A 144,179-nucleotide genomic window follows, 5' to 3' on the forward strand; every position below is an offset into this window, starting at 1 on the left:
TTCTGAATCACTCCCATGGCACTCCCATGATGAGACCAGTGACTCGACAGCCTCCAGTACCGACTTCTGAACGGCCTCATGTATTTTTTTTGTCTTTTTTCGGGTGTGCGCAGACTTTCCATCTTACGGGTCTATTCTCTGGCACTCCGGTCTCCTGGGTCCTTGGCGCTTTCTTTTCTTATTTCTCCCCTAAATGGTTAAATACTGAATCCTGGTCAGCCATAATATGGGAATGTGGAGATCCAGATTCCTTACATCACAGACAGTAGAGTAAGTCACCATTGTGGAGGGAAGTCCCTACAGATGGATTTAACCCTTCAATTGCCTGACGGTTCTGCCTCTGATTCCTGACCCCGGCTAACCTGACGATGTCCCCGCCAGCAGATTTCATTCTTGCTCTGTCTGGTTCTGACCCAGTTTACTGCCGGCGCGCAGCTTCTCTGCGGCTGATACCAGAGAACAGTAGAGCTCACCCACCTGTCCTGTGGTCATTGAGCTCATTTCTTGTGGTGATGACTGAGCTTCCAGTGAGCAGCATCGGCGTCATCAGCAGACAACAAAGTCTCCTCCATCTGCTCCTCTCAGGAGAGCCAGGCTTCCTGGCGGTTGACATCATGGTGGAGGTCCTGGCACAGCGGGGAGTCGTCACCGTGTGCCAGTGTATCTGTGACTGATCCCTGAATATGTAACTGCTGGGAACATGACTACCCACAGCCTTCCACATCACTGCCCACATGGCGGCCTACAGTCACCAGAGGGAGCACATGGCAGTGAGACATGCACCATGAATTCCGGAGAACACGCGGACCACTCCACCCAACATCTGCACCGTCACCAGCCAGAATGTGACCTAATACATCCACTGGAACGCTCTACTCATCTCCAGAGCTGCGCTCACTATTCTGCTGTTACATCGTGTCTTATCCTCCAGTCACCTCCAGAGCTGCAGTCACTATTCTGCTCTTACATCATGTCTTATCCTCCAGTCACCTCCAGAGCTGCGCTCACTTTTCTGCTCTTACATCGTGTCTAATCCTCCAGTCACCGCCAGAGCTGCACTCACTATTCTGCTGTTACATCGTGTCTTATCCTCCAGTCACCTCCAGAGCTGTGCTCACTACTCTGCTGTTAAATTGTCTTATCCTCCGGTCACTTCCAGAGCTGCATTCACTATTCTGCTGTTACATTGTGTCTTATCCTCCAGTCACCCCCAGAGCTGCAGTCACTATTCTGCTGTTACGTTGTGTCTTATCCTCTAGTCACCCCCAGAGCTGCAGTCATCATTCTGCTGTTACACATTGTGTAGTGTATGATGGGTGTAGTAGTACCCTCGTGCACTGCTGTGAGTCTGCACTTTACATCTGCCATTTATAAGAGAGGGAGGGAACAGCTGCAGCTCTGACCCCAGATGTAACCCGCAGTCACGCTGGTCCAGACAGGAACTTGTACACAGCAGAGACGCCCCGAGTACAGCGAGGACCCCAGATTACAGCGAGGACCTTAGAGTACAGTGAGGACCCCAACCAGAGCTGCACAGGAGACCCCAGAGTACAGCGAGGACCCCAACCAGAGCCACACAGGAGACCCCAGAGAACAGCGAGGACCCTAACCAGAGCCGCACAGGAGACCCCAGAATACAGCGAGGACCCAACCAGAGCCGCACAGGAGACCCCAGAGTACAGCGAGGATCCCAACCAGAGCCGCACAGGAGACCCCAGAGAACAGCGAGGACCCTAACCAGAGCCGCACAGGAGACCCCAGAATACAGCGAGGACCCAACCAGAGCCGCACAGGAGACCCCAGAATACAGCGAGGACCCAACCAGAGCCGCACAGGAGACCCCAGAGTACAGCGAGGATCCCAACCGGAGCCGCACAGGAGACCCCAGCGGAGACCCCAGAATACAGCGAGGACCCTGACCTGAGTGAGTGCACACCATAACGGAGCAAAACGTCACCTGGACTGGCTATGATAAGTGTAGCGTCCCTGTAGAAAGTGGGGTCAGGTGACCAGTTGTCGGCGGTGCGAGGGTCCCTTGTGCCATAAGACCACCAGAACAATGAACGCCGGTCACTGAGGGGGATTGTGCATTGGCGTCCGAGAGCTTCTAGTTCTGCCCTGAGCTTCACCCAACTGTCCCAGACCCCAGAACAGCTGCACAATAATGCAGACGGCACACGGGACCCTCCAGATCCCACAGAGAAGAAATGTCCGCACTTTATCCAGAGCCTAATAATGGGTTACTAGATGCACCTGGTACTCTGTTTTCAGCCCGTGCCACTCCCCACTGGGCGCTGAGCTACCGTCCCCGTAATCCCATCCCGAGCTGGAAAATCCCCGCAACAAGCACGAGCCGTGACCCCAACTACCCTATACAGTGGTATGAGACCCCCGCTAGAACCCGGGCATCCACCCGGTGGGGGTCCGCCTGTCAGTGCTCAGATCATACACATTGCTGCAGAGGTTACAGGGGTGGGGTGTCCGCCTGTCAGTTCTCAGGCCATACACATTGCTGCAGAGGTTACAGGGGTGGGGGGTCCGCCTGTCAGTTCTCAGGCCATACACATTTCTGCAGAGGTTACAGGGGTGGGGGATCCGCCTGTCAGTGCTCAGACCATACACATTACTGCAGAGGTTACAGGGGTGGGGGTCTGCCTGTCAGTGCTCAGACCATACACATTACTGCAGAGGTTACAGGGGTGGGGGGTCCGCCTGTCAGTGCTCAGACCATACACATTACTGCAGAGGTTACAGGGGTGGGGGGTCCGCCTGTCAGTTCTCAGGCCATACACATTACTGCAGAGGTTACAGGGGTGGGGGGTCCGCCTGTCAGTGCTCAGACCATACACATTACTGCAGAGGTTACAGGGGTGGGGGTCTGCCTGTCAGTGCTCAGACCATACACATTACTGCAGAGGTTACAGGGGTGGGGGTCTGCCTGTCAGTGCTCAGACCATACACATTACTGCAGAGGTTACAGGGGTGAGGGGTCCGCCTGTCAGTGCTCAGACCATACACATTACTGCAGAGGTTACAGGGGTGGGGGTCCGCTTGTCAGTGCTCAGACCATACACATTACTGCAGAGGATACAGGGGTGGGGGGTCCGCTTGTCAGTGCTCAGACCATACACATTGCTGCATCCCTTCACCGCACATTGGACCATCCCACCATCGAGTCATCCCACCGTCGAGCCATGCCACCATCGGGCCATCCCACCATGGGCCGCCATCGGGCAATCCCACCATCGGGCCATCCCACCATTGGGCCATCACACCATCTGGCCATCCCACCATTGGGCCATTGCACCATCGGGCCTTCCTGGTGCTGGATATTACATTTAATAGCTTCCCTTGGCGGGTGTCCACAGTTCGGGCCCCGGCCCTTTGTCTGCCCTTCTGCACATTGAGGTAAACCCTGACACATGGTAAGGTTTCAGTATTAGATAGTGTAGGACCGTCCCGGTCAGGGTCACCTTGGTGTGGTGGGATGGCTTTTATGCTTTTTTTGTTTTTTAAACAAAACCAGTATTCCTAAGAACCCTGAGTTATTTAGATGCACTTTTGCTTTTTGCTCATTTTGTTTCTTGTAGGTTTTGCCAGATTTATGGCCAATGTGAACGTGTGTTTATGTGCTGCATGTCACTTTTGCAATATACTGTATGTCAGTGGGGGTGGTCTGTACATGGCGCTGGGCTCTGGGGGGTGGTCTATACATGGGGCTGGGCTCTGGAGGGTGGTCTGTGCATGGCGCTGGGCTCTGGGGGGTGGTCTATACATGGGGCTGGGTTCTGGAGGGTGGTCTATACATGGCGCTGGGCTGTGGGGGTGGTTTGTACATGGCGCTGGGCTCTGGGGGGTGGTCTGTGCATGTCGCTGGGCTCTGGGGGGTGGTCTGTGCATGTCGCTGGGCTCTGGGGGGTGGTCTGTACATGGCGCTGGGCTCTGGGGGGTGGTCCGTGCATGGCGCTGGGCTCTGGGGGGTGGTCCGTGCATGGCGCTGGGCTCTGGGGGGTGGTCCGTGCATGGCGCTGGGCTCTGGGGGGTGGTCCGTACATGGCGCTGGGCTCTGGTGGGTGGTCTATACATGGCGCTGGGCTCTCGGGGGTGGTCTGCATGGCGCTGGGCTGTGGGGGGTGGTCTGTACATGGCGCTGGGCTCTGGGGAGTGGTCTGTACATGGGGCTGGGCTCTGGGGGGTGGTCTGTACATGGCTCTGGTGGGTGGTCTATACATGGCGCGGGGCTCTGGGGGGTGGTCTGTACATGGCGCTGGGCTCTGGGGGTGGTCCGTTCATGGCGCTGGGCTCTGGTGGGTGGTCTATACATGGCGCTGGGCTCTGGGGGGTGGTCTGTACATGGCGCTGGGCTCTGGGGGGTCATCTATACATGGCGCTGGGCTCTGGGGGGTGGTCTGCATGGTGCTGGGCTGTGGGGGGTGGTCTGTACATGGCGCTGGGCTCTGGGGGTGGTCTGTACATGGCGCTGGGCTCTGGGGGGGTGGTCTGATCTTGGGGTTTGGTCCTGACTTCGGAGGGTGCAGTTAGCACTGGGGGGGCTCACCCTGGCTTCTCCTCTTTCCTTAGGTGGTGCCCGCAGATGACGGTGAGGATGGCTGTGCAGAGAGGAGTCGTCATCTTCCTCTGTGAGTATTTTGGACGGGACCCCTCAGCGCACACCTCCCTTGCTGCGTCCTCGTCTCACAATCCCTTTGAACCTATATTCTGTTCATCCTGAGCCAACTGGTTCATGAACACCATGTCAGGATGCCCGTTGGGTCTCGCTGGGAGGTTACAGCTTTGTGTATTGCAGGGGTCCTGGTTCTGGTGAGGACGGCGGCGATTCAGGACAAGTGTCGGATCATAGAACTGTTAAGTCGTAAACTCCAGTATGAAAACCGCATCATGTACATGGTGAGTGCGCGGCGGCGGCGCTGGCGGCGGCGCTGGCGGACGGGCAGGGGTCCTACAGACTAGTGCCCCCGTCTACATAGAAGACCTCCACACATAGATGCTGTACAGTACCGCAGAGGTCTGCCATGTCACCTGTGGGATAAGTAAGTGCCCCCTACATTTACACTACACGCCGGTCCAGGGTCACGCTGACGGCTGGGACATTGGAGGTAAGGAAGTACAACAATCCCTGGAGAGAGGAAGGACCTGATTCCTGCAGTGTAAAGCATGGCGGTGGAGAAGATTGCAGCATTTCAATCACCCTCATCATCCCAGTAACGCCACCAATGAAGGGGGCACTTAACTTTTCTCATGGTCCATGCCCTGTGAGACAGATGAGCAGATCCTGTTCTGGAGAGGGGGCACTTATTTTTCTTCTCTCTACCTCTCTGTCTTCTCGTTGCAGCGTGACTACTTCCCGACAGATTATCAGTTGCCTGTGAAGAACGAGGAGATCCTGCGCTGCGAGAACATCAGCAGCCTGGTAGGGGCGACGTCTGTCTGTGATAGGTCATATTGTAGGTTTCCCCTCAGTATGGAGACTTGTCTTGTGGTTCAGCCGGGGTAGGTTTACACGGCGCCCCTTTAAGAGCCTGTCACCTCCCGCCATGTGCGCTGCTGCCACCTTCATAAGATGGAGTCCTCTGCTCAGACCCTGACAACCTGTGATCATGATCATTGTCCAGAAGGTTGTCAGCCCCTGTAGTACACATCTCTAATGCAGCGATCACATGGATGAGCAGGGATCGGGCCCAGTGAAGTCTCCCGACACCCCACTTCCAGAGCGGTGCCCCCCACAGGTTCATGGTGATGAGACAATGAGATTCGGACCCCAGAACCACTCAGGTCAGAGGAGACCTTGTTCTTTATGGACATTATTTTCCAGAACAGGCGTGTACAGGCGGCCATGCTGGACTGTCTGGACAGCGGACAATAGAGGACAGATCATCATGGGAAGGAGGAAATATTTCAGCCAAGAAATGGCGGATAATAGCCGGCCTCCGGATCTGTGCAAAATCCACACATGAGTGGAGGATATTTCCTCTGACGCTTACGATCTCCTTATCTTAATATTCTTTCCTGATGCCCCCAGGTGATCTCCATCTGCATGTTCTCTTCTTCCAGATCTCCTCCTCTTCATGTTTTTACCTTTTTTGCGATCTCCATGGTTCTCTGTTTCCTTCTGTCTTATTCTACTTCTCTCCACGTTTCCTCCCCTCAGGATCTCCTCCCATCCGTGTTTCCTCCCCTCGGGATCTCCTCCCATCTGTTTTTCCTCCACTCTGGATCTCCTCTTATCCGTGTTTCCTCCACTCTGGATCTCCTCCCATCCGTGTTTCCTCCCCTCTGGATCTCCTCCCATCCGTGTTTCCTCCCCTCTGGATCTCCTCCCATCCATGTTTCCTCCCATCCGTGTTTCCTCCCCTCTGGATCTCCTCCCATCCGTGTTTCCTCCCCTCTGGATCTCCTCCCATCCGTGTTTCCTCCCCTCTGGATCTCCTCCCATCCGTGTTTCCTCCCCTCTGGATCTCCTCCCATCCGTGTTCCCTTCACTCTGGATCTCCTCCTATCCGTGTTTCCTCCACTCTGGATCTCCTCCTATCCGTGTTTCCTCCACTCTGGATCTCCTCCTATCCGTGTTTCCTCCACTCTGGATCTCCTCCTATCCGTGTTTCCTCCACTCTGGATCTCCTCCTATCCGTGTTTCCTCCACTCTGGATCTCCTCCTATCAGTGTTTCCTCCACTCTGGATCTCCTCCTATCAGTGTTTCCTCCACTCTGGATCTCCTCTTATCCGTGTTTCCTCCACTCTGGTTCTTCTCCTATCCGTGTTTCCTCCACTCTGGATCTCCTACCATCCGTGTTTCCTCCACTCTGGATCTCCTCCCATCCGTGCTTCCTCCCCTCTGGATCTCCTCCCATCCGTGCTTCCTCCCCTCTGGATCTCCTCCCATCCGTGTTTCCTCCACTCTGGATCTCCTCCCATCCGTTTTTCGTCCACTCTAGATCTCCTCTTATCCGTGTTTTTTCTTCACTCTGGATCTCCTCCCATCCGTGTTTCCTCCCCTCTGGATCTCCTCCCATCCGTGTTTCCTCCCCTCTGGATCTCCTCCCATCCGTGTTTCCTCCACTCTGGATCTCCTCCCTTCCGTGTTTCCTCCACTCTGGATCTCCTCCCATCCGTGTTTCCTCCACTCTGGATCTCCTCCCATCCATGTTTCCTTCACTATGGATCTCCTCCCTTCCGTGTTTCCCCCACTCTGGATCTCCTCCCTTCCGTGTTTCCTCCACTCTGGATCTCCTCTTATCCGTTTTTCCTCCCTTCTGGATCTCCTCCCATCCGTGTTTCCTCCCCTCTGGATCTCCTCCCATCCGTGTTTCCTCCCCTCTGGATCTCCTCCCATCCGTGTTTCCTCCACTCTGGATCTCCTTCCATCCGTGTTTCCTCCACTCTGGATCTCCTCCTATCCGTGTTTCCTCCACTCTGGATCACCTTATTTCTATCCTTCGTCCCCCCAGGATCTCCCTGTCCTCCGCTCCCCCAGGGATCTACCTTTTTTCCCATGTTTCCTCCAATCAGGATCTCTTTTCTCTTTTTCCTCCCCTTGAGATCACCTACAATTTGTGTTTCCTTCTCTTGGGATCTCCTCCCATCAGAATCCCCTCCCCTCGGGTTTCCTTCCCTGGAACCTCCTTCTTCCATGGTTCCTCCTTGCTTGATCTCTATAGTTCCCTGTTTCCTCCTCTGTGTTACCTCCCCTAGGGATCTCCTTCTTTCTGTGTTTCCTCTCCTCTGGGTTTCTGTATTTAGTTTCATAGTCTTCATCACCACCGTCCTAAGAAGTTTCAGTATTCAGGCAAATATCTTAACATTCCCAGTAAAGAATCCTGAAGTGTCCAGGCTTTTATTTCATCATGCCACACATGGAGCAGGAGCTGTTAAGGCCTGAGATCTCCCTGGGATCATACAACATGGCAGCTCTAGGTGTGAAAACTCTGACACTATGCAGGGTTATAAGGAAACTTTCATCTTCTGGAGGAACATTTCTCCAGAGTCTCCTGCCCAAAACCAGAGGGTTCATCCAACAATATCTCTACTTCCTCAGGGTGAACTTTTCTCTATCAATGAAAAGCACAACTCATATATGTTGTCAGTGCTGAGATGCAAGTAAGCTGCTGCCAGACTTCTCTCTACACTATCTTCTCCTCCAGACCCCTCCTCTCTCAGACTTCGTCCTTCATTCTTTTTCTCCAGAAGCTCTTCCCCTCCAGACTCATTCATCCTTCTTCCTCTCCAGACTCATCCGTCCTCCTTCTTCTTCCCCTCCACACGCATCCATCCTCCTTCTCCTCCAGACTCCTCCGTCCTACTTCTTCTTTTTCTTGGTCCTCCTTCTTTTCCTCTGTCGTCCTCCTCCTTCTTCTGTCATCCTCCTTCGTCCTTCTCTGTCCTTTTCCTCTTTCTTCTCCTCATTCTTCTCCTCTAGACATGTCTCCTTTTAGAACAATGAAATTGGCTATGTACAACTCAACAAGCCCCACTCTCATTTTTTTTGCCAACACATAAACTGGCAGGCGAAGAACTTTAAAGATGTTTGTTGAAAGGACCGTCGGCTCAGAGCTGCGCACGTCCCACACCTGCACCACAGCACATTAACTATGTCTAATCAGCCCCCTAATGTCGCATGCCCTCCTCTTGGTTTATGTTGGTCTTTCGTCTCGTTCCTTGGTGGCGACACTGCAATGCTATGTGGATTTGTCCCATAGATCAGTAAGGGGATCTCGGTGGAGGAGCTGCGCTTCTTGTGGGGCATCGTCAATGAGAATGTGCTGCTGAGCATATGGCACATGCTGCCGCAGAGACATCCCTCCCGCTCCTACATAAACGATCTGAAGGCCGTATTCACTGAGCTTCACACCGGCAATCAGGTAAGAAGCGCTGCAGATGTTCTCAGCACTACATGAGGGAAAGGGGAGCACAATGTCAGGGCGGCCACAGATGGATCACTAAGGCTTCTTTCACACTAGCGTCGGGCTCGGCCCGTCGCGGTGCGTCGGGCCGAGGTCACCGACGCTAGCGTTGTCTCCGCCGCACAACGGGTGCAGCGGATGCATTTTTCCAGCGCATCCGCTGCCCCATTGTGAGGTGCGGGGAGGTGGGGGCGGAGTTCCGGCCGCGCATGCGCGGTCGGAAAAAACGGACCGTCGGGAGCAAAAAACGTTACATGTAACGTTTTTTGGTCCCGACGGTCCGCCACAGCACGGCGCAACCGTCGCACAACGGTTGCGACGTGTGGCAATGCGTCGCAAATGCGTCGCTAATGTTAGTCAATGCTGAAAAAACGCATCCTGCAAGCACTTTTGCAGGATGCGTTTTTTCGGCAAAACGACGCATTTGCGACGTATTGCAGTTAACGCTAGTGTGAAAGTAGCCTTACACACCTGCCATAGAAAGGATTCCAAAGATAAAACTCACTAGAAACACTCCAGAGACAGAAGAGTCTGGAGGCAGGGTACACAGGGGTCTGGAGGGAGGACAGCGGGGTCTGTAGGAAGAGGAGGACAGAGGAGTCTGGAGGAAGAGGACAGCGAAGTCTGGAGGAAGAGGAGGACAGTGGGGTCTGGAGGAAGGGGAGGACAGAGGAGTCTGTAGAAAGAGGAGGACAGTGGGGTCTGTAGAAAGAGGAGGACAGTGGGGTCTGTAGGAAGAGGAGGACAGTGGGGTCTGTAGGAAGAGGAGGACAGTGGGGTCTGTAGGAAGAGGAGGACAGTGGGGTCTGTAGGAAGAGGAGGACAGTGGGGTCTGTAGGAAGAGGAGGACAGTGGGGTCTGTAGGAAGAGGAGGACAGTGGGGTCTGTAGGAAGAGGAGGACAGTGGGGTCTGTAGGAAGAGGAGGACAGTGGGGTCTGTAGGAAGAGGAGGACAGTGGGGTCTGTAGGAAGAGGAGGACAGTGGGGTCTGTAGGAAGAGGAGGACAGTGGGGTCTGTAGGAAGAGGAGGACAGTGGGGTCTGTAGGAAGAGGAGGACAGTGGGGTCTGTAGGAAGAGGAGGACAGTGGGGTCTGTAGGAAGAGGAGGACAGTGGGGTCTGTAGGAAGAGGAGGACAGTGGGGTCTGTAGGAAGAGGAGGACAGTGGGGTCTGTAGGAAGAGGAGGACAGTGGGGTCTGGAGGAAGAGGAGGACAGTGGGGTCTGGAGGAAGAGGACAGAGGGGTCTGGAGGAAAAGTACAGAGACGTTTACAGGAGGACAGAGGAGTCTGGAGGAAGCGGAAGACAGTGGGGTCTGGAGGAGGACAGAGGTATCTGGAGGAAGAGGAGGACAGAGGAGTCTGGAGAAAGAGGAGGACAGAGGAGTCTGGAATAAGAAGAGGGCAGAGGGGTCTGGAGCAAGAGGGGGACAGTGGGGTCTGGAGCAAGAGGAGGACAGTGGGGTCTGGAGCAAGAGGAGGACAGTGGGGTCTGGAGCAAGAGGAGGACAATGGGGTCTGGAGCAAGAGGAGGACAATGGGGTCTGGAGGAAGAGGAGGACAATGGGGTCTGTAGGAAGAGGAGGACAGAGGAGTCAGGAGGACAGAGGAGTCTGGAATAAGAAGAGGACAGTGGGGTCTGGAGGAAGAGGAGGACAGAGGGGTCTGTAGGAGGAGGAGGAGGACAGTGGGGTCTGGAGGAGGACAGTGGGGTCTGGAGGAGTGTTTGCACAGGGGTCAGTGGTAGAGAAGCAGGCGATGTGCGGTGGGTGTTACATGGAGGGTCGGCGGGGTCCTCGTTGTCCCCTTTGCGGTCGGCCAGCTGCTCTCACGCTTTGTCGTCTCACATTATACAATTAGAGTTTTTGTCTCATTTAGCGGAGTTGCTGATTGTGGCTCATGCATGGCTCACTAACCTCCGCTTACCGCCTCACCGCCTCCACTCAGCGCCACGTCTCCGCATGATGACCTGTAATAAGGTGAGGTAATCTTATAATTGTATCAGGAGGGTTGACTGGACTGAGCGACCCGAGCACCGCAGCTCTGGAAGTGACTGGAGCAGTAGACACAATGTAAGGCTATGGAAATGTGGGGCAGAATTTTCTGCACTAAATCTGCATCTCCTGGCAGAAAACGCAGGTGCAGTTTTTGTTGCGGTTTTTGTTCAGTTTTTGTGCAGATTTTACCACTGCAGATTTTTATCATGGAGGTGTGCAGAAATGCTGCAGAACTGCACAAAAGAAGTGACATGCACTTCTTTGAAATCTGCAGCTTTTCTGCGCGGATATTTCTGCACCATGTGCGCAGCTTTTTTTTTTTCACACTGATTTACATTGTACTGTAAATCACAGTGCAGATCTGCAGCAGAAAAAAAACGCTGCAGATCTGCACTAAATCTGCATCATGTGCACACAGCCTCACAGCAGAATAGTGAGTGCAGCTCTGGAGGTGACTGGAGGACAGGTGCCCACAATCAGTCACACCCTGCTAGGAGCAGCACCTGTCTTGTGAGCTCCAGCACTTCCAGCAGGAGGCCCAGAGTCTGCCTCTCTTCTCCCCAGGGAGAGGCAGGCTTCCTGGGAGGCCGGCATGGCTTCCCAGGCTTCAGTTCCCCGGTCTGTGCCGGCGGGGGACAGAGAGCAGCAGCAGTAACCGGCCCAAGAGGGACTGAGGAGGTCGGGACGGGTGAGAAGAACCATACCCACCTACTCCAACCCTGAGACGGCTCATCGTCCTCCCAGAGAGGGAGACAGGGGCACCCCAGGCCCCAGGAAGGAGAGCCCAGGAATATCCTGGGGGGAGAGGAGCTCCGGCGAGTCCACGAGTACCTTCTCCCGAGTGGTCGCCATGCTACGTGAGTACGAGGACGCCGGCAAAGCACTGACCGGGCTGAAGGAGGAGCTGCGGGAGGCTCGGATCCTGAACACCTGAGCCTCTAACAAGGAGAAACCCGCGACCTCCCTGAGGTTCAGAGCCCTCAGAGATGAGGTGGCCCGGTTAGTGCTCCTCCGGGAGGGGATTGAGAAAAGCGCAGGTCCCTTCCTGGAGAGGTTTAAGAACCAGCGGCGGTTCTCAGAAATGAAGGGGTTAAATACCTCAGGAGAGCCGCCAGCCGGCGTCCTAAGCGACGAGGAGGAGGAGGACGCCGATGTGGTTGTGACTGGAGTCCTACAAGCTGGAACCAGCCGGGAGAGTGAGTCGCAGAGCCGACAACAGGGGAGCGGCCTCCCGGCACGGCAGAGGACTCCGACAGCACAGGCTGGAGTGTCAGCTGAGGAAGAGGAGGAGGGCGGTCTGCTACAGGAGATCCGACAGCTGGAGTCTCCAGTGAACCTGGACCGCTTTTCCTTTGGTGAGGACGAGCCAGCAGAGGAAACCCAGAAGAGGAAGAAGACGACGAAGGAGACCGCACGGGAGGTGGTGAGTTACAAGTATGTACCTATGGCTGATGTTACACCTACCACCTCCTGTGTAAACCCCACCAAACCTAAAGGCACGGGCTCTGCAGTGGGTCCGGGGCATAGGCAAGGTGGGGAGAGGAGGAGGACGTCCGGCGGTGCTGCCGTCTGTGCGGGGAACAGTGCAGGGGGCGAGGCTGTGGAGGTACTCAAGGTGCCGGACATAGGGGACCCCGAGGAGTTTCCCTCTCTGCCCTCTGCGGCTAAGCCGGTTATCACCGGGGCCGGGGAGGGTGAGGTGGGTGTCCATGCCGTTGCGAAAGGGGGACGGTGTGGGCAGACTCCATCCCTGCTCACTACGGCTGAGCCAGCCGACACCGGGGCTGTGGGGAGCAGGTCCGAGAAACATGGTGTGGCGAAAGGGGGGCGCACTGTTGTGACAGGGGCGCAGTGCGCCTCAACAGAGGAGAGGCACATGGGTGCGACAGGAGAGCAGCGAGTCCAAAATGGAAAAAAAAAGCAGGAAAAATCATCTGTGGGGAACACTGGGCGCCCTGCAGTGACAGGAGGACAGAGTGCTCCAACACCCAAACGTGATACCAGGACCCCGAAGTCTGGGGGTGCGGGGCAGGCGGCGCCCCCCAACAAGCAGCGGGCCCTGAATAATAATAAAATACAAACTGCTGCAGTGGGGGGGCAGGGCGCTCCAGAGACACAACAGAGAGCCAGCACCAATCAAGGGAAAACGGGTGTGGTGCTGCACCCCCTCCCCCGGTCCAGCAGATGTGAGTGCAGAGAAGCCAGACACAAGTGAGGAAGGAATGGATGTGACTGTGGAAGGTGCAGAGAACACTGGGACAAATGGTGGTGACAATACTGGTAATAAAGTGACGGGAAGTGTTGGCAATGGTAACGGGAATGTTGGGAGTAGTGGTGGAGTGAATGTTGGGAGTAGTGGTGGAGTGAATGGTGGGAGTAGTGGTGGAGTGAATGATGGGAGTAGTGGTGGAGTGAATGATGGGAGTAGTGGTGGAGTGAATGATGGGAGTAGTGGTGGAGTGAATGGTGGGAGTAGTGGTGGAGTGAATGATGGGAGTAGTGAAGTTGCAAATGATGGGAGTAGTGGTGGAGTGAATGAGGAGAGCATTACTGGTGTTGGTGGAGGGGAAGCAGGTAGTGGTCCCGCTGCCCCCCCAGCGGTGGCGGGTGCTTCAGCCCCAAGCTATTCAGGAGCTGTCACTGCTGGGGGTAGTAGTGCGCCCTTGTCTGGTGACCCTGAGAATGGTGACTTGCAACAGCGCTTCCTGGACGCCCTGAGGAAAGGGGAGAGTTCTATCAATGTAGAGGGGAGGGAGGTTGATCTGTCTTTCTGGATAGAGAGACACGGTCTTTCCGCCTTCCGAGATAGAGGGGCAGAGACTGTCTGGTCTCTGCCGACACTGGGGCAGAGGAGTAACCGTAGAAACGTGGCCCGTCTCCAGTGGGTAAGCAAGGATGCCTGTCCTGATCGGTCAAAGGTTGCTGAGCTCCTGCTGGGGATGGGCTTCGTGGCATATGACATCTTCGCCTTGATCCATCCCTATGGGACCTCCTACTTCGATGTCAGCTTCGTGAGACCGGAGGGCCTTGAGCTTTTCTTGTCTCGCCATGAGCTGGCTCAGGGTCGCCCCGAATGGCAGGGTTTCCACACTGTAGCAATATCCCGCCAGAACTCGGTCAGGAAGGTAACCGTTTTGACCAGTAACGAGTCACTTTCCTGTGTCGACATCTCCACATGGGTTGGACGATACGCCGACATCGTCGGTATTCCTGAAAAGACCCTCGACGAGCATGGTATCTGGTCAGGAGCCTGGACCTTCATGGTGAAATTGAAGGTTTCAGGAAACACCGTTACCCATATCCCTTCCTCAACATTTTTGGGGAGGGACAGGATCTTGATTTTCTACCGGGGGCAGCCTAAGGTCTGTCACTGGTGCGGCAGCCCCACACACTTCAGTGCGCAGTGTACCACCCAGAAATGCGCACTGTGTGGGGACCTCGGCCATCTTGCTGCTACCTGTGGCAGGATTAGGTGTAACTTGTGTGGTGACCTCGGTCACCCGTTCAGTCGCTGTCCGCGTTCCTTTGCCAATGCGGTCCTGAAAGCGAGGAGTGCGGGACAGGCGAAAGCCGGGACTAATCTCGCCGGTGAAGGGACCCGTAGAGGCAGAGGAGGCAGGGAACCGGTGAGGAGCAGGCTGCCGACATCCAATATCAGGCGGCAGGAGCAGCGCCATGGGAACAGGGGGCAGGGAGTAATGACCCTAAACTCTGACCCGGGTGCTTCACTTGCAGCTGAGGATCCTAAAGACGGCGAATTGAACGAGGAAGTCAAGAGACTTGAAAGGGAGGAGCAAAAGGACGCCATGTCTGCCCAGGAACCTTCATCCGGTGACAGTCTGGATGAGGGAGAGGGGGAGTGGTCACAGCAAAAGAAAAAGGGTAGCAGGAAAACAACTAAGGATAAGAGGGGGTCCGGGCCTCGAGCCTCCTCCTCGGAGTGCGACCCCTCTGACTCCGTAGTCCTGATACAGGTGCCATTGGAAGGTCCAGCCGCCCCCCCTCTGGTGGATCTCTCTAACCGGTTCCGGGCCCTCCAGGACTCCCCTCCAGAGGGGGGCGATGGGGACCCGGGGCCGGAGGTTGCGGACAACGTTGTTGGGGCTCAGGAGGTCGCTGGGTCTTCTTCTCAGGGGGCAAATACAAAGCCTTCTGGGGGGGGACACTAACTCAGGACCACCAGACAAGGGCCAGAGTGTATGTAAGGAGAGAATGGATGAGTCTGTTTGTCTTAAGCGCACTAAAAACTCATCATTGTCAGAGGAAGAGGGTGAAACTGTTGGTGGGAAGAAAAAGGCTATGTAATTCAATCAATCATGATGGCGGCACCCACCCCATTGACGCTGGCAACCATTAATGTTGCCAGCATAAAGTCAGATGCGGCAAGGTACACGGCCTTTCATTTTCTCTGCCAACTTGACGCCGACATTTTGTTTTTGCAGGAGACCAGGTTGACCGACCTATCAACCATGCATAAAGCAAGGCGGGAGTGGAGGCACGGGCCCTCCTACTGGTCTCTTGCGGCCGAGCCGTATAGCGGGGTGGCGGTCCTTTTTAAGACCGCAGCGGTTGAATGCAGACGATTGATCGAGTTAGAAATGGGGAGATGCTTGATCCTAGATGTCTCCATTGGGGGACAGGAGCTTCGGCTCATTAACATCTATGGTCCCCAGTCCAAGTGGGACCGCAAGTGTCTCATCATGAAGATCAAACCTTTCTTATTTTCGAGTCGGCAGGTGGTCTTTGGAGGGGATTTCAACAACGTCACGAGACCCTGTGATAGAGGAGGTTCCGGAGACCGGCTGGCTTACGATTGCGTCGCGCTAAATAGGATAGTAAGTGAGGCACGCCTGGTGGATGTCCACATCCGGCACAACACAGGCCACGCGGGGTTCACCTTTTTTAGAGGTAGTCAGTGCAGGTCTAGGATAGACAGGTTTTATTTGAAGGAGGATGCCGTCTCCTCGCCGTTGTCGGTTGTGGAGGTGGAGTTCTCCGATCACTGTTTGATTATGTTTTCTCTGAGCGTTACAGAGACTCCTCGGATGGGAAGGGGTTATTGGAAGCTGAATTCATCACTCCTTGAGGAAGAAGCTGTAAGACGGTCCTTTGAGGAATTTCTTCAGAGCCACGTACCGCTGCTGGGCCTAAGTAACACTAAGTCTGAGTGGTGGGAGATGTTCAAACATCGGGTGGCGAGATTCTTCCGGCAACTCTCGAACCTCAGAAGCCTGAACCGGGATCGCCTGTATCAGAGCCTGAGGAGGAAACTCGAGCATCTTGTCTCGACTGGGGGTAGCCGCGAGGCGATCTCCAGTGTGAAATCTTTGCTAAAGAGGTGTCAGTACGATAGGCACGCATCTTTGGTTTTTGAGAGGGACTACGGGAAGTACTACTCGCCCGACCCTTACAGAAGCTGCAAGATGTCAGTGAATAGTAAGATAGTGACAGGGCTGATGGACAGTACGGGATCCCTGAGAAGGTCCAGATCAGGGATCTTGGAGGTCGTCAGTTCATACTACTCGCACCTCTTGGGAAGGAAGGAACTGGATCGTGACAGGATGTCGGCTTTCCTGGCTGAAGCTGTTCCTGAGCCAGGGGCTGACCTCTCGCTGGGCGGTTTGGCAGAAGCGATCAAAGAAGAGGAAGTGAGACTGGCGATTGATGGGCTCCGGCCCAAAAAATCGCCAGGTCCGGATGGCTTAACATGCGAGTTCTTTAAGACCTTTAGGGACTCCTTGGTCCCCCTCTTGACTCAGGTGTTTAATGAGTGTCTCTCCTCGGGCACTCTGCCGAGATCATTAAGGAGGTCGGCTTTGATCATTTTGTCAAAGGGTAAGGATCCGTCACGCATTGAGAATCGGGGTCCCATATCACTTCTCAATGTGGACAGGAAGGTTTTGGCTAAGATACTCTTCAACAGGCTGGTGAAGTTTGCACCGCGGCTCCTTTCGGGGGCCCAGCACTGTTGTGTTCCTGGCCATAGCACTTTCAGTGCTGTTCTGGGTGTCCGAGAGGCCGTGGAGCAAGGCAGGGCGGGCCTTTGGAAGGGGTTCTTGCTGACCCTGGATCAGGCAAAAGCCTTTGATCGGGTCGACCATGAGTAGCTCTGGTCCACTCTTTTGAGGTATGGTCTGCCTGGAGGGTTTGTGGACTGGCTTAAGACCTTGTACGCAGGGGCTGAGACTTTCCCTCTGGTAAACGGGTGGATTGGACAACCTTTCGGGGTGGGATCTGGTGTCCGCCAGGGCTGCCCTCTTAGCCTTTTGCTTTACGCGTTTGCGATCGATCCCTTCCTCAGAAGGGTTGATTGTGGACCATTGGCTGGGGTGAGGATGGGCGGGTTGGCGCCAGAGGCTATCCTGAGGGTAGTGGCCTACGTGGACGACGTTACCGTCTTTGTTTCTTCGCAAGAGGAGGCGATGGTGGTGATGTCAGAAGTGGAGAGCTACTCGGAGGCATCCGGGTCCAAGGTCAACCAGGACAAGTGTGAGAGTCTCTGGCTGAGAGGCGGGGATCCCACGTTTGATCTTCCGGACACCCTCCCCGAACCCCAAGAACATGCCAAAGTCCTAGGCATCGAATTTGGCCAGGGTGATTACCCCACGAAAAACTGGGAAGGCAGAATCAAGGGTGTCGCCCAAAGAGTGGACCAATGGAAGGGTTGGTCTTTGACCCTGAGGGAAAGGGTTGACCTGTGCAAAGCTTTCCTGCTCCCCTTGCTAATCTACCTGGGCAGCGTCTGTGTCTTGCCGGAGCCTCTCTGGACACGGGTCTACAGTCTGTTCTTCCAGATGTTATGGGGAATAGACTGAACCTAGTCAAACGGGAGGTCACTTATCGCACGAGGAGACTAGGGGGGTTGAATATGGTGAACCCCGTGGTGTTTCTAGTGAACACCTTTTTGAAAGTTAACGTGGCAAACCTCTGGAAGGAGAGGGCTCCTCCGTGGGTATTCTCCTGCAAGGGATGGTTTCAGCCTTTCTTCCAGGAATGGGAGACAGGGGGAAGACTGAAGGATCTTCGCACACCGCACGGGCATCTTCCGGCTTATGTTACCCCGGTTTTGAAAATGATGCGCCGGTGGGGTCTGGGAATGTGGGAAGTGAGGTCCCTCCCGAGGAAACTCCTCGACATGCGGGTCTTGCTTTCACATTTTCAGAGACCACTGGTCCTCAAGGACTGCCCGAGTCGGGATCTAGAGGTTGGGTTAAGTTTGTTAAATTCTAGCAGGATCCCCAAGAAGTATTGGGACTTGACTTGGCGCTGCTTCCAAGGTAAGTTGTATGTGAGAGACAATTTGAAGCACAGGAGCTCCGTGGACAGAAATTGTCCCCGTGAGGATTGCGCTACCATGCTGGAAAGCATGGAGCACTTCCTGCTTCATTGTCCCTTTAATACAGAGGTGTACAACAGGGTGGGCGTTTCCATTGGTTGGCCGCGGCTGGCCACTCTGTCCTATGCCGAGTGGGCCTATGGAGCATTCAGAGACCTCGGGAGAAGGGACCGAGCCACTTTATTCTTAGTTAGTGCAGTGGTCAGGTACTTCACGTGGAACGCACGAGTTTTAGTTTCGACGCAGAGTAAAATCCTCCGTGTAGATGAAGTTTGTAGCAGCATCCTAGGTGCCCTGGTGAAGGTACGTTCTCTGGAGTGCGAAAGACTGGGTGCCCGGAGGGCGGCCCATCTCTGGAGGGGTTTCTCCTTCGGGGTGCCTTAGTCCGTTAGCGCTCCTATATCCTGGTGGTGGGCTGATATCTTTACACCCTAGATTTTTGTTTTGTATTTCTGTTCCTTGAATAGAAGGTTTGCAGGCATCGAACTTGAGCCTTGGGTGGTGAGTATGTAGGTTGTGTTCTGTGATGTTGGTTTATGTATATGTTGTATATAGTGTATTGTATATAGTGTGTATAATAGAGGGTATTAGTTAGGTTGGGTGGGGGGATTGGGGGGTTCAACTGCAGTGATAAGAGACTGATCTGGCCTGGCCCAGGCCCCGCCTGGGGAAAAACTTTGGGGCCTGATCCTAGCTCGGATAATTCCTGAACTTTGTGGCCAGAGCTGGATCAGGGGTGGCGGGATAGTTAGAGTAGGTGTGTATATATATTAAAAAAAACAAACAAAAAAACAAAACAAAAAAATGTTAATCTTGTACACTGTATTGTATTTAGGTTTGTTGTAGGGTGAATGTGGTGGTGTAAGGGGGTGGCTGTAAGGTAAGGCAGTGGGACCAGTAGGGTTTTGTTGTGTTTGCGGTGTTGTATAGTGTTTGGTTTAGTATAATGTGTTTATAGTGTATATAATATTGTATATAGGACGGTGTGAATGTAGTTGGGGTTGTATATAGTAGTATGAATGAAGCTGGGTCGGGGGTCTTACATGATTTTATACTATTTATTATTTATATTTATATTTTTTTACAGGGGTATTCATGTAGTTATGAGTATTTTGTTTGTCGTCTTTTAGTTTTGCTTTCTTTATTTTATTGGAATTTTTCTTTCACGTCCCTGATTTGTAGATCATGAACTTTCTCCATTTTTGTTCCATTTCCGGTTTATTTCTTTGTGATTTTTGTCGTTTGTTGTCGTCTGATTGGAGCTTTGTTCTTATGTTTTGTTCTGTTGTGTTTTATTTGTAATGTATCTTAGTTATTGTCATGTAAAGTATTTTATTTTATTTAATAAAAGACCTGGAGTATAAGACACGATGTAACAGCAGGATAGTGACTGCAGCTCTGGAGGTGACTGGAGGATAAGACACGATGTAACAGCAGAATAGTGACTGCAGCTCTCGAGGTGACTGGAGGATAAGACACGATGTAACAGCAGATGAGTGCGTTCAGCTCTGGAGGTGACTGGAGAATAAGACACGATGTAACAGCAGATGAGTGAGTTCAGCTCTGGAGGTGACTGGAGGACAAGGCTACTTTCACACTAGCGTCGGCACGGGGCCGTCGCTATGCGTCGGCCCGACGTGCGTTGTGAAAGTAATGCCCGACGTGGGCAGCGGAAGCAGTTTTACAACGCTTCCGCTGCCCCATTGTAATGTCCGGGGAGGAGGGGGCGGAGTTTCGGCCGCGCATGCGCGGTCGAAAATGGCGGACACGACGCGCAAAAAAAGTTACATGTAACTTTTTTTGTGCCGACGGTCCGCCAAAACACGACGGTGGCGACGTGTGGCACTCCGTTGCAATGCGTCGCTAATGAAAGTCTATGGAGAAAAAAACGCATCCTGCGGGCAACTTTGCAGGATGCGTTTTTTCTACATAACGACGCATTGCGACGTGCGTCGAACAACGCTAATGTGAAAGTAGCCTTAGACACGATGTAACAGCAGATGAGTGAGTTCAGCTCTGGAAGTGACCGGAGGATAAGACACAATGTAACAGCAGATGAATGAGTTCAGCTCTGGAAGTGACTGGAGGATAAGACACAATGTAGCAGCAGATGAGTGAGTTCAGCTCTGGAAGTGACTGGAGGATAAGACACGATGTAGCAGCAGATGAGAGAGTTCAGCTCTGGAGGTGACCGGAGGATAAGACACGATGTAGCAGCAGATGAGTGAGTTCAGCTATGGAGGTGACGGGATGCCTTGTGGTCTTCGTGCATGTCCTCACCGCTTTGTCCTGCTTTTGCAGCCAGACCTGACTGATATCGCCAAGGACATTGTGGGGCGATTGTGGACGCCAGGAGATAAAGTGAAAGGAGTCGCTCCGAAGGATCTGCTGGACGACTGCTGGCGAGTGCTGGACATCTTGTACCAGGAGGAGTGCGGCCTATGTCTGCCCCGGTCTGCGCCCCAGGATCCCCTCTGCCATATTGGACCTGTGCCAGGCCCGTGGGCTGCACCAAGGCCGTCCTGTTAGAGGGGTGCCCGCGTCCACTTCATCACTGGAGTCCCCTGAATCAGTGAATAGTGAGGACAGAATGTGTACTGGGGTCAGGGCAGCTCTATCCCACCCTAAACCCCCGGATCCACTAACCAAGAGGAGACGGGGACTCTGAGGCCTAGGCCCCACCGCTCCCTGCTCCTGACCAGCCCCACTGCCATCACTAAGAAGGATCTATATCCACTGCAGTAACTAAGTATAGTGGGGATGATATGATCTCACTGTGCTTTACACTGCAGCAGCTCTCACAAGTGGGACCATTGTTCTCCTAGGATCAATTTATCTCACTGTATGAAGGATTTGTTCACACTGGTATCATGGCTTCCGTCTATCCTGGATCCGCAGCGGATATGACTGAGCGGAAGTGTGAACACAGGAAAGGCCTGAAGTCCTGGATCACCTTCCATAGGAAGGAATCGCGTGAATGTGATTGTCTTATTCATATATTTTTCTAATGAGATTATATATTGTCATAAAAATTATTTTACTATAAAATTATAACAGAATATTACTCCTATCTACAGCCAAATGCAACCAGTGTGCATACATGGCTTATCCGGGGTCATACTCCAGAGCTGCACTCACTCTTCTGCTGGTGGAGTGATGGTGGCCACCAGTGCTGCGATATCACTGTGGTTCCATAGTCAGAGGAGTGGCACTGTTGTCACACGGCTGGGGGTCGTTCCTGTACCAGATTGTAGGGTCTGCAGAGGAGTCAGGGGCTCTGTCCCTACATTCTTCTTCCACCTCCAGGAGAGGTAAGGGCAGGGTATTACTGGTAAAACTGGCTTATTTATTGTACTCGCTTATATAGCACCACCATGATTTTATGAGAGTGTGGAAGGAAACAACAATACCCTTACAGATGTTTATATCGATGGGATTTGAACCCAAGACTCCAGCGCCGCAAAGCAACATTGCTAAACACTGAGCCACAATACATAATGGATGTCACAGGGGGAAGGATGGGGAGTGAAGCCTGCATAGTTGTTGCCACTAGCGGGAAGGGTTTGAAGTGATGGAGGGATCATTAGGATGAGGCACGGTGCTGCGGACAGTGGGGGAGCGTTGGGAAGGGGTACGGTGCTGCGGACAGTGGGGGAGCGTTGGCATGAGGCACGGTGCTGCGGACAGTGGGGGAGCGTTGGGATGGGGCACGGTGCTGCGGACAGTGGGGGAGCGTTGGGATGGGGCACGGTGCTGCAGATAGTGGAGGAGCATTGGGATGAGGCCCGGTGCTGCAGACAATGGGGGAGCGTTGGGATGGGGCACGGTGCTGCGGACAGTTGGGGAGCGTTGGGATGGGGCACGTTGCTGCGGACAGTGGGGGAGCGTTGGGATAGGGCACGGTGCTGCGGACAGTGGAGGAGCGTTAGGATGAGGCTTGGTGCTGCGGACAGTGGGGGAGCATTAGGATGGGGCATGGTGCACAGTGGGGGAGAGTTGGGATGTGGCACGGTTCTGGGGACAGTGGTGGAGCATTAGGTTGGGGCACGGTGCACATTCGAGGAGTGTTGGGATGGAGCACGGTGCTGTGGACAGTGGCAGAGCATTGGGATGGGGCATGGTGCACAGTGGGAGAGCTTTGGGATGAGGCACAGTCCGCAGTGGGGAGTGTTGGGATGGGGCACGGTTCTGCGCACAGGAGGGAGTGTTGGAATAGGGCACGGTGCTGCGGATGGTGGAGGAGCTTTGGGATGGTGCACAGTGCTGCGGACGGTCGGAGCATTGGGATGGGGCACGGTGCAGCATATAGTGGGGGAGCGTTGGGATGGGGCACGGTGCAGCAGATAGTGGGCGAATGTTGGGATGGGGCACGGTGCAGCAGATAGTGCAGGAGGGTTGGGATGGGGCACTGTCATGAATATACCCAGCTCTGCTACACCCATTAGGTCTGTGTAAAGTACACACATTCAGAGCTGCTACATCTCTCTGGTTGTGTAACTGACAAGCTGCAACTGTGGTTTCCCCACAGCCCCTCTTTCTTCTCACTGCCTAGAAAGCTCTCCTTCTCAACTCTAATTCTATACCACTCTTCCCCCCTCCCTCAAGAATGTGTTAATTAGCAGAAACCTTCCTTTGTCTGAACCATGTGCTTCATTGTGAATCAGTTATTTAAGATGGAATAATTCGACCCCAGGTGGTGAGATAGGTGTGAAAGTTATATATTTGGGATGTGCCAGGGTAGATTGACAAGCACAGTGTTTTTCTAAGCTCAGCACCTAGCAGAAACGGATTATTACTTAACCGGGTCACACATCTACCCCATGTGTAGACTTAAATGGAAGCTAACATCGTGAGAAGACATGTAATACTTTTGTCATGACTCTATGAGGTTCCCAGTGTACGCTCTGACTAATATGAGTTTTAAAAAAGTTCTGAGTCTCTTTGGAAAGGGGAGTGGAGTCCATGGCGCAGCCCAATCAATGATGTCCCAACCAGGGGAGTATAAGATAGTGGGACCTCATTTTGCACTAGTTTTTTTCCCAGGGAGCCAGCTAAGGCTACTTTCACACGTCCGTCTTATGGCATACGTCGCAATGCGTCGTTTTGGAGAAAAAAATGCATCCTGCAAAGTTGCCCGCAGGATGCATTTTTTCTCCATAGACTTGCGTTAGCGACGCATTGCGTTCCATGTAACATTTTTTGTGTGTAGCGTCTGCCATTTTCGACTGCGCATGCACGGCCGAAACTCCACCCCCTCCTCCCCCGACTGCAGAATAGGCAGCGGATGCGTTGTAAAACTGCATCCGCTGCCCACGTCTTGCAGTTATTTCACAGCGTCCGTCGGCCTGATGCATTGCGATGGGCCCGTACCGACAGAAGTGTGAAAGTAGCCTAAGAGACACTCTGATGCATTTTGATGTCACCCCCTCCCCCACGCCGCATGGTCATCCATGATATGAGAGAATTGTAAGTTTCTTTTCTTTTAAACCCTTTTATTTTGTAATTGTCTGTACATACTAGATTGTCTCATTTTGGTAATATCTTTTTATATACTTTTGTAAACACTACCTAATCTTTTTGTAGTAAAAGCTATAATATTTACTAGTCTCGGCCTTGCTCTAAAATGTACCTCCAACGTCCTCTGAAGTAAATTAAGCTACTGATTAGGTTGGCTCCTGACCCACTTTTAGTCATAGGAATAGGAGCTGGTGGCAGCAGATCTTACTGAGCTTGTTGGGTAACTGGCAGTGACGGAACGGGGTTTATAAGTGTATTACTCGGCTGCGGCTGGGTATAATTATATTACCCTCAAGGCAGCGTGCCCAATAGCCAGTACACGAGCAGGCAGCCTTTCTGGCGATTAATTGTACTAGGTGCAGTTACCTGACAGACCTGAGGATAAAGGGGGCGCCAGACAGCTGCAAGTTCCAAACTGGAAGTGGGATATAAATAAATCCCTACAGAATGAACTGGGGCAACCAGACACCCCCGGTTCATGACAGGCACGGTGCAGAACGGGGGAGAGTTGGATTGGGCACGGTGCTGCAGACAGTGGGGGAGAGTTGGGATGGGTCACAGTTGCGGACAGTGGGGGAGCGTTGGGATGGGGTATGGTTTTGTGCACAGGGGGAGCGTTGAGATGGGGCACGGTACTATGGACAGTGGAGGAGCGTTGGGACGGGGCATGGTGCTGCTGACAGTGGGGGGGCGTTGGGACGGGGCACGGTGCTGCGGACAGTGGGGGGGCGTTGGGACGGGGCACGGTGCTGCGGACAGTGGGGGGGCGTTGGGACGGGGCACGGTGCTGCGGACAGTGGGGCGTTGGGACGGGGCACGGTGCTGCGGACAGTGGGGGGGGGGCGTTGGGACGGGGCACGGTGCTGCGGACAGTGGGGGGGCGTTGGGACGGGGCTCGGTGCTGCGGACAGTGGGGGAGCGTTGGGACGGGGCACGGTGCAGGGGACAGTGGGGGAGTGTTGGGACAGTGCAGGGGACGGGGCACGGTGCTGCGGACAGTGGAGGAGTGTTGGGACGGAGCACGGTGCTGCGGACGGTGTTTGGTGCTGCTGGTACTTTGTGCTCGGCCTCTTCAGTGCTCTTCTTTCTCCCTGTGCTGCATGCACTGGTACCTTTCTACCATGTGTGGCACCAGGGGGGGACATCAGAGACCCCCTTTGGGGATGGATACAGCTCCCAGACCTGTAGGACATTTCAGAATACCCGTCTATATTCTATAATTGAGTGTGACGAGAACAGCTTCGTCCTCCATAACAATCAAATAAGGAAAGGTGACAGCTTGACTATTTGCCGCAGTGTGTATGGCGTGTCCCAACTATCATGTGATGAGGCATGGGGGTCTCTTTCTAGTTCCTGTACAGCACTGATTTACTCCAGGACTAGATATGTGGATTTCTGGACCTGCATGGAAAACAGAACATTCTTATTTACTGACACATTTACTGACAGCAAGCGGAGGTCTGGTGAGGACTTGTGGTTGCAGCAGGAGTCATGTGACGGCGGCAGTTACAGTACGAGTTTATTAATACTGGATGGTCACAGTGCGGAGTTACTGTCAGCGCAATTCTCAGTGAAAAAGATGAACTAGAAAAAGAATAAAAGTTGTGAGGGAAGGAGACAACCGAAGCGGAAGATCAGCGAGCAGAAGACGCCATATGTTAGAAGACAGTGTCGGGGGGCTGCCCCTCCCCCATAACTAACATCAAACAGAATGGGGAGAAAGCGGGGGTCTGGCGCCCCAATACAGGTACACACATACAAACAGACACAGAAATCCAGTGTAAGGGGGTCTCTGTACAACGACGTGTTATACACACATGGGGGCTTCATAGATAATGGGGCTGACCCCACAGGGGAGGAGAGCGTTGTGCTTGCATTCACCCAATCTTGGTGGTCTCTATCACCAAGGGGCCTCAGGACCGATCTGTCGCATGATGCATAGCTGTCGGGAGGCTAAAACACCGTCACATCGGGGTTAAAAAAAAACCCCAGATCCTATTCATTCACATGGGACTCGCGTCTTCATCACCTCCCCAGCTCCGGAAGAAGGGCTCGTCATTTCCCACTGAGGTCACCGGACTGGTGCAATAATGTCACCGCCTGCTATCATTCCCCCAGCAGAATGGCAGTACTCCAAGGGAGGGAGTACCGCCGCTGCATTATTATTGCCGGGTTATCCTATTGCTAGAGCGAGGGTCTCCGGTGAGGGAGGCTGGGGACTGGCCCTAGACTACAGTGTATAGACAGGGACCCCCTACACAACCCCCACTATATCCACTGCTCAGAACCAGCTACTGTTCTCTGGTATCACTGCGGTATACGAGGCTGTGGAGAAGCAAACTCCAGAACGCCTCATTCACGTGAAATCGCTCTGTGATCTCTGCGCAGATCTATGCGCTTGAAGTTACAGGCCCAAAGCCTGAGGCTGCACTACTGAGAGTGTCATGGCGTATTCTCATCATACATATCAATGTCCACACAGAGACACAAGTCTGCCATCTTCAGGCAAGGGACAATGTGGACGGGGATCTAGAGCCACACAAGGTTCAGGCTCAGGGCATGGAACGTCTCAGATTTTCAGGATTTCCTCATCTTCTATTACTGAGCAAAGGAGCAGTGAGGTCTGTGGCCCTACAATCAGCGGCGCCTCCCTGGCCCCATGGTCACCTTTTCCTTTTCTCCTTCCACATCACTTGCTTTTTTCCCCACTTTGGACCTGTGTCCTCTCTCAGGAGTCTCCTCAGTCACTCATGTCCGATTCACCAATACTGCACACTCGGGGGTTCACAGTGTTACCGACAAGACGTGAGATCACTCCACGCACGTAACAGATATGGGACACGGCGGCCTGACCACAGTGATCCAGCCACCTGATATGTAACAGATACAAGATCGCATTGGAGGAGCCCATGACTTACCCATGAGAGATCCTTCAAACCTAATAGCATAGATCTCCCAGCAGTGGCATAATGAATTAGGTCAGAGATCAGCAGATCACACTACATCAGCCACATTAGAAACTAGGCGGATCGCACGATGTCTCGGGTGTCGAGAGCTCGAAGGATCACACGTCTCGAGCATCGGGAGCTCAAAGGATCGCACCACGTCTTGCACGTCGGGACCTCGAAGGATCACACCACGTCTCGCACGTCGGGACCTCGAAGGATCGCACCACGTCTCGCACGTCGGGACCTCGAAGGATCACACCACGTCTCGCGCGTCGGGACCTCGAAGGATCGCACCACGTCTCCCGCGTCGGGAGCTCAAAGGATCACACCACGTCTCGAGCATCGGGACCTCGAAGGATCGCACCACGTCTCGCGCGTTGGGAGCTTGAAGGATCACACCACGTCTCGCGCGTCGGGAGCTCAAAGGATCGCACTACATCTCACACGTCGGGAGCTCGAAGGATCGCACGGCATCTCGAGCATCGGGACCTCGAAGGATCGCACCACGTCTCGTGCGTCAGGACCTCGAATGATCGCACGTCTTGGGATCTCAAAGGATCGCACGACGTCTCAGAAACGCGATGGACCACGCAATGTCTTAGGAGTTTGATAGATCGCACAATGTCTTGCGTCTCGGGAGCTCGGTGGATCACATGGCATCTCACGTGTCGGGAGATCGGCCAGTTGCACAATGTCTCGTGTGTTGTGAGCTTGGTGGATAACATGATCTCTCGCGCCTCGTAGTTCGGTGGATTGCATGTTGTTTCGAGTGCTGGGAGATAGGCAACGTTGAGGATGACGATTGCATGGTCCGGTCATCTCATCCGGCCTCCCATGAGTATGATGGGGGACTGGACATATCAGGCAGCTCACTGTCCCCATACACGTCAGTGCCCTCATACAACCATAGACAGAAACCAATAAACTTACATCAACATTCACACCTCAGAAAGATCCATGTCCTAACAACTTCTCATACCAACGAGAAACACCTGCGGTAGCTGGTGCTGACACGTGCAAAACCTACTACTTCCTCCACTTCTAAAGCCCCTGCCTCCATGTCACCCGTGCATATATCTCCATCTAGACAGACCACATCCCATTGCCCCAGCCCCAAAACCCTAGCTGCACCTCCCTGTGTAGACCCAACAGAAGAAAAATTCAATTTTTCCAGGCTCAGCGCCTGAGACTGCACTACTCAGACAGCCTCTAAATCACCCTCCACATCAAGGTCTACAACCGTCCCGGCCTAAACTGCTATGTGCACACGTGCAGACACTGGTGAGGAAGACGATGCAAACATCAGACAGGTCTTAGTGGAGCAGCCTCAGGTCTTGGGCCCATTTTCGTGTTCACTAAAGGGATGTCTTAAAGGCTTTTTTTCTAAGCAAATTGTCACCATCTCCAAAGATGTGTCCTAAACCTTTGTGGTTATGGAATGGCCCCTGGAGTCTGGTGATGTACAGCACCCGCCGTCAGCTCTCCGCAGCATCGGAGTCGCATCTGTACATCAGGAGAACTTAGGTTACCGCTACAAGTCACAAGGAGCTGCCTGCAGTTCTCCACCTGGCCAGCGGGTGGTGCTACATTTCTCAATATCGATCTCCGGCCCTGGCACCGCCAGCAGCAGCTAAAAATATTCTCTGTCCAGTCAGATCTACTTCTGCAATTCCTTCTGGAGGCAAACAAATCACTAATCTCTGAAAATATACGGCTCTATAGTAAGTGCGCCCTACAGGAGCCACATCTGCCAAGCAGGGGGCTCGTGCTGCGCTCCCCCTGCAGGCCTTCACCATTACTGGGGTGACATTTCTATCACTAGACCCCTGCACACAGTGTCCGCAGTGGGGACCTGCTCATTCCACGTGTGCAGGGGCAGCCCACTTTGAGGACATGTCCCCCGCACTATAACCTTCAGGATACCAGTAAGATTCACACGGGGGTCATAAATTAATGGTGTCAGTTCTAAAAATCCTAAGTGCTATTACCAGAGCTCATCAGTGCGGTGCCCCTCGAATGGGGCATTGGGGGCTGCTCCTCACTACACAGCGTGGGCACAGAGGTGGCACAAGGCTTGTTCTGAATGGCACTAGAAGAGAGGCCTCTGTGATCGGTAAAGGCAGGATCCCCGTCAGGTCGGCTATTCCCTCACTACAAGAGGCCGAAAACGGTGGTGTCTTCATCCCCCTCCAGACTACGTCACCTATCGGGTGAGGGTAAACAGGCCACAGAAACATGGCGGCAGCTCAGCGTCCTTAGCAACCACTTGGCACAAATTGTACAGTAAGAAAAATTAGGGCTCCTGGGGGCCACATTTTGCTGGTTGCCCAGAGTCATGCAAGCTGCCTGTGTAGTCACATCCATCGCCACTCCATGGCCCCCGACCAGTGATGCGAGCACTCGGGCCAGAACCAGAGGAGATAAAACTTGAGAATCCATCATCAGGAGCCACAGTCCATTATCAGGGGCCACAATCCATCATCAGGGGCCACAGTCCATCATCAGGGGCCACAGTCCATCATCAGCTCCTGGATCACATGGCTGCAATGAAGATTAGCGTCACAGCCGAGATCTGAGCCTAGAGTCCTGGCCCCTCCATGGTGGCTACACTGAAGTCTGCTGTACCAGCGACGTCTTCATTGCAGCGCTGTGCCCCTTGGTGTAGCAGAGCTGGTGTTTGTGGGGGGTCTTTCCAGCCACCATTACAGACCGTTGACTTTCGTTCTAATGCTACTGGTGTGTTGGGTCCGCCCTGGTGTATGGAATGGTGGAAATGTTTCGGTCAGTCACCAAACCTAACCCTTCTAGCCCCGGACCTACCTGCATAGAAAGGGTTAAGCACCCCTTGGTTTCTGGTTGGCTTGTGTCACAGTATGTTTCGCTCCCCTCCCTGGAGCACCAATCCTGTCCACCCTGCAGCGGAGGTCACAGTATCCGGGGGGCAGAGCGGTCATTGGTCAGGGTTCGGCGTAACCGTACCCCTCTTCGTATGGACGCCAGCATGTCGCCGGCCGGGGGTTCGGAGCTGCTGCCGCCTCCCGTCGGGGCAGGGATCTGACTCTTGTCTGGAGCTGAAGGGAAAGGGAACTGGCCATCCCCCAGGGCGTGCGCTCCGGCGACCAGCTCCCCGATCTTCTCCACCAGACTGTGCCGATTGGCAGCCAGGAGGCCGCCCCCCATGTCTTCCTCATCCGCTCCGCCACCGCTGTACACAGACATTTCTCCCGCTGCCCCCCAGGCTGCATTGGGGAGACTGAGGCGCTTGGGAGAAGACTTGGCATAGTCGAGGGGACTTCCATCATCCGCTCCCAGGTAGAAAACACACTCTTCACTTCCGACACGAGAGCGCCCCCCCAATCCGCCGCCCGGAGAGTCGGGCACAGTGGGTGTTCTTACTGGCACTATAGGGGGGCGACATGGAATGGGGCCGGCGTTGGATAAAGTGCGTCTGACGGTGGGTTTGGTGGAAGGAGTGCGTCGTATGGTGGCCACCCCTGGCGTCGAGCCCGATTGTGGGGGAGGGGGTGCAGAGCCAGAGGCCGTCATGGCGGTGGGCAGTCCGGCCGTCGAGGCTGGCCGCTTGGTCTGGAGCATGCGGCGGTAATTCTGCGCTAAGCTGCTGCTGCGGGGAACGGTGGAGGATCGATCATAGTCGCCAGAGCCGTCGCCTTCGGCATCTCCATTCACTGAGTAACAGTCGTAGTCAGAACCTGTGCGGGGACAAACAACTGGCGGTCAGGACCCCTGCAGGGGGCAGCACATGGAGATGACCCCTGGATCCAGGGAAGTGTTAATAGACTTGGTGCTACCCTTCCAACATCTCTGCTTCCTGTCAATGAACACAAACTTTTACATCCAGGGGCAGCAAACTCATCCTGGTCCTGATCACAGCTGTGGTTTTGCTACATTGTGTCCAGATAATCCTTTCCTGCCCTGATTATTTCCTACAGTATCAGTGCAGGACCAGTCTGGAAGCAGAGCAGCGACCACCAGTTGTACCAGGCGAGACCCCGGCACTGACAACAAGCAGAGATCCTGAAAATGAGGAGAAATGTGGCCCAAGCACTCGCTACACAATGAGGAGGCTGCGCCGGCCCCTGCGGCTCCTGCTCCGGGGGGCTGGTTACCTTGTGAGGGGATTGTGTCCTCGGAGCAGGAGGGGGTGGTCGTCTGGGTGCTGTAGCCACTGGAATATTGCAGAGAGTCACGGCTGCTCTTCTGGTGCTCCAGACTGAGACCCCGGGTCAGGACCATGGCCAGGTCACTGGCAGCGGACGAGACCTCCTCCCCGTGCTGCAATGAGAGGGGACACGTGACAGGACTGGGTGTACGGAGGGTCCGGGGGGGTGTACGGAGGGTCCGGGGGGTGTACGGAGGGTCCGGGGGGATGTACGGAGGGTACCAGGGGGATGTACGGAGGGTCCTGGGGGTAAACGGAGGATCCGGGGGGAAGTACGGAGGGTCCTGGGTGTACGGAGGGTCCGGGTGGCTATAAGATGTGACTGGGTGTACGGAGGGTCCGGGTGGCTATAAGATGTGACTGGGTGTATGGAGGGTCCGGGGGGCTATAAGATGTGACTGGGTGTACGGAGGGGCCGGGGGGCTATAAGATGTGACTGGGTGTACGGAGGGGCCGGGGGGCTATAAGATGTGACTGGGTGTACGGAGGGTCCGGGGGCTATAAGATGTGACTGAGTGTACGGAGGGGCCGGGGGGCTATAAGATGTGACTGGGTGTACAGAGGGGCCGGGGGGCTATAAGATGTGACTGGATTTATGACCGGTAAGGATAATCTGCCTCGTGTCTCTTCTGTGATTGGATAGTATGTGATGTATTTTACAATAACCCTTAGCAACCAATCAGAGCTCTGCTTTATTATCCCGAGCAACCAATCAGAGCTCTGCTTTCCTTTTACCTCAGCAGGGTAAGACATGGCTGAGGCTGTGGTCTACTTCCTGTCAGTGCTGTGAGAGGGCCATGTTGTGCAGTGACAGATGTGCGCACGGTCACACACGGCCTCCGTCCAGTGACAAGTGGGAAACATGAAGTGACGGAGCGGGGTCTGTGGTCGAGCACAATATCTGGTGATGACCAAAGTACGGCCCCCAGATCCTACCGGTGACTGACCCCCGGAGAAAAGGGACGTCATGGCCCACCCTGCAGTACTAGCTACATGGGGGTCCAGTCCAATGCTCTATCAGCATGTTTATAGAGGGTCCGGGGGATTTGGGGGTACGTTATATTGCTGTATTTATAGAGGGTCGGGGGGATTTGGGGGTACGTTATATTGCTGTATTTATAGAGGGTCCGGGGGGATTTGGGGTACATTATATTGCTGTATTTATAGAGGGTCCGGGGGGATTTGGGGGTACGTCATATTGCTGCATTTATAGAGGGTCCAGTGGGATTTGGGGGTACGTTATATTTCTGTATTTATAGAGGGTCCGGTGGGATTTGGGGTACGTTATATTGCTGTATTTATAGAGGGTCCGGGGGATTTGGGGGTACGATATATTGCTGTATTTATAGAGGGTCCGGGGGGATTTGGGGGTACATTATATTGCTGTATTTATAGAGGGTCTGGGGGGATTTGGGGGTTTGTTATATTGCTGTATTTATAGAGGGTCCGGGGGGATTTGGGGTACGTTATATTGCTGTATTTATAGAGGGTCCGGGGGGATTTGGGGTACATTATATTGCTGTATTTATAGAGGGTCCGGGGGGATTTGGGGGTACGTCATATTGCTGCATTTATAGAGGGTCCAGTGGGATTTGGGGGTACGTTATATTTCTGTATTTATAGAGGGTCCGGTGGGATTTGGGGAACGTTATATTGGTGTATTTATAGAGGGTCCGGGGGATTTGGGGGTACGATATATTGCTGTATTTATAGAGGGTCCGGGGGGATTTGGGGGTACGTTATATTGCTGTATTTATAGAGGGTCTGGGGGGATTTGGGGTACGTGTTATTACACTATTGCCTCTATAGACCTCACCTTCGCAGCAATGACGGCTGGAGACATGCGGGGCCGGTAAGGGTCCTCCATGTTTGGGTAGTAGGGGCCCAGCTCGGCCTCCCTCAGATGCTCCACACGGTCCTTTCGGCGCTGCAGGGAGCTCGCTGGCGGCGTTTCGTAGGGACCAGACCGCGACCAATCCTGCAGAAGATGTGGCATTAGACGGATCCAATCTGCCAATACATTCTCTGCTTGCTGTCTTTGAATAGGAGCCATCTTGTTCACATCCAGAGGTTGACAACCTGCCTGATCTAACACCTCTCACAGCTGAGCGGCAGCAGCATCCATCTCCCTCTGAGCTGACAGTTTGTAGCAATGTATCCGTCTGAGGATTGCAACTGGATACAAGTGTAACAAGCTCAGGAGAAAAGACAGGTTTCCATTCACGGACAGCAAGCAAAGGACTGCACTTACAGAGGACGGCCCTGCCTCCACCAGTCCATACTCACTGATGTGGGGGAGCTGCACTCGCTGACGGACTGGCAGGTCTCGGAGGCTTCTGAAGACGCGGAGCTGGAGGATTTCTGATGGAGGGAATGAGATGTGAGCTATGAAGGCTCCGGCGTTCCGCACATCACCTGCACAAGGTCACGTACCTGGCTCGTCATGTCCGAGGGCATGGGTGATGGTGGCTTGGAGTAGGTGGCTTCATGGGAGCTGCAGCCAGAGTCCTGGGAGGAGACGCTCACCAGACGCTGCGATCCGCCTGTGGACTGCGGGAGGCTGCGATAGCGACACGCGGAACCCGGTGAGTGAGGGTGCGAGGCAGCTTGCCAGGAGGGGGCAGTTTTTGTACTGTGATAAATGGTCAGAGCATTGATGATGTAAGACACTAGGACACTGCTATGGACAGAATATCTACACCTCTCACATAAACCGGGGTGTGGCGTGATCTAATGTCGGGCGGTGTCGGGGTTGATGGGGGATGCTCGTCCCCTCACCTATGCAAACACTTACCTGCACATACTGGACTTGCGAGACCCCGAGCTGCTCGGGGAGGAGGGGGGTGTCTGATAGGACCAGGAGTAGTCAGATCCCTTCAAATCCTTAATAACCTGCAGAGAAGAGAATTATTATGGAGCAGTTATGGCTAGGAGACACGGAGCAGAGCTGCAGCCAATAAGAAGAGACGAAGGGGCCGGTGTGTCCGGCTGTGTCTGCCGCTGTATTCCCCTCCATCTCACCGTAATATTAACAGTATATTATGTGCAGCTGAGCGGAGGGCGAAATCTACCGGACCCGAGTCCCACGGAAGTGAACCTTCATCGCTGACAAAGGAAATGTCAGCCACTTTACACTTACGCCCAATACCTGTGCTTGGTGTCAGTGAATGAAGACTTAAATCGCATCCTGACTTGACACTGCTCACAGCTGAAGGTTTGTTACAATTGTATTCCGATATCAGGTAACCTACCTGGACTGCATTGTAACACAATTATCAGGACACTGGATAAAATGGGAACAAATCCTCATCTGTGAGGACTGAGGAGCATTAGGTCAGAACCAGAGTCCAGCCTCGAACCAGAGTCCAGCCTCAGACCATAATCATGAATAATCAGAGATCCTGAAACCGAGGAGGAATTGAAACATAAACATGGCAACCAATCAGAGCCCAGCTTTCATTTCTTGTAGTGATGTAGTGATCGGCTGCTCTGGACAGAATCTTATTGTAGGTTGATTATGAATGAGGCTTCGTATTAATTACAGCATGTTCGGTGACGGAGCTTGGTTTACATGGGACTGCACCCCGGCTCATAGCTGTAATGTGTAGTGGTGCTCAGACCTGTTCGCTGGCAGCAGGCAGTTTGTGAGGCTCGTCACTCAGCAGCATCAGGTCCTCGATTATCGTCTGTAGGTGCGTCACCTCCCCCAGCATGTGGATCTCACCATTCTGGAAAACATGAGAGGTCGCATACCCAGAATCTCAGCACCATATGATCTGGCATCTGTTTCATGTGATCTGGTACCTCAGTGTCATGTGATCTGGCAACTCAGTGTCTTGTGACCTGGTAACTCAGTGTCATGTCATCTGGCACCTCAGTGTCATGTGATCTGGCAACTCAGTGTCATGTGATCTGGCAACTCAGTGTCATGTGATCTGGCAACTCAGTGTCATGTGATCTGGCAACTCAGTGTCATGTGATTTGGTACCTCAGTGTCATGTGATTTGGTACCTCAGTGTCATGTGATTTGGTACCTCAGTGTCATGTGATTTGGTACCTCAGTGTCATGTGATTTGGTACCTCAGTGTCATGTGATTTGGCACCTCAGCGTCATATGATACAATCTAAGCTTCATGTAATCTGGCACCTCGGTGTCATGTGATCTGGTACCTTAGCATCTATCATGTGATTGTGCTCACCACCACGGGCTGTAGCAGTGTGATGAAGGTACAGAAGCGCCCGCGCTCCTCGATCAGCGCCCTGCGCACCGCCTGCTTCTCTGTTTCTTCCAGGAGCAGGTACATGTCATTGACGTCTTGCAGAGCGTGGTCCAGCTGTGGCTGCAGATCCCCTTTACCTGCAGAACAGAGAGAAGCGGTCACAGCATTCTGTGGGGGGTCACACCTTTCAGTGGGACAGCGGTGAGTGGGGGCCTCACAGTGGTCAGTGAGTGGAGTCACAGCATTCTGTGGGGGTCATAACATTCAGTCCACACAGACTGGACATTTGTGGCACATTATCAATTTGTATTTGATGAGTAGACCCCTATAGGGGGCAACAACCTTTGCACGTTATCACCACATTATGACAAATCCGGCAATTGTCTATTAGATTTTCTCTTGTAATTTCTCGCCATATTCAGGATCTCTGCTACAGTCAGTAAATAGAAACATTCTTAGGGCTGAAAAAGAGGACTGTGTTGAGCTTCTGAATGTGAACAAGAAAGGGTCGAATATATCTTCATTTGAGTAAACTAAGAGTCCATTTATCCTGGCAGATAACCAGGAAGCATTGGTAAGAATACTTGTCCCTGATTATCGGCCTGTGCAAACCAACCTGCAAACACTGGACGAAAGAGCATTTTGTTTGCTTAAAAATGGCTGCCGGTTGAACAATTTGGCTGACACCATCTAAGGTGTATGGATGGGCGCTAAAGTTTCCCCATCTGCTAGAATGATAACTTTACTACATTAAGTTACACTAGGTTACACTAACTTGTTGTGGAATATTTGGCGGTACCTTTCTCCACCTCCTTTGTGACAGACCACATTCCTTGTCAAGACAGAAGAATACATGTGTCTAAGCACACAGTGCTGGACACAATTTTGCTGCATGTTTGGTGAATGAGTGGCAACGTTTCCATCCACTGACAGCACACAGGGATCTTGAGCACACATCTTCTCTTAAGTTGGCATCTACGTGTTGCCAGGATGACGCATAAAGATAAATGCAGACAGTTCGTATTTGCTGCAGATTTTCTCATGGATCTGCTTGCGAATAAACTGCAGCCGAATGCAGACCTGCCAAGTTAGTGAGATTTTAAGTGTCCTGTAGAAGTAGCGTGACGTGTAAGCTCATGTGTGGCCTGCTGTGTGTCTACCACAAAATCTGCAGCATATCAAGTCGTGCAGAATTCACGTCGATCTTTGCTCTTACAAAACATACGGTGAAATTCTCAACATAATCCACCTTATACGTGCAGATTTTGATGCGGAAATGCTGCGGACAGGTAGCAGAAAATCCACATTAGATCCACAATGTTTGCAGCCAGCCTAAATGTGGTGGAAGCATCACTCTGTACAAAGGCTAAAGGCCCCGTCTCACATAGCGATTTACCAACGATCACGACCAGCGATATGACCTGGCCGTGATCGTTGGTAAGTCGTTGTGTGGTCGCTGGGGAGCTGTCACACAGACAGCTCTCTCCAGCGACCAACGATCAGGGGAACGACTTCGGCATCATTGAAACTGTCTTCAACGATGCCGAAGTCCCCCTGCAGCACCCGGGTAACCAGGGTAAACATCGGGTTACTAAGCACAGGGCCGCGCTTAGTAACCCGATGTTTACCCTGGTTACCAGCGTAAATGTAAAAAATAACAAACAGTACATACTTGCCTTCTGATGTCCGTCAGGTCCCTTGCCGTCTGCTTCCTGCTCTGAGTGCCGTACAGTGAGAGCAGAACGCAGCGGTGACGTCACTGCTGTGCTGTGCTCTCACTGTACGGCACTCAGAGCAGGAAGCAGACGGCAAGGGACCTGACGGACATCAGAAGGCAAGTATGTACTGTTTGGTTTTTTTTACATTTACGCTGGTAACCAGGGTAAACATCGGGTTACTAAGCGCAGCCCTGCGCTTAGTAACCCGATGTTTACCCTGGTTACCAGTGAAGACATCGCTGGATCGGTGTCACACACACCGATTCAGCGATGTCAGCGGGACCTCAACGACCAAAAAAAGGTCCAGGCCATTCCGACACGACCAGCGATCTCACAGCAGGGGCCTGATCGCTGGTACGTGTCACACATAGCGAGATCGCTACTGAGGTCGCTGTTGCGTCACAAAACTTGTGACTCAGCAGCGATCTCGCTAGCGATCTCGCTATGTGAGACGGGGCCTTAAATCATTCATCCACTAAGCTGGACTGTCCAATCTGTGCTTTCCCCTCCTCCTCCTCCTAAGATAGCCACAACTTTAAAGCCCCTAACAGATTCACTTCTCAGAAGACCCACTCTGAGAGATCCATCTCTCTGAAGCCCCTCCATGAAATATTCACCTCTCTGAAGCCTCTCCCCAAGAGATCCACCTCTCTGATGCCCCTCGCTGCAAGATGCACCTCTGTAAAGCCCCTGCATGAAATATTCACCTCTGAAGCATCTCAATGAGAGATCCACCTCTCTGAAGCCCCTCCCTGAGAGATGCACCTCTCTAAAGCCCCTACATGAAATATTCACCTCTCTGAAGCCTCTCCCTGAGAGATCCACCTCTTTGAAGCCTCTCCCTGAGATCCACCTCTCTGATGCCCCTACCTGAGAGATCCACCTCTCTGAAACCTTTCCCCCTGATAGATCCATCTCAATGAGTCCCAGATTTCTGCTGCATTTTTGAGCTCGGCAGGCTTTTATAATTTGCATCTGTTGGAGATCAGACACTGTGCAGTAGATCAGAAGATAGATAACCAATGATGGTGCCCACCCCTGCTCTATCTGATTAATGTTCCCTGACCCCAGCCCCTGCCCAGAGAATGTCACTTACCTAAAACTTCTACACCATGGAGAGGAAGGTGATGCAAGACAAAAGGAAAGGAAGGTTATTGAGAAACGGGCAAGCAAGGAGAGGTCACCCAATCCCCACACTGCCCCCGTAACTATACCCCTAGTATTGGTGGTGTCTGATGGTGGTTGTAGTGATGATGATGAGGGTACTGGTGGTGTCTGATGGTAGTCATCGTGATGGTGATAATGATGATAATATTGGTGGTAGTGATACTTTGGTAGTACGTACCTTTGCGAGCTTTCTTCTGTAGCTTCAGGGTATCAGAGGATTTCTTCTTAATTTCGTGTCGCGCTCGCTTGTATTCTGAGGAGAAGCAGATTGGGGGGTTGTGGATTTCAGTATTAGACGGGGGGAGCTCCTCGTAGTCTGCAGTTCAGGTGGGCGCAGTATTTTGAGTGCTTATGACATGAACCCAGCTGTGTCTGATATGTGCTAACTGCTCCATGTGAGAGTTAACCTCACCCACTGACTCCACTCCACAGGACATTATAAAAAGGTCTACATACCCCTGTTAAAGTTCCAATCAAGAAGAATCATTTCAGAATTTTTACCCCCTTTATTGTCTCCCATTAGCTGTACAAATCCATTGAGAAACAAACTGAAATAATTTTGAGGGGGAAATAAAAATAACAAAAATATAATAATGTGGTTGCAGAAGTGTGAACAGTTCCAAATATAATTCAATTTTGCATCAAAACAAAAATGTTGTTTCAGCGTGACAACAATCATAAGCGACCTCTAAATTACCAAAAGATCAGCTTCTCCAGAAGAAGAAGGAAGTTCTGGAGTGGCCGAGCCCAGACCTGGACCCAAGGGGCAATCTGTGGTGACCTGAAGAGGGCGCTGTACACAGGAGATGTCCCCGCAATCTGTGGTGACCAGAAGAGGGCGCTGTACACAGGAGATGTCCCCGCAGTCTGTGGTGACCTGAAGAAGGCACTGTACACAGGAGATGCCCCGCAATCTGAGGTGACCTTAAGAGGACGTTGTACACAGGAGATGCCTCCACAATCTGTGGTGACCTGAAGAGGGCGCTGTACACAGGAGATGCCCCGCAATCTGAGGTGACCTTAAGAGGACGTTGTACACAGGAGATGCCCCCGCAATCTGTGGTGACCAGAAGAGGGCGCTGTACACAGGAGATGTCCCCGCAGTCTGTGGTGACCTGAAGAGGGCGATGTACACAGGAGATGTCCCCGCAATCTGTGGTGACCTGAACAGGCCGCTGTACACAGGAGATGCCCCCGCAATCTGTGGTGACCTGAAGAGGACGCTGTACACAGGAGATGTCCACGCAATCTGTGGTGACCTGAAGAGGGCGCTGTACACAGGAGATGTCCCCGCAATCTATGGTGACCTGAAGAGGGCGCTGTACACAGGAGATGCCCCCGCAATCTGTGGTGACCTGAAGAGGACGCTGTACACAGGAGATGCCCCGCAATCTGTGGTGACCTGAAGAGGGCACTGTACACAGGAGAGGCCCCCGCAATCTGACACATGTGGAGCTGCTGCAAGGAGGAGCCGGCAAAGATCGCCTATTCTAGATGTGCCCGCTGATTGAATACTACCAGAAATTCACAGGGGACTGCAGCAAAGTATTATTGTAAGGGTGTGTAGATTTATGCAACCGGATCATTTAACTTCTTTATTTTACTTTTTCCACCTAAAAATATATCAGTTTGTTTCTCAGTGGATTTCTACAGATAATGAGCGACATTAAAGTGGAAAACATTCCAGGAATGATTCTTATACATGACAAAAACCTGGCATTTTATCAGAGGTGTGTAGGAGCGCTATGCAGGTGATGTGTTGGTGATGTGTGGGGGGCTGTGCAGGTAATGTATTGTTGATGTGTGAGGGGCTGTGCAGGTGATGTATTGGTGATGTGTGGGGGCGCTGTGCAGGTAATGTATTGGTGATGTGTGGGGGGCTGTGCAGGTGATGTATTGGTGATGTGTGGGGGCGCTGTGCAGGTAATGTATTGGTGATGTGTGGGGGGCTGTGCAGGTGATGTATTGGTGATGTGTGGGGCGCTGTGCAGGTGATGTATTGGTAATGTGTGGGGGGCACTATGCGGGTGATGTTTGGGGGTGCTGTGTGGGTGATGTATAGGGGCGCTGTACGGGGGCTGCTGTGTGGGCGATGTATTGGGGATATGTTGGGCGCTGTGCAGGTGATGTGGTAGTGATATGTCAGTGGAGTAGGTGGATTCTCTTACCTCGTGCATGCTCCTTGTCCAATGTGTTTGCCGTTTTCTTCCAGTCTTCGATCCTTTCCTGTAGAGGAGTTATTAAACTCTCCATAAGGGCGCTGCAGAGAGAAAGCAAAGTCCAATAGTATTCACAGGGTAGGGGGAGAGGGGCACAGGTTGGTCAGTCCTTATTCTCTCTCCCCAGGACTCCTCCTCAAGACTCAACCTCCTTCTCTCTCACCAGGACTCCTCCTCTTTCTCACTCTCTAGGACTCCTCTTCCTTTACTCCACAGGACTTCCCCTGCATATCTCTTCCTTTTGCCCCTCCTTCTTTATCCCCAGGTCTCACCCTCCTTTTTTCTCCTCAGGACTCCCCCTCCTCATCCTTGGACTCCTCCTCTCTCCCCAGGAATCCCTGTGCATCTCTCTCCTCAGAACTCTTCCTTCTCTTTTCGCCAGAACTCCCCCTCCTTCTCTTTTTCCCAGGACTCCTCTTTCTCTTTTAACCAGGACTCCCCTCTCCTTATCTCTCTCTCTCCCAGGACTCCCCCCTCCATATCTCTCTCTCTCTCTCTCTCTCTCTCTCTCTCCCAGGACTCCCCACTCCATATCTCTCTCTCCCAGGACTCCTCCTCCTTCTCTCTCTCTCCCAAGACTCCTCCTCCTTCTCTCTCTCCCAGGACTCCCTCCTCCTCCTCTCTCTCCCAGGACTCCTCCTCCTTCTCTGTCTCCCAGGACTCCCCCTCCTTTTCTCTCTCCTAAGACTCCTCCTCCTTTTCTCTCTCCCACGACTCCCCCTCCTTCTCTCTTTCCAAGGACTCCTCCTCCTTCTCTGTCTCCCAGGACTCCCCCCTCCTTTTCTCTCTCCTAAGACTCCCCCTCCTTTTCTCTCTCCCAGGACTCCCCCGCCTTCTCTCTTTCCAAGGACTCCTCCTCCTTCTCTCTCTCCCAGGACACCTCCTCCTTCTCTGTCTCCCAGGACTCCTCTTCCTTTTCTCTCTCCCAGAACTCCTCCTCCTTCTCTCTCTCCCAGGACTCCCCCTCATTCTCTCTCTCTCCCATGACTCCCCCTCCTTTTCTCTCTCCCAGGACTCCTCCTCCTTTTCTCTCTCCCAGGACTCCTCCTCCTTTTCTCTCTCCCAGGACACCTCCTCCTTCTCTCTCTCCCAGGACACCACCTCCTTCTCTCTATCCTAGCACTCCTCCTTTTCTCTCTCCCAGGACTCCTCTTCCTTCTCTCTTCCAGGACTCCTCCTGCTTCTCTCTCTCTCCCAGGACTCCCCCTCCTTCTCTCTCTCTCTCCCATGACTCCCCCTCCTTTTCTCTCTCCCTGGACTCGCCCCTCCTTTTCTCTCTCCCTGGACTCTCCCCTCCTTTTCTCTCTCCCAGGACTACCCCTTCTTTTCTCTCTCCCAGGACTACCCCTCCTTTTCTCTCTCCCAGGACTCCCCCTCCTTTTCTCTCTCCCAGGACTCCCCCTCCTTCTCTTTTCTCCAGGACTCCCCTTTCCTTCTCTTTTCCCCAGGACTCTCCCCTCCTTCTCTCTCTCTCGCACAGGACTCCCCCCTCCTTTTCTCTCTCTCCCCCCCAGGACTCCCCCTCATTATCTCTCTCTCTCCCAGGACTCCTCCTTCTCCCTCTTTCTCTCCCAGGACTCCTCCTCCTCTCTCTCTCTCTCAGGACTCCTCCTCTCTCTCTCTCTCTCCCAGGACTCCCCCCTCCTTCTCTCTCTCCCAGGACACCTCCTTCTCTGTCTCCCAGGACTCCTCTTCCTTCTCTCTCCCCCATGGCTCCCCCCTCCTCTCTCTTCTAGGACTCCCCCTCCTTTTCTCTCTCCCAGGACTCCTTCTCTCTATCTCCCAGGACTCCTTCTCTCTATCTCCCAGGACTCCTTCTCTCTATCTCCCAGGACTCCTTCTCTCTATCTCCCAGGACTCCTCCTCCTTCTCTCTCTCTCTCCCCCAAGACTCCTTCTCTCTCTCTATCTCCCAGGACTCCTCCTTCTTCTCTCTCTATCTCCCAGGACGACGACTCCTCCTCCTCTCTCTCTTTCCCAGGACTCCTCCTTCTCTCTCTCTCTCTCTCTCTCTCTATCTCCCAGAACTCCTCCTCTTTCTCTCTCTATCTCCCAGGACTCCTCCTCCTTCTCTCTCTATCTCGCAGGACTCCTCCTCCTCTCTCTCTTTCCCAGGGCTCATCTCTATCTCCCAGGACTCCTCCTCCTCTCTCTCTCTTTCCCAGGACTCCTCCTCCTTCTCGCTCTTTCCCAGGACTCCTCCTCCTCCTTCTCTCTCTTTCCCAGGACTCCTCCTTCTCTCTCTTTCCCAGGACTCCTCCTTCTCTCTCTATCTCCCAGGACTCCTCTCTCTTTCCCAGGACTCCTCCTCCTCCTCTCTCTTTCCCAGGACTACTCCTCTCTCTCTCCCAGGACTTCTCCTCCTCTCTCTCTCCCAGGACTCCTCCTTCTCTCTTTCCCAGGACTCCTCCTCCTCTCTCTCTCCCAGTACTCCTCCTCCTTCTCTCTCTCTCCCAGGACTCCTCCTCCTCCTCTCTCTATCTCCCAGGACTCTCCCCCTCTGTCGCTCTCTATCTCTCTCTCTGGACCCCTCTTCCCTTCTTCTCCCTCCCCAGGCCCCTTCTTTTCTCCCCTCTGTCCTCCTGTGCCTTTGCCCATGGACATTAGTGGTGATGAGTGGCGCCTGCCCTGGGGCTCTTACTTGGTGAAGTGTCTGAGCTTGCTCTCAATGCTCCGGTGCCGCATACACATGCGGGTGAGGGCCGATCCAATATCACGTGTGGCTCCTGTAAAACGAAGCGTTAGTTATAGAGAGTGGCACTGCATGAGGAGACGAGCAGACATGATAGCGGCGGCTCACCTCTGGTATTAGTCGCCATATCTGCTACTTTCTGAAAAGCATCAAGGAAGGCGACAGCAGCCAGCACCGTGGTCCTAGGGAGACAGAGAAAGCCCAGAATGAGGGGCAAGAAAATCTCATAAGTGGCACAACAGGCGCCGCTCCTCCTTGCACAGACACACAGTGACAGCAGTATATGGCATACATCAAACAGTCGGCGCAATCATGGTGAACAGTTTGTATCATGTGGGCGCTGTATTATAGCTGTATTATGTAGGTGCTGTATTATAGCTGTAATATGTGGGTGCTGTATTTTAGCTGTAATATGTGGGTGCTGTATTATAGCTGTATTATGTGGGTGCTGTATTATAGCTGTAATATGTGGGTTCTGTATTATAGCTGTAATATGTGGGTGCTGTATTATAGCTGTAATATGCGGGTGCTGTATTATATCTATTATGTGGGTGCTGTATTATAGCTGTAATATGTGGTGTGAGGATAATGTATAATATAAGTTTTAGTCTCTCATTGCCAGCACCTATAGGGTGGGCATTGACCCCCCTTTCACTTCAGGGTTTAGCTTTTCTTTTCAATGGGGGTAGAAGAGCTTTTATTGCTCTGGTTGCAAATTCCTGACTTTGAGCAACTTACTCTTCATGCCCCTCCCAAAAGAATTTTTATGATCGCTTGTGTTGGCTCAAACCTTCCTCCAGCAGAAACTGGTCTGATCTCCTTCATTAAAGGCAAGAAGTCCTTTGTTCCATTATAGTGAGATATTGGACCAACGGTTTAAGCTAGGAAAATAATACATCCAGTTTGTGAATCTCCATCGGCGGATCTATCGGCGGCTGTAAACGCGGGCTTCTAGTTCCAACAGGGACAGAGTTTGGATTTCTCTGGAACTACGCATCCCATCAAACTCAAATTTAGTCTCATTAGAATGCCAATGTTAATACAAGATGAATGCTGGGTGTGTTATGATTCTGACATGTTCTGTAGCGGAGATACAGGCATTAGACAAACTTGTGTTAAATTTACTAAGACTGAAGAGATAGGAGGGGCTAAGGAAACCAGCCCTGTTAGTGATGACACAAGGCTGTGGGTATTTAAGTGACTTCACTTTACCCAGCCTTCAGAGTCTTAGAGAGTCTTACTTGAGGAGCTGTTCCTATCCAGACCTCCTGATGCACTGGGACATTTGGGGTTCCACCCACCAGCATGGTTTTGCCTGAAATGGACTGAGAACATGCGAGTTTTACCTTTCTCATTTAATCCCTTTATTTTATAATTATCTTGTACATATTTTCAATTGTCTCATATTGTAACATCTTTTATAACTTTTTATAAACACTGCCTTAATCTTTAATGGAGTAAAATATATAAATTACTAGTATTCGTTCTTCATGCTCTAAAACGTACCTTAAGCCTTCTGAAGGGAATTGCGCTACTGTTTTGGGTTAGCTTCGGACCCGGTTAATCGAAGCTGGTGGCAGCATACCGTGTGCGGGGCCTTTGGGTGTCGTTGTAGCGACTGCAGCGTTGACAATTATTGTTCCTGCCTGAGTGGGAGTAGTTATATCGCCTCGCTGCAGCGTGTCCAATAGCCAGTACATAGAAGGCAGCCTTTCTGGTGACTAATTACCCTAAGTGCAGTACCTAATCTGACCTGAGGGTAAGGGGGGCGCCAGAGAGCTGCAAGTTCCAGCAGAGCTGTAAAGTGGGATATACATAAATCCCTGCAGTTCGTGGTATATTGAAGAGCAGTGGGATACCTAAAATAAGCCCCTGCTGTAACTAAGAGGTCAATAGCCTTGTGTGTGTTTTTTCATCACATTGTAGCAGTGGAGGGATACCTAAGATAAGCCCCCTGCACATGTGATAGCCGTCTGTTGGCCTAAAGTCACCCCGATCCGTGACGTAGGGGTGACTGTTGTGAATTAGACTTTTTTGGCTCCCTCTTGTGGTCACTAGTGATATGACTCTGGGATTGTCTTTCCTCAGTTTGGCACCCACCTGGGTCGTTAGTCCAGGGGTGTTGCTATATAAACTGGTTTCTCAGTCCAGTGCCTGGCATCGTTGTAATCAGTTCCTTTCTGTTTGCTCCTGTCTGCTGGTCTTGGATCTTGCAAAATTAAGCTAAGTCCTGCTTCCTTGTTTTTTGGTTATTTGCTTTGCTCTTATTTTTTGTCCAGCTTGTACTAAATGTGATTCCTGATTTTGCTGGAAGCTCTAGGGGGCTGGCGTTCTCCCCCCGGGCCGTTAGACGGTTCGGGGGTTCTTGAATATCCAGCGTGGAAATTTTGATAGGGTTTTTGCTGACCATATAAGTCATCTTACTATATTCTGTTATTAGTCAGTGGGCCTCTCTTTGCTAAATATCTAGTTCATTCTTACGTTTGTCTTTTCTCCTTACCTCACCGTTATTATTTGTTGGGGGCTTGTATCCAACTTTTGGGGTCTTTTCTCTGGAGGCAAGAAAGGTCTATCTTTTCCCTTCTAGGGTTAGTTAGTTCTCCAGCTGGCGCGAGACGTCTAGAACCAACGTAGGCACGTTCCCCGGCTGCTGCTATTTGTGGTGCTAGGATTAGATATATGGTCAGCCCAGTTACCACTGCCCTATGAGCTGGTTTTTTGTGTTTGCAGACTTGGTATGTACTTTTGAGACCCTCTGCCATTGGGGTCATAACAGTATGCCAGGCCGAAATTGAATGTTTAATGCATTGCAGAAGTGGGATTACAAGAAAGGAAAGTCTGAGTTTTTTTTTTCTTTCCTCTCTTTTTTCCTCCCCTTTACCTCTGAGTGGCTTGTGCTTGCTGCAGACATGAATGTCCAGACTTTGATTACAAGTGTGGATCAGCTTGCTGCTCGTGTGCAGGGCATACAAGATTTTGTTACCAGTAGTCCAATGTCTGAACCTAAAATACCTATTCCTGAACTGTTCTCTGGAGACCGATTTAAGTTTAGGAATTTCAGGAATAATTGTAAATTGTTTCTATCTCTGAGACCCCGTTCATCTGGAGACTCAGCTCAGCAAGTAAAAATTGTTATCTCTTTCTTACGGGGCGACCCTCAGGATTGGGCCTTCTCGCTAGCGCCAGGAGATCCGGCATTGGCAAATATTGATGCGTTTTTTCTGGCACTCGGATTGCTTTACGAGGAACCCAATCTTGAAATTCAGGCAGAAAAAGCCTTGCTGGCTATTTCTCAGGGTCAGGATGAAGCTGAAGTGTATTGCCAAAAATTTCGGAAATGGTCCGTGCTTACTCAGTGGAATGAGTGTGCTCTGGCCGCAAATTTCAGAAATGGCCTTTCTGAAGCCATTAAGAATGTGATGGTGGGTTTCTCCATTCCTACAGGTCTGAATGATTCCATGGCGCTGGCTATTCAAATTGACCGGCGTTTGCGGGAGCGCAAAGCCGCGAATCCTCTGGTGGTGTTGTCTGAACAAACACCTGATTTAATGCAATGTGGTAGAATTCAGACTAGAAATGAACGGAAAAATCATAGACGTCAGAATGGGTTGTGTTTTTACTGTGGTGATTCTACACATGTTATATCAGCATGCTCTAAACGCCTAACTAGGGTTGTTAGTCCTGTCGCCATTGGTAATTTGCAACCTAAATTTATTTTGTCTGTGACTTTAATTTGCTCATTGTCCTCCTACCCTGTTATGGCGTTTGTGGATTCAGGTGCTGCCCTGAGTCTTATGGATCTGTCGTTTGCCAAGCGCTGTGGTTTTGTTCTTGAGCCGTTGGTAAATCCTATCCCTCTTAGAGGTATTGATGCTACGCCATTGGCGGAAAATAAACCGCAGTTTTGGACACAGGTAACCATGTGCATGACTCCTGAACATCGGGAGGTGATTCGTTTTCTTGTTCTGCATAAAATGCATGATTTGGTCGTTTTGGGTCTGCCATGGTTACAGACCCATAATCCAGTCTTGGATTGGAAGGCAATTCATGGTGATTCCCCGCTGGTGTCTATTGCTTCCTCTACTCCTTCGGAAGTTCCTGAGTATTTGTCTGATTACCAGGATGTATTCAGCGAGTCCAGGTCCAGTGCTCTTCCTCCTCATAGGGACTGTGACTGCGCTATAGATTTGATTCCAGGTAGTAAATTTCCTAAGGGAAGATTATTTAATCTGTCTGTACCTGAGCATACCGCAATGCGTTCGTATATCAAGGAATCTCTGGAGAAGGGGCATATCCGTCCATTCTCTTCCCCTCTTGGTGCGGGATTCTTTTTTGTGACCAAGAAGGACGGATCTTTGAGACCTTGTATTGACTATCGGATTCTGAATAAAATCACTGTTAAATTTCAGTATCCTTTGCCTCTGTTGTTGGACTTGTTTGCCCGGATTAAAGGTGCCAAGTGGTTCACCAAGATAGATCTTCGTGGTGCGTACAACCTTGTGCGCATTAAGCAAGGAGATGAATGGAAAACTGCATTTAATACGCCCGAAGGTCATTTTGAGTACTTGGTGATGCCTTTCGGGCTCTCTAATGCTCCTTCAGTGTTTCAGTCCTTTATGCATGATATTTTCCGGAAGTATCTGGATAAATTTATGATTGTTTATCTGGATGATATTCTGTTTTTTTCTGATGATTGGGACTCGCATGTAGAGCAGGTCAGGATGATGTTTCAGGTTTTGCGTGAGAATGCTTTGTTTGTTAAGGGCTCAAAGTGTCTCTTTGGAGTACAGAAGGTTCCCTTTTTGGGTTTTATTTTTTCCCCTTCTGCGGTGGAGATGGACCCAGTCAAGGTCCGAGCTATTCATGATTGGACTCAACCCACGTCAGTTAAGAGTCTTCAGAAGTTCTTGGGTTTTGCTAACTTCTACCGTCGTTTTATCGCTAATTTTTCTAGCGTTGTTAAACCTTTGACAGATATGACCAAGAAAGGTTCTGATGTTGCTAACTGGGCTCCTGCAGCCGTGGAAGCCTTTCAAGAGTTGAAGCGCCGGTTTACTTCGGCGCCTGTTTTGTGCCAGCCTGATGTCTCACTTCCCTTTCAGGTTGAAGTGGATGCTTCTGAGATTGGGGCAGGGGCCGTTTTGTCGCAGAGAGGCCCTGGTTGCTCTGTAATGAGACCATGTGCTTTTTTCTCTAGGAAGTTTTCGCCTGCTGAGCGGAATTATGATGTTGGCAATCGGGAGTTGTTAGCCATGAAGTGGGCATTTGAGGAGTGGCGTCATTGGCTCGAGGGTGCTAAGCATCGTGTGGTGGTCTTGACTGATCACAAAAATCTGATGTATCTCGAGTCTGCTAAACGCCTGAATCCTAGACAGGCCTGCTGGTCATTGTTTTTCTCCCGTTTTGACTTTGTGGTCTCGTATTTACCAGGTTCAAAGAATGTGAAGGCTGATGCTCTTTCAAGGAGCTTTGTGCCTGACTCTCCTGGAGTCGCAGAACCAGTTGGTATTCTCAAAGAGGGAGTTATCCTGTCAGCCATTTCTCCGGATTTGCGACGTTTGTTGCAGAGATTTCAGGCTGGTAGACCTGACTCTTGTCCACCTGACAGACTGTTTGTTCCTGATAAGTGGACCAGCAGAGTCATTTCCGAGGTTCATTCCTCGGTGTTGGCAGGGCATCCGGGAATTTTTGGCACCAGAGATCTGGTGGCTAGGTCCTTTTGGTGGCCTTCCTTGTCACGGGATGTGCGGTCATTTGTGCAGTCCTGTGGGACTTGTGCTCGAGCTAAGCCTTGCTGTTCTCGTGCCAGCGGGTTGCTCTTGCCCTTGCCTGTCCCGAAGAGGCCTTGGACACACATTTCCATGGATTTCATTTCAGATCTTCCGGTGTCTCAGGGCATGTCTGTCATCTGGGTGGTATGTGATCGCTTTTCCAAGATGGTCCATTTGGTATCTTTGCCTAAGCTGCCTTCCTCTTCCGATCTGGTTCCTTTGTTCTTTCAGAATGTGGTTCGTTTACACGGCATTCCTGAGAATATTGTGTCTGACAGAGGATCCCAGTTTGTTTCCAGGTTCTGGCGATCCTTTTGTGCTAAGATGGGCATTGATTTGTCGTTTTCGTCTGCCTTTCATCCTCAGACTAATGGACAAACGGAGGGAATTAATCAGACTCTGGAGGCTTATTTGAGGTGTTTTGTTTCTGCAGATCAGGATGATTGGGTGACCTTCTTGCCGTTGGCTGAGTTTGCCCTTAATAATCGGGCTAGTTCCGCTACTTTGGTTTCGCCTTTTTTTTTGCAACTCTGGTTTCCATCCTCGTTTTTCCTCGGGACATGTGGAGCCTTCTGACTGTCCTGGGGTAGATTCCGTGGTGGATAGGTTGCAGCGGATCTGGAATCATGTGGTGGACAACTTGAAGTTGTCACAGGAGAAGGCTCAGCGTTTTGCCAACCGCCGCCGCGGTGTGGGTCCCCGACTTCGTGTTGGGGATTTGGTATGGCTGTCTTCTCGATTTGTTCCTATGAAGGTCTCCTCTCCTAAATTTAAGCCTCGCTTCATCGGTCCTTACAAGATATTGGAAATCCTTAATCCTGTGTCCTTTCGCTTGGATCTTCCGGTGTCGTTTGCCATTCACAACGTGTTCCATAGGTCTTTGTTGCGGCGGTACGTTGTACCTGTGGTTCCTTCTGTTGAGCCTCCTGCTCCGGTGTTGGTTGAGGGCGAGTTGGAGTACGTGGTGGAGAAGATCTTGGATTCTCGTCTCTCCAGGCGGAGGCTTCAGTATCTGGTCAAGTGGAAGGGCTATGGTCAGGAGGATAATTCCTGGGTGGTTGCCTCTGATGTGCATGCGGCCGATTTAGTTTGTGCCTTTCACGCTGCTCATCCTGATCGCCCTGGTGGTCTTGGTGAGGGTTCGGTGACCCCTCCTTAAAGGGGGGGTACTGTTGTGAATTAGACTTTTTTGGCTCCCTCTTGTGGTCACTAGTGATATGACTCTGGGATTGTCTTTCCTCAGTTTGGCACCCACCTGGGTCGTTAGTCCAGGGGTGTTGCTATATAAACTTCCTGGTTTCTCAGTCCAGTGCCTGGCATCGTTGTAATCAGTTCCTTTCTGTTTGCTCCTGTCTGCTGGTCTTGGATCTTGCAAAATTAAGCTAAGTCCTGCTTCCTTATTTTTTGGTTATTTGCTTTGCTCTTATTTTTTGTCCAGCTTGTACTAAATGTGATTCCTGATTTTGCTGGAAGCTCTAGGGGGCTGGTGTTCTCCCCCCGGGCCGTTAGACGGTTCGGGGGTTCTTGAATATCCAGCGTGGAAATTTTGATAGGGTTTTTGCTGACCATATAAGTCATCTTACTATATTCTGCTATTAGTCAGTGGGCCTCTCTTTGCTAAATATCTAGTTCATTCTTACGTTTGTCTTTTCTCCTTACCTCACCGTTATTATTTGTTGGGGGCTTGTATCCAACTTTTGGGGTCTTTTCTCTGGAGGCAAGAAAGGTCTATCTTTTCCCTTCTAGGGTTAGTTAGTTCTCCGGCTGGCGCGAGACGTCTAGAACCAACGTAGGCACGTTCCCCGGCTGCTGCTATTTGTGGTGCTAGGATTAGATATATGGTCAGCCCAGTTACCACTGCCCTATGAGCTGGTTTTTTGTGTTTGCAGACTTGGTATGTACTTTTGAGACCCTCTGCCATTGAGGTCATAACAGGTGACGGTCACGGTGTGAATCGTGACATATTGGTGGCAGCGGTGCGGATCCATGACAAATTGGTGGCAGCGGTGTGGATTCATGACATGTGGGTGCTGTATTATAGCTGTATTATGTGAGTGCTGTGTTATAGCTGTAATATGTGGGTGCTGTATTATAGCTGTATTATGTGGGTGCTGTATTATAGCTGTATTATGTGGGTGCTGTATTATAGCTGTATTATGTGGGTGCTGTATTATAGCTGTAATATGTGGGTGCTGTATTATAGCTGTATTATGTGGGTGCTGTATTATAGCTGTATTATGTGGGTGCTGTATTATAGCTGTATTATGTGGGTGCTGTATTATAGCTGTAATATATGGGTGCTGTATTATAGCTGTAATATGTGCGTGCTGTATTATATCTATTACATGGGTGCTGTATTATAGCTGTAATATGTGGGTGCTGTATTATAGCTGTATTACGTGGGTGCTGTATTATAGCTGTAATATGTGGGTGCTGTATTATAGCTGTATCATGTGGGTGCTGTATTATAGCTGTAATATGTGGGTGTTGTATTATAGCTGTAATATGTGGGTGCTGTATTATAGCTGTATTATGTGGGTGCTGTATTATAGCTGTATTATGTGGGTGCTGTATTATAGCTGTATTATGTGGGTGTTGTATTATAGCTGTATTATGTGGGTGCTGTAGTATAGCTGTAATATGTGGGTGCTGTATTATAGCTGTAATATGTGGATGCTGTATTATAGCTGTAATATGTGGGTGCTGTATTATAGCTAATATGTGGGTGCTGTATTATAGCTGTATTATGTGGGTGCTGTATTATAGCTGTATTATGTGGGTGCTGTATTATATCTGTAATATGTGGGTATTGTGTTATAGCTGTATTATGTGGGTGCTGTATTATAGCTGTATTATGTGGGCGCTGTATTATAGCTGTATTATGTGGGCACTGTATTATAGCTGTATTATGTGGGCATCTGAAGTCACCGTCTGTTTTTTTTTTCAGGTTTAATCCATGAAACTAATGGGCACACTGGTTATAGTAATGCACGAGGCAGACACCTTGCTTGAATGCGGCTGACCGGGTAAGTGACGTTATGTACTGTATAATCACTTCGCTTTAAAGGGCCAACGTACTCGCCTTCACATATGGCTTCCACAGTATATGATAAATGATAGCAAGTGCAGATCTGGAGAATGGGGAAGAACTGCTCCTCACAGTACAAAGTGCCTTTAAAAAGTCTTCATAAGCCATGAACTTTCCATATTTTTCAAGTTACACCCAGAAACTTAACCCCTTAGTAACAGAGACAATTTGGTACTGTCAGGAAAATATGAATTATTTTCCATTGTTCTGGGGACCCAAGCAGAGCTGGCCTGCTTCTCCTCCCACCCTTGGTTTCTTTAGGACCAAGTCTTGCAAACAGCCCCTCTCTCTCTCTATGAATTTCCACCCCCCTGCAGCAAATGGTCAGTTTAGAATTGAAGTTTGATTGCCTCCAAAAACCCCTTTGTTTTATAAGCCAAACACTCAGGGTATGTGCACACGTCAGGATTTCTTGCAGAAATTTTCCTGACAAAATACCGGAAATTTCTGCCAGAAATCCGCATGCGTTTTTTTCTGCATTTTTTGATGCGTTTTTTGTGCGTTTTTTCCCAGATGCATAGAATTGCGGGAAAAACGCAGAAAATCCGCAAAATTAATGAACATGCTCATTTTTTTACCGCGATGCATTTTTTTTGCGGAAAAAACGCATCCATGTGCACAAAACATGCAGAATGCATTCTAAATGATAGAATGCATAATGCATGCGGTTTTAATGGGTTTTTATAGAAAAAACCGCGAAAAAACCTGAACGTGTGCACATAGCCTCAAAGTCAAATTCAATAATACACATTAATCCCAGAAACATGAAAATTAGATTTCCAGGATATGGGCACTAGGGGTTACACATGGCAGTGTTTTGTGGCATTTAGGGCCATCAGAAACCTGGGAAACTAATTTCTGCCCACCAGAGAATCACAGACATACTGTGTGTGGACTCTAAAGAACGGTAAAATCACAGGGGAAAAAATTACGCCAATATCGTTAGCCTGTGAGCTTCTAGGCCAAAGATAGGGAAAAAAGGAGTTATCCATAACTTTCAAAGATATGTGTACCTCCAAGAAAACAGCCCATATGTGAGGTCAGTAAAGTGGGAGTTCTTAGTTTTATGGCCGAAACATAAAACAAGAACGTCCATCATTGGCAATCATTCAGAGCCGGAGAGACAGCTGAACACCATGCTGTGGTACTGGATCATTTTGTTGGGATCTCTCCTCCCCTTTATCGACACGTCATACCTGTGACTGAGATTTAGTAAGTTTCGTATTTTCATCCCTTTTATTTCATAACTGTTTGTACATACTTGTATTTTGTCTGTTTTGTAATAACATTTGTATCTTTTGTAAACACTGCCGATTCTTCTTGAGTAAAATTATAAATTTGCTAGCTTTGCTCTTCTTGTTCTATAAGCGATTGGCCACGACTCCGCAAATTCACGCTACCAAACATGTGTCCGATCCCACCTATAAGAGGTCGGTGGTGGCAGCATGGTTTTCATATTTATTGGGGACTTGGTGGTGATCGAGGTATATATATATATTCCTACCAGGAACCTGTGGTATATATATATCCTGGGCTGCAATATTCAACATAAATTAGAGCAGCTGCGCCCTTTTTCTTATCCTCTGTCAATACCCTTAGGGGCCAGCAGGGTAGGGGGCGCCAGAGAGCTGCAAATCTAATATATAAAGCTGAATGTGTGTATGTGTGCACACGTCTGGACCCCGAGAGCGTCATAGGCTATGCTGTGAGGTGAAATTTTAACCCCGTGCTTTCCAATTCACCAAACAATTTTGCCCCTATCTACATAATGGGGAAAAAGTGAAAGGAAAAGTGTTGGAGGCGTCGCAGCTACAGGCACAAAATTTTGCACAGTCACACGTCTGGACCCCGAGAGCGTCATAGGCTATGTTGTGAGGTGAAATTTTAACCCCGCGCTTTCCAATTCACCAAACAATTTTGCCCCTATCTACATAATGGGGAAAAAATGAAAGGAAAAGTGTTGGAGGCAAATTAACAGCTGCCAGATGTGAACAAGGGGGACTTAAAGAATGAGAGCGATGGCGCCAAAGAGTATATACTGTACAGTTGCTAAGGTGGGGCCCCAACATGGGATAATCACCACACCACCACGGGGATATGAACACACACACAAAATGCGCCACACACTACCACGTGCTCGAACACATATACCACCCTCAGCGCACATTTCACCACACATACACCAACCTCGCCACATAAAAGTCGAAACACAAAAGTCGCCGCTCAAAACTCGCCACGCGCAAAACTCTCCACATGCAAAACTCGCCACACGTGCAAAACTCACCTCATGGAAAACTCGCCACACGCAAAACTTGCACACGCGGAAAAATTGCCACATGCACAAAAGTTGCAACACATGCAAAAGTTGCCTCACACAAAACTTGCACATACTCAAAAGGCACCACACATAAAACTCGCCACGCACAAAACTCGCCATGCGCAAAACTTGCTGCACACAACTTGCTACACTAACCTGTCACATGCAACTCGACACACAAAAAGTTGCTACACGCATGTCGCCACACAAAACTCATCTCACAAAAGTCGCTACATGCATGTCGCCACACGCAACTCAACACACACAACTTGACACACGAAACTCGCCCTAAAACACACACAAGTCTGGTATTATACTTCAAAAATAAAAATCTGATTAATAAGCTGACAAACTACAAGAGCAACAAATGTACCATATAGGAATCTGGCAGCTGTCAGTCACATGACCAGTCTATTATGTGTATGAGTGAGCTAATATATACTGCCAGGGGGTGGGCTTACTGTTGGCTGGGGATTTATCAGGCTGCCAATTTAGCTTACAAATACTGAGGTAAAAATACTGACCAAATAACGTGTGAACGAGGTCTAATACAGGAGGAGATGACATACAGATATGTACTATATACAGGAGGAGATGACACACAGGTATATACTATTTACAGGGGAGATGACACACAGGTATATACTATATACAGGAGGAGATGACACACAGATATATACTATGTACAGGAGAGATGATACACAGGTATATACTATATAGAGGAGGAGATGACATACAGGTACATACTACATACAGCAGGAGATGACATACAGGTATATACTATATACAGGAGATGACACACAGGTATATACTATATACAGGAGCAGATTACCTACAGGTATATAGTATATACAGGAGGAGATGACATACAGGTATATGCTATGTATAGGAGGAGATGACATACAGGTATATACTATATACAGGAGGAGATGACACACAGATATATACTATATATAGGTGAGATGACACACAGGTATATACTATATACAGGAGGAGATTACATACAGGTATATACTATATATAGGAGGAGATGACATACAGGTATATACTATATACAGGGGACATGACACACAGCAGGTATATACTATATACAGTGGAGATGACATACAGGTATATACTATATACAGGAGATGACATACAGGTGTATACTATATATAAGGGAGATGACAAACATGTATATACTGAGGTGAAAATGAGAGGTGTGAGGTGAAAATGAAAAGGTGTGAGTGCAAAATGAGAGGAGTGAGGGAAAATAGTGGAGTGATCGGAAAATGACAGATGTGAGGTCGAAATGACAAGTGTTAGGGGGGAATGAGAGGAGTGAGGGGGAAAATAAGAGGAGTGAGGGGGAAAATGAGAGGTGTGAGGGAGAAAATGAGAGATGTGAGGGGGAAAATGAAAGATGTGATGGGGAAAATGAGAGGCGTGATGGGAAAATAAGAGAAGTGAGGTGCTATAACTAACCACAGATATTTACTATGCCCAGGCAACGCCGGGCTCTTCAGCTAGTTCATTACTAAAAGTGAAGATTTTCGCAACAGGTACTAAGTAACCAAGCCCATTTTTACAATTCTGACCACTGTCCCTTTATGAGGTAACAGCTTTGCGTCTCCCTGGGTGTGATTTCTCCTCAGTGTAACTACAGCTGTTCTGTGAAGGCCTCAGAGGTTTGTGTGAGAACATTATCATGAAAACCAAGGAGCCCACCAGACAGGTCATGGATAAAGTTGTGGAGAAGAGGAAAGCAGGGTTAGGTTATAAAAAATAGTCCAAGCTCTGAACATCTCACTGAGCACTGTTCAATTCATCATCCAAAAATGGAAGAAGTAGGGCACAAATACAAACCTACCAAGACATGGCCGTCCACCAAACCTGACATCTCAAGCAAGGAGAGCTCTAATGAGAGAAGCAGCCGAGAGGCCCATGGTCACTGCAGGAGCTGCAGTCCAGGTGGGAGAACCTGTCTACAGGACGACTACCAGTCCTATACTCTTTATAGAAGAGCGGCGAGAAGAAAGCCATAAGAAGTCCCGAGCAGGGGAAACAGTGAGCGTGTGAAGAGGGGCTCTGATCAGATGAGAACTTTCTGGGCTAAACGCAATATGCTAACACTGCACATCACCCTGAAAACACCATCCCCATCTTCACAGTCCAGACCCAGATCCCAGAGAATCTGTGACAAGAAGTGAAAATCACTGATCACAGACGTCTCCATCCAATCCACAGATGTGCAAATCTGGTAGAGACCAACCTCAAAAGACTGCAGCAGAGAAAGGTGGTCCTACAAAGACTGACTCAGGTGGGATCAATTCAAATGCACGGCACAATTTTCAGATTTTTATTTTGAAAATATTTAGAAAACCTCATGTAATTTCCTGTACAGGTCACAGATATTTATGAAACAAAATAAAATATTGAAAACTTCACAGGGTATAAATAAATACTTCTTAAAGCACCGTCTAAGAACCTGCACACAATGTAAAATGATGAAGTTTTCTGCAGAGAACTCACCTACCCTTTAATATGTGGACACTAATCAGAATTCTGTTCATGTAAAGAGAAGGTTCTACAGCAGCTCTGCCTCATGAAAAATGAATGACTGACATTATCACAGAGAATGTGACCCCCTCTGCCATCACTTACCTGAGCTGTGAGTGGAGTTTAGTGGCTTTAGTGCTGAAATCTTCCCAGATCGGGTAAGAACTCTGCAGAAAGGAAGAAATTAAGTAAATGATCCGAGATCATATGAAACACGTACTGCTGCTATAACATAAGGTTGGGTACAGAAAAAGGGTGTCTGATGATATACCCTGAGATGCGCCAAGTACAACAGTGAGTGCAGCTCTGGAGTACAACACAGAATTGGTAATGTACACAGTGACTGCACCAGCAGAATAGTGAGTGCAGCTCTGGGGTATAATACAGGATGTAACTCAGGATCAGTAATGTAATGTATGTACACATTGACTGCACCAGCAGAATAGTGAGTGCAGCTCTGGAGTATAATACAGGATGTAACTCAGGAACAGTAATGTAATGTATGTACACAGTGACTGCACCAGCAGAACAGTGAGTGCAGCTCTGGAGGATAATACCCATAAAATCAGACTTTGAAGAGAGGTATTCACTAGTGATGAGCGAATATACTCGTTGCTTGGGTTTTCCAGAGCACGCTCGGGTGACCTCTGAGTATTTTTTAGTGCTCAGAGATTTAGTTTTCATCGCTGAATGATTTACAGCTATTACCCAGCCTGAGTACATGTGGGGATTCCCTAGCAACCCCCACATGTAATCAAGCTGTCTAGTAGTTGTAAATCATGCAGCTGCGGCAAGGAAAACTAAATCTCCGAGCAGTTACAAATGCTCGGAGACCACCCTAGTGTGCTGGGGAAAACTTGAGCAACGAGTACAGTCGCTCATCACTAGTATTCACATCTACCCAGGAATTCAGACTTCATTCTTAAGGAGGCATTCACACTAGACACGTTAGGACCCAGGAGATTTGAGACCACCTTGTCGTTGGTTGCTGGGCATGCATGAATTGGCCAAATTATGGGCTAAGCGTCTCATTTTTTCCTAGTATCCAGAAGTAGCATTGCTATTCATATCTCATATATTCCATATTGACGTGCTTTAGCACTACAGACTGCAACTCTTCTTGTTTATTGTATATGGAGGTAGCTGCTGCTAGTATGCTCCTGTTCACATTAGCTTGGAAGTGACAGTCAGCGTTTTTGTCAATACAGGAGGCTGCTCAGGATCAGTACAGGGTCAGTAATGTATGCAGATGGTGACTCCTGTGTGTGGACGGTTCACATCAGACTGGTGCGCACCTTGGGCTCCTGCACTATGGTCGTCTCTGTCAGGCTTCACACTAGAATACATCTATGGAAGATGCAGTGGGATAAATCCTGGAGCAGGTCGTACTGACAGGACGAGCGTTCCGTACATGTCCTCTGTGCTCCCGCTCTCCAGTGCTGCTGACTAGATCAGATGTGCAGGATCATTGTTCGCTGCTCCTGTTATGTCACATAACCGTTCCCATGTTTCCGAGTAATTCTACATGTTACTATGTGACTGTCGCATCTGCAGCTCGTATACAAATAGTCAGGAATCATTACTATCATCAAACAATTCACATCCTCTCGGCTGCCCAGTGGTAAGAAATCTGTCCTGGCTGATGCTCCAGTAGACACAAGCAGCTGCTGCTGTGCTGAGCTCACAAAGGATGAAAATACAAAAACACCTGATTGTTCCTGATCATTGACAACAAGCGGACATCTTGAAAACGGAGAAATTGTAACTCACGATAAAACAATGAAGCCACCAAAGTCTGTGCAAGTCCTTTAATGCTCCTTTTCTCATGGCTTTTTTTTTATTCTTTGGTATCTAATGATTGTGGTTGTGCTGCACGGTGACTGCGACTGCGTGACAAGGATGTGAGAGCTAACTGCGAATGCAGCGCTCAGAATCCATTATCACATAATAAACATCTGAACATATGTGCCCCCCTGCCCGCCAACTCCACCAGACGGAGCGTCAACACGTCTAACTCCTCGTCTGCCAAGGAGCAGCCCGACATGTCATATCCAAGAAATCCCGTCAATGGAGGAGAAGCTGGCAATTAACACATCATCCCTGCCACATATAACACAGAGAAGCCACAGAGGCCGCCATCCCTGACTGACAGGTCCGAACAAAGCCCAAGAAAAGTGGTACTGTGCAGTGTATATATACAGGACAGGAGGAGTGGTACTGTGCAGTGTATATATACAGGACAGGAGGAGTGGTACTGTGCAGTGTATATATACAGGACAGGAGGAGCGGTACTGTGCAGTGTATATATACAGGACAGGAGGAGCGGTACTGTGCAGTGTATATATACAGGACAGGAGGAGTGGTACTGTGCAGTGTATATATACAGGACAGGAGGAGTGGTACTGTGCAGTATATATACAGGACAGTAGGAGTGGTACTGTGCAGTGTGTATATACAGGACAGGAGGAGTGGTACTGTGCGGTGTATATATACAGGACAGGAGGAGTGGTACTGTGCAGTGTATATATACAGGACAGGAGGAGCGGTACTGTGCAGTGTATATATACAGGACAGGAGGAGCGGTACTGTGCAGTGTATATATACAGGACAGGAGGAGTGGTACTGTGCAGTGTATATATACAGGACAGGAGGAGTGGTACTGTGCCGCGTATATATACAGGACAGGAGGAGTGGTACTGTGCAGTGTATATATACAGGACAGGAGGAGTGGTACTGTGCAGTGTATATATACAGGACAGGAGGAGTGGTACTGTGCAGTGTATATATACAGGACAGGAGGAGTGGTACTGTGCAGTGTATATATACAGGACAGGAGGAGTGGTACTCTGCAGTGTATATATACAGGACAGGAGGAGTGGTACTGTGCAGTGTATATATACAGGACAAGAGGAGTGGTACTGTGCAGTGTATATATACAGGACAGGAGGAGTGGTACTGTGCAGTGTATATATACAGGACAAGAGGAGTGGTACTGTGCAGTGTATATATACAGGACAAGAGGAGTGGTACTGTACAGTGTATATACAGGACAGGAGGAGTGGTACTGTGCAGTGTATATACAGGACAGGAGGAGTGGTACTGTACAGTGTATATACAGGACAGGAGGAGTGGTACTGTGCAGTGTATATATACAGGACAGGTGGAGTGGTACTGTGCAGTGTATATATACAGGACAGGAGGAGTGGTACTATGCAGTGTATATATACAGGACAGGAGGAGTGGTACTGTGCAGTGTATATATACAGGACAAGAGGAGTGGTACTGTGCAGTGTATATATACAGGACAAGAGGAGTGGTACTGTACAGTGTATATACAGGACAGGAGGAGTGGTACTGTGCAGTGTATATATACAGGACAGGGGGAGTGGTACTGTGCAGTGTATATATACAGGACAGGAGGAGCGGTACTGTGCAGTGTATATATACAGGACAGGAGGAGCGGTACTGTGCAGTGTATATATACAGGACAGGAGGAGTGGTACTGTGCAGTGTATATATACAGGACAGGAGGAGTGGTACTGTGCAGTGTATATATACAGGACAGGAGGAGTGGTACTGTGCAGTGTATATATACAGGACAGGAGGAGTGGTACTGTGCAGTGTATATATACAGGACAGGAGGATTGGTACTCTGCAGTGTATACAGTGGCATGTAAAAGTTTGGGCACCCCTAGTCAATATTGCTGTTACTGTGAACAGTTAAGCATGTTGAAGATGAAATGCTCCCTAAAGGGGAGTTACAAATGACACATTTTCCTTTGTATTTTAGGCAAAATATATATATTTTGTTCATCTTTTACATTTTAAAAATTACTGAAAGGAAAATGGGCTGATGAAAAAGTTTTGGCACCCTGCATGGTTAGTACCTATTCCCTTTGCAGGTATCACAGCTTGTAAACTCTTTTAGTAGCAAGACAGGAGTCTTTCATTTCTTGTTTGAGGCATTTTCATCTATTCTTCGTTGGAGAATTCCTCCGGTTCAGTGAGATTCCTGGGTCGTCTCGCATATTCTGCTGTTTTGAGGTCTAGCCACAGATTTTCCATGATGCTCAGATCAGGGGACTGTGAGGGCCATTGTAAAACCTTCAGCTTGCACCTTTTGAGGACATCTATTATAGATTTTCACTTGTGTTTAGGATCATTATCCACTTGTAGAAGACTGTTGTGAATTCTATTTTTGGGCTCCCTCTAGTGGTCACAAGCGGTACTGTGTAGTGTTGTCTTTCTGCAGGTTGGCTGCATCAGCTGGTTCGTTATCCTTGGTTGGTTTCCTATTTAGCTCACCTGGAGACTCAGTTCCTTGCCTGCGATCAATGTATTCAGTGCTCTTCAGATTCCTTGTGTCTACCTTGCTCCCAGTCTCTCCAAGACAAGCTAAGTTTTTGTTTGATCATTTTTTGATTATCGGTGTTCATTATGTTTTTTTGTCCAGCTCGCTAAAATGTGATTTCCTCGCTTGCTGGTTTCTCTAGGGGACTGAGTTTCTCCCCCCACACCGTTAATTGGTGTGGGGGTTCTTGAAATCTCAGAGTGGATATTTTGTAAGGGTTTTTTACTGACCGCATAGATTCTCTTTTCTATTTTCTGCTATCTAGTATTAGTGGGCCTCATTTGCTGAATCTGCTTTCACCCCTGTGTATGTGCCTTCCTCTTACCTCACCGTTATTATCTGTTGGGGGCTTCTATATCTTTGGGGATTATTTCTCTGGAGGCAAGAGAGGTCTTTCTTTCTCTCTAGGGGTAGTTAGTTCCTCAGGCTGGCTCGAGACGTCCAGGATTTTTAGGCACGTTCACCGGCTACTTCTAGTGTGTTTGGATAGGTTCAGATTTGCGGTCAGTCCAGTTTGCCACCTCCCTAGAGCTTGTCCTATGTTTGTTACTTAGCTGGAGTAATTTGTGATCCTCAACCACTAAGGATCATAACAGTATAGCAGGCCAAAAAGGGTTTAATGCATCGCAGAAGTGGGATAAAAAGAAGACCTGAGTACATTTTTTTTTTTTTCCTCCCGCTTTTCCTTTGCTGCAGTCTGTTTAGCTTCTTTCATCCCCTTGAACTCTGGGTGGTTTTGAGCTCAGCTGCAGACATGAATGTTCAGACTCTGACTTCTAGTGTGGATCATCTTACTGCACGGGTGCAAAGTATTCAGGATTTTGTTATTCATAGCCATATGTCAGAACCAAAGATACCCATTCCTGAGTTGTTTTCTGGAGATAGATCTAGGTTTATAAATTTTAAGAATAATTGTAAGTTATTTCTATCTCTGAGACCTCGTTCCTCTGGTGATTCCGCTCAGCAAGTTAAAATTGTTATCTCCTTGTTGCGTGGCGACCCCCAAGATTGGGCTTTCTCTCTGGCGCCAGGAGATCCTGCATTGCTTAATGTAGATGCATTTTTTCTGGCTCTTGGACTGCTTAATGAGGAGCCTAATCTTGAGAATCAGGCAGAAAAAGCATTGCTGGCTATCTCTCAGGGTCAGGATGAAGCAGATGTGTATTGTCAAAAATTTCGGAAATGGTCGGTGCTTACTCAATGGAATGAGTGTGCCCTGGCTGCAAATTTCAGAGAAGGTCTTTCTGAGGCCGTTAAGAATGTTATGGTGGGGTTTCCCACCCCTGCAAGTCTGAGTGATTCTATGGCTTTAGCCATTCAGGTTGATCGGCGTTTGCGGGAGCGCAAATCTGCTCATCCTTTGGCGGTATTTTCCGAACAGAGACCTGAGTCTATGCAATGTGACCGAACTCTGACCAGAATTGAGCGTCAAAGTCATAGACGTCAAAATGGGTTGTGCTTTTACTGTGGTGATTCTACTCATGTTATCTCAGCATGCTCTAAACGCTTAAAAAAAATTGCTAAACCTGTCACCATTGGTACTATACAGCCTAAATTTATTTTGTCTGTTACTTTGATTTGTTCTTTGTCGTCCTACCCGGTTATGGCTTTTGTGGATTCGGGTGCGGCCCTGAATCTGATGGATTTGTCGTTTGCCAGGCGCTGTGGTTTTGTCCTGGAGCCTTTGGAATTTCCTATTCCTCTGAGGGGAATTGATGCTACGCCATTGGCTGAGAATAAGCCTCAGTATTGGACGCAAATGACCATGTGCATGACTCCCGTACATCAGGAGGTGATTCGCTTTCTTGTTCTGCATAATTTGCATGATGTTGTCGTTTTGGGTTTGCCATGGCTGCAAGCTCATAATCCAGTTTTAGATTGGAAAGCTATGTCTGTGTCAAGTTGGGGTTGTCAGGGAATTCATGGCGATACTCCGTTGGTGTCTATTGCTTCTTCCACTCCTTCTGAGGTCCCTGAGTTTTTGTCTGACTACCAGGATGTATTTGATGAGCCCAGGTCCTGTGCCCTGCCTCCTCATAGGGATTGTGACTGTGCTATAAATTTAATTCCTGGTAGTAAATTCCCTAAGGGACGACTTTTTTATTTGTCTATACCAGAGCATGCCGCGATGCGGAGTTATATAAAGGAGTCTTTGGAGAAGGGACATATTCGCCCATCCTCTTCCCCTCTTGGTGCAGGATTTTTTTTTTGTGGCCAAGAAGGACGGTTCTTTGAGACCTTGTATAGATTATCGTCTTCTGAATAAAATCACAGTCAAATTTCAGTATCCTTTGCCACTATTGTCTGATTTGTTTGCTCGGATTAAGGGTGCCAGTTGGTTCACCAAGATAGATCTCCGTGGTGCGTATAACCTTGTGCGCATTAAGCAGGGAGATGAATGGAAAACAGCATTTAATACGCCCGAAGGCCATTTTGAGTACTTGGTGATGCCTTTTGGACTCTCTAATGCTCCTTCTGTGTTTCAGTCCTTCATGCATGACATCTTCCGAGAATATCTGGATAAATTTATGATTGTTTATCTGGATGACATTTTGGTCTTTTCTGATGATTGGGAGTCCCATGTGAAGCAGGTCAGGATGGTGTTTCAGGTCCTGCGTGCTAATGCTTTATTTGTGAAGGGCTCAAAATGCCTCTTCGGAGTACAGAAGGTCTCCTTTTTGGGTTTTATTTTTTCTCCTTCTACTGTGAAGATGGACCCAGTCAAGGTCCAGGCTATTCATGACTGGACTCAGCCCACGTCTGTTAAGAGTCTTCAGAAGTTCTTGGGTTTTGCTAATTTTTACCGTCGTTTCATCGCTAATTTTTCTAGCGTGGTTAAACCTTTGACGGATTTGACCAAGAAGGGTTCTGATGTGACTAATTGGTCTCCTGCGGCCGTGGAGGCCTTTCGGGAGCTGAAGCACCGTTTTTCTTCAGCTCCAGTCTTATGTCAGCCAGATGTCTCTCTCCCCTTCCAGGTCGAGGTTGATGCTTCTGAGATTGGAACAGGGGCTGTTTTGTCGCAGAGAAGCTCTGATGGCTCTGTGATGAAGCCATGTGCTTTCTTTTCAAGAAAGTTTTCGCCTGCCGAGCGGAATTATGATGTTGGTAATCGGGAGTTGTTGGCTATGAAGTGGGCATTTGAGGAGTGGCGACATTGGCTCGAAGGAGCTAAACATCGTGTGGTGGTCTTGACTGGTCACAAAAATCTGATTTACCTTGAATCTGCCAAGCGCCTGAATCCTAGACAGGCTCGTTGGTCGTTGTTTTTCTCCCGTTTCAACTTCGTGGTCTCATACCTGCCTGGTTCGAAGAACGTGAAAGCTGATGCACTTTCTAGGAGTTTTGTGCCTGACTCTCCGGGAGTTTCTGAGCCGGCTGGTATTCTCAGAGAGGGAGTGATTTTGTCTGCCATTTCCCCAGATTTGCGACGAGTGCTGCAGAAATTTCAGGCGGATAGACCTGACCGTTGTCCACCAGAGAGACTGTTTGTCCCGGATAGATGGACCAGCAAAGTTATTTCCGAGGTTCATTCTTCGGTGTTGGCGGGTCATCCTGGGATTTTTGGTACCAGAGATTTGGTGGCTAGGTCCTTCTGGTGGCCTTCCTTGTCACGGGATGTGCGTTCCTTTGTGCAGTCTTGTGGGATTTGTGCTCGGGCTAAGCCTTGCTGTTCTCGTGCCAGCGGTTTGCTTTTGCCTTTGCCTGTTCCGAAAAGGCCTTGGACGCACATTTCCATGGATTTTATTTCGGATCTTCCAGTATCTCAGAAAATGTCTGTCATCTGGGTGGTGTGTGATCGTTTTTCCAAGATGGTCCATTTGGTGCCCTTGCCTAAGTTGCCTTCTTCCTCCGATTTGGTTCCTCTATTTTTTCAGAATGTGGTTCGCTTGCACGGCATTCCTGAAAATATTGTGTCTGATAGAGGATCCCAGTTTGTGTCCAGGTTTTGGCGGACTTTTTGTGCTAAGATGGGCATTGATTTGTCTTTTTCGTCGGCATTCCATCCTCAGACTAATGGCCAAACCGAGCGAACTAATCAGACGTTGGAAACTTATTTGAGATGTTTTGTTTCTGCTGATCAGGATGATTGGGTGACTTTTTTGCCATTGGCCGAGTTTGCCCTTAATAATCGGGCTAGTTCTGCTACTTTGGTTTCGCCTTTTTTCTGCAATTCTGGTTTCCATCCTCGTTTTTCCTCGGGTCAGGTTGAGCCTTCTGACTGTCCTGGGGTGGATTCTGTGGTGGATAGGTTGCAGCAGATTTGGAACCATGTGGTGGACAATTTGAGGTTGTCACAGGAGAAGGCTCAGCGCTTTGCCAACCGCCGCCGCGGTGTGGGTCCCCGACTCCGTGTTGGGGATTTGGTGTGGCTGTCTTCTCGGTATGTTCCTATGAAGGTCTCCTCTCCTAAATTCAAGCCTCGCTTCATCGGTCCTTATAAGATCTTGGAAATCCTTAACCCGGTGTCCTTTCGCTTGGATCTTCCGGTGTCGTTTGCCATTCACAACGTGTTCCATAGGTCTTTGTTGCGGCGGTACGTTGTACCTGTGGTTCCTTCTGTTGAGCCTCCTGCTCCGGTGTTGGTTGAGGGCGAGTTGGAGTACGTGGTGGAGAAGATCTTGGATTCTCGTCTCTCCAGGCGGAGGCTTCAGTATCTGGTCAAGTGGAAGGGCTATGGTCAGGAGGATAATTCCTGGGTGGTTGCCTCTGATGTGCATGCGGCCGATTTAGTTCGTGCCTTTCACGCTGCTCATCCTGATCGCCCTGGTGGTCTTGGTGAGGGTTCGGTGACCCCTCCTTAAAGGGGGGGTACTGTTGTGAATTAGACTTTTTTGGCTCCCTCTTGTGGTCACTAGTGATATGACTCTGGGATTGTCTTTCCTCAGTTTGGCACCCACCTGGGTCGTTAGTCCAGGGGTGTTGCTATATAAACTTCCTGGTTTCTCAGTCCAGTGCCTGGCATCGTTGTAATCAGTTCCTTTCTGTTTGCTCCTGTCTGCTGGTCTTGGATCTTGCAAAATTAAGCTAAGTCCTGCTTCCTTGTTTTTTGGTTATTTGCTTTGCTCTTATTTTGTGTCCAGCTTGTACTAAATGTGATTCCTGATTTTGTGAATTCTATTTTTGGGCTCCCTCTAGTGGTCACAAGCGGTACTGTGTAGTGTTGTCTTTCTGCAGGTTGGCTGCATCAGCTGGTTCGTTATCCTTGGTTGGTTTCCTATTTAGCTCACCTGGAGACTCAGTTCCTTGCCTGCGATCAATGTATTCAGTGCTCTTCAGATTCCTTGTGTCTACCTTGCTCCCAGTCTCTCCAAGACAAGCTAAGTTTTTGTTTGATCATTTTTTGATTATCGGTGTCCATTATGTTTTTTTGTCCAGCTCGCTAAAATGTGATTTCCTCGCTTGCTGGTTTCTCTAGGGGACTGAGTTTCTCCCCCCACACCGTTAGTTGGTGTGGGGGTTCTTGAAATCTCAGAGTGGATATTTTGTAAGGGTTTTTTACTGACCGCATAGATTCTCTTTTCTATTTTCTGCTATCTAGTATTAGTGGGCCTCATTTGCTGAATCTGCTTTCACCCCTGTGTATGTGCCTTCCTCTTACCTCACCGTTATTATCTGTTGGGGGCTTCTATATCTTTGGGGATTATTTCTCTGGAGGCAAGAGAGGTCTTTCTTTCTCTCTAGGGGTAGTTAGTTCCTCAGGCTGGCTCGAGACGTCTAGGATTTTTAGGCACGTTCACCGGCTACTTCTAGTGTGTTTGGATAGGTTCAGATTTGCGGTCAGTCCAGTTTGCCACCTCCCTAGAGCTTGTCCTATGTTTGTTACTTAGCTGGAGTAATTTGTGATCCTCAACCACTAAGGATCATAACAGAAGACATAATCTTTTCACCTTCAGCTTTTTTACGGATGATGTTATGTTTGCATCAAGAATTTGTTCTAATTTCATTGACTCCATTCTTCCCTCTACTCGTGAAATGTTCCCCGTGTCATTGGCTGTAACATGACTCCAAAGCATGATTGATCCACCTCCATGCCTAATGGTTGGCGAGATTTTGTGCCCTTTTTTTTCCCCACACATACCTTTGATCATTGTGGCCACAGAGTTCTATGTTAATGTAATTGGCCAACAGGACTTGTTTCCCAAATGCTTCAGGCTTGTTTGGATTTTCTTTTGCATACTTCTGACACTGAATTTTATGGTGAGGACGCAGGAGAGGTTTTAATCTGATGACTCTTCCATGAAGGTTATATTTGTGCAGGTGTCTCTGAACAATAGAACAATGTACCACAACTCCAAAGTCTGCTAAATCTTTCTGAAGGTCTTTTGCAGTCAAGCGGGGTTTCTGATTTGCCTCTCTAGCTATCCTATCAGCAGCTCTCACTTAAATTTTGCTTGGTCTTCCAGACTTTATCTTAGCCTCCAATATTCCTGGTAATTATCATTTCTTAATTACATTTCGAACTGAGGGAAGGACAACTTGTAAACGTTTTGCTGTCTTCTTATAACCTTCTCCTGCTTTGTGGGCACCACTTTCATTTTCAGAGTGCTGGGCAGCTGCTTAGAAGAACCCATGACTGCTGGTTTTTGGCACAAGGTTAGAGGAGGCTGGGTTTTTCTAAAGCTGGGAAATTGCATCACCCGACCTTTCCTAAAGATGATAGTGAACAAATCATATTCCTAACAGGCTAATTAAGGTCTGAAACCTTGGTCCAAGTTATCTGAGCACAAATATCCAGGGGTGCCCAAACTTTTGCATTGGAGCATTTTCCTTTTTGTAATTTTTAAAATGTAAAAGACAGTATTTTTTTTGTTTGACTAAAATACAAAGGAAATGTGTTATGTTTAACTGTAGGCCTTTTAGAGAACATTTAATCTTCAACTTGCTTAACTGTTCATAATAACAGTAATTTTGACCAGACTTTTACATGCCACTGTATATATACAGAATAATACAGATACAGTGTTTGTGGAGACGGGATTGGTGCCACTCTGTGTCTGTGCAGTTTGTGGAGATAGTGAACCCATAAAACATACTAATGAGACTTCGAATGACCTTCAGCCCCTCGTCTCCATTGTGCTGACCCCCGCCCATTGTCTCTGTGGCTCTGACCCCCAGACCTTTCTCTCCGTGGCTCTGACCCCTAGCTCCTTATCTCCGTGGCTCTGACTCCCGATCCTTTGTCTCCATCACTGTGAACCCTAGTACGGTACGTTGTCTCCGAGGCTCTGATCCCTGGCCTTTTTTCTCTATTGCTCTGAACCTCGGCCAATCTCTAAGGGTACTGTCACACAGTGGCACTTTGATCGCTCCGACGGCACAATCCGTGACATTGCAGCGTCACTTGATTATCGCTCCAGCGTCGTAGACTGCGGTCACACTTTGCAATGCACGGCGCTGGAGCGATAATTTCATGACGTAGTTGCGATGTAGAAGTCATACGGGACATTGGGAATATCGTGCACACCTTTGTTACACGCTGCGATCATGCCGCCACAGCGGGACACTTGACGACGAAATAAAGTTTCAAACGATCTGCTACGACGTACGATTCTCAGCGGGGTCCCTGATCGCAGTAGCGTGTCAGACACAGCGATATCGTAACTATATCGCTGGAACGTCACGGATCGTGCCGTTGTAGCGACCAAAGTGCCACTGTGTGACAGTACCCTAAGACTCTGACCCCCAGCTCCTTGTCTCCATGGGTCTGACTCTCAGTGACTCTGACCCCCTCCAGCTCATTCTCGCTGTGGCTCTGATCAATGGCCCCTTCTCTCAATGGCTCTGACCCTGAGCCTCTTCTCTCAGTGGCTCTGACCCATGGCCCCTTCTCTCAGTGACTCTGACCCCATCTCTTAGTGGCTCTGTACCCTGGACCATTCTTTCGGTAGCTCTGACCCCCGCGCCCTTCTCTCTGTGGCTCAGACTCTGACTCCATGGCTCTGACACCTGGCCCCTTCTCACAGTGGTTCTGTCTCCTGGCCCCTTCTCTCAATAGCTCTGACCCCCAACCTCTTCTTTCACTGGCTCTGACCTCCAGTTCCTTCTCTCAGCAGCTCTGACACCCACCCCTAGTCTCCGTGGCTCTGAAACCCCAGGCCCTTGTATCCATTGCTGTGAACCCCGGCCACATCTCTAAGTGGCTCTGACCCCTGGCCCCTTGTCTCAGTGGCTGACCTCCAGCCCCTTCTCTCAGTGACTGACCCCCATCCACTTGTCTATATTGCCCTGAACCTCTGGTCCCTTGTCTCCATTGCATTGAACCCCCAGCCCCTTAACTCCATTGCTCTGACCCCCGTAACCTTCTCTTAGTGGCTCTGACCCCTGTCCACTTGTCTCCATGGCTCTGAACCCCTGGGCTCTTGTCTGCCCTGAACCCCGGTCCCATCTCTCAGTGGCTTTTACCCCCGGGCCCCTATCTCTTGGTGGCTCTGACCCCTGATCTCGGTGGCTCTGACCCCCAGGCCCCTTTCTCTTCTCTTGGTGGCTCTGACCCCTGCTCTCTGCAGCTCTGACCCCTGACCCCTTTCTATCGGTGGCTCTGACCTCCGTCCTGTTTCTATCGGCGGCTCTGACCCCTGGCCCCTTTCTATCGTCGGCTCTGACCCCTGACCCCCGGCCCCTTTCTATCGGTGGCTCTGACTTCTCTCGGCGGCTCTGACCCCCGGCCCCTTTCTATCGGTGGCTCTGACCATTTCTCTCAGCGGCTCTGACCCCCGGCCCCTTTCTATCGGTGGCTCTGACCCCCGGCCCCTTTCTATCGGTGGCTCTGACTTCTCTCAGCGGCTCTGACCCCCGGCCTCTTTCTATCGGTGGCTCTGACCATTTCTCTCAGCTGCTCTGACCCCCGGCCCCTATCTATCGGTGGCTCTGACCCTCGGCCCCTTTCTATCGGTGGCTATGACCCCCGTCCTCTTTCTATTGGTGGCTCTGACCCCCAGCCCCTTTCTATTGGTGGCTCTGACCCCTGGCCCCTTTCTATCGGTGGCTCTGACCCGCGGCCTTTTTCTATCGGTGGCTCTGACTTCTCTTGGCGGCTCTGACCCCCGTCCTCTTTCTATTGGTGGCTCTGACCCCCGGCCCCTTTCTATCGGTGGCTCTGACCCCCGGCCCCTTTCTATCGGTGGCTCTGACCCCCGGCCCCTTTCTATCGGTGGCTCTGACCCCCGGCCCCTTTCTATCGGTGGCTCTGACTTCTCTCAGCGGCTCTGACCCCCGGCCTCTTTCTATCGGTGGCTCTGACCATTTCTCTCAGCTGCTCTGACCCCCGGCCCCTATCGGTGGCTCTGACCCTCGGCCCCTTTCTATCGGTGGCTATGACCCCCGGCCTCTTTTTATCGGTGGCTCTGACCCCCGGACCCTTTCTATCAGTGGCTCCGACTTCTCTCGGCGGCTCTGACTCCCCTCGGCGGCTCTGACTCCCGGCCCCTTTCTATCAGTGGCTCTGACCCCCGGCCTTTTCTCTCCATCATTTTGACCTTCAGGTAAAGACGTTTGTGGTCTGGCACAGATGAGAGCTGTGATATTGCCCAGGATATGATGGTGGATGAAGCGCGTTCTAGTCCCCTGGTGATATGACCATGATGATAAGTAAGATGGAGCAGGCAGCAGCAGGAGGAGTAGATCTTGGTGCCGCATGATGCCCGCCAGGTGCCCCCGGGTGACATCCCTGGTAACACCCTGGTAATGCAGGGGTGAGATGCTCTGCAGCAGCCCAGCCTCCTGGAACTTACACAAAGATGGCAGCCCCTCCCCTACTGCCGGGAGATGACAGACCCCGGGAGATGACAGACCCCGTTACCTTCATGTCATTGATGATTGCCTGGAAGAGCCCCCCCAGCGCCCCGCACTCCTTGTCCACCGCCTCCATGCTTCGCAGATGTTGGGGTCCCGGGAGTCCAGCGGGTGACAGCAGACGCGGCTTCTGGAGGGTCCGGAGCGGAGAGTCCCGACAATTCCCCAATCAGTCAGTGCCCCATGTCCGGGGAGCAGCGGCCGCCCAGCATCCCCCGGCCAGGGGAGAACAGGGGCAGAAACGGGAGCACCGGGCTCTGCAGCGACCTGCCTGCCTGCTGCCTGCACTGCAGACTGGGGAGAGGGAGGAGGAGGGACGGAGCTGTCACAGCCGGAGGGAGGGGGCGCTGTCTGTAACATGGGGGATCAGAGCTCAATCCCTGGATCATCCCCGGACACATGGACTCACACACTGCCCAGACCTGCCCCAGTCACATCACAAAAATGGATATACCCCAGCACTGCCCCAGTGACGTCATGAGTATGCCCCAGTGACGTCTCATAAATGGATATACACCAGCACTGCCCCAGTTATGTCACATAAAATAGATTCTCTTAATCACTGTAGCAGAGGTTTTTGCGGTAAACCGTAGTTTGGACAGCTCCAGATTTGTACAATAGGCTAAGCTAAACTACTATTCTGCTGGTGCAGTCACTGTGTACATACATTACATTACTGATCCTGAGTTACATCCTGTATTATACCCCAGAGCTGCACTCACTATTCTGCTGGTGCAGTCACTATGTACATACATTACATTACTGATCCTGAGTTACATCCTGTATTATACTCCAGAGCTGCACTCACTATTCTGCTGGTGCAGTCACTGTGTACATACATTACATTACTGATCCTGAGTTACATCCTGTATTATACCCCAGAGCTGCACTCACTATTCTGCTGGTGCAGTCACTATGTACATACATTACGTTACTGATCCTGAGTTACATCCTGTATTATACTCCAGAGCTGCACTCACTATTCTGCTGGTGCAGTCACTATGTACATACATTACGTTACTGATCCTGAGTTACATCCTGTATTATACCCCAGAGCTGCGCTCACTATTCTGCTGGTGCAGTCACTGTGTACATACATTACATTACTGATCCTGAGTTACATCCTGTATTATACCCCAGAGCTGCGCTCACTATTCTGCTGGTGCAGTCACTGTGTACATACATTACATTACTGATCCTGAGTTACATCCTGTATTATACCCCAGAGCTGCGCTCACTATTCTGCTGGTGCAGTCACTGTGTACATACATTACATTACTGATCCTGAGTTACATCCGGTATTATACTCCAGAGCTGCACTCACTATTCTGCTGGTGCAGTCACTGTGTACATACATTACTGATCCTGAGTTACATCCTGTATTATACCCCAGAGCTGCGCTCACTATTCTGCTGGTGCAGTCACTGTGTACATACATTACATTACTGATCCTGAGTTACATCCTGTATTATACCCCAGAGCTGCACTCACTATTCTGCTGGTGCAGTCACTGTGTACACACATTACATTACTGATCCTGAGTTACATCCTGTATTATACCCCACCAGAGCTGCGCTCACTATTCTGCTGGTGCAGTCACTGTGTACATACATTACATTACTGATCCTGAGTTACATCCTATATTATACTCCAGAGCTGCACTCACTATTCTGCTGGTGCAGTCACTATGTACATACATTACGTTACTGATCCTGAGTTACATCCTGTATTATACCCCAGAGCTGCACTCACTATTCTGCTGGTGCAGTCACTGTGTACATACATTACATTACTGATCCTGAGTTACATCCTGTATTATACTCCAGAGCTGCACTCACTATTCTGCTGGTGCACTCACTATGTACATACATTACGTTACTGATCCTGAGTTACATCCTGTATCTCTTTTTTTATTATAAAAGTACAAAACAAAACTTACAGGCAAAACTTACATACAAACTCAATAACAAAACAAATTATTCACAATCCCCAAAAGTCCAATGTCCAGCATATTTATACAAACAAAATGTTCCTCCATTTCATTAATACCCCCCAGCAAAGGAAGAGACCTTAACCTATATCCTTTTTTCCCTTCCTTTGTTCCTTTTTCCCCTCATAAACACATACCCATGCATTCATCCCTAGAAAAATAAACAAAAGTCGGCCATCTGCCCTAAAGAAAGTAAATAGGCCACCTGGCCGAAACTTAATCATATATTTTTATATATATATTTTATTTTATATATTTTTTTTATTTTTATTTTATTTTTCCTCCTAAACTAAACCACCACCATTCCCCCAAAGGTCCCACGAAAGTTTGTGGCCTATCACACCAGGTCCCACGAGAGTTTGTGGCCTATCACACCAGATCCCACGAAAGTTTGTGGCCTTTCCTACACAGCAAGGTCCATTAAAGTTTATGGCCTTTTTTTTTCTTCTTGGCATCCCGCCGGACGTCCATTCTCCAAAACCCATCCCCCCACCTAAACTAAATCCCCCCCCTAAACGCATCATAGTACACATGTAACATATATGCAACCTTATAATAACATATATAAATAATAACATAATAACCACCAGTACACACCTTAACCATGACCAAAGAACAGGCCCAAGTTCAATGCTTGCAAGCCCTATCCCCGGGTTACCAATTACAAAACAAAAATCTGTAAGTGAGGGTTACAGCCCACCACCAGGAACTGGAGACCATAGAGGCTCTCACCCTAATCAACCACACATCACCCTGACCCTCCCTAACAACACAAAAGAGAAAATCCTGTCCCCATAGCCCTACCAATCTCTCCCTACATGCCCCTACCTGTCCCTCACTACCAACTTAATACTAACTACCTGTCCCTAAAGACTGTCCCTATCTGTCCCTCCCTGTCCCTACACATCTATCTGACCCTACAAAATAAAGATAAAAAGATAAATAAGACTAAAGGTACCTTCACACGAAGCGACGCTGCAGCGATAGCGACAACGATGCCGATCGCTGCAGCGTCGCTGTTTGATCGCTGGGGAGCTGTCACACAGACCGCTCTCCAGCGACCAACGATGCCGAGGTCCCCGGGTAACCAGGGTAAACATCGGGTTGCTAAGCGCAGGGCCGCGCTTAGTAACCCGATGTTTACCCTGGTTACCAGCGTAAAAGTAAAAAAAAAAAACAGTACATGCTCACCTGCGCGTCCCCCAGCGTCTGCTTCCTGACACTGACTGAGCTCCGGCCCTAACAGCACAGCGGTGACGTCACCGCTGTGCTTTCACTTTCACTTTAGGGCCGGCGCTCAGTAAGTGTCAGGAAGCAGATGCTGGGGGACGCGCAGGTGAGCATGTACTGTTTTTTTTTTTTACTTTTACGCTGGTAACCAGGGTAAACATCGGGTTACTAAGCGCGGCCCTGCGCTTAGTAACCCGATGTTTACCCTGGTTACCAGTGTAAAACATCGCTGGTATCGTTGCTTTTGCTTTCAAACACAACGATACACGGCGATCGGACGACCAAATAAAGTTCTGGACTTTATTCAGCGACCAGCGACATCACAGCAGGATCCTGATCGCTGCTGCGTGTCAAACTAAACGATATCGCTAGCGAGGACGCTGCAACGTCACGGATCGCTAGCGATATCGTTACAAAGTCGTTTCGTGTGAAGGTACCTTAACTCAACCCTATCACAGGCACACATAACTTAACTCTCCCTAGGGCACATTGAGGCCACGTGCACACGTTGAGTATTTTTCACTTTTTTTGCGTTTTTTCGCTATAAAAACGTGATAAAAATGCAAAAAAACCGCTTACATATGCCTCCTATTATTTACAGTGTATTCCGCATTTCTTGTGCAAATGTTGCATTTTTTTCCGCAAAAAAATCGCGTCGCGGAAAAAAAAGCAACATGTTCATTAACCCCTTAAGCCCCGAGGGTGGTTTGCACGTTAATGACCGGGCCAATTTTTACAATTCTGACCACTGTCCCTTTATGAGGTTATAACTCTGGAACGCTTCAACGGATCTTGGCGATTCTGACATTGTTTTCTCGTGACATATTGTACTTCATGTTAGTGGTAAAATTTATTCGATATAACTTGCGTTTATTTGTGAAAAAAACGAATATTTGGCGAAAATTTTGAAAATTTCGCAATTTTCCAACTTTGAATTTTTATGCCCTTAAATCACAGACATATGTCACACAAAATACTTAATAAATAACATTTCCCACATGTCTACTTTACATGAGCACAATTTTGGAACCAAAATTTTTTTTTGTGACGGAGTTATAAGGGTTAAAAGTTGACCAGCAATTTCTCATTTTTACAACACCATTTTTTTTTAGGGACCACATCTCATTTGAAGTCATTTTGACGGGTCTATATGATAGAAAATACCCAAGTGTGACACCATTCTAAAAACTGCACCCCTCAAGGTACTCAAAACCACTTTCAAGAAGTTTATTAACCCTTCAGGTGTTTCACAGGAATTTTTGGAATGTTTAAATAAAAATGAACATTTAACTTTTTTTCACACAAAATTTATTTCAGCTCCAATTTGTTTTATTTTACCAAGGGTAACAGGAGAAAATAGACCCCAAAAGTTGTTGTACAATTTGTCCTGAGTACGCTGATACCCCATATGTGGGGGTAAACCACAGTTTGGGCGCATGGCAGAGCTTGGAAGCAAAGGAGCGCCATTTGACTTTTCAATGCAAAATTGACTGGAATTGAGATGGGACGCCATGTTGCATTTGGAGAGCCCCTGATGTGCCTAAACATTGAAACCCCCCACAAGTGACACCATTTTGGAAAGTAGACCCCCTAAGGAACTTATCTAGATGTGTGGTGAGCACTTTGACCCAACAAGTGCTTTACAGAAGTTTATAATGCAGAGCCGTAAAAATAAAAAATCATATTTTTTCACAAAAAATATCTTTTCACCCCCAATTTTTTATTTTCCCAAGGGTGAGAGAAGAAATTGGACCCCAAAAATTGTTGTGCAATTTGTCCTGAGTACGCTGATACCCCATATGTGGGTGTAAACCATTGTTTGGGCGCAGGGCAGAGCTCGGAAGGGAAGGAGCGCCATTTGACTTTTCAATGCAAAATTGACTGGAATTGAGATGGGACGCCATGTTGCATTTAGAGAGCCCTTGATGTGCCTAAACATTGAAACCCCTAACAAGTGACACCATTTTGGAAAGTAGACCCCCTAAGGAACTTATCTAGATGTGTGGTGAGCACTTTGACCCAACAAGTGCTTTACAGAAGTTTATAATGCAGAGCCGTAAAAATAAAAAATCATATTTTTTCACAAAAATGATCTTTTCACCCCCAATTTTTTATTTTCCCAAGGGTAAGAGAAGAAATTGGACCCCAAAAATTGTTGTGCAATTTGTCCTGAGTACACTGATACCCCATATGTGGGTGTAAACCATTGTTTGGGCGCAGGGCAGAGCTCAGAAGGGAAGGAGCGCCATTTGACTTTTCAATGCAAAATTGACTGGAATTGAGATGGGACGCCATGTTGCGTTTGGAGAGCCCCTAATGTGCCTAAACATTGAAACCCCCCACAAGTGACACCATTTTGGAAAGTAGACCCCTTAAGGAACTTATCTAGATGTGTGTTGAGCACTTTGACCCAACAAGTGCTTCACAGAAGTTTATAATGCAGAGCCGTAAAAATAAAAAATCATATTTTTTCACAAAAATGATCTTTTCACCCCCAATTTTTTATTTTCCCAAGGGTAAGAGAAGAAATTGGACCCCAAAAATTGTTGTGCAATTTGTCCTGAGTACACTGATACCCCATATGTGGGTGTAAACCATTGTTTGGGCGCAGGGCAGAGCTCAGAAGGGAAGGAGCGCCATTTGACTTTTCAATGCAAAATTGACTGGAATTGAGATGGGACGCCATGTTGCGTTTGGAGAGCCCCTGATGTGCCTAAACATTAAACCCCCCCACAAGTGACACCATTTTGGAAAGTAGACCCCCTAAGGAACTTATCTAGATGTGTTTTGAGAGCTTTGAACCCCCAAGTGTTTCACTACAGTTTATAACGCAGAGCCGTGAAAATAAAAATTATTTTTTTTTTTCACAAAAATGATTTTTTAGCCCCCAGTTTTGTATTTTCACAAGGGTATCAGGATAAATTGGACCCCAAAAGTTGTTGTCCAATTTGTCTGGAGTACGCTGATACCCCATTTGTGGGGAGGGAACCACTGTTTGGGCGCATGACAGAGCTCGGAAGGGAAGGAGCGCCATTTGGAATGCAGACTTAAATGGATTGGTCTGCAGGCGTCACGTTGCATTTGCAGAGCCCCTGATGTACCCAAATAGTACAAACCCCCCACAAGTGACCCCATATTGGAAACTAGACCTCCCAAGGAACTTATCTAGATGTGTTGTGAGAACTTTGAACCCCCAAGTGTTTCACTACAGTTTACAACGCAGAGCCGTGAAAATAAAACATATTTTTTTTCCCACAAAAATGATTTTTAGCCCCCCAAATTTTTATTTTCCCAAGGATAACAAGAGAACTTGGACCCCAGAAGTTGTTGTTCAATTTGTCCCTAGTACGCTGATACCCCATATGTTGGGGTAAACCCCTTTTTGGACGCACGGGAGAGCTCGGAAGGGAAGGAGCACTGTTTTACTTTTTCAACGCAGAATTGGCTGGAATTGAGATTGGACGCCATGTCGCGTTTGGAGAGCCCCTGATGTGCCTGAACAGTGGAAACTCCCCAATTCTACCTGAAACCCTACCCCTAACCGTTTACTGAACATTTTCTGACAGTCATAAGTGCCACGTATATAAGTGCCACGTATATAAGTGCCACGTATATAAGTGCCACGTATATAAGTGCCACGTATATAAGTGCCACGTATTTAAGTGCCACGTATTTAAGTGCCACGTATTTAAGTGCCACGATATTTCAGTGCCACGATATTTCAGTGCCACGTATTTCAGTGCCACGTATTTCAGTGCCACGTATTTCAGGCACTGAAAAATACGTGGCACGTAAATACTTCAGTGCCACGATATTTCAGTGCCACGATATTTCAGTGCCACGTATTTCAGTGCCACGTATTTCAGGCACTGAAAAATACGTGGCACGTAAATACGTGGCACTTAAATACGTGGCACTTAAATACGTGGCACTTAAATACGTGGCACTTAAATACGTGGCACTTAAATACGTGGCACTTAAATACGTGGCACTTATATACGTGGCCACTGAAATATCGTGGCACTTATATACGTATATACGTATATAAACGTATATTTCAGTGCCACGTATTTCAGTGCCACGTATTTCAGGTTAGGGGTAGGGTTAGGGGTAGGGTTAGGGTTTTTTGTTTTTTTCTTGTTTTCTTGTGTTTTTCTATAAAAACGCATGCGTTTTACCGCGTTTACATGCATTTTTTCACACATGCGGTTTTTTTAAAAAACGCATGCAGATAAAAACGCAAGTGTGAAACCAGACTAAAAGACGCTTTTTATAGCAAAAAAGTTTTTGCGTCTCCACATTTTGAGACCTATAATTTTTCCACATTTTGGTCCACAGAGTCATGTGAGGTCTTGTTTTTTGCGGGACGAGTTGACGTTTTTATTGGTAACATTTTCGGACACGTGACCATTTTTTATCACTTTTTATTCCGATTTTTGTGAGGCAGAATAACCAAAAACCAGCTATTCATGAATTTCTTTTGGGAGAGGCGTTTATACCGTTCTGCGCTTGGTAAAATTGATAAAGCAGTTTTATTCGTCGGGTCAGTACGATTACAGCGATACCTCATTTATATCATTTTTTTATGTTTTGACGCTTTTATACGATAAAAACTATTTTATAGAAAAAATAATTATTTTGGCATCGCTTTATTCTGAGGACTATAACTTTTTTATTTTTTTGCTGATGATGTTGTATGGCGGCTCGTTTTTTGCGGGACAAGATGACGTTTTCAGCGGTAACATGATTATTTATATCCGTCTTTTTGATCGCGTGTTATTCCACTTTTTGTTCGGCGGTATGGTAATAAAGCGTTGTTTTTTGCCTCGTTTTTTTTTTTTTTTCTTACGGTGTTTACTGAAGGGGTTAACTAGTGGGCCAGTTTTATAGGTTGGGTCGTTACGGACGCGGCGATACTAAATATGTGTACTTTTATTGTTTTTGTTTGTTTTTTTTAGATAAAGAAATTTATTTATGGGAATAATATTTTTTTTTTTATTATTATTTATTTAGGAATTATTATTTTTTTTTTTTACACATGTGGAAATTTTTTTTTTTACTTTTTTACTTTGTCCCAGGGGGGGACATCACAGATCGCAGATCTGATAGTGTGCACAGCACTCTATCAGATCTGCGATCATACTTTCATCGGAGCAGGCTGCAGCTTTCATCTGCAGCCTGCTCCGACCCGGAAGTGCTCCCTGCAGGACCCGGATACAGCCCCTCGGCCATTTTGGATCCGGGGCCTGCAGGGAGAAGACGTTCGGTACGAGGTGAGTACATCACCTTGTACCGATCGTCTCAGGGAAGCCCGCAGGGAGCCCCCTCCCTGCGCGATGCTTCCCTGTACCGCCGGTACACCGCGATCATGTTTGATCGCGGTGTGCCGGGGGTTAATGTGCCGGGGGCGGTCCAGTGCCGGATGTCAGCTGCGATATGCAGCCGACACCCGGCCGCGATCGGCCGCGCTCCCCCCGTGAGCGCGGCCGATCGCGTATGACGTACTATACCGTCACCGGGAATTAAGGCCCACCCCACCTCGACGGTATAGTACGTCATATGGGATTAAGGGGTTAAATTTGCGGAATTGCGGGGATTCCGCACACCTAGGAATGCAGGGGCTTCTGAAAGTGGGTCAACAGGACCCTATTGTCAAGAAACCTTCTCGACATGGTCCTGATCTCCCAGACCCCACCGACGGATCACCTTCAGAACTGGGGTAGCATAACCAGAGATTGGCGATGTTTGCCTTAAGAAAGGTGTTTACCAGAAACACCACTGGGTTGACCATACCCAACCCTCCTAGTCCATACCTCCCAACCGTCCCGATTTTAGCGGGACAGTCCCGCTTTGGCACCGGGGTCCCGCTGTCCCGCTTCGGGCATTTAAAATCCCGAATTTGCGGCCGCCGGTGAAGCCCCGCCCACTTCCGGGACGTAGAGAGAGCCTGTTTTTTTTTTTTTTTTTTATAAAAGCTGCCTCCTGACCGCCCGCGCAACACCCCCCCCCCTCCCGCCCCCTGTGCGGCGCTGCCACGCTGAAGGAGAGAGCCTGCAGCAATCAAGAAGAAAGGTCAGCGATTCACTACCTCTGGCTGTGTGTGCACGGAGCTCCGGCTTCTGCTCTTAGCTGCTATCCCGGCAGAGAAGGAGAGACGGGGGAGGTGCCGGGATAGTGCAGAGCTGTGAGCAGGAGACTGAAGACTTCAGCAGAGAGCTGCACATGGACATCAGCCGCCCCTGCATCACAGAGGAGATTGTGTGTGTGTGATGTGTGTGATGGCTGCGTGTGTGTGTGTGATGGCTGCGTGTGTGTGTGATGGCTGCGTGTGTGTGTGTGTGTGATGGCTGCGTGTGTGTGTGTGATGGCTGCGTGTGTGTGTGTGATGGCTGGGTGTGTGTGTGTGATGGCTGTGTGTGTGTGATGGCTGCGTGTGTGTGTGTGTGATGGCTGCGTGTGTGTGTGTGTGATGGCTGCGTGTGTGTGTGTGATGGCTGCATGTGTGTGATGGCTGCGTGTGTGTGTGTGTGATGGCTGCGTGTGTGTGTGTGATGGCTGCGTGTGTATGTGTGATGGCTGCGTGTGTGTGTGATGGCTGCGTGTGTGATGCATTTGTGTCAAAGCTGCATGTGTTTGTGAGCTGCGTGCGTGTGTGAGCTGCGTGCGTGTGTGAGCTGCGTGCGTGTGAGCTGCGTGCCTGTGTGTGAGCTGCGTGCCTGTATGTCATTATACAGTATGGAGCATCATGTGTGGTCATTATACAATATGGAGCATCATGTGCGGTCATTATACAGTATGGAGCATCATGTGCGGTCATTAGACAGTATGGAGCATCATGTGCGGCCATTATACAGTATGGAGCATCATGTGCGGTCATTATACAGTATGGAGCATCATGTGCGGTCATTATACAGTATGGAGCATCATGTGTGGCCATTATACAGTATGGAGCATCATGTGTGGTCATTATACAGTATGGAGCATCATGTGTGGTCATTATACAATATGGAGCATCATGTGCGGTCATTATACAGTATGGAGCATCATGTGCGGCCATTAGACAGTATGGAGCATCATGTGCGGCCATTATACAGTATGGAGCATCATGTGCGGTCATTATACAGTCTGGAGCATCATGTGCGGTCATTATACAGTATGGAGCATCATGTGTGGCCATTATACAGTATGGAGCATCATGTGCGGTCATTATACAGTATGGAGCATCATGTGTGGCCATTATACAGTATGGAGCATCATGTGCGGCCATTATACAGTATGGAGCATCATGTGTGGCCATTATACAGTATGGAGCATCATGTGCGGCCATTATACAGTATGGAGCATCATGTGCGGTCATTATACAGTATGGAGCATCATGTGCGGTCATTATACAGTCTGGAGCATCATGTGCGGTCATTATACAGTCTGGAGCATCATGTGCGGTCATTATACAGTCTGGAGCATCATGTGCGGTCATTATACAGTCTGGAGCATCATGTGCGGTCATTATACAGTCTGGAGCATCATGTGCGGTCATTATACAGTATGGAGCATCATGTGCGGTCATTATACAGTATGGAGCATCATTTGCGGTCATACAGTATGGAGCATCATGTGCGGTCATTATACAGTATGGAGCATCATGTGCGGTCATTATACAGTCTGGAGCATCATGTGCGGTCATTATACAGTCTGGAGCATCATGTGCGGTCATTATACAGTATGGAGCATCATTTGCGGTCATGCAGTATGGAGCATCATGTGCGGTCATTATACAGTATGGAGCATCATGTGCGGTCATACAGTATGGAGCATCATGTGCGGTCATTATACACTATGGAGCATCATGTGCGGTCATACAGTATGGAGCATCATGTGTGTTCATTATACAGTATGGAGCGTCATGTGTGTTCATTATATATTATGGAGCGTCATGTGTGGTCATTATATATTATGGAGCGTCATGTGTGGTCATCGTACAGTATGGAGCATCATGTGTGGCCATTATACAGTATGGGGCACTGTGTGGCCATATTTTTTTGTTTATAATTATTGTATATGAAACAGTGTGATCGGCAGTGCTAAATGGGTGTGGTTGGGATGTGGATATGGGTGTGACTAATTATGAATGGGTGTGGTCAGAGGCGTGGCCTAAAATTTGCCGCGGCGCGCAAAGCGCGCCGCAAACTTTGTCCCTCTTTCCCATCTTCAAAAGTTGGGAGGTATGTCCTAGTCTCCTCGTGCGGTATGTGACCTCCCTCTTGATTAGGTTCAGCCTATTTCCCCATAATAATTGGAAAAACAGGCTGTAGACCCGTGTCCAAAGAGGCTCTGTCAAGATGCAAACGCTGCCCAAATATATTAGCAAAGGAAGCAAATAGCCCTTGGCAAGACTAACCCTTTCCCTTAGGGTCAAAGACCAACCCTTCCACTGATCCAGCTTCTGGGCAGCAATCTTAAGTCTGCCCTCCCAGTTTTGCTGGGAATAGTCCCCCGGGCCGAAACTGATGCCTAATATTTTTGCTGTGGCCTGAGGCCCTGGCAGGGTGTCCGGGAGATCAAAACTTGGATCTCCCCCTCCCAGCCAGAGACTCTCACACTTGTCCCATGGACCCGGATGCCACCGAGTAGCGTTCAACCTCAGACATCACCCAATCTGCCTCCTCTCTCGAGGATACAAAAAGGGAAACATCGTCAGCGTACGCCACTACCCTCAAGGCGGCCTCTGGCTCCACCTGGTCCATCCCGACTCCCATCAACGGTCCACGCTCCACCCTCCTTAAAAGGGGGTCGATCGCAAACACGTATAACAGTGGGCTCAGAGGACAGCCCTGGCGGACACCAGACCTCACCTCAAAAGGGTGTCCGACCCAACCGTTCACGAGCGGAAAAGTCTCTGCCCCATTGTATAAAACTCTCAACCAATCAACAAACCTCCCAGGCAGACCATACCTCAGAAGGACGGACCAGAGGTACTCATGGTTAACCCGGTCAAAGGCCTTCGCCTGGTCTAAGGACAGCAAGTACCCCTTCCAGTGACCTGCCCTGCCCTGCTCCACTGCCTCCCGGACACCGAGCACAGCACTAAATGTACTGCGGCCTGGAACAGAGCAGTGCTGGGACCCCAAAAGGAGCCGGGGCACAAACTGCACCAACCGATTAAAAAGCACCTTTGCCAGAACCTTTCGGTCCGTATTGAGAAGCGCTATGGGACAAGTCTTTACCCTTTGACAGGATAATCAGGGCTGACTTCCTCATTGAACTGGGCAGAATGTCTGAGGAGAGGCACTCATTAAACACCTCAGTCAAGAGGGGGACCAAAGAGTCCCTAAAAGTCTTGTAGAACTCGGATGTTAAGCCATCCGGACCGGGTGACTTTTTGGGCCAGAGCCCATCAATCGCCCATCTCACTTCCTCTTCCCTGATTGCTTCTGCCAAAACATGAAGAGAGGGGTCATCCCCTGGCTCAGGGATGGTTTCAGTCAGGAAAGCCGACATCTCATCCCGATCAGGATCCCTCCTACCCAAGAGGTGCAAGTAGAAGGATCTGACCTGTTGTGGATTCTGTTTGTGGGCTCCCTCTGGTGGTTACTGCTGGTACTGGGTGACTTTGGTGGGTTGCGGCCTTTGGTTTCCACCTGTCCATCAGAGGCTGGGTGTTTCTTATTTTACCTGGCCTTTCTGTCATTTCCTTGCCGGCTATCAATGTATTCAGATGTGCTCTGTTTGGTTCCTGCCTACCTGCTCCCAGATCTTTCAGGATAAGCTAAGTGCTGATTTTCAGTTGTTTGGTTTTTTGTCCAGCTTGCTTATTATGTCTCTATGCTAGCTGGTAGCTCTAGTGGACTGAGGTTCTCCCCATGTGCCATGAGTTGGCACATGGGTTCTTGTAATCTCAGGATGGTTTTTTTGATTAGGGTTTTTTGCTGACCGCTCAGTCCCCTTTTGTATCGTTCTGCTTTCTAGTTTACAGCGGGCCTCAATTTGCTAAACTATATATATCATCTCTATGTGTGTGCCTTCCTCTCATTTCACCGTCAATACATGTGAGGGGGCAACTATATCTTTTGGGGTTCATTCCTCTGGAGGCAAGTGAGGTCTTTATTTTCTCTGCAGTGCTAGTTAGCTCTTAGGCTGGTGCGTGGCGTCTAGAACCAACGTAGGCACGCTCCCTGGCTATCTCTAGTTGCGTTTGTCAGGCGTAGGGCAGCGGTCAGCCCAGGTTCCATCACCCTAGAGCTCGTCCGTTATATATTTGTACTTTGCTTGTCCTGTGCTATCCCTAGCCATTGGGATTCATGACAGTATAGCCGGCCCACAAAGTGTTAATTGTTTGGGCTGAAGCAGGAGAAAAAGAAGTGTTTAAGGGAAATTTTTTTTTTTTTTTTTTTCCCTTCAGAGTTTTGCTGCCTAGCCCTTAATTGCTGTCTAGCTGCTTCTTACCTCCTCTTAACCCTTGAATGGCTCTGATCTTAGCTGTTTAACATGGATGTCCAGAGTTTGGCTTCCAGCCTGAGTAATCTCGCGGCAAAAGTTCAAAACATACAGGATTTTGTTGTTCACACTCCCATGTCTGAACCTAGAATTCCTATTCCAGAGTTCTTTTCTGGAGATAGATCTACCTTCCTGAATTTCAGGAACAATTGTAAATTGTTTCTTTCTTTAAAATCTCGCTCCTCTGGAGACCCTGCTCAACAGATCAAGATTGTAATATCTTTCCTGCGGGGCGACCCTCAGAATTGGGCATTTGCATTGGCACCAGGGGATCCTGCATTGCTCAGTGTGGATGCGTTTTTTCTGGCATAGGGATGTTTTTGAGGAGCCTAAGCTCAATTCGCTCCCTCCTCATAGAGATTGTGACTGTGCTATAGAATTGATTCCTGGCAGTAAGTTCCCTAAGGGTTGTTTATTTAATCTGTCACTGCCAGAGCATACTGCTATGCGGAATTATATTAAGGAGTCCTTGGAAAAGGGACATATTCGTCCATCTTCGTCCCCTCTGGGAGCAGGTTTTTTTTTCGTGGAAAAAAAAGATGGTTCCCTGAGGCCTTGTATAGATTATCGCCTTCTGAATAAGATTACAGTCAAATATCAGTATCCATTGCCATTATTGACTGATTTGTTTGCTCGCATTAAGGGGGCTAGGTGGTTCACTAAGATAGATCTTCGCGGTGCGTATAATCTGGTGCGGATAAAACAGGGTGATGAGTGGAAAACCGCATTTAATACGCCTGAGGGCCATTTTGAGTATTTGGTAATGCCTTTTGGACTCTCCAATGCTCCGTCAGTCTTTCAGTCCTTTATGCACAATATTTTCCGTGAATATCTGGATAAGTTTATGATTGTGTATTTGGATGATATTTTGGTGTTTTCTGATGACTGGGAGTCTCATGTTCTACAGGTCAGGAAGGTGTTTCAGGTTCTGCGGGCCAATTCTCTGTTTGTGAAGGGCTCAAAGTGTCTCTTCGGAGTCCAGAAGATTTCTTTTTTGGGGTACATTTTTTCTCCTTCTACTATTGAGATGGATCCCGTCAAGGTTCAGGCGATTTGTGACTGGACACAACCTACATCTGTTAAGAGCCTTCAGAAGTTCTTGGGGTTTGCTAATTTTTATCGTCGGTTCATTGCTAATTTTTCCAGTATTGTTAAACCTTTGACTGATTTGACTAAAAAGGGTGCTGATGTTGCTGATTGGTCTCCTGCGGCCGTGGAGGCCTTTCAGGAACTTAAGCGCCGGTTTTCTTCTGCTCCTGTGTTGTGTCAACCAGATGTTTCACTTCCTTTTCAGGTTGAGGTTGATGCTTCCGAGATTGGAGCGGGGGCGGTTTTGTCACAGAGAAGTTCTAATGGCTCGGTGATGAAGCCATGTGCATTCTTCTCTAGAAAATTCTCGCCCGCCGAGCGCAATTATGATGTGGGTAATCGGGAGCTTTTGGCCATGAAGTGGGCATTTGAGGAGTGGCGTCATTGGCTTGAGGGTGCTAAACATCGTGTGGTGGTCTTGACTGATCACAAGAATCTCATTTACCTTGAGTCTGCCAGGCGTTTGAATCCTAGACAGGCTCGTTGGTCGTTGTTTTTTTCTCGTTTCAATTTCGTGGTTTCATACCTGCCAGGTTCAAAGAATGTGAAGGCAGATGCTCTTTCCAGGAGTTTTGTGCCTGACTCTCCTGGAGACTCTGGGCCTACTGGTATCCTTAGGGATGGGGTAATATTGTCCGCCGTATCCCCAGACTTGCGACGTGCATTGCAGGAGTTTCAGGTGGATAAACCGGATCGTTGTCCACCAGAAAGACTGTTTGTTCCGGATGATTGGACCAGTAGAGTCATCTCCGAGGTCCATTCTTCTGTGTTGGCTGGTCATCCTGGAATATTTGGTACTAGAGACTTGGTGGCCAGGTCTTTTTGGTGGCCTTCCTTGTCTAGGGATGTGCGTACCTTTGTGCAGTCTTGTGAAGTGTGTGCTCGAGCTAAGCCTTGCTGTTCTCGGGCCAGTGTGTTGTTGTTATCCTTGCCCATCCCGAAGAGGCCTTGGACGCACATTTCCATGGATTTTATTTCTGATCTCCCGGTTTCACAGAAAATGTCCGTTATCTGGGTTGTGTGTGACCGCTTTTCTAAGATGGTTCATTTGGTGCCCTTGCCTAAGTTGCCTTCCTCCTCTGAGTTGGTCCCTTTATTTTTTCAGAACGTGGTTCGTTTGCATGGGATTCCGGAGAATATCGTTTCTGACAGGGGATCCCAGTTTGTGTCTAGATTTTGGCGGACGTTTTGTGCCAAGATGGGCATTGATTTGTCTTTCTCGTCTGCATTCCATCCTCAGACGAATGGCCAGACGGAGCGAACTAATCAGACCTTGGAAACTTATTTGAGGTGTTTTGTTTCTGCTGATCAAGATGACTGGGTTGCTTTTTTGCCACTGGCTGAATTTGCTCTTAATAATCGGGCTAGTTCTGCCACGTTGGTCTCTCCTTTTTTTTTGTAATTCGGGGTTTCATCCTCGTTTTTCCTCTGGTCAGGTGGAGCCTTCGGATTGTCCTGGAGTGGACGTGGTGGTGGACAGGCTACATCAGATTTGGAATCAGGTGGTGGACAATTTGAAGTTATCTCAGGAGAAGACTCAGCAGTTTGCTAATCGCCGTCGCCGCGTGGGTCCCCGACTTCTTGTTGGGGATTTGGTGTGGTTGTCTTCTCGTTTTGTCCCTATGAAGGTCTCTTCTCCTAAGTTCAAGCCTCGGTTCATCGGTCCTTATAGGATCTCGGAGATTCTTAACCCTGTATCTTTTCGTTTGGATCTCCCAGCATCGTTTGCTATTCATAATGTGTTCCATCGGTCGTTGTTGCGGAGGTATGAGGTGCCCGTTGTTCCTTCGGTTGAGCCTCCTGCTCCGGTGCTGGTGGAGGGAGAATTGGAGTATGTTGTTGAGAAGATCTTGGATTCTCGTGTTTCCAGACGCAAACTCTAGTATTTGGTTAAATGGAAGGGTTATGGTCAGGAGGATAATTCCTGGGTGGTCGCCTCCGATGTTCATGCGACTGATTTGGTCCGCGCCTTCCATAGAGCTCACCCTGATCGCCCTGGGGGTTCTCGTGAGGGTTCGGTGACCCCTCCTCAAGGGGGGGGTACTGTTGTGGATTCTGTTTGTGGGCTCCCTCTGGTGGTTACTGCTGGTACTGGGTGACTTTGGTGGGTTGCGGCCTTTGGTTTCCACCTGTCCATCAGAGGCTGGGTGTTTCCTATTTTACCTGGCCTTTCTGTCATTTCCTTGCCGGCTATCAATGTATTCAGATGTGCTCTGTTTGGTTCCTGCCTACCCGCTCCCAGATCTTTCAGGATAAGCTAAGTGCTGATTTTCAGTTGTTTGGTTTTTGTCCAGCTTGCTTATTATGTCTCTATGCTAGCTGGTAGCTCTAGTGGACTGAGGTTCTCCCCATGTGCCATGAGTTGGCACATGGGTTCTTGTAATCTCAGGATGGTTTTTTTGATTAGGGTTTTTTGCTGACCGCTCAGTCCCCTTTTGTATCGTTCTGCTTTCTAGTTTACAGCGGGCCTCAATTTGCTAAACTATATATATCATCTCTATGTGTGTGCCTTCCTCTCATTTCACCGTCAATACATGTGAGGGGGCAACTATATCTTTTGGGGTTCATTCCTCTGGAGGCAAGTGAGGTCTTTATTTTCTCTGCAGTGCTAGTTAGCTCTTAGGCTGGTGCGTGGCGTCTAGAACCAACGTAGGCACGCTCCCTGGCTATCTCTAGTTGCGTTTGTCAGGCGTAGGGCAGCGGTCAGCCCAGGTTCCATCACCCTAGAGCTCGTCCGTTATATATTTGTACTTTGCTTGTCCTGTGCTATCCCTAGCCATTGGGATTCATGACACTGACCACCTCCAGGATCCCTGATTTGGATCTGTTCATGGACCCCGTACTGTCAATCAGTCCTCTCACCATCTTACAATTCACTGACAACCTGCAGTTTCTGTAAGGGTCGGGCGAGCGGTACCTCCCGAAATCCCTCTCAAAAACCAAGGATGTGTGCCTATCATACTGGCACCCCTTGAGCAAGGTCTTCACCCTGGAGATTTCCTCTCGGTCCCCTCCAGTTGAGACGAGCTGCTCGAGTTTCCTCCCCAGCTCCCGATATAGGCGGTACCTGTTCAGGCCCCTGAGGCTCGAGAGCTGACGGAAGAACCTTGCGACCCTTCTTTTGAAGATCTCCCACCACTGAGACTTACTGCTACAAAGACCCAAGAGAGGTACCTGGCTCTGAAGAAATTCCTCAAAGGACTGTCTTACTTCCGCCTCTTCCAGAAGGGACGAATTCAGCTTCCATAGGCCTCTCCCCATCCGGGGGGTCTCTGTAACATTCAAAGTAAAGAAAATTAAACAGTGATCAGAGAACTCCACCTCAACAGCGGACACTGCAGAAGAGACGGCTTCCTCCTTTAAAAAAACCTATCTATCCTAGATCTACTGCTTCCCCTAAAAAAGGTGAAACTCCCGTGACCTGGGGTGTGCCGGATGTGGACATCCACCAGGCGAGCTTCGCTTACTATGCTATTCAAGGCTACGCCATCATAAGCCAGCCGGTCTCCGGGGCCTCCCCTATCACGGAGTCTGGTTACAGTATTAAAATCCCCACCGAAGACCACCTGCCGGCTCATAAAAAGATAGGGCTTGATCCTCAGGAAGAGACATTTATGGTCCCACTTAGATTGCGGGCCATAGATATTGATGAGCCGAAGCTCCTGTCCCCTCATGAAGACGTCAAGGACCAAACATCTCCCCATTTCTACCTCGATCACCCGTCTGCATTCCACCTCCGCGGTCTTAAAAAGGACCGCTACCCCGCTATACGGCTCGGCCGCAAGAGACCAGTATGAGGGCCCACTTCTCCATTCCCTCTTTGCTTTGTAGATGGACCCCAGGTCCATTAGTCTGGTCTCCTGCAAAAATAAAATATCAGCCTCAACCCGGGTGAAAAAATCAAAGGCCGTAAATCTAGCCGTATCTGACTTTATGCTGGCGACATTAATCGACGCCAGAGTCAACGGGGTAGGTTCCGCCATCATGGGTGATTGAGTTAGATGGCCTGTTTTTTAACCGTACCCCCTGATTTCCTCTCCCCCTCTGAGGAGGAGCCCGACTCACCCCTCCTCTTTAAAGACACCGAGGTGTCCATATCCTCCTTTACAGCACTGGACTTCCCAGAAATAGATTCCTCGCCCCTGGACCCCGAGGCAGTCCCCCCTCCAGAGGAGTGTGAATCCCCCGGAGGACAGACCTCACCACTCCCCGAAGGCACCCCAGATGTTGCGTCCGGCCCCTCACCCCCGACCTCCGACACAGCAGAGTCATCAAGGGCTTGGAACCGATTGGAGAGGGGGATCAGAGGGGAGTCGGTGAGCCCTTCCGTAGGCACCCTAATGGCCAGGGGGGGCTTAGATTTTTTAGCCTTGTTTTTCTTCTTCTTCCGACTCTTACCTGTACGATTGTCACCCATTTATTTTAGGCTGCTCCACCACCTCTTCATCCAGACTTTCATACTGGGAAGAGTTATCAGAAGCAGCCAACTCCTCCCTCTCCATCCTCCGGATCTCCTCGCTCACCGCCTTTTCCCCCAGGGCCTCAGAGGCTTTGGCTGCCACCTCCAGGGTGGGGGCAGTCATCACTCCAGTTGCCTGAGGCTTATCCTGCCCCCTGCCCTTACGGCTCCTCACCTGTTGCCACTGGTGGGCAGATGTACCAGCCTCGCCTTTCCTCACTGACCCCTCAGCTCCCCTCACGCCTCCACCCTCAGCCCCAGCAGAAGTTGCACCACCGGGGACCCCCCTTGGCTCCCCCCTGCCGGGCCAGAGATGGTGCTGGAAAAGGAACGGGGGCAGCGGCTATATGGGTGACCTAGGTCACCACACAGGTGACACCTAATGTCACCACAGGCCGCCGCAAGATGGTCTACCCCACCACACAAGGCACATTTCTGCACCTTGCAGCCTGCGCTGAAGTGGCGGGGATCACCGCACCTGTGGCAGACCTTCGGTTGCCCCTGGTAGAAGATCTGGATTCTGTCCCTCCCCAGAAATGCTGAGGAGGGGATGTGGGTGACCGTACCTCCTGAAACCTTCAACTTTACCATGAAGGTCCAGCCCCCTGACCAAATGCCAAACCTGTCCCTATTTTTTTTTAGGGACCTCGGTGACTTCCCCATAACGGGAAAGCCACGTCATTATGTCGACCCCAGAGAGGGACTCGTTACTTGTCAGAACGGTCACCCTCTTTACACTATTTTGGCGAGACACCGCCTGCACGGCAAAGTCTCGCCAGCCGGGCTCCCCCTTTGCCATTTCGAAATTTGACCAGAAAAGCTCCAAGCCCTCTGGCCGAACAAAACTGACATCGAAGAAGGAGGTGCCAAACGGATGAATCAGGGCAAAGATGTCCGTCGCCCTAAAGTCCATCTTCAGAAGGAGCTCCACAACCCTCGCCCTTGGCGGGCACGCTTCACTGCCCCTCCACCGAAGACGGACCACATTCCGCCTGGCCACCCCCTGCCCGGCTGTCGGGAGGGACCAAACCGTTTCCCCTTCCCTTTTATCTTGGAAGGCAGCCTGGCCGTGTCTATCCAGCCAAAAGGCCAAGTCCACCACTCTTCCCTCTACTTCGATCGTCCGTTCTCCCTTTTTGAGGGCCTCCAGGAAACGGCACCGCAAGACGCTATCCCTGAGGTCCAGAGGCGAGGAAACCCCCTGACTAGACCCCGAGGCTCCAGCCACCACCCCCGAATAACTCAGAGAACCTGTGGCTGGGGGGGGCAGATGGACCGGCCCCCTCCCCCCTTCTCCCACTACCATCAGACACCGTACTCACACTTGCCACCCTAATCACACTTGCCACCTTAGACGCACTGCCACTTGCATCCTCAACCATAGACACTTCCATACCTGCACCCTCCTCATCCACTCCATCAGTCACCCCACTCTCACTCACATGCACACTGGAGTCAGTTTTATTTTGCCTCACCTTTTGGGTATTTCCAGGTTCTGTTTCCCCTCTGCTACCGCCACCTACTGGTGGCATCTTCCCTGTTGGGGGGTTTGGCACACACAGCGCTTGTGTCCCTTTAAGGGTCGCGCTGCCATAGGACTTAAGCAGCACAGCCTGACTTTGCACCACAGCAGGCACAGAGCCTCCTCCCTCACTGGCAGGTAGGAAGCCAGGTGCAGACCTGCCTCCAGCTCCATCCTGCCTTGTCACCGGAGCCCCCACAGCAGGTAAGCCCCCAGACTCAGGGGACCCCGCCAGGCAGGTGCCCTTGCTGCTGTCTGCTGCAGTCCCTGCTCCATTGCTGACAGTAGCTAAGACCATTTTTTTTTCTTTTGCTTGGGAAGCCACGCCACCAGCCGCACAGCACAGCTATCCAAAGCTGCTCCTACATGGGCAGCAGGTGCCGAGGAGGCCACGCCCCCTGAGACCAGCCGCAGCGGGACCCCCAGAGCCGACCCAGAGCTGGATCCACCCCCAGGAATCCCCCCGGCGGTACCAGTCCCCTGGGGCACAGCGCCCCCCACCACCACACCCTGGGCCACAAACAGCCTGGCCACAGCAACTCCAGCAGCCGGCCCCAGGCTAGGCCACTCCCCCTCAGCATCCACCACCGGTGTCCCCAATGCAGGAGACCCCGACTTCACCGCAGACCCCGCCAGGGAAGCCCCCACCATTTTCTTTTTATGAGCCAGTTCTGCCGGAGCCACAGGCCCCTCCCCCTTTACTTTACTAGGTGCCTGGGTACCCGGCACCAGCGCTCACCGCCGGAGATGCGGTCCCGGCTGTCACTCTCTTGCCCACCTCTGGGCCACCTTCCACACCATGCTCCATATCAGACACATCACTACCCCCTCCGTTACCACAAACAGAGGCAGCGCCCTGCGTGTCATGGCCTGTAATCTCCCCGCTCCCTCGCTGCGGACCCACAACAGAGCCCGAGCCGGGGTGGGTAGCGGGTGCCGCACAGCAGGATCGGGGGGCCCCAGAGAGGGGGACATACACATATTTCTCCACAGTAGATGTTTTCTTCTTCTTACTTTTCTTAGCCTTTCTCTTCATCCCCCTCCTGGTTGCCTCGTCCTCGCAGATCTCATCCCCGAACCTCAGCTGGTTAAAACGGACCGGGGACTCGATCTGCCGGATCTGCTGCTTAACAAGGCAGCCCCCCTCGCTGCTACTACCACCATCCTCATCCTCTCCCTCGCTCCCACTGTCCCCTGAAGGGCCAGAATCTGAGGGGAGAGCCACCTACTCGGGGAATATCCCACTATGCGACGCCTGGAGATCTCTTACCAGGCCACCAGGCGGTGGGTAGGGCGCGACCTCCTCCTCGCATTCCTCTTCCTCCTCCACCACCTGGACAGAGCTCCGTGACCCCTCCGGAGCCCCACTGGTCATGGCTCTGAACCGGTCATCATTTTCCAACTTTTCACGGAAGGGCCCGCTGCCATCCAGGATCTCATGTAGCGTCCCCACTGCCGCAGGGCCGAGGGGTACCCGGTACCGGGCCTCTGAGTCTCTGCTCTGGGGTTGTCACGGTGGCTAGACCCGGTCCGTGACCCTGCTGAGGGGCGTACAGTAATAGATGTGGATGGTGGTAGTGGTGCGGTGTAGTGCCGGTCACAGTTAATAACGAGGACACAAGGTTGCAGTCTCTTTACCTCTTTACTGAAGGCTTCTGGGTCCTCAGTCCGGAATACGATTAACCGGGCTGCGCAAGTCCGGCCGGTCCGATGGCACCTCCAGAGTTCCCGTTGCAGGTGGAAATCTGTGCCTTCCTTCTAGCGCTTGTGTGTTGTGGTCCTCCCCTGCTGTGCTTACGGGATAGTACCCCACAACTGTTGTGTCTGTTCCTCGTGTTCCCTCACAACAACTCGATTTTGATACAGAATTTGTTTTAGTCTTTGTCTGATGAAGAGACGTATGTAGTCTTGAAAGCTTGCAATTTGTTACCATCTTTTCAGTTAGCCATTAAAAGGTATCAACCACTGAGGACTCTCAATTCTAAATATTTAGCAACTCGATTCTGATGTTCTTCTTCTTCTCGCCCCCCAGATCTTATGGTAGGACGCACCCGTATGACGGGAAGGCTCGGAGCTCTTCCGGGACCCTAGAGTCGCCCCTCTCCAAAGGTTGCCCCCTATGTCTGCGTAGGTGATGTAGGTGAGACAGCCAGCCTATAGCTCTCTGCCCTGCCGTTGGTTTGAAGTAATGCTTAGAGCTCTGTACTTCCTCGGCGTTCCGGCCACCGGTTATTTACGCCTCAGTAGGATGTTGCCTCGGTCTAACAGCACAACTCCTACTGGTGTTTCTCCTTGTTGCGTTGATCTCGTTTCTCACTCAGCACAATAAATCTCGCTTCTTGTCCTTTCTTAGGGCACCGCCGCTATGAAGTGCAGGCGCGGTCCCGTAGCTTTCTCTCTGATTGCCAGGCCTCTGTCAGGATCCCACCCCTGACAGGGACCCTACCGAATCTTCCCCTACAGCACCCTCTGCCACAAGGTGTTGCCTGGTTCCAACCCAGTCAGCTTTCTTTCTAATTTCCTGCCTAACCCCCAGTTTTACCAGACTGTGAGGAGTGGCCTAATGAATAGTACCCTTAGCTCCCCCTGGAGGCCAGACTGTGAAATGTATTGGTGTCTGTGATACCTGGTCAGATGAACTCCTTCAGTGCCATCAGACGTACCATAGCCCCCCTTAGCGGCGGAGCCACGGTACTGCAACGACCAGGACTCTGGGGCGCTGCACTCCCCCCAGTTAAATCCAGTACTCCTGGACTGGGAAGAAAACAACAATACATGTCAGCAAAAAGACATACAATTTTGAAAATGCAAGTACGAGTAAACTTTTTAACAGAGCTTCCCTTTATGGGAGGTGAGGACACTTGAACGTTACAAACATAGTTAAATACTTTAAATAACTTTTCTTACCCAACCGGGTATTCTACTAAGTGCAAAATCTTTGAACAATAATTTAACATTGCCTTTAAGGACGTACTCGCTAAATCCACTAAAGACCTTCTTATATCACATATAAGGCTAACTAACTTTTATGCATTCTCCTTCTTTATATCTGCAGGACCGCCTGTCCTAACTGCTCCAGACCTACTGCCTCTCCTTTCTGTACAGGACCGCCCCTTTCCGCCCGGGCCTACTGTCCTTCCACTACTATACACAGTATAGAACATATCATTTTTCTTTCAGTTTAAGATCACTGAGCCATTTCTGTATGGCTCCTAGGAGGACTCACTAACTAACCCCGTACGGGTTCACTTTCTGTCCTCATTCTCTAACACATTATCAAACATTTCTTACAATCAACTAGTTGGCTACATATAACTTCTTCATATTAGCATCATTACTTTTTCTGTCAAGACATTATTGCCTTCTAACCATCTTAAGGCAACACTGTACATAAGTGCAAGATGTGAACATCCCCTTTAAGAGGGGACCATGTCTCTACGAGGTAGTGCAACTTCTCAAGCCGCAAGTCCGTATGCAGCAAGGACTCCAGTGCAAGTTCCAAGAACCGTATCTTCGCAAAGAGTCCGTCTTTTATGTAAAACCAGTAGAGAGCACCTTTAAGAAGGTGCAAACTATATACAAGGAGTTTGTATCATGCATTGTTCATGATTCGGCAGTCCTTTGATAACGGAGCAAAAATAGAAAACAAACAAAAGGCAATAGGGATCCCGGGTCAACAAAGGGATCCCTTTAAGAGTTAACCCTGGACGGGTTTTAGCAGCAAAACAGCAGAGGAACAGTTAACTATTTACATGTTCAGGTTTCCGAGGTTTAGTTGGACGGCTTCCAGGGCTGCACCTGGCACTTAACCCTTCTTGGCCTGGGGAAAGTGAGGTCCAGGGTTACACTCAGTGCTGGACAAACGCCGTTAATCTGTCTTTCATGTACGGTTAAATCATGCACAGCGATGGAGGTCTTCGCAGCTTGAGTATGGGCATTTGCTGCAGCAGAGGTAGCGGCTGCTGCAAGATCAGTCACTGGAATGGAGTCAGCAGTTATGGCACTAGCAGTCACTGGAGTGGTGTCGGTCGTCAGGGCAGGGTCGTCCTTCATACCTGCTTCAGATGCGGTCCCTCCGGTGCCGGTCTGCTCTGCCTCCGCTGGGATCTGTAACGCTGGTTGCAGGGCCTTGCGCTGCGGCGCTGTCATCTCCGTTTGCAGCATCTCGTTTTCCGGCAGGGCCTTGCTTTCTGGCATCGGAGCGCTGGAACTTCCTTCTGTGCCTTCCTTCTAGCGCTTGTGTGTTGTGGTCCTCCCCTGCTGTGCTTACGGGATAGTACCCCACAACTGTTGTGTCTGTTCCTCGTGTTCCCTCACAACAACTCGATTCTGATGTTCTTCTTCTTCTCGCCCCCCAGATCTTATGGTAGGACGCACCCGTATGACGGGAAGGCTCGGAGCTCTTCCGGGACCCTAGAGTCGCCCCTCTCCAAAGGTTGCCCCCTATGTCTGCGTAGGTGATGTAGGTGAGACAGCCAGCCTATAGCTCTCTGCCCTGCCGTTGGTTTGAAGTAATGCTTAGAGCTCTGTACTTCCTCGGCGTTCCGGCCACCGGTTATTTACGCCTCAGTAGGATGTTGCCTCGGTCTAACAGCACGACTCCTACTGGTGTTTCTCCCTGTTGCGTTGATCTCGTTTCTCACTCAGCACAATAAATCTCGCTTCTTGTCCTTTCTTAGGGCACCGCCGCTATGAAGTGCAGGCGCGGTCCCGTAGCTTTCTCTCTGATTGCCAGGCCTCTGTCAGGATCCCACCCCTGACAGGGACCCTACCGAATCTTCCCCTACAACACCCTCTGCCACAAGGTGTTGCCTGGTTCCAACCCAGTCAGCTTTCTTTCTAACTTCCTGCCTAACCCCCAGTTTTACCAGACTGTGAGGAGTGGCCTAATGAATAGTACCCTTAGCTCCCCCTGGAGGCCAGACTGTGAAATGTATTGGTGTCTGTGATACCTGGTCAGATGAACTCCTTCAGTGCCATCAGACGTACCATAGCCCCCCTTAGCGGCGGAGCCACAGTACTGCAACGACCAGGACTCTGGGGCGCTGCACTCACACCTCCGGCTTTCCAGGTCTTGTATGGAATTTTTTATCTTCTTGACCGCGGCGGATAGCTCGGCCTTATTGCTGGAGGCCCTGTCAGACTTCTCCTTAGCTACCCTCAACTCCCCCCAGAGGGATTTTAGCTTCCTTGAGGCGTCCTCATACTCGCAGAGGTGCGCATGGATGCGTGAACCATAGCCCACAGCGGATTCTCTAGCCGCCTTGGTACCCCAACCAAGGGGCACCGCTGCAGCACCCCTGCTCGTACTAGGCCTACCTCCGGGGGAAGGAGCCGCCGCAGCCTCAGGGGTCCTACGGGTCTTCATGCTGGATCCCTTGCCTGATCCTTGGCCAGATCTTGTGACCCTAGCCAGAGTTGGAGTCCTCCCACCCCCCGCCGGCTTGGACCGGGAGGTGGGAGCTGGGGGCCCAGCCCCGGAGGCCAGTCCCAAAATGAGCCTTCTTTCCTGGGAAGGGGGCAGACAAAAAGTCTTGGATGAAAAACTTTCCCTCCCTTCCCAGGAGCTCTCTCTAGGCAGCACACAGAGCACACGGCAAGCAGGCTCCACCTCTTCCTGTATGACACTCCAGAGCTGCACTCACTATTCTGCTGGTGCAGTCACTGTGTACATACATTACATTACTGATCCTGAGTTACCTCCTGTATTATACTCCAGAGCTGCACTCACTATTGTGCTGGTGCAGTCACTGTGTACATACATTACATTACCGATCCTGAGTTACATCCTGTATTATACTCCAGAGCTACACTCATTGTTCTGCTGGTGCAGTCACTGTGTACATACATTACATTACTGATCCTGAGTTACATCCTGTATTATACTCCAGAGCTGCACTCACTGTTCTGCTGGTGCAGTCACTGTGCACATACATTACATTACTGATCCTGAGTTACATCCTGTAGATCTTTTATTATAAAAATGAAAAACATAACAATAATAATAACAGAAACAAAACAGAAATATCAGCCAGAAAATAATCAGTATAATGAACACTGGTCCAGCCGCTCATCCTCTCCTCTCACACGTATTATATATACTGAATAATAACTAACATTAAGTACTTACACCTTCTGGTTAGGTCACCAAACTAAATAATAGCAAACAATTTAAACAATAGCACACAACAACAAATAAACAATAGCAAACAAAGGCTATATACACATACATATTTTTTTTTTTATTATTATTATTATTTATTTTTTTATAATTTTATTTATTTTTTATTTTTATTATTATTTTTTTTATTTATTTATTTATTTATTTATAAATAAAATAACCACAAACTATGCAAATATATACAATACTAAGCTAACCACCACCCCACACTCAAGCGCACCATTCCCAACCTCCGCATTGACCTGAGAGCTGGTCCTGCGTCTCATGCCTCAGTTCATGTCCAACGTCCATAGGCCAGATCAGGCAGTGCCAGTTTTTCCCCCAAACAACCCAGTGTCCCATAGTCCCACAAGATAAACCCACCTCCCCCCTTTTCCCACCACCCAACCTAACACCTACACACAAATCTATATCCCCATATACAATATATACAATATATACAGCAGCACACACCACAATAATCACAAATCACGAAGCCCAATTTCGGCGCCTGCAGCCCTACATCACTGTATAATTATCAAACAAAACAAAAATCTACAGTGTCAGCAGCAGCCCACCACCAGAAAAGGAGACGACCAGACTAGTGCTTAGTATCTTTGCGTCGATACTAAGCACCTTGCGTTCCACGTGTGATACCTAACCACTGCGCTAACTAGAAATAAGGTGCAGCGGTCCCGACCACCAAGGTCTCCGAATGCTCCATAGGCCCATTCCGCATAGGAGAGACCAGCCAGCCGAGACCAGCCAATGAAGGCGCCCACCCTGTTGTACACCTCTGTGTTGAAGGGATAATGAAGCAGGAAGTGGTCCATGCTTTCCAGCAAGGTACCACAATGCTCCCGAGGACAATTCCTGTCCTCAGAGCTCCTACACTTCAGATTGTCCCTCACACACAGTTTCCCATGGAAGCAGCGCCAAGCCAAGTCCCAAAACTTCTAGGGTATCCTGATAGAATTCAAAAGATGCAAACCCACCCCAAGATCCCGACTTGGGCAGTCCCTGAGCGCCAGAGGCCTCTGGAAATGGGTCAACAGAACCCTATTTTCAAGGAGTTTCCTTGGCAGAGTCCTGATCTCCCACATTCCCAGACCCCACCGACGAATTACCTTCAGAACCAAGGTAGCGTAAGCCAGAAGATGTCCATGCGATGTGCGAAGATCCTTCACTTGCCCTCCTGTCTCCCATTCCTGGAAGAAAGGCTGAAACCATCCCCTACAGGAGAATACCCACGGAGGAGCCCTCTCTTTCCAGAGGTTTGCAATATTAATCTTAATGAAGGTATCCACAAGGAATACCACAAGGTTGACCATACCCAACCCTCCTAGTCTCCGCGTACGGTAAGTAACCTCCCTCTTAACCAGGTTCAGTCTATTCCCCCATAACAGTTGGAAGAACAAACTGTAGACCCGAGTCCAGAGAGATTCCGGCAAGATGCACACACTGCCCAGATAAATCAGTAAAGGGAGCAGGTAAGTTTTGATCAGGTTTACCCTTTCCCTTAGGGTCAAAGACCAACCCTTCCATTGGTTCACCTTCTGAGTGGCGATCTCTAGCCTGCTGTCCCAATTTTGTTTGGGGTAATCCCCCTGGCCAAATTCGATGCCAAGGATTTTTGCAGAGACTTTGGGTCCTGGAAGGGTGTCCGGGAGATCAAAACCAGGATCTCCTCCTCCCAGCCAGAGACTCTCAAACTTATCCTGGTTGATCTTGGACCCGGATGCCTCCGAGTAGCCATCTACCTCTGACATCAGCCACCCTGCCTCCTCGTGAGAGGAAACAAACACGGTGACATCATAGGCATACGCCACCACCCTCAGAGTGGCCTCCGGTGCTGCCTGGTCCATCCCGATCCCTGCCAACGGTCCACGCTCCACCCTCCTAACAAGAGGGTCAATTGCAAACACGTACAGCAACGGGCTCAAGGGACAACCCTGGCAAACACCAGACCCAACCTCAAAAGAGCTGCCAATCCAACCATTCACAAGCGGGAAACTCTCTGCCCCACTGTACAAGGTCTTAAGCCAATCAACAAACCCCCCCAGCAGGCCATATCTCAGAAGGACGGACCAGAGGTACTCGTGATTAACCCGATCAAACGCTTTTGCCTGGTCCAGTGACAGCATGTACCCCTTCCAGTACCCTTCTCCACTGCCTCTCGGACACTGAGCACAGCACTAAATGCGCTGCGGCCTGGAACAGAGCAATGCTCTGGAGTCGGGGTGCAAATTTCACCAGCCGATTAAGCAGCACCTTTGCCAGAACCTTCCTGTCTGCATTGAGAAGCGCTATGGGACGCCAGTTCTCAATGCAAGATGGGTCCTTACCCTTTGACAGGATGATCAAAGCAAACCTCCTCATTGACTTCGGCAGAGTGCCCGAGGAAAGACACTCATTGAATACCTCAGTCAAGAGGGGAACCAAAACGTCCTTAAAGGTCTTATAGAATTCAGATGTTAAGCCATCTGGACCAGGCGATTTTTTTTTGGGCAAGCCCTTCAATCGCCAACTGAACTTCCTCTTCCCTGATAATTTCTGTCAAAACGTCAAGAGAGGGGTCTACCCCTGTTTCGGGGACGGCTTCAGCCAGGAAAGCCGACATCTCATCCCAATCAAGATCCCTCTTCCCCAAGAGGTACGAGTAGAAGGACCTGACAACCTCCAGGATCCCTGATCTGGATCGCCTCAGGGACCCCGTAGTGTCGACCAGTCCTGTAACTACTTTACTATTCACTGACATCTTGCAGTTTCTGTAAGGGTCGGGCGAGCGGTACTTCCCATAATCCCTCTCAAAAACCAAAGATGCGTGTCTATCGTACTGACACCTCATAAAGAACACAGTCAACAAATCCCATAAAACGTATATCTTTATTAAATATCTAATATATAAAGCTGAATGTGTGTATGTATGTCCGGGATTGGCATCTGAACCGTCGCAGCTACAGCCACAAAATTTTGCACAGTCACACGTCTGGACCCCGAGAGCGTCATAGGCTATATTGTGAGGTGAAATTTTAACCCCGCGCTTTCCAATTCACCAAACAATTTTGCCCCTATCTACATAATGGGGAAAAAGTGAAAGGAAAAGTGTTGGAGGCGTCGCAGCTACAGGCAGAAAATTTTGCACAGTCACACGTCTGAACCCTGGGAGCGTCATAGGCTATGTTGTGAGGTGAAATTTTAACCCCGCGCTTTCCAATTCACCAAACAATTTTGCCCCTATCTACATAATGAGGACAAAATGAAAGGAAAAGTGTTGGAGGCAAATTAACAGCTGCCAGATGTGAACAAGGGGGACTTAAAGAATGAGAGCGATGGCGCCAAAGAGTATATACTGTACAGTTGCTAAGGTGGGGCCCCGACATGGGATATTCACCACACCACCACGGGGATATGAACACACACACACAAAATGCGCCACACACTACCACGTGCTCGAACACATATACCACCCTCAGCACACATTTCACCACACATACACCAACCTCGCCACATAAAAGTTGAAACACAAATGTCGCTGCTCAAAACGCGCCACGTGCAAAACTCTCCACATGCAAAACTCGCCACACGTGCAAAACTCACCTCATGGAAAACTCGCTACACGCAAAACTTGCACACGCGGAAAAATTGCCACATGCACAAAAGTTGCAACACATGCAAAAGTTGCCTCACACAAAACTTGCACATACTCAAAAGGCACCACACATAAAACTCGCCACGCGCAAAACTCGCCATGCGCAAAACTTGCTGCACACAACTTGCTACACTAACCTGTCACATGCAACTCGACACACAAAAAGTTGCTACACGCATGTCGCCACACAAAACTCATCTCACAAAAGTCGCTACATGCATGTCGCCACACCCAACTCAACACACACAACTTGACACACGAAAGTCGCCCTAAAACACACACAAGTCTGGTATTATCCTTCAAAAATAAAAATCTGATTAATAAGCTGACAAACTACAAGAGCAACAAATGTACCATATAGGAATCTGGCAGCTGTCAGTCACATGACCAGTCTATTATGTGTATGAGTGAGCTAATATATACTGCCAGGGGGTGGGCTTACTGTTGGCTGGGGATTTATCAGGCTGCCAATTTAGCTTACAAATACTGAGGTAAAAATACTGACCAAATAACGTGTGAACGAGGTCTAATACAGGAGGAGATGACATACAGATATATACTATATACAGGAGGAGATGACACACAGGTATATACTATTTACAGGGGAGATGACACAGGTATATACTATATGCAGGAGGAGATGACACACAGATATATACTATATACAGGAGAGATGACACACAGGCATATACTATATAGAGGAGGAGATGACATACAGGTACATACTACATACAGCAGGAGATGACATACAGGTATATACTATATACAGAAGGAGATGACACACAGGTATATACTATATACAGGAGCAGATTACCTACAGGTATATAGTATATACAGGAGGAGATGACATACGGGTATATGCTATGTATAGGAGGAGATGACATACAGGTATATACTATATACAGGAGGAGATGACACACAGATATATACTATATATAGGTGAGATGACACACAGGTATATACTATATACAGGAGGAGATTACATACAGGTATATACTATATATAGGAGGAGATGACACAGGTATATACTATATACAGGGGAGATGACACACAGCAGGTATATACTATATACAGGGGAGATGACATACAGGTATATACTATATACAGGAGATGACATACAGGTGTATACTATATATAAGGGAGATGACAAACATGTATATACTGAGGTGAAAATGAGAGGTGTGAGGTGAAAATGAAAAGGTGTGAGTGCAAAATGAGAGGAGTGAGGGAAAATAGTGGAGTGATCGGAAAATGACAGATGTGAGGTCGAAATGACAAGTGTAGGGGGGAATGAGAGGAGTGAGGGGGAAAATAAGAGGAGTGAGGAGGAAAATGAGAGGTGTGAGGGAGAAAATGAGAGATGTGAGGGGGAAAATGAAAGATGTGATGGGGAAAATGAGAGGCGTGATGGGAAAATAAGAGAAGTGAGGTGCTATAACTAACCACAGATATTTACTATGCCCAGGCAACGCCGGGCTCTTCAGCTAGCTTAGATTTACAATCTCCATGCTTTTCTCATGGTCAACTTTATGTGGCCTGTTCAAGAGTTGGAACAGCCAAAAATCTGTTTGTCTTTGCACCTGAAGGAAAAACTAAGAATGTCGTTTATCAAAAGGCTCTCGATTAAGTAGTAGAAGATTACTTTACATTACTTGGCCAATTTAGTTAAATCTGTGTGGAATATCTCTGGTGTTGAAATATATTTTGTAAAATGCTTCTATTAGCTTAGTTTTTGCCTTTTAATAATTACATTTCTATCTATTTGTTTTGTGTTTTTTTGTGCAGAATAAATTTTTGTTAACACATTCTATTTTGCTAACAGCAGTTATTACCCCGGGCGAAGCCGGGTAGTACAGCTAGTATATAATAAAATCAACAATACACAGAACAGATACATAGTGAATAATGGGGCTAGTGGAACAGACCGTATGTCCATGCATAATACACATAGGGCTCTAGGATCACATCACCGCGGCAGCACATAGACTACTAATCATAGAGACCACACACAGTGGATCAACACATATATAGGAACACACCTATACAGGACAGTCACCATGCAAATAATACTGTTAATGTAGTGCGAGTGCACAAAAGAAAATGGCAACTATCCAATACAATGATAATGTCATAGAGGTGTTACCTGATGTGCACCAGCGGTAACGATCCCAGGCCCACCCTGATGCGCGTTTCGGAGCACGCGATGCTCCTTCCTCAGGGGGTGTGTAACGGACAGGCGCCAGCGACATCTTATATGTCGCCATACCGGAAATCCCCATAACCACATTGCACGCCGCCCGCCCGTCCTGCCATCCAAGAGCCCCGCTGCCATCCGGAACCGGAAACACACGGGCCCCACGTGATCCGGCATCACATGACCGCGGACGCCGGCAAGGACAGGATATGGGCGGGCGCAGCGCAGTGGCAACTAGCAAACACCATTATTAAAAAGGGCAAAGTAAAGGGCAAGGAATCAGGAACAAAAAACAAAGAACAAACAATGACAATACCATCCATTAATAATATATAGAAGGGAGTATATATATATATATATATATATATATATATATATATATATATATATATATATATATATAATATGTACATAAATATAGCAAAAAAGAGAAATACAAACATATACCCCAAAAAGATAATACATACACATGAAACATCTATAAGCAGCAGAATACCACCAAACTATATATCATGTCCAAACTATACATATATAGATATACCGCATAAATTTACATACATAAAAATATATTATCTCTACATAATAGGTTATTTATAAACAGCAAAATACCACCAAGCTATATAGCATATCCAAACTATACATATATAAATATAAATATACAGCATGAATTATATACATAAGAATATATTATCAACACATAATAAATTATCCATAAACAGTAAAATACCACAAAACTATATAACGTGTCCGAAATATACCCATATAAATATACAGTATGAATTCATGTACATAAAAATATATTATCCCCACAAAATGAGTGTAGTGGTACTAGAATACCATCACTGCCCTTAAAATAGAAACAGACACAACCTGCATACCACAAACCCAAAATACAATACAATAAAAAACAAAAAACACACAAAAACAAATATCCAATAGTGCTGATGGTTGTGTCATGCGACGTTCCAGATGCCCTTGATTTGAAAGTCAGCAGGATATAACGTGCACCTATCTAAAACAAATAATAAAATATGAATAAAAATGCAATAAAAAACCAATATGCATGGCTACAGTCAATCCCACTATAGCTACAAAAACGGATCATCACAGAAATGGAACAAATGAGATATGTTCATTAAGTCCGGACGGATGGATTGTTCCCAATGTCCAAATCCACTTACACTCCAATTGTGCTAAACGTTTTGAAAGGCTGCCTCCCCTAATATTAATTTGTAACAAATCAATACCCCGTACTCTTAATAATTTCTCATCACATTGATGGAAGTCATAAAAATGACGTGGCAGGGTTTTTAAGGTGGATGTGTCCGTGCAGGTAGCTGCCGCGCTAATTCCTAATACGTGTTCCCGAATACGGACTTTAAGTTGCCCTGTGGTCAGACCAACATAGATCAGACCACACAGACAAGTAGCATAGTAGATCACGTATCGGGAAACACAGGAAATGCGTTGTCTGATGGCATATTCCTTCGTGCCATCCGAGTTGGAAAAGGAGGCACATCTTTCAACGTTCGGGCACGCGACACACCTACCGCAAGGAACACATCCACCCCCTGACCACATCCCATCTAGAAACGTAGGCATGGTCTGGCCCACATAATGGCTACGTGTCAATTGATCACGGAGGTTCCTCGCACGTCTAAACGTGATCGAGGGATTGTCTGGCAAAAATTTAACAATGATTGGGTCAGCTTTTAGAATGGGCCAGGCATTTTTAATAGCTGTGCGTAGCCTATCATGTTGGGGATTATATAATGTGATAAATCCGGCCACATTGTTAGTATTAGATTTCCTAGATACTTGGCCATACAGTAATTTGTTACGGTCGGAATATTTGGCACGATGGTACGCCTGCTTAATGCTCCGACCACTGTATCCCCTAGACAGAAAACGCTATTTCAACTCCCTAGCCCTGACCTCAAAATCAGCGTCATCGGAGCAAATCCGGCGCAGGCGCAAAAATTGCCCCACCGGAATGGCCCGAACCATATGACGCGGATGGCAGGATAAAGCATGAAGTAAGGTGTTAGTGGCCGTTCGTTTTCGAAAAATGTCTGTCTGAATACAGCCAGATCCATCTTTATAGATCGTAACATCAAGAAAGTCGATCCTCTCGGCATCCCACACCGGGGTGAGACGTATGTTAAGATCGTTACTGTTCAGTGAGGATATAAATTGCGCAAGGTCGACGGCGGTGCCCTGCCAGACAAAGAAGATGTCGTCGATATAGCGCGTCCAAAAAGGGACGCGCTCTATCGACCCCTGTTTGTCTGACAGGAAGATATCCCTCTCCCACAGCCCCAGGAACAAGTTGGCGTAGGATGGCGCAAAGGCCGCACCCATCGCTATGCCCTGGAGCTGTAGGTAGAAAGATCCCTTAAACACAAAAAAATTGTGTGTGAGGGTGAACTCAAGAAGCTCCAGGATGAGGTCCCTAATAGATGTTGTAAGTGTGGACGTGCCGAGAAAAAATCGAACAGCACGCAACCCATCACTGTGGCGAATGTTGGTGTAAAGGGACTCCACATCAACTGAAGCCAAAAGAGTATCATCCTCGAAGCACAGGCCGTCGACCTTGCGCAAAAGATCCCCAGTGTCCTTCAGAAAGGAGGGGAGATTTTGCACTAGAGGTTGAAGAAAATGGTCAATCCACTTGTTGACTTGCTCCAAAAAATTCCCCCTCCCAGACACGATTGGACGGCCGGGTGGCGACTTAACATCCTTATGGATCTTGGGTAAGAGGTACAATGTAAGGATCGTAGGTTCCCTGACTGTATATTTATATGGGTATATTTCGGACATGTTATATAGTTTTGTGGTATTTTACTGTTTATGGATAATTTATTGTGTATTGATATATTCTTATGTATATAATTCATGCTGTATATTTATATTTATATATGTATAGTTTGGATATGCTATATAGCTTGGTGGTATTTTGCTGTTTATAAATAACCTATTATGTAGAGATAATATATTTTTATGTATGTAAATTTATGCGGTATATCTATATATGTATAGTTTGGACATGATATATAGTTTGGTGGTATTCTGCTGCTTATAGATGTTTCATGTGTATGTATTATCTTTTTGGGGTATATGTTTGTATTTCTCTTTTTTGCTATATTTATGTACATATTATATATATATATATATATACTCCCTTCTATATATTATTAATGGATGGTAGTATTGTCATTGTTTGTTCTTTGTTTTTTGTTCCTGATTCCTTGCCCTTTACTTTGCCCTTTTTAATAATGGTGTTTGCTAGTTGCCACTGCGCTGCGCCCGCCCATATCCTGTCCTTGCCGGAGTCCGCGGTCATGTGATGCCGGATCACGTGGGGCCCGCGTGTTTCCGGTTCCGGATGGCAGCGGCGCTCTTGGATGGCAGGACGGGCGGGCGGCGCGCAATGTGGTTATGGGGATTTACGGTATGGCGACATATAAGATGTCGCTGGCGCCTGTCCGTTACACACCCCCTGAGGAAGGAGCATCGCGTGCTCCGAAACGCGCGTCGGGGTGGGCCTGGGATCATTACCGCTGGTGCAGATCAGGTAACACCTCTATGACATTATCATTGTATTGGATAGTTGCCATTTTCTTTTGTGCACTCGCACTACATTAACAGTATTATTTGCATGGTGACTGTCCTGTATAGGTGTGTTCCTATATATGTGTTGATCCACTGTGTGTGGTCTCTATGATTAGTAGACTATGTGCTGCCGCGGTGATGTCATCCTAGAGCCCTATGTGTATTATGCATGGACATACGGTCTGTTCCACTAGCCCCATTATTCCCTATGTATCTGTTCTGTGTATTGTTGATTTTATTATATATATTTAATAAAGATATACGTTTTATGGGATTTGTTGACTGTGTTCTCTGTGGAGTATTAGGATTTCTGCTTCTCAGTTGTCCCTTTATTTAGTCCTAGTATACACACATGGCATATTATTATAGGCATTTTTCTTGGATATAAATAATATGTGTATCCTATGTGTGTGACATGCATGCCGCAATATTACCATTATCATTTGACACCTCATAAGCAAAGATTTCACTCTGGAGATCTCCTCGCGGCTACCTCCAGTTGAGACAAGATGTTCGAGTTTCCTCCTCAGACCCTGATACAGGCGGTACCTGCTCAGACTCCTGAGGCTCGAGAGCTGGCGGAAGAATCTCGCCACCCTTTCCTTGAACATCTCCCACCACTCTGACTTACTACTACAAAGATGCAGTAAGGGTACCTGGCTCTGAAGAAAATCCTCAAAGGACTGTCTTATCTCCGCTTCTTCCAAGAGAGACGAATTGAGCCTCCAAAAGCCTCTTCCCATCCGGAGGGTCTCTGTAACATTCAGAGAAAACAAAATTAAACAGTGGTCGGAGAACTCCACCTCAACAACAGACACTGCTGAAGAGACAGCTTCCTCCTTTAAATAAAACCTATCTATTCTGGACCTACAGTTACCTCTATGATAGGTGAACCCCTCGTGGCCTGGGGTGTGCCGAATGTGGACATCCACCAGGCGAGCCTCACTAGCTATACTATTAAGGGCGACGCTATCATAAGTCAGCTTGTCTCTGGAACCTCCTCTATCTCGGGGCCTCGTGACAGCATTGAAGTACCCTCCAAAGACAACCTGCCGACTTGTAAAAAGGTAGGGCTTGATCCTCATAAAGAGACACTTCCGGTCCCACTTTGATTGGGGACCATAGATGTTCATGAGCCGGAGCTCTTTTCCGTTCATGAGAACATCTAAGATCAGGCACCTCCCCATTTCTAACTCAATAACCCATCGGCATTCCACCGCTGCGGTAAAAAGGACCGCCACTCTGCTATACGGCTCGGCCGCAAGAGACCAATAGGAGGGCCCGAGTCTCCATTCCCTCTTAGCTTTAAACACATCTGCCATGTTTGGCAGCCTGGTCGCTTGCAAAAAGAAAATGTCAGCCTCAACCCGGCTGAGAAAATCAAAGGCCGCAAATCTAGCTGTATTTGACTTTATGCAGGCGACATTAATGGACACCAGCGTCAACGGAGTGGGTTCCGCCATCATTGGTAATTGAGTTAGATGGCTTTCTTTTTCCCACTCCCCTTATCCTCTGCCTCAGAGGAGGAATCCTTCCCCCTCTTTAATGACAATGAGGTATCCATTCCCACGTGTTTTTTATTTTTATCGTCCTCGTCTCCGGACTCTGGGCCAGTCCCTCCCTCCAAGGATCTTACATTCCCAGAAGAAGGAGACTCGGCATCCCCTGTGAGCCCCGCCGATGCCAGAACCTCACCCTCAGCTTCCTCCTCAGAGGAAGAGATGTTTTCAAGGGCTTGGAACCGGTTAGAAAGACCAACCAGAGGGGAGCCGGTTTTTTCTTCCTTAGGTACCTTGATCAGAGCGGGAGAAGATTTTTTATCTCCCTTCTTTCTCTTCTTTTTGGTGCCGAGCTTACGCTTGTCCTCTAGCCACTGTCTATTATCCTCATCCATACTTTCATAATGGGAGGACTCTGAGGCAGTGGCACTTTCCTCCCTGTGGATCCTCCTGACCTCCTCATCAAACTCATCATCCCTCGGGGCCTCAGCAGCAAGACTGGCGTCAAGGACAGGGGCCGCCGCAATAGCCCGAGGCTTGCCCAGCTCCCTATCCTGTCTGCGCTTGTCTAGACGCCTTAGCTGGGCAGGCGTCTTTTTATTGCTTTTCTTCCTTGGCCCCTCAGCTCCCTCACCCCTGCTAGTCCCTTCCCCAGCAGAATCAGCCTCACGGCTTTCTCCCACCGGGGTCACGACTGCGTTAGCGAAGGAGCGAGGACAACTGCTGAATGGGTGACCTAACTCACCATACAGGTGGCACCTAATCTCCACACAAGATGCAGCAAGATGGCCGATATCCCCATACAATGCACACTTCTGCACAGTGCAGTTTGCGCTGAAGTGTGTGGGGTCGCCGCACTTGTGACAGAGCTTCGGTTGCCCCTGGTAGAAGACCAGGATACGATCCCTACCCAGGAAGGCAGATGATGGTATGTGGGCAACCGTACCTCCTGAACGCTTAAGTTTTAACATAAACGTCCAGGCCCCTGACCAGATACCAAACTCGTCATGGTTTTTCTTTGGCATTTCTACCACCTCTCCATACCGGCCAAGCCACGTCATGATGTCATAACAAGAAAGCGACTCGTTACAAGTCATCACGGTCACTTTCTTGACTTGGTTTTGGCGAGACACCACCTGAACGGCAAAGTCTCGCCAGCCAGGCTCATTTTTTGCCAACTCATAGTTCGACCAGAAGAGCTCAAGCCCCTCCGGCCGAACAAAGCTGACCTCAAACTCAGGTGTGGAATAAGGATGTATCAAGGCATAGATGTCAATCGTACCAAAAAAGGAAAACACCTACCCCTAAAAACATCAATCTTTATTATAAATTACGTACAATACCACAATATACAAAGTAAAAATAAAACACATCCCTGTAGGGACCTTCCAGCCTATATTCAACGTACCCTCTGTAGAGATTAACAAATAGTACCTAATAGGGCCTATTAGGGCTAGTTGAGGTATTGTGTATCCAAGAAGTTCCTGCTTTTTTCAATTTTTGATTGTTTCATTTTTGATAGTTTTTTATTATTCTTTTTTGTAATTTTTTTCATTTTTTCTAATTGTGTTTTTTTTGGTACTATTTGTTAATCTCTACAGAGGGTACGTTGAATATAGGCTGTACCTCTATTCCCTGGAAGGTCCCTACAGGGATGTGTTTTATTTTTACTTTGTATATTGTGGTATTGTACGTAATTTATAATAAAGATTGATGTTGTTAGGGGTAGGTGTTTTCCTTTTTTGGTTGGTATAGTCATATGCTGCCCTTTCAAATAATTGGTAGGACAGTTGTATTTTTTTAGATGTCAATCGCCCTGAAGCCCATCTTCAGCAGGAGCTTCACAACTTTAGACCTTGGAGGACACACATCACTGCCCCTCCACCGAAGACGGACCACATTCCTACGCACACTACCTGGCCCAGCTGTTGGGAGGGACCACACTGTATCCCCCCCTCTTTGCTCTCGGGAGGCCCCGAGGCCATGCCTCTCTATCCAGAAGGATAGATCAACCTGTCGACCCTCTACCATTAGTGATCTCTCTCCCTTCTTTAGAGCCTCCAGGAGACGCCGTTGCAACATGCCGTCCCCAGAGCCCGGAGACGAGGAGGATGCCCCATTTCTCCCGGAGGTGACAGCGGCAAAACTCCTGACAGGTGCTGCCACCACCGGGGGGGCAACCGGACCAGTGACCACATCCACCCCAACAGCATCACTATTACCCACCTCCATAACCCCCTCACAGAACTGGAGGCGACCTCACCCCTGGTCTTACGTGTGCCCTCCGCATCATCAGATGATATTTTCCGCTGCTTTACTGTTAATACCAGGCGCCGCTGATCTTTCGCCGCTGTGGGGCGCCACTGATCCTTTATATCAGCATCTTGTTGACCAGCGGCGCCAACACAGAACAGGACTTTGGTGGGAGGACCGGAACTCCCAGCCCCAGCAACCCCCTCACACTGCCGCCGCTTCTCAACTAAGTGATCAGCGGCAACAGCATTCAGGGGCACCGAGGCTACCGGAGCTGCCCCTGACACCGGGCCGCTCCCCCCTCCCACTGAGGAGCACGTTGCAGTATCGTGGCTTGACCTTTTGCCCACCGCCGGGCCGCCTTCACTGTCCAGCCTCTCGGCTGATGCACCTGCTGCTACATCCCCACTACTACAAGCAGAGACGGAGCTCTGCGCCTCACTACCGTGCTTTGTAATCTCCCCGTGCCTTTGCACCGGATCCACAGCAGAACCCAGGCTGGGCTGGGCAACGGGGCTTATACAGCGAGCTGACCCTGCAGCCGACTCAGGGGGTACAGGGAGGGGGGCATATACATAGCTTACCGCTTCCTGCAGCTTAGGTTTGATCTTCTTTACCTTTTTCTTCTGGCCCCCAGGTGCCTCCTCTGGTAAATCATCACCAAGATGGAAGTTCTGAAGGCACACTGGGGACTCCAGGAGCTTGATCTCTGCCATTAGCGCCCCTCCCTGGCCATTGTCACTGTCCTCCCCAGAGCCAGCAGAACTGCGATGAGATGTCATTGTCGCCTGTCTAGCAGGGAGCTCGCCGCACATGGCCTGTGAGTGACAAAGCAGGCTGCCAGGTGGGGCTTTCTGCTGGTCATCCTCCTTCTCCTCATCATCATCATCCACCTGGCTCTCAGGCTGCAGCCCCATCTGCCTTTGCTCTGTTATCAGCCATTTCTCTGAATCGGACTTCATTTTGCAATTTTTCTTTAAATGGTCCACTCTTTTCTTGAATAAATGCTTTTCTTACCTCCAGGTCATTAATTTCAAGCTTCAGCCTCTTTACCTCCGCCTGGAATTGCGTCTTCCTGGGTCTGGAGGCGCCTGCAGCTTTTGCGCTTGTGCAGCGCAGCTCCTCCCGGAGCCTCCTCAGTGTCTTACTAGCCTCTTCATACTCACAGAGGTGGCTCATGACCCGGGAGGCATAGGTGGACACAGACTCCCGGGGTCTCTGCAGCGCCCAACCCTCCTCAGTGAGGTCGGCCTCACCTCCGTGAGCACTCAGCTTTCCTCCGGAAAGACCGCCATTGTCACGGGGTCCTTCTCCGGTATCACACAATCAACAGAGCAAGAGAATAGTGAACAATTCCAAGACCTTTATTTAGGCAAAACACGAAGGGTCCATATATACGATCCATCACACAAAGGATTAAATATTCCAGAACGCGAATACAGTTCAGTTACAGAATACAAGTTCAACAATCCAGCACAGAGGATAACAGTTCATATTCCCTTCTTTCTCTCTCTGAAGTGCTGTCTTCACCTCATGGGTCCACACAGGATCTGAATTCCCCCCCAGCTCCTGTCCTCCCCTTATGTCCAGGAGTAGTCAAACAGGTTAGGGTGGTTTTCAGGCCTCCCCTGTTGTGAATTGGGTTTCTGGGCTCCCCCGGTGGTCACTGGTGGTACTGAACTTGTGTGCTTCATCTCCTCTGTTCACCTGTTTCCATCAGGATGTGGGAGTTTTCTATTTAACCTTGCTCCTCAGTCATTTCTATGCCGGCCAACAATGTTACCAGAAGCCTTTCTGTTGCATGTTCCTGCTCCTAGACTACTATCAGCTAAGTTGGACTTGTAGTCCTAAGTTTGTTTTGCATTTTTGTTCCAGTTCTCTGTGTTTGAATATTTCTGAGGCTGGAAGCTCTTGTGAGCTGAAATTGCCACTCTAGTGTCATGAGTTGATATTAGAGTCTTAAAGTAATTTCAGGATGGTGTTTTGAAAAGGGTTTTCAGCTGACTGTGAAGTTCCCTTTTCTGTCTTCCTACTATCTAGTAAGCGGACCTCAATTTGCTAAACCTATCTTCATACTTCGTATGTCAATTTCCTCTAAAATCACCGACAATATATGTGGGGGCTACTGTCTGCCTTTTGGGGAAAATTTCTCTAGAGGTAAGCCAGGTCTGTATTTTCCTCTGCTAGGGTCAGGCAGTCCTCCGGCTGGCGCTGGGCGTCTAGGGATAAAACGTAGGCACGCTACCCGGCCACTGTTAGTTGTGCGGTAGGTTTAGCTCACAGTCAGCTCGAGTTCCCATCTTCCAAGAGCTAGTCCTTTTGTATGCTTTACTATGGTCTCTTGCCATTGAGAACCATGACACTCCCCCACCTGACAAAGGTGCCTGGTGGGTTAAGGCACTACATTGTCATTGTTTCAACAAGCTAGTTCAATATGGCATTAGCATATTAGCAAACAACATTATTCACTGACCCTGTAGAGAGATAACAATACAGAACTGTGGGGAGAATATCAGATGGCAAATAACAACTCATCCTACAAGATGCAGAAACACCATGATAATCAGTAAAATAGAAATATACACAAAAATGATACCCACATAGCATATCACACCATCACAGCCATCTTGCACGCTAGCAGGTTTCTCCTCCATGGAAGCCTTGCGGCTTCTCTGGGTCTCTGCAGACCTGGGGGGAGTAGGAGCCACATTGCTGCGACTCCTGGTGGAGCGTCTCACCCCCGTATCCTCTGAAGTGCAGGCTGGTAGCTGGTTCCTTCTGCCCCCCGCCAGCCTGGTCCGGGAAGCAGAAGCCTGGGACTTGGCTCCTTCACTCATCCCAGGAAACCCACTCTCTCCCTGGGTAACAGAGAGAGCAGGTCCCCGGGTGGAGAGGTGGTGGTTCTCAGGAGCTCAGGAGCACACAGCAGGATCAGCAGCGACCGCACCCACAATCAACACAATGAGCAGCAGCTGAGCAGAGCTGCACTCACTATCCTGCTGGTGCAGTCACTGTGTACATACATTACATTACTGATTCTGATATATCACAACATCTCAATTCTATATTAATCAAACGAGAAAAAGAGCTTTTTTCTTTAAAACATAAGATATGTTTTAAAGAAAAAAGCTCTTTTTCTCGTTTGATTAATATAGAATTGAGATGTTGTGATATATAGTACTTTGAGCTCATTTAAATATTGAATTGAGAGATCCTATGGTGTTTAATTACTGATTCTGAGTTACATCCTGTATTATACTCCAGAGCTGCAGTCACTGTGTACATACATTACATTACTGATCCTGAGTTACCTCCTGTATTATACTCCAGAGCGGCACTCACTATTCTGCTGGTGCAGTCACTCTGTACATTCATTACATTACTGATCCTGAGTTACCTCCTGTATTATACTCCAGAGCTGCACTCACTATTCTGCTGGTGCAGTCACTGTGTACATACATTACATTACTGATCCTGAATTACCTCCTGTATTATACTCCAGAGCGGCACTCACTATTCTGCTGGTGCAGTCACTGTGTACATACATTACATTACTGATCCTGAGTTACATCCTGTATTATACCCCAGAGCTGCACTCACTAGTCTGCTGGTGCAGTCACTGTGTATATACATTACATTACTGAACCTGAGTTACATCCTGTATTATACTCCAGAGCTGCACTCACTATTCTGCTGGTGCAGTCACTGTGTACATACATTACATTACTGATCCTGAGTTACATTCTGCATGATACTCCAGAGCTGCACTCACTATTCTGCTGGTGCAGTCACTGTGTACATACATTACTGATCCTGAGTTACATCCTGTATTATACTCCAGAGCTGCACTCACTATTCTGCTGGTGCAGTCACTGTGTACATACATTACTGATCCTGAGTTACCTCCTGTATTATACTCCAGAGCTGCACTCACTATTCTGCTGGTGCAGTCACTGTGTACATACATTACTTTACTGATTCCGAGTTACATCCTGTATTATACACCAGAACTGCACTCACTATTCTGCTGGGGCAGTCACTCTGTGCATACATTACTGATCCTTAGTTACCTCCTGTATTATACTTCAGAGCTGCACTCACTATTCTGCTGGTGCAGTCACTGTGTACATATGTCAGGGATCCCAGGGAGGATACCTTTATCATGCCCACCACTCACACCAATTTGTCATGAACCGAGGTTGTTTGGTTGCCCCTGGTTCTTTCTGAAGGGGATTTATCTATATCCCACTTCCCAGTTCTGGTTTGGAACTTGCAGCTCTCTGGCACCCCCCTTACCCTCAGGTCAGTCAGGGTACTGCACCTAGGATAATTAGTCACCAGAAAGGCTGCCTTACTTTGTTCTGGCTATTGGGCACACTGCAGCGAGGGCGATATAACTACTCCGACTCAGGCGAGAACAATAATTATCAACGCCACCGTCGCTGCCAGGTTTTCCAAACGCACAGAACAAATCTGCTGCCACCAGCTCCGATTTCTTAATAACGGATCCGGAGCCAGATTAGTAACGTAATTCACTTCAGAGGACTTGACAGTACATTATAGAGCAAGGAGAAACAAAGCTAGTAATTTTATTTATTTTACTCCAAAAAGGTAAGCAGTGTTTACAAAAGGGTAAAAGGATATTATAAAAAAAGATAAGTATCATATGTACAAACACAAATAAAAAGGGAATAACGGTGAAAATCGACTTATGGTTCTTTCATATCATTCAATGTTACGCCGTGTGGTGGCGGGGAGGAGACCTTCCCAAAAATCTTCAGGTCAGATTGCACAGCCTGTCGTAGCTGAATCCCCTGGCAAAAGACCCCCCTTGTCCGGGCCTCTGAGTTTTATACCTTTGCCCTAAACTAAGGGTCTCTCCCCCTGGATGACCTCATGGGGTGGGCAGAGCTATGAATGCACTCCTCTTTCTTGAGTATATGAAAAACCATCATCCCGCATATCTTGGCGTATGAACCTCGTAGAGAGACGACACAATGATCAAGATGCTCCCCACATCGTGGCGGTTCCTTTAAGTGTAAACACGAGGTAGATATATGACCGGCTTAAACTGCAATCCATCTCTAGGTCCCTGCGAGGCGCTGCGCTCAGAAACCGCAGCGGCATGGAGCCCTATTGTCGCACATACCCAATATATAACTTTCATATCTCTGTCCCTAATTGGGTCCTGTTATGCCTCACTATTACGTTTCTCAGGAACAAAAGAGCACATGGGACTATGGCTGCCTTTCCCAGCTTAAAGCCATAAACTGCTCAGTGAAGGTTGCTGGCATGCTGGTCTCACATTACAGCTGTATAGCAGGGGGGAGGGAGGGGGAAAGGTGAAATAGCACACAGGCACATGCAGGCAGAGGAAACTGCAGCTGAGAGCTCTGTATGTGTAATTGAAGTACTAAGAAATTCTTCCTATTTCTTGACAACACACATTGCCAATTCTGTGTTGTACTCCAGAGCTGCACTCACTGCAGTACTTGGCCATCCCAGGGTATATCATCAGGCACCCTTTGAATAACGCTCTGCAGGATAGACTCAGTTTAGTAGAATGACAACTGCACAGAATTGTGACCTTGAGAGAAATAAATCCCAGTAGATGAAGTGCAGACAGGAGTCAGTGACTGGGCGGTGTGTGGGGAGAGACACTTCAGCCCCCGGACTCTGGGTAATTATATATTTTTGGATGCTGGTCCTGTATCTTCTCTCATCTCTACGTGTTATTTCTTACACATGTTTAGACCTTCACCTCATGCTGTAATTTGTACTTTAGTCTCTGGATTCTCCCATGACTTTTCTAATTTTTTGTCCTTTCTCTCTGAGCCGTTAACAACCCCAAGCACTGTACTCGTTTTCTGTGCATAGGATTTCTTCATTACAGCATGGTCCTCAGCAGGTACGGACTGGGGCTGAAATTCAGCCCTGGCATTTGAAATCACACAGACCCATGCTGTCCTCGTCACCAAGCACCAGATGGGATATATTACTAATATTACCCTGGATAGAGGGAAAACAAGATTTACTACAAGACCAATATGTCTCATGATACCCGTGGCCTGCTGGGTAAGTAAAGGAGTCAGCGACTTTGTGCTCCGTCACAACTCTTAACAGTATGGGTGTCCTGATAACACAGATTTTGTTAACAATGCAGCAGCAAGGCAGCCCACAACCAGACAGGCCCTTCTGGCATTTGCCAGAATTGCCAAATGGCCAGTCCGGCCCTGGTCCTCAGTGTTACTTCTCAGGGCATTTTTTTCTACTTTTACCCTTTGGGGCTGAAAGGACTCAGTGTGTTTTGGCTCCATCTCCTCAGATTGTAGCCAAAAACTGTGTGAAATGTTTGTGCAGGGCTCCGGCTACTGTTTGTGTGCTGAGCTCTGCTGGGAGGTGCAGCTGACAAATTCATCACCATTTACTCCACAAAAGTAGTAGAAATTAGGGCAGAAATGCACCCCCCCCCCCCCCCATCAGACAGGCGCCTGCTACTGGCTAAAGAGTGGCATACGGAGCGGAGATCTGATGAATGGCCGTCCAAGTCTTCATGTCACATCTGCAAACTTTGGCTTCATTTGTTGGAGGCGTCTTCTCAAGGACCTGTGAGACGCCACCTTCACTTTCACGTTCTATATCTTTGTGAACCGTGATCTGCTGCACTCTGTCACGCTCCCTCCTGTGATCTGCTGCACTCTGTCACGCTCCCTCCTGTGATCTGCTGCACTCTGTCACGCTCCCTCCTGTGATCTGCTGCACTCTGTCACGCTCCCTCCTGTGATCTCCTGCACTCTGTCACGCTCCCTCCAGTGATCTGCTGCACTCTGTCATGCTCCATCTTGTGATCAGCTGCACTCTGTCACGCTCCCTCCTGTGATCTGCTGCACTCTGTCACGCTCCCTCCTGTAATCCGCTGCACTCTGTCAGGCTCCCTCCTGTGATCTTCTGCACTCTGTCCCACCCCCTCCTGTGATCAGCTGCACTCTGTCACGCTCCCTCCTGTGATCTGCTGCACTCTGTCACGCTCCCTCCTGTGATCTTCTGCACTCTGTCACGCTCCCTCCTGTGATCTGCTGCACTCTGTCACGCTCCCTCCTGTGATCTGCTGCACTCTGTCACGCTCCCTCCTGTGATCAGCTGCACTCTGTCCTGCTCCCTCCTGTGATCTGCTGTACTCTGTCACGCTCCCTCCTGTGATCTGCTGCACTCTGTCACGCTCCCTCCAGTGATCTGCTGCACTCTGTCATGCTCCATCTTGTGATCAGCTGCACTCTGTCACACTCCCTCCTGTGATCTGCTGCACTCTGTCAGGCTCCCTCCAGTGATCTGCTGCACTCTGTCATGCTCCATCTTGTGATCAGCTGCACTCTGTCACGCTCCCTCCTGTGATCTGCTGCACTCTGTCACGCTCCCTCCAGTGATCTGCTGCACTCTGTCATGCTCCATCTTGTGATCAGCTGCACTCTGTCACACTCCCTCCTGTGATCCGCTGCACTCTGTCAGGCTCCCTCCTGTGATCTGTGCACTCTGTCCCACCCCCTCCTGTGATCAGCTGCACTCTGTCACGCTCCCTCCTGTGATCTGCTGCACTCTGTCACGCTCCCTCCTGTGATCTTCTGCACTCTGTCACGATCCCTCCTGTGATCAGCTGCTCTCTGTCACGCTCCCTCCTGTGATCTGCTGCACTCTGTCAGGCTCCCTCCTGTGATCTGCTGCACTCTGTCCCGCTCCCTCCTGTGATCAGCTGCACTCTGTCACGCTCCCTCCTGTGATCTGCTGCACGCTGTCACGCTCCCTCCTGTGATCTGCTGCACTCTGTCACGCTCCCTCCTGTGATCTGCTGCACTCTGTCACGCTCCCTCCTGTGATCTGCTGCACGCTGTCACGCTCCCTCCTGTGATCTGCTGCACTCTGTCACGCTCCCTCCTGTGATCTGCTGCACTCTGTCACGCTCCCTCCTGTGATCTGCTGCACTCTGTCACGCTCCCTCCTGTGATCTGCTGCACTCTGTCACGCTCCCTCCAGTGATCTGCTGCACTCTGTCATGCTCCATATTGTGATCTGCTGCACTCTGTCACGCTCCCTCCTGTGATCTGCTGCACTCTGTCACGCTCCCTCTGTGATCTGCTGCACTCTGTCACGCTCCCTCCTGTGATCTGCTGCACTCTGTCACGCTCCCTCCTGTGACCTGCTGCGCTCTCACGCTCCCTCCTGTGATCTGCTGCACTCTGTCACGCTCCCTCCTGTGATCTGCTGCACTCTGACACACTCCTTCCTGTGATCTGCTGCACTCTGTCCCACCCCCTCCTGTGATCAGCTGCACTCTGTCACGCTCCCTCCTGTGATCTGCTGCACTCTGTCACACTCCTTCCTGTGATCTGCTGCACTCTGTCACGCTCCCTGCTGCACTCTGTCACGCTCCCTCCTGTGATCTGCTGCACTCTGTCAGGCTCCCTCCTGTGATCTGCTGCACTCTGTCCCGCTCCCTCCTGTGATCTGCTGCACTCTGTCCCGCTCCCTCCTGTGATCTGCTGCACGCTGTCACGCTCCCTCCTGTGATCTGCTGCACTCTGTCACGCTCCCTCCTGTGAGCTGCTGCACTCTGTCACGCTCCCTCCTGTGATCTGCTGCACGCTGTCACGCTCCCTCCTGTGATCTGCTGCACTCTGTCACGCTCCCTCCTGTGATCTGCTGCACTCTGTCCCACCCCCTCCTGTGATCAGCTGCACTCTGTCACGCTCCCTCTGTGATCTGCTGCACTCTGTCACGCTCCCTCCAGTGATCTGCTGCACTCTGTCACGCTCCATCTTGTGATCAGCTGCACTCTGTCCCACCCCCTCCTGTGATCAGCTGCACTCTGTCACGCTCCCTCCTGTGATCTGCTGCACTCTGTCACGCTCCCTGCTGTGATCTTCTGCACTCTGTCACGATCCCTCCTGTGATCAGCTGCTCTCTGTCACGCTCCCTCCTGTGATCTGCTGCACTCTGTCACGCTCCCTCTGTGATCTGCTGCACTCTGTCACGCTCCCTCCTGTGATCTGCTGCACTGTCACGCTCCCTCCTGTGACCTGCTGCGCTCTCACGCTCCCTCCTGTGATCAGCTGCACTCTGTCACGCTCCCTCCTGTGATCTGCTGCACTCTGTCACGCTCCCTCCTGTGATCTGCTGCACTCTGTCACACTCCTTCCTGTGATCTGCTGCACTCTGTCCCACCCCCTCCTGTGATCAGCTGCACTCTGTCACACTCCCTCCTGTGATCTGCTGCACTCTGTCACACTCCTTCCTGTGATCTGCTGCACTCTGTCACGCTCCCTGCTGCACTCTGTCACGCTCCCTCCTGTGATCTGCTGCACTCTGTCAGGCTCCCTCCTGTGATCTGCTGCACTCTGTCCCGCTCCTTCCTGTGATCTGCTGCACTCTGTCACGCTCCCTCCTGTGATCTGCTGCACTCTCACGCTCCCTCCTGTGATCAGCTGCACTCTGTCACGCTCCCTCTGTGATCTGCTGCACTCTGTCACGTTCCCTCCTGTGATCTGCTGCACTCTGTCACGCTCCCTCCTGTGAACTGCTGCACTCTGTCACGCTCCCTCCTGTGATCTGCTGCACTCTCACGCTCCCTACTGTGATCAGCTGCACTCTGTCACGCTCCCTCCTCTGATCTGCTGCACTCTGTCACGCTCCCTCCTGTGATCTGCTGCACTCTGTCACGCTCCCTCCTGTGATCAGCTGCACTCTGTCACGCTCCCTCCTCTGATCTGCTGCACTCTGTCACGCTCCCTCCTGTGATCAGCTGCACTCTGTCACGCTCCCTCCTGTGATCTGCTGCACTCTGTCACGCTCCCTCCTGTGATCTGCTGCACTCTGTCACACTCCTTCCTGTGATCTGCTGCACTCTGTCCCACCCCCTCCTGTGATCAGCTGCACTCTGTCACGCTCCCTCCTGTGATCTGCTGCACTCTGTCACGCTCCCTCCTGTGATCTGCTGCACTCTGTCACGCTCCCTCCTGTGATCTGCTGCACTCTCACACTCCCTCCTGTGATCAGCTGCACTCTGTCACGCTCCCTCCTCTGATCTGCTGCACTCTGTCACGCTCCCTCCTGTGATCAGCTGCACTCTGTCATGCTCCCTCCTGTGATCTGCTGCACTCTGTCACGCTCCCTCCTGTGATCTGCTGCACTCTGTCACACTCCTTCCTGTGATCTGCTGCACTCTGTCCCACCCCCTCCTGTGATCAGCTGCACTCTGTCACGCTCCCTCCTGTGATCAGCTGCACTCTGTCACGCTCCCTCCTGTGATCAGCTGCACTCTGTCACGCTCCCTCCTGTGATCTGCTGCACTCTGTCACACTCCTTCCTGTGATCTGCTACACTCTGTCACGCTGCCTGCTGCACTCTGTCACGCTCCCTCCTGTGATCTGCTGCACTGTCAGGCTCCCTCCTGTGATCTGCTGCACTCTGTCACGCTCCCTCCTGTGATCTGCTGCACTCTGTCACACTCCTTCCTGTAATCTGCTGCACTCTGTCCCACCCCCTCCTGTGATCAGCTGCACTCTGTCACGCTCCCTCCTGTGATCTGCTGCACTCTGTCACGCTCCCTCCTGTGATCTGCTGCACTCTGTCACGCTCCCTCCTGTGATCTGCTGCACTCTGTCACGCTCCCTCCTGTGATCTGCTGCACTCTCACGCTCCTTCCTGTGATCAGCTGCACTCTGTCACGCTCCCTCCTCTGATCTGCTGCACTCTGTCACGCTCCCTCCTGTGATCTGCTGCACTCTGTCACGCTCCCTCCTGTGACCTGCTGCGCTCTCACGCTCCCTCCTGTGATCAGCTGCACTCTGTCACGCTCCCTCCTGTGATCTGCTGCACTCTGTCACGCTCCCTCCTGTGATCTGCTGCACTCTGTCACACTCCTTCCTGTGATCTGCTGCACTCTGTCCCACCCCCTCCTGTGATCAGCTGCACTCTGTCACGCTCCCTCCTGTGATCTGCTGCACTCTGTCACACTCCTTCCTGTGATCTGCTACACTCTGTCACGCTGCCTGCTGCACTCTGTCACGCTCCCTCCTGTGATCTGCTGCACTGTCAGGCTCCCTCCTGTGATCTGCTGCACTCTGTCACGCTCCCTCCTGTGATCTGCTGCACTCTGTCACACTCCTTCCTGTAATCTGCTGCACTCTGTCCCAACCCCTCCTGTGATCAGCTGCACTCTGTCACGCTCCCTCCTGTGATCTGCTGCACTCTGTCACACTCCCTCCTGTGATCTGCTGCACTCTGTCACGCTCCCTCCTGTGATCTGCTGCACTCTCACGCTCCTTCCTGTGATCAGCTGCACTCTGTCACGCTCCCTCCTCTGATCTGCTGCACTCTGTCACGCTCCCTCCTGTGATCTGCTGCACTCTGTCACGCTCCCTCCTGTGACCTGCTGCGCTCTCACGCTCCCTCCTGTGATCAGCTGCACTCTGTCACGCTCCGTCCTGTGATCTGCTGCACTCTGTCACGCTCCCTCCTGTGATCTGCTGCACTCTGTCACACTCCTTCCTGTGATCTGCTGCACTCTGTCCCACCCCCTCCTGTGATCAGCTGCACTCTGTCACGCTCCCTCCTGTGATCTGCTGCACTCTGTCACACTCCTTCCTGTGATCTGCTGCACTCTGTCACGCTGCCTGCTGCACTCTGTCACGCTCCCTCCTGTGATCTGCTGCACTGTCAGGCTCCCTCCTGTGATCTTCTGCACTCTGTCACACTCCCTCCTGTGATCTGCTGCACTCTGTCACGCTCCCTCCTGTGATCTGCTGCACTCTGTCACACTCCTTCCTGTGATCTGCTGCACTCTGTCCCACCCCCTCCTGTGATCAGCTGCACTCTGTCACGCTCCCTCCTGTGATCTGCTGCACTCTGTCACACTCCTTCCTGTGATCTGCTGCACTCTGTCACGCTGCCTGCTGCACTCTGTCACGCTCCCTCCTGTGATCTGCTGCACTGTCAGGCTCCCTCCTGTGATCTTCTGCACTCTGTCACACTCCCTCCTGTGATCTGCTGCACTCTGTCACACTCCTTCCTGTGATCTGCTGCACTCTGTCCCACCCCCTCCTGTGATCAGCTGCACTCTGTCACGCTCCCTCCTGTGATCTGCTGCACTCTGTCACGCTCCCTCCTGTGATCTGCTGCACTCTGTCACGCTCCCTCCTGTGATCTGCTGCACTCTGTCACGCTCCCTCCTGTGATCTGCTGCACTCTGTCACGCTCCCTCCTGTGATCTGCTGCACTCTCACGCTCCCTCCTGTGATCAGCTGCACTCTGTCACGTTCCCTCCTCTGATCTGCTGCACTCTGTCACGCTCCCTCCTGTGATCAGCTGCACTCTGTCATGCTCCCTCATGTGATCTGCTGCACTCTGTCACGCTCCCTCCTGTGATCTGCTGCACTCTGTCACGCTCCCTCCTGTGATCTGCTGCACTCTGTCACACTCCTTCCTGTGATCTGCTGCACTCTGTCACGCTGCCTGCTGCACTCTGTCACGCTCCCTCCTGTGATCTGCTGCTCTGTCAGGCTCCCTCCTGTGATCTGCTGCACTCTGTCACGCTCCCTCCTGTGATCTGCTGCACTCTGTCACTCTTGGCTTTCTGACACCAATTCTCACATTTCAGTTGTCAGACTTCATCCTCTCTAGATTCAGGTGTTACAATGGCGACTTCCTGGTCATAGTAATGGCCACCCATGGCCATATGGTAAACGCCCCCCATATAAAGTCAAATACTGACCCCTCCTTATATAGAATGAGTGCCCCCCTATAAAGTCAATGACTGCTCATCCCCCTTATATAGAGTGAGAGGCCGACTGGAAAATGCTTGTCCTTGGTTAGATGTGAAGCAATAACCCGAGCAATGGAAACCTACAATGCTAACCTGTGGGACTAATGTTTATTACTGCATAGGGGAGCGCAGAGTCAGTCTCAGGTTTGAGCAGGAGGTGTCCATCCCTCATTTCCCTATCAGTAGGGCCTTCCTCTCCCCATTTCCATCCCGTTGTGTGTGTGTCGTTCCATCTGCAGTGATGAGGCTAGCACCCTTGCCGGCCGGCGCACTAGTCAGGGCAGTGCTAGGTGACAGCGAGGGATGAGGTTCCTGACGGCAGTTGGGAAAAGACTCACTTAGGGCATTAGGGGAGTGCAGGGTCAGTCTCAGGTTTGAGCAGGAGGTGTCCATCCCTCATTTCCCTATCAGTTGTGGCTTCCTCTCCCCATTTCCATCCTGTTGTGTGTGTGCTGTGCCGTCCGCTGAGCTATCCCCTGTGGGGTCGCTACATATGGTGACAGGCAGCCGCAGGGCACAGTTCTTTGTATATGACATCATACATAAGCATGTGCAGGACTGGATTGCATGACCTAAATATGACAAAAATGGTAAACTGGGAAGGAATACCCATTCAATCATTTAATTATTGGGATATCAAAAGTTCTGTAGCTTTCTTATATAGTCTGCTTCAATCCTATCTATCCATAATGCTTCCATCACCCATCTACATCATCTATCAGCCATCCATCTTACGGGGCCCAGTGCGGCTGTTGAGGACCTGACTGTCGTCTCTCTGGCCCCATTTCGTCCCTCTTTCTCCCACATACATTTATACCAGTTTCTCTCTGCTTCTCTTGGCACCGCTGGGCATGAACACGACTGATGGAGATGATCTTGTTGAAGCTGCTTCACACCTCTTTCCTATTCATCACATGCGCTGTGTTGTGTGCAGCGCCCGAGTCCTGGTCGTTGCAGTACTGATGCTCCGCCGCTAAGGGGGGCTATGGTACGTCTGATGGCACTGAAGGAGTTCATCTGACCAGGTATCACAGACACCAATACACTTCACAGTCTGGCCTCCAGGGGGAGCTAAGGGTTCTATGTATTAGGCCACTCCTCACAATCTGGTAAAACTGGGGGTTAGGCAGGAAGTTAGTTCAGAAAGCTGACTGGGTTGGAACCAGGCAACACCTTGTGGCAGAGGGTGTTGTAGGGGAAGATTCAGAGGGGTCCCTGTCAGGGGTGGGATCCTGACAGAGGCCTAGCAACCAGAGAGAACGTTACGGGACCGCGCCTGCACCTGATCGCGGCGGTACCCTAAGAAAGGACAAGAAGCGAGGTATATTGTGCTGAGTGAGAAACGAGATCAACGCAACAAGGAGAAATACCAGTGGGAGTCGTGCTGTAAGATCGAGGCAACATCCTACTGAGGCGCGTAGCCGGTGGCCGGAACGCCGAGGAAGTATCAGGCTCCAAGCAATACTTCAAACCTACGGCAGGACAGTCAGCTATAGGCGGGCTGTCTCACACCAATCACCTATGAAGACATGGGGGGCACACTAGGAGAAGGGCGACACTAGGGTCCAGGAAGAGCTCCGAGCCTACCCGTCATATGGGTGCGTCCTAGCCATATCATCTGGGGGACGAAGAAGAACATCAGAATCGAGTTGTGAGGGAACACGAGAAACAGACACAACAGTTGTGAGGACTATCCCGTGGTGCTTAGCAGGGAAGGACTACAACACACAAGCGCTAGAAGGTAGGCACAGATTTCCACCTGCAAAGGGAGCTCTGGATGTGCCATCGGACCGGCCAGGCTTGCGCAGCCCGGTTAACCGTATTCCGGATTGAGGACCCTGAAGCCTTCAGTAAAGAGGTAAAGAGACTGCAACCTGGTGTCCTCGTTATTTACTGCAGCCTGCACCGCACCACTACAACATCATCACCATCACGCACACCTCTCATTGTACGCCCCTCAGCAGGGTCACGGACTGGGTCTAGCCACCGTGACAACCCCAGAACAGAGACTCAGAGGCCCGGTACCGGGTACCCCTCGGCCCTGCGGCAGTGGGGGCGCTACATTGTGCACATGCTGCAGCTGGGAATAAGAGATAGTCTGCAAGAGGAACATGCTGAAACTCTGATTAGCCAAGTGAGGAAATTGGCGATTGCTACCAGAACCCCTAAAATTTATTCCATCTTGAAGAGACGTGCTGGGAAAGGGGCGATTGTGGATCAAGCCCCTCGGTGGGGTTGCACCTATTTAATGATTGAGCACCTGCTTGAGCTGAAACCCTTCCTTGTAGATATGGCCAACCCTCAGGTAACACTACATGAAGGTCAATGGACACAGGTGGCTGAATTGAAGGCATTTCTTCACTCATTTACAGTGACTAAAAAGTTACACGCTGAGGATTTACCTCCTGACATTTTTATAAAGGAGTGGAAGAACTTGTTGTTTTGCCTGTCCCAAAGAGGAGGTTTAATGGCAGATGGCATTGCTGCTTCAATGAAACGGAGACACTACTATTAGAAAGTAAAACTCTTCTGGCATCTGTTTATGTGGACCCGAGTCATCGTATATTGCTGGGTGATCAACAGCTTACTAAAGGAAAAGAAGCTCTGATTGAGGTAACAGGATGAGTGGCTACAGGACGGCCAAGAGCAAGAGGACTCGGGTCCTGCCAGTGCTGCTGCTGCCGTTCCTTCATCCTCGTCAGATGAGGAGTTTGTTTTTGACAAGTACAGGTCCTTCTCAAAAAATTAGCATATAGTGTTAAATTTCATTATTTTCCATAATGTAATGATTACAATTAAACATTCATCTATTATAGATTCATTATCCACCAACTGAAATTTGTCAGGTCTTTTATTGTTTTAATACTGATGATTTTGGCATACAACTCCTGATAACCCAAAAAACCTGTCTCAATAAATTAGCATATTTCACCCGTCCAATCAAATAAAAGTGTTTTTTAATAACAAACAAAAAAACCATCAAATAATAATGTTCAGTTATGCACTCAATACTTGGTCGGGAATCCTTTGGCAGAAATGACTGCTTCAATGCGGCGTGGCATGGAGGCAATCAGCCTGTGACACTGCTGAGATGTTATGGAGGCCCAGGATGCTTCAATAGCGGCCTTAAGCTCATCCAGAGTGTTGGGTCTTGCGTCTCTCAACTTTCTCTTCACAATATCCCACAGATTCTCTATGGGGTTCAGGTCAGGAGAGTTGGCAGGCCAATTGAGCACAGTAATACCATGGTCAGTAAACCATTTACCAGTGGTTTTGGCACTGTGAGCAGGTGCCAGGTCATGCTGAAAAATGAAATCTTCATCTCCATAAAGCATTTCAGCCGATGGAAGCATGAAGTGCTCCAAAATCTCCTGATAGCTAGCTGCATTGACCCTGCCCTTGATGAAACACAGTGGACCAACACCAGCAGCTGACATGGCACCCCACACCATCACTGACTGTGGGTACTTGACACTGGACTTCAGGCATTTTGGCATTTCCTTCTCCCCAGTCTTCCTCCAGACTCTGGCACCTTGATTTCCGAATGACATGCAAAATTTGCTTTCATCAGAAAAAAGTACTTGGGACCACTTAGCAACAGTCCAGTGCTGCTTCTCTGTAGCCCAGGTCAGGCGTTTCTGCCGCTGTTTATGGTTCAAAAGTGGCTTTACCTGGGGAATGCGGCACCTGTAGCCCATTTCCTGCACACGCCTGTGCACGGTGGCCCTGGATGTTTCCACACCAGACTCAGTCCACTGCTTCCTCAGGTTCCCCAAGGTCTGGAATCGGTCCTTCTCCACAATCTTCCTCAGGGTCCGGTCACCTCTTCTCGTTGTACAGCGTTTTCTGCCACATTTTTGCCTTCCAACAGACTTACCATTGAGGTGCCTTGATACAGCACTCTGGGAACAGCCTATTTGTTGAGAAATTTCTTTCTGGGTCTTACCCTCTTGCTTGAGGGAGTCAATGATGGCCTTCTTGACATCTGTCAGGTCGCTAGTCTTACCCATGATGGGGGTTTTGAGTAATGAACCAGGCAGGGAGTTTTTAAAAGCCTCAGGTATCTTTTGCATGTGTTTAGAGTTAATTAGTTGATTCAGAAGATTAGGGTAATAGGTCGTTTAGAGAACCTTTTCTTGATATGCTAATTTATTGAGACAGGTTTTTTGGGTTATCAGGAGTTGTATGCCAAAATCATCAGTATTAAAACAATAAAAGACCTGACAAATTTCAGTTGGTGGATAATGAATCTATAATAGATGAAAGTTTAATTGTAATCATTACATTATGGTAAATAATGAAATTTAACACTATATGCTAATTTTTTGAAAAGGACCTGTATTTGGACGACATGGAGCAGGCAAAGTGTCGCCACAGGGAAAAGATTCCACTCCCATAGAAAACAGATTGACCATATTTCAGCAACATTTTTCACTTCCTCTCAAAGAAGTAGAAGAGTTCAATCAAAACAAAGGCTATGTGCACACGTTGCGGATTAGGCGTAGGAATTTCTGGTGCGGATTCTGCCTCTCCTGGCAGAAAACGCACCTGCGTTTTTTTGTGTGGTTCCGCAGCGTTTTTTTGTGCGTTTTTGCTGCGGTTTTCTTGCGGATTTGCTGCGGTTTTTACCCCTGCGGTTTTCTATAATGGAGTGGGTACAAAAACGCTGCAGATTCACAAAAAAGAAGTGACATGCTACTTCTTTTAGGGCTGTCCCACACGTCCAGATAATTCCGGTACCGGAAAAAATCGGTACCGGAGTTATCCGTGTCCGTGAGCTCACGTAGGCCATACGTGCGGCACATGTGTGCCGCCCGTGTGGCGAGTGGGTACCACACGGAGCGTGCAGGAGACAGCGCTAAAGTTTAGCGCTGTCCCCTGCATCGTGCTGAAGCCACGATTCATATCTTCTCTGCAGCAGCGTTTGCTGCATAGAAGATATGAATAATAGTGTTTAAATGAAAGATCTATGTGTCCGCCGCCCTCCCACCCCCTGTGCGCCCCCCCGCTGTTCAGAAAATACTCACCCGCTTCCCTCGTTGGCTGTCGCTCCTTCCTGGTCTGGCCGCGGCTTCCACTGTATGCGGTCACGTGGGGCCGCCGATTACAGTCATGAATATGTGGCTCCACCTCCCATAGGGGCGGAGCCGACTATTCATGATTGTAAATGAGCGGCCCCACGTGACCGCATACAGTAGAAGGCGCGGGGCAGAGAGGAAGCAGCGACAGCCAACGTGGGAGCGGGTGAGTATTTTCTGAACAGCTGGGGGGCGCACAGGGGGTGGGGGGGCGGCGGACATATAGATCTTTCATTTAAACACTATTATTCATATCTTCTATGCAGCAAACGCTGCTGCACAGAAGATATGAATGGCGGCTTCAGCACCATGTGGGGGGGACAGCGCTTACTGTAGCGCTGTCTCCTGCACGCCACACGGAGAACGTCCGTGTGAGGTGCGTGTTTTACACGGACCCATTGACTTTAATGGGTCCGTGTAATACGTGCGCTCCCACGAACACTGACATGTCTCCGTGTTTGGCACACGGAGACACGGTCCGCAAAAAATCAATGACATCTGAACAGATGCATTGATTTTAATGGGTCTACGTGTGTCAGTGTCTCTGGTACGTGAGGAAACTGTCACCTCACGTACCGGAGCCACTGACGTGTGAAACCGGCCTTAAACCGCAGCGTTTCCGCAGCAGATTTTCCGCAAAGTGTGCACAGCATTTTTTTTTTCTCATTGATTTACATTGTACTGTAAATCAATTGCGGATATGCAGCGTTTCTGCACCTCAAAAAACGCTGCGGATCCGCAGCAAATCCGCAACGTGTGCACATATCCTAACTGTGCACGAGGCAATTCCTTTATACCCTGAAATTGTTACAGATGTTGCTCATGTGGTCACTGCTTTACCCCCAACTCAATTTAGTGTAGAGAGGTCGTTCTCCAGCCTTAAAATTATTAGGTCAGATGTGAGGTGTAGTGAAATATGTATACAAATATATGTGTGCAGGGAGTACAGACCAAAAGTTTGAACACACCTTCTCATTTAAAGATTTTTCTGTATTTTCATGACTATGAAAATTGTACATTCACACTGAAGGCATCAAAACTATGAATTAACACATGTGGAATTATATACTTAACATAAAAGTGTGAAACAACTGAAAATATGTCTTATATTCTAGGTTATTCAAAGTAGCCACCTTTTGCTTTGATGACTGCTTTGCACACTCTTGGCATTCTCTTGATAAGCTTCAAGAGGTAGTCAGCGGGAATGGTCTTCCAACAATCTTGAAGGAGTTCCCAGAGATGCTTAGCACTTGTTGGCCCTTTTGCCTTCACTCTGCGGTCCAGCTCACCCCAAACCATCTCGATTGGGTTCAGGTCTGGTGACTTTGGAGGCCAGGTCATCTGGCGTAGCACCCCATCACTCTCCTTCTTGGTCAAATAGCCCTTACACAGCCTGGAGATGTGTTTGGGGTCATTGTCCTGTTGAAAAATAAATGATGGTCCGACTAAACGCAAACTGGATGGAATAGCATGCCGCTGCAAGATGCTGTGGTAGCCATGCTGGTTCAGTATGCCTTCAATTTTGAAGAAATCCCCAACAGTGTCACCAGCAAAGCACCCCCACACCATCACACCTCCTCCTCCATGCTTCACGGTGGGAACCAGGCATGTAGAGTCCATCCGTTCACCTTTTCTGCATCGCACAAAGACACGGTGGTTGGAACCAAAGATCTCAAATTTGGACTCATCAGACCAAAGCACAGATTTCCACTGGTCTAATGTCCATTCCTTGTGTTCTTTAGCCCAAACAAGACTCTTCTGCTTGTTGCCTGTCCTTAGCAGTGGTTTCCCAGCAGCTATTTTACCATGAAGGCCTGCTGCACAAAGTCTCCTCTTAACAGTTGATGTAGAGATGTGTCTGCTGCTAGAACTCTGTGTGGCATTGACCTGGTCTCTAATCTGAGCTGCTGTTAACCTGCGATTTCTGAGGCTGGTGACTCGGATAAACTTATCCTCAGAAGCAGAGGTGACTCTTGGTCTTCCTTTCCTGGGGCGGTCCTCATGTGAGCCAGTTTCTTTGTAGCGCTTGATGGTTTTTGCCACTGCACTTGGGGACACTTTCAAAGTTTTCCCAATTTTTCGGACTAGCTAACCTTCATTTCTTAAAGTAATGATGGCCACTCGTTTTTCTTTACTTAGCTGCTTTTTTTCTTGCCATAATACAAATTCTAACCGTCTATTCAGTAGGACTATCAGCTGTGCATCCACCAGACGTCTGCTCAACACAACTGATAGTCCCAACCCCATTTATAAGGCTAGAAATCCCACTTATTAAACCTGACAGGGCACACCTGTGAAGGGAAAACCATTCCCGGTGACTACCTCTTGAAGCTCATCAAGAGAATGCCAAGAGTGTGCAAAGCAGTCATCAAAGCAAAAGGTGGCTACTTTGAAGAACCTAGAACATAACACATAATTTCAGTTGTTTCACACTTTTTTAAGTATATAATTCCACATGTGTTAATTCATAGTTTTGATGCCTTCAGTGTGAATGTACAACTTTCATAGTCATGAAAATACAGAAAAATCTTTAAATGAGAAGCTGTGTCCAAACTTTTGGTCTGTACTGTATGTATAGGTTTATTGTGTGACTAGTAATAATTGAACATCTGTCCTGAAGGCTGCAGGTCTCACCCAGGTGTTAACCCCTTCATGACCCAGCCTATTTTGACCTTAATGACCTGGCCGTTTTTTGCAATTCTGACCAGTGTCCCTTTATGAGGTAATAACTCAGGAACTCTTCAACGGATCCTGGTGATTCTGAGACTGTTTTTTTGTGACATATTGGGCTTCACGTTAGTGGTAAATTTAGGTCGATAATTTTTGCGTTTATTTGTGAAAAAAATGAAAATTTGGCTAAAATTTTGAAAAGTTTGCAATTTTCAAATTTTTAATTTTTATTCTGTTAAACGAGAGTGTTATGTGTCACAACATAGTTAATAAATAACATTACCCACATGTCTACTTTACATCAGCACAATTTTTGAAACAAATTTTTATTTTGCTAGGAAGTTATAAGGGTTAAAATTTGACCAGCGATTTCTAATTTTTACAACGAAATTTACAAAACCATTTTTTTTTTAGGGACCACCTCACGTTTGAAGTCCGTTTGAGGGGTCTATATGGCTGAAAATACCCAAAAGTGACACCATTCTAAAAACTGCACTCCTCAAGGTGCTCAAAACCACATTCAAGAAGTTTATTAACCCTTCAGGTGCTTCACAGCAGCAGAAGCAACATGGAAGGAAAAAATGAACATTTAACTTTTTAGTAAAAAACATGATATTTTAGCAACAATTTTTTTATTTTCCCAAGGGTAAAAAGAGAAACTGGACCCCAAAAGTTATTGTACAATTTGCCCTGAGTTCGCCGATACCCCATATGTGGGGGGGAACCACTGTTTGGGCGCACGACAGGGCTCGGAAGGGAAGGAGCGCCATTTGACTTTTTCAATGAAAAATTCGCTCCAATCTTTAGTGGACACCATGTCGCGTTTGGAGAGCCCCTGTGTGCCTAAACATTGATCCATAAAAATTAAAAAGTACTTTTTTTTTCACAAAAAAATTCTTTTAGCCTCAATTTGTTCATTTCCACATGGGCAACAGGATAAAATGGATCAAAAAATGTGTTGGGCAATTTCTCCTAAGTACACAGATGCCTCATATGTGGTCGCAAACCACTGTTTGTGCACACGGCAGGGCTCGGAAGGGAAGGAGCGCCATTTGACTTTTGAATTAAAAATTAGCTCCAATCTTTAGCGGACACCATGTCGCGTTTGGAGAGCCCCTGTGTGCCTAAACATTGGAGCTCCCCTACATGTGACCCCATTTTGGAAACTAGACCCCCCAAGGAACTTATCTAGATGCATAGTGAGCACTTTGAACCCCCAGGTGCTTCACAAATTGATCCGTAAAAATGAAAAAGTACTTTTTTTTTTCACAAAAAATTTCTTTTAGCCTCAATTTGTTAATTTCCACATGAGCAACAGGATAAAATGGATCCTAACATTTATTGGGCAATTTCTCCTGAGTACACTGATACCTCACATGTGGGGGTAAACCACTGTTTGGGCACACGGCAAGGATCGGAATGGAAGGAGCGCCATTTGACTTTTTGAATGAAAAATTAGCTCCAATCGTTAGCGGACACCATGTTGCGTTTGGAGAGCCCCTGTGTGCCTAAACATTGGAGCTCCCCCACATGTGACCCCATTTTGGAAACTAGACCTCCCGTGGAACTAATCTAGATGTGCGGTGACCACTTTAAACCCCCAAGTGCTTCACAGAAGTTTATAACGCAGAGCCGTGAAAATAAAAAATTTTTATTTCCTCAAAAATTATTTTTTAGCCCTCAAATTTTTTTTTTTCACAAGAGTAACAGGAGAAATTGGACACCAAAAGTTGTTGTCCAGTTTGTCCTGAGTACGCTTATACCCCATATATGGGGGGGAACCACTGTTACGGCACACGTCGGGGCTCGGAAGGGAAGTAGTGACATTTTGGAAAGCAGACTTTGATGGAATGGTCTGCGGGCATCATGTTACGTTTGCAGAGCCCCTGATGTGCCTAAACAGTAGAAACCCCCCACAAGTGACCCCATTTTGGAAAGTAGACCCCCCAAGGAACTTATCTAGATATGTGGTGAGCACTTTGAACCCACCCAAGTGCTTCACAGATGTTTATAACGCAGAGCCGTGAAAATAAAAAATAACTTTTGTTTCCTCAAAAATGATGTTTTAGCAAGCAATTTTTTATTTTTGCAAGGGTAGCAGGAGAAATTGGACCCCAATAGTTGTTGCCCTGTTTGTCCTGAGTATGCTGTTACCCTATATGTGGGAGTAAACCACTGTTTGGGTGCACGTCGGAGCTCGGAAGGGAGGAAGCACCATTTGACTTGCTGGAATCAATGGTGGCGCCATGTTGCGTTTGGAGTCCCCTGATGTGCCTAAATAGTGGAAACCCCTCAATTCTAACTCCAGCACTAACCCCAACACACCCCTAACCCTAATCCCAACTCTAGCCATAACCCTAATCACAACCCCAACTCCAACACACCCCTAACCACAACCCTAACCCCAACACACCCCTAACCCTAATCCCAACCCTAACCACAACTGTAACCCCAACACACCCCTAACCATAACCCTAACCACAAGCCTAATCTTAACCCTATTTCCAACCCTAACTCTAATTCCAACCCTAACCCTAAGGCTATGTGCCCACGTTGCGGATTCGTGTGAGATTTTTCCGCACCATTTTTGAAAAATCCGCAGGTAAAAGGCACTGTGTGCGGATTCCTATTGAGGAACAGGTGTAAAACGCTGCGGAATCAGCACAAAAGAATTGACATGCTGCGGAAAATACAACGCAGCGTTTCCGTGAGGTATTTTCCGCACCATGGGCACAGCGGATTTGGTTTTCCATAGGTTTATGTGGTACTGTAAACCTGATGGAAAACTGCTACGAATCCGCAGTGGCCAATCTGCTGCGGATCCGCAGCCAAATCCGCACCGTGTGCACGCACATAGCCTAATTCTAAGGTTATGTGCACATGCTGCAGAAAACGCTGTGGATCCGCAGCGTTTCCGCAGCTGCAGGTCCGCACCACTTTCCCATGAGTTTACAGTTCAATGTAAACCTATGGGAAACAAAAAACGCTGTGCACATGCTGCGGAAAAAACTGCGTGGAAACGCAGCAGTTTACATTCCGCAGCATGTCACTTCTTTCTGCGGATTCCGCAGCGGTTTTACAGTTGCTCCTATAGAAAACCGCAGATGTAAAACCGCAGTGAAATGCGCAGAAAAACCGCAGAAAACTGCGGTAAATCCGCGATAAATCCGCAGCGGTTTTGCACTGTGGATTTATCAAATCCGCTGCAGAAAAATCCGCAGAGGACCAGAATACGTGTGCACATAGCCTTACCCTAACCCTAATTCTAACCCTAGCCCTAACCCTAGCCCTAACCCTAGTTCTAACCCTAACCCTAGTTCTAACCCTAACCCTAGTGGAAAAATAAAAGTAAATATACTTTCTTTATTATTTTATTGTCCCTACCTATGGTGGTGATAAAGGGGGGGTTAATTTACTATTTTTTTTATTTTGATCACTGTGATAAAACCTATCACAGTGATCAAAATGTACATGGAACGAATCTGCCGGCCGGCAGATTCGGCGGGCGCACTGTGCATGCGCCCACCATTTTGGAAGATGGCGGCGCCCATGGAACAGACGGACAGACATCGGGAGGCTCGGTAGGTATGAGGGGGGGATCGGAGCACGGGGTGGCGGACAGGATGATGGGGGAGTGGACAGGCGGACGGAGGGGAGCGGACCACAGAATGGAGGACTGGGGAGGAGATCGGTGGCGGTGGCGGGCGGCAGATCAGGGTTTCCAGCCATGGTATTGCAGCATCGGCCATGGCTGGATTGTAATATTTCACGACTTTTCATAGGTGAAATATTACAAATTGCTCTGATTAGCTGTTGCACTTTCAACAGCCTATCAGAGCGATCATAGCCACGTGGGGGCAAAGCCACACGCCTGGGCTAAAGTACCACTCCCCTTGTCCCTGCAGATCGGGTGAAATTGGAGTTTACCCTTTCACCCGATCTGCAGGGACGCGATTCCTCCATGACACCACATAGGCATCACAGGTCGGATTGGCACCGACTTTCATGACGCCTACGTGGTTTCACAGGTCGGGAAGGGGTTAATATGTATTTTCCTGAGACAGCAGAGTTCTGTCTCCAATCTCACCAGGGGGGTCGTGCTGGGAACCAAGAAGAAAGGAAACATTTGACACCTCCTAGCTCTTTGAAGAGAGATGTCAATTACAGCCTGACACTATCTATCTGTGGGAAGCTTTACACAAAGAATCTCAGAGAAAATAATATATTCATTGGGGGCACGGCCATGGTCCAATCAAAAACAAGCAATTAGAATATCAACTTGAGGGGCTGGTCTAGAAATCTGAACTCCAGGGTGACTATAAATTTGGCTTGTATACATTCAAAATTTTTCACATGTGAGGGCAGCCTGGCAAGGTGATGTGATCTAGTCTATATTCATCCTAGGGAGCAGAAGCAGACTGCAAGTTAGCTATTTCTGTAAGTTTTCTCCTGTTTATTTTATACTGTTTTGCATACCTGTATGTCTTTTTATTACCATATTTTTGTATATTTTTATTTACTGTAAGCACTGTACTTTTTGTATTAAAGCATAAACTTTAACAGTTGAACCTTGTATGTTCTAAAGAATCCATAGCCTAAGGTGTGTGAGCCTTATGAGTGGTAGACAGTATTAGTAACATTTCCGTGACTCATCGCCTGTGTATTCAGTGAGTGGTATGAGCGTGTATGAGCAGGTGTGTGGCCTGGGTCGGTGTGTGATTTATGCTCCCATCACAGCATAGGACAGAGGTAGAATGCTGGACTGAGAGTGGGGAGATAGATCAACCCCTGCAGGCGCAACCCCAAGTCACTTGCTGAGAGCGGATACGTGACGAATTAGCAGCAGCATGGGGAGGGATCCGTGACAATTGGTGGCAGAGCGGTGGGGTAGAATTATTTCTATTAGAGCATTAGTGCATGGTTTAAGCAATTATTCCCTGTACTAAAGAATTGGAATCCTTGCGAGGAGTGCACCGTTTCTACAAGGTTCAGCTCAGTGCTTACTTAGACATACTTGCAAACAGTTTCTGCAGCGCCCCAGAGTCCTGGTCGTTGCAGTACTGTGGCTCCGCCACTAAGGGGAGCTATGGTGTGTCTGATGGCACTGAAGGAGTTCATCTGATCAGGTATCACAGACACCAATACATTTCACAGTCGGGCCTCCGGGGGGAGCTAAGGGTTCTATTCACTAGGCCACTCCCCACCATAGTGGGTAAACTGGGGTTCAGGCAGGAAGTTAGATCAGAAAGCTGACTGGGTTGGAACCAGGCAACACCTTGTGGCAGAGGGTGTTGTGGGGGAAGATACAGTAGGGTCTCTGTCAGGGGTGGGATCCTGACAGAGGCTTGGCAACTTGAACGAACGTAACGGGACCGTGCCTGCTCAGGATAGCGGCGGTGCCCAAGGAAGGACTAGAAGAGAGATAGATTGTGCTGAGTGAGAAACGAGATCACGCAAAAGGAGAAATACCAGTAGGGGTCGTGCTGTAAGACCGAGGCAACATCCTACTGAGGCGCACTACCGGTGGCCGGAACGCCGAGGGAGTATCATAACATTCAGCTTCAAGCAATACTTCAAACAGCGGCAGGACAGTCAGTCTAAGGCGGGCTGTCTAACTTAAATCACCTATGCAGTCTTGGGGGGCAACTTGTGGAGAGGGCCGACTCTAGGGTCCCGGAAGAGCTCCGAGCCTACCCGTCAAACGGGTGCCGTCCCAACCAGAACACCAGGGAGGGACGGAGGATTAGCAGAACATCATCTAATTGAGTTGTGAGGGAACTTAAGAAACAGACACAACAGTTGTGGGGACTTTCCGTAAGCACAGCAGGGAAGGACCACAACACATAGCGCTAGAAGGAAGGCACCGATTTCCACCTGTGAAGAGAACTCTGGAGGTGCCATTGGACCGGCCGGACTTGCGCAGCCTGGTGAACCGTATTCTGGACTGAGGACCCAGAGATCTTCAGTAAAGAGGTAAAGAGACTGCAACCTGGTGTCCTCGTTATTTACTGCACTGCACCACTACAGCCTCATCACCATCATCTGTTATACCTATTACACTGTGCGCCCCTCGGCAGGGGCACGGACCGGGCCTAGCCACCGTGACAACCCCGGAGCAGAGACTCAGAGGCCCGGCACCGGGTACCCCTCGGCCCTGCGGCAGTGGGGGCGCTACAAACTTGGCGTCACGAACAGGATGTACTTAAGCCTGAAGAATCAGATCATGTGTGCCTTGGAACTGTGATTTACTGTACTTTATTGAGAGACTGTGTGCTGCGCCATTTACCGCCAAAATCCGCCGCCATTGCAGCGCTGAGGAGAGCGCAGGAGAAGAGGAGGGGCGTGTGTAGCGCCCCCACTGCCGCAGGGCCGAGGGGTACCCGGTACCGGGCCTCTGGGTCTCTGCTTCTGGGGTTGTCACGGCGGCTAGGCCCCGGCCCGTGACCCTGCCGTGGGGCGCACAGTGAATGATAGGTGTGGATGTTGGTGGTGCAGGTTGCGATAAATAATGAGGACACCAGGTTGCAGTCTCTTTACCTCTTTACTGAAGATCTCTGGGTCCTCAATCCAGAATACGGCTCACCAGGCTGCGCAAGTCCGGCCGGTCCAATGGCACCTCCAGAGTTCACTTCACAGGTGGAAATCGGTGCCTTCCTTCTTAGCGCTATGTGTTGTAGTCCTTCCCTGCTATGCTTACGGAAAGTACCCCACAACCGTTGTGTCTGTTTCTCGTGTTCCCTCACAACTCGATTAACTGATCTTCTGCTAATCTTCCGTCCCTTCCTGATGTTACAGTTAGAACGGCACCCGTTTGTCGGGTAGGCCTGGAGTTCTTCCGGGACCCTAGAGACGCCCCTCTCCCGCAATTGCCTCCCAAGACTTCATAGGTGATTTAGGTGAGACAGCCCGCCTGAGACTGACTGTCCTGCCGCTGTTTAGAGTATTGCTTGAAGCTGTCTAATGAAATACTCCCTCGGCGTTCCGGCCGCCGGTTGTGCGCCTCAGTAGGATGTTGCTCCGGTCTTACAGCACGACCCCTACTGGTATTCTCCTATTGCTTGATCTCGTTTCTCACTCAGCACAATCTATCTCGCTTCTAGTCCTTTCTTGGGTCCCGCCGCTTCCCGGAGCTGGCGCGGACCCGTTACGTTCTTTTCAATGCCAAGCCTCTGTCAGGATCCCACCCCTGACAGAGACCCTACTGTCTCTTCCTCCACAACACCCTCTGCCACTAGGTGTTGCTTCGTCCAATCCAGTCAGCTTTCTGATCTAACTTCCTGCCTGACCCCCAGTTTACCCACTATGGTGGGGAGTGGCCTAATGAATAGAACCCTTAGCTCCCCCTGGAGGCCCGGCTGTGAAATGTATTGGTGTCTGTGATACCTGATCAGATGAACTCCTTCAGTGCCATCGGACGCACCATAGCTCCCCATAGTGGCGGAGCCACAGTACTGCAACGACCAGGACTCTGGGGCGCTGCACTCCCCCCTGGTTAAACACAGTACTCCGGGACTGAGAAGAAAACAACAATACAAGTTTAGCAAAAAGACATACAATTTTTGTTGAGTGCAAATAACAATACGTATACTTGAACAAGCTTCCCTTTATGGGAGGTGAGAATACTTGAACGTTACAAAACATGGTTAAACATTAAACATTATAAATTACAGGCTATAAATAACTCCTGCTACCCAACCGGGTATTCTACTAAGTGCAAAAATTGCTGAACAATACTTTAACATTGCCTTTAAGGACATACACTCTGTATCCACCAAAGACCTTCCTATAATCACATTATAAGGTAAATTAACTTTTTTCATTCTCCTTCTTTGAATCTGCAGGACCGCCTGTCCTATCGGCACCAGACCTACTGCCTCTCCTTTCTGTTACAGGACCGCCCCGTTCAGCCAGGGCCTACTGCCTTTTCAACTTCTATACACAGTATAGATCATAACATTACTTTCAGTTTTAGAAGCACTGAGCCGTCTACGTATGGCTCCTAGGAGGACTCACTACCCAACCCCTACGGGTTCACTTTCTGTCTTCTGTAACACATTATTAACTCTTTCTTTACAATAACTAACTTACTATGGAGGACTCAGGGTTTACCTTCTATTCCTAGTTTCTTATCAACATTCTCAACTATCCCCTTATAACATCAATCTTCATTACTATTTTCTTTCTGGAAACATCATCTGCATTTCTCTACATTTAACCAATCAAATACAAATAACTTTTACATGTAAGAATTATCATCACTTTCGCTCATCAAGACATTATTGCTATCCATCAATCTTAAAGCAATACGATTCTTCAAATATACACGTGGATGTCCCCTTTAAGAAGGGACCAAGTCTTCAGGAGGTAGCATTTGTTCTCTAGCTACCAGTCCATACTCAGCAAAGGCTCCGGTGCGGTATCTTCGCAAAGAGTCTCTTTCTAAGTAAAACCAGTAGGAAACACCCTTAAGAAGGTGTGAACTATGTACAAGAAGTTTGTATCATGCACTGTTCATGATTGCGGCAGTTTTTAAGACTTGTGCAAAAACTTAGAAAAAATAAACAAAACAACAAGGATCCCGGGTCAACAAAGGCATCCATAAGGAATTAACCCTGAACGGGTTTAGCAGCAACAGTAAACAGTAACTATATACATACTCATGGTATCGAGGTTTATCTTCATAGTAAATCACAAGACATCAGCCGAAAGTGGGTACCTTCTGACTGTGCAGACTGTGATCCTAGGTCAGCAGCTGATGCCGCACCAGTATCACCAATGGATTTCCCTGGTGCAGTCAGACCACCCGATGTCTGGACCCGAAGGCGGACTCTAGCCGCCAGCTCAGTCGCTGCAATGAGACGTACGGCGGCAATGTTGGTAAGATCCGTTACGTCTGGTTCCATCATGGTGGAAGTACCAGACGACGCTCCCCCAAGCTCACAACGGCGCACGTCCCGGGCATACCACCCATATGCATTCCGATGACGGGTGTAAGTCACCGGATCTCCCCTTTGTAGCGGATCACCCCTTCGGCCACAGCAGGGGGCCCTCACGTTGCAACTGGCAACGAAGACGTCGGTTGGCAGTCCCGGTTCCTGTATGGAGCCCCATCCTCTCTTCGGGTGGAAGGCCAATACAGTGCCCCGCCTCACCATGTCCCGGTCATCACATGCAGGCGGTGGTTGTCGTACCCTCGGTGGGGCAGTCAGCTCTGCCTCTTTCTGCCTTTTCCAATGTAGGATCAGGCATTGTTTGTATTGCTCCCAGGTAAGCACAGCAAGGGTGAATCCTTCTTCCCGAACCCCATCTGGCCCAACCCAGGGGGTGTCCCACTGGAGGGTCACCCCATCTGGGCCTACGTCTACGGGTTCCCCCATCCTAGTCGGCAGCGGTGGCACCAGCTTCCCCATTGCATCGGGGGGTAACACCACTAGCTCTGCCGATAGTAGGCGGCTTTTACTGGGGTGAGGACCGGTCGCGGGAGCGGGATCGAGCAGGGGAGCAGGGGCGTCTCCCATACCTGCGCCTGATGTGGTTCCACCGATGTCGATCCGGTCCATTGACGAGAACGCTGGAGTCGGCCGCAGCCCGGACCGCGGCTCCTCCAATGGGGTCCCCGGGTGCGGCTCCGCCCACCATGGTTCCTCCTCCGCTGGCTCCGAGGACGGGATGGGTAAGCTCAGCTCCGCGGCCGGTTCCAAAGAATTCGGATCTTTCCGCTGCAGTGGACATAGGTCCGCCTCTGGTGAAGGAGGGCAAGCCGGAATCGCTTCTTCCTCGTTCAGGTACTTGCTGCTCGTCATCGCTGCCTGATAGTCGGTGGCAGTGCATGCACCTGACTCCGCCATTTCTCCTGGGCCGGGCTTCTCCATCTCCTGCTTCCCGCCGTTGCAAATCAGGGGGTGGTCTTGTACTCCGAGGCAGGTCATCGCTTTGCAGCCAGAAACACAGGGGGCGGTAGCCATTTCTCGCGCCACTCTGATAGTCTCCTCCCATGGCACGCCCTCCTTCTTCTCTGGCATAGCAATGGCGGCGGCTTTTGGCGGGAACTTCTCTTGGTCAATGGCAGTACACAGTCTCTCAATAAAGTACAGTCCAAGCACAACAAATTACAGTTCCAAGGCACACATGACCCGATTCTTCAGGCTTAAGTAGATCCTGTTCGTGACGCCAAGTTGTAGCGCCCCCACTGCCGCAGGGCCGAGGGGTACCCGGTACCGGGCCTCTGGGTCTCTGCTTCTGGGGTTGTCACGGCGGCTAGGCCCTGGCCCGTGACCCTGCCGTGGGGCGCACAGTGAATGATAGGTGTGGATGTTGGTGGTGCAGGTCGCGATAAATAATGAGGACACCAGGTTGCAGTCTCTTTACCTCTTTACTGAAGATCTCTGGGTCCTCAATCCAGAATACGGCTCACCAGGCTGCGCAAGTCCGGCCGGTCCAATGGCACCTCCAGAGTTCACTTCACAGGTGGAAATCGGTGCCTTCCTTCTTAGCGCTATGTGTTGTAGTCCTTCCCTGCTATGCTTACGGAAAGTACCCCACAACCGTTGTGTCTGTTTCTCGTGTTCCCTCACAACTCGATTAACTGATCTTCTGCTAATCTTCCGTCCCTTCCTGATGTTACAGTTAGAACGGCACCCGTTTGTCGGGTAGGCCTGGAGTTCTTCCGGGACCCTAGAGACGCCCCTCTCCCGCAATTGCCTCCCAAGACTTCATAGGTGATTTAGGTGAGACAGCCCGCCTGAGACTGACTGTCCTGCCGCTGTTTAGAGTATTGCTTGAAGCTGTCTAATGAAATACTCCCTCGGCGTTCCGGCCGCCGGTTGTGCGCCTCAGTAGGATGTTGCTCCGGTCTTACAGCACGACCCCTACTGGTATTCTCCTATTGCTTGATCTCGTTTCTCACTCAGCACAATCTATCTCGCTTCTAGTCCTTTCTTGGGTCCCGCCGCTTCCCGGAGCTGGCGCGGACCCGTTACGTTCTTTTCAATGCCAAGCCTCTGTCAGGATCCCACCCCTGACAGAGACCCTACTGTCTCTTCCTCCACAACACCCTCTGCCACTAGGTGTTGCTTCGTCCAATCCAGTCAGCTTTCTGATCTAACTTCCTGCCTGACCCCCAGTTTACCCACTATGGTGGGGAGTGGCCTAATGAATAGAACCCTTAGCTCCCCCTGGAGGCCCGGCTGTGAAATGTATTGGTGTCTGTGATACCTGATCAGATGAACTCCTTCAGTGCCATCGGACGCACCATAGCTCCCCATAGTGGCGGAGCCACAGTACTGCAACGACCAGGACTCTGGGGCGCTGCACGTGGAGTAGGCGTGGGCAAGCTGGAGAGCGTGAACGGCAATGGCTGCCCAGTCTAAATATTTCTGTGTCCTGCGGACGTGTCCGTCAACAGCCGAGGTCCGCCTCCTGATCCTGTTTGGAGGGTGGAGACCATGGAGACGGGGCCGCCCACGAAAGAGACCGCGGGAAGAAGACATTGGAGAGGAGATAAAGATGGCGACGCCGGAAGCACCGCATGGGAATGATCGGACTCGGAGAGAGGCTGGACAGCCCGATGTGGCCCAGGGTACGCCGTCACTGCGGGAGCTGACCCTTGCAGAGCCAACGATGGGCCGACCTCCCCGGCCGCCGTCGGAGGAGTGTATGGCCGCGGCCGAGGCCCGACAAATAGCACGCCGCTTAGAGGCTGATGCCCGCGTTCTCGCTCGGCTGGGCCAGCCCACGGAGATCCGTCTGTCTCCAGTGTCCCCGACTCCTCCCAACCCGGCCGCGGCTGAAGATACGCTGCAAACACAGGGCATGAGGATCCTGCCGGAGGCCGAACACCTGCGGCACCTGATGACGGCGTGGCGGAGCCGGCCCCAGCCTGCAGCTCAGATTGATCTGACCAGCGTTACGGAGATCCCCTCGTCCCACTGGGGTGTAGTGGTCTCCTTTAACCCCCGATATGGGAGAGGGGTTATCCAGGAGATCGGGGAGCCGCTACAAGTCCACGTGGACCGAGAGGAGGTGGAACCTTGCAGTGGAAGGTTCGATCGCTACCTGGAGCCAGGTGATGCCGTAACTTACACCAGGTGGAGGAGAGCAACCGGCGAAGCTGGCTGGATGGCGCGGGGCGTCCAGCGGTGCGTCGCGCTCCAGGCCGCCGCTGCAACCCCCAAAGATAAACCTCCCGCCGAAAAGACAACGGAACCTGATCCTGCGGAGCAGCGGGGGACCCGGACCCACCATGTACCTTGGGGGCGCGCCGGAGCCTCGGTGAAAAGAACATCCTGGCGAGGGATCCTGTCGTTGTTGGGGCGGGACCCGATCCTTGAACCAGCAGGACGACCCGTTGGTCTGGTGAGGCCCGGGAGGAAACCACCTTCTTCCCCGAAGAACGAGTAAGCATGACTGCTTTAAATATGTACATAATTCTTAACTGTTGGTGTGTTGATTTCTGATGCTGCTAAAACCCGTCCAGGGTTAACTCTCAAGGGGATCCTTCTGTTGACCCGGGATCCCTATTGTTTTGTTTTTGTTTGATTTTTCCAAGTTTTTGCACAAAGTTTCCAGAACTGCTGAAATCATGAACAGTGCATGATCCGAACTTCTTGTACATAGTTTGCACCTTATTAAAGGTGCTCCCTACTGGTTTTACTTAAAGAAGGACTCTTTGTGAAGATACCACACTGGAACCTT

At 49.5% G+C, this 144,179-nt stretch overlaps 2 protein-coding genes across 3 annotated transcripts; one reads left to right on the forward strand and one right to left on the reverse strand.

Moving 5' to 3' along the window:
• Positions 1-1,723: 1,723 nt before the first annotated feature.
• IL34 (interleukin 34) lies at positions 1,724-24,131 on the forward strand. The gene is made up of 6 exons (XM_077288940.1): positions 1,724-1,924; positions 4,582-4,640; positions 4,808-4,908; positions 5,354-5,431; positions 8,716-8,877; positions 20,552-24,131. The coding sequence occupies exons 2-6, from the start codon at positions 4,595-4,597 to the stop codon at positions 20,777-20,779; spliced, it is 615 nt and encodes a 204-aa protein (XP_077145055.1). The 5' UTR covers positions 1,724-1,924; positions 4,582-4,594; the 3' UTR covers positions 20,780-24,131.
• A 1,138-nt stretch (positions 24,132-25,269) lies between these two features.
• MTSS2 (MTSS I-BAR domain containing 2) lies at positions 25,270-71,066 on the reverse strand. Of its 2 annotated transcripts, none has more exons than XM_077288942.1 (14): positions 70,778-71,066; positions 56,730-56,791; positions 43,019-43,092; positions 42,860-42,944; positions 40,169-40,260; positions 38,179-38,253; positions 35,095-35,252; positions 34,516-34,623; positions 33,690-33,787; positions 33,329-33,455; positions 33,182-33,256; positions 32,712-32,873; positions 30,843-31,008; positions 25,270-30,425 (listed from the first exon to the last, which is right to left on the reverse strand). In XM_077288942.1, the coding sequence occupies exons 1-14, from the start codon at positions 70,844-70,846 to the stop codon at positions 29,641-29,643; spliced, it is 2,136 nt and encodes a 711-aa protein (XP_077145057.1). In that variant the 5' UTR covers positions 70,847-71,066; the 3' UTR covers positions 25,270-29,640. The 2 variants fall into 2 exon arrangements, with proteins under 2 accessions (XP_077145057.1, XP_077145056.1); XM_077288941.1 differs by having other exon boundaries at positions 33,329-33,527.
• Positions 71,067-144,179: the final 73,113 nt, after the last annotated feature.

The sequence above is a fragment of the Ranitomeya variabilis genome, chromosome 2 (assembly GCF_051348905.1).
Source record: "Ranitomeya variabilis isolate aRanVar5 chromosome 2, aRanVar5.hap1, whole genome shotgun sequence".
Lineage (NCBI taxonomy): Eukaryota > Metazoa > Chordata > Amphibia > Anura > Dendrobatidae > Ranitomeya > Ranitomeya variabilis.

Excerpts from the sequence above, each read along its gene's own strand:
- IL34 (XM_077288940.1), top strand. The coding sequence starts at position 4,595 with ATGACGGTGAGGATGGCTGTGCAGAGAGGAGTCGTCATCTTCCTCT. Across the intron at positions 5,432-8,715 it reads GCGAGAACATCAGCAGCCTG|ATCAGTAAGGGGATCTCGGT; the intron begins GTAGGGGCGACG and ends TTTGTCCCATAG. Across the intron at positions 8,878-20,551 it reads AGCTTCACACCGGCAATCAG|CCAGACCTGACTGATATCGC; the intron begins GTAAGAAGCGCT and ends CTGCTTTTGCAG.
- MTSS2 (XM_077288941.1), bottom strand. The coding sequence starts at position 70,846 with ATGGAGGCGGTGGACAAGGAGTGCGGGGCGCTGGGGGGGCTCTTCCAG. Across the intron at positions 32,874-33,181 it reads AGTGCAGCTCCCCCACATCA|GATTGGTCGCGGTCTGGTCC; the intron begins GTGAGTATGGAC and ends CATCTTCTGCAG. Across the intron at positions 31,009-32,711 it reads CAGCCGTCATTGCTGCGAAG|CACGGGGAGGAGGTCTCGTC; the intron begins GTGAGGTCTATA and ends CTCTCATTGCAG.